The sequence below is a fragment of the Capra hircus genome, chromosome 19, assembly GCF_001704415.2.
Source record: "Capra hircus breed San Clemente chromosome 19, ASM170441v1, whole genome shotgun sequence".
Classification (NCBI taxonomy): Eukaryota; Metazoa; Chordata; class Mammalia; order Artiodactyla; family Bovidae; genus Capra; species Capra hircus.
The window spans coordinates 54507209-54639810 of NC_030826.1; the positions used below are offsets into that span (position 1 = coordinate 54507209).

The window sequence follows — 132602 nt, forward strand, 5'->3', positions numbered from 1 at the left end:
CAGCAGGCCGACATCTCCTGACAGGCCAGGGAGAGCCGACACGACGGAAGGGAGAATAGAGTTTATTACTGGGAGATGCTGTTAGAACAGCAGGTGCTCACGGGAGGGACGACGCTTTTCGTGGGTTGCTGGTGTTGTCCAGTCACTAAGTTGTGTCCGACTGTCCGGGACCCCCTGGACTGCAACATGCCAGGCTCCCCTGTCCTTCACTATCTCCGGGAGTTTGCTCACACTGATGTTCATTGAGTCGGTGATGCTATCTGACCATTTCCTCCTCTGTCGTCCCCTTCTTTTGCCTTCAATTATTCCCAGCATCAGGGTCTCTTATGGGTTAGTAGACAGTGTTTAAAGCCTCAACACAAAGAAATTTCTTGCTGGAGAGCTGACTTTAGGTGATTGGTTAGAGCGCTATAGGGTGAGCACTGGCTCACTTGACTCATCTGGGGTCAGGAAGCTGGCTGGTGATGATCGGAGGGCTTTTGGCAATGGTAACAAAAGGGTTCAGTCCACTTTGGAGGTGACCGTGGTTCCGGACTCTGCTTCTGCGGCCTTGGGGCAGGACTCCACAGAACTGCTGGGAATATGTAAGGTTCCCCAGAGGACCCTGCTAGAATAATGGGGGGCATGATGAGGGCCCCCACAGGGACCCTGGAATGAAATGGAATTTCTGCAAAGGCCTAAACCCACAGTTCAGCCCCCTGGGTCCTTGGAAACCCCACCCCACACGCCTTCCCTTCCTGGTCATGACATTTATCTCTTGTGCCCACTCCACTGCCTGTGGCTGTTCAGAGGCCTTCTGGGGCTCTGCCCAGGCTGGGGGCTGAGGGGACAAGAGAAAAAATGCCATCTACCCGTGAGGTAGTCACAGGTGACACCACTGTCACTCCAGTGTAGAGACAAGAGGCCAAGGCTGGGTAGGTCCCCAGGTGCTCCCCTTTAGGGATCCCATTGTCACCTCTTCCACCAGATCTCCTCTGGGGCCCCCCAGCCTACAAGACAGGGCTACACACACCTGGGTGCCAGCTGCGGCTGCCCACCAGGTCTCTCCCACAGGCTCTATGGTCCCAGGCAGATCCTGGGCAATGGTGGGCTCCTGCTCCAGAACATTCTATGACAGTGGAGCCAGGTTGTCAAGGGCACGTGGAGAACCCCAGAGGACCATGGGACCTGACTGCCCACCTGCCCAGCAGAGCCTCCCTCTGACCCGCCTGAGCCCCCACCCCACTAACGCTCTGTAGCAGTGAGATGACCAGACAGACCTGGCTGTCTTCACGAAGGAGAGGACGTTGGAGTCTCAGTATGGGAAGGATGTTCTGAGGGGCTGCATGTCCCCACAGGGAGAGTGGGGGCTGAGCTGTGGGATGTTCTCTCGGGGCCGAGGGTAGGCAAGATGAGCTGATAACCAGAAGAAAGGTGAGGAGACGAGCAGACCCCGAATCAGGAGCATCACAGAACCCAAGGAGTGGCCAGTAGCATCTCCTGCAGCCAAGAGTGCAGAGAAGAGCTCAGCTTCGCCCTGATGGCTGCTGGGAGTCCTTCCAGGAGAGAGGGGTGGGGGCGGGTAGGGGCCAGAGGCACCAGGGTTCCTCCGGGTGACAAAGCAGAGGCAGCAACAGGGCAGAGGACATCGGTGAAAGGTATACTGACCCACCAGCGTGGCCAAGGCCTGGAGAAGTCTCCCCACCCGACCCTGCCTCAAGCACAGAGACAACGATAGCTCAGAGGCACCGAGGAGGCCTGGCACAGGGTGGTACTGACCACCAGTCTGGGCCAGGCGAGCAAGGGCCGCGTCAGTGTCAGGGTCGCAGGGAGCTTCTCAAACGGGGCCCCACCTGCTCCCTCTCCTCTTCCATGTGACAGCTGCGAGGTTCCCACTGCTGATTCCTTAATCCCCGGAGGAGAGGGAACAGCCGAACCCCTGATTCATGCTCCGAGGTCACCTCCATGCTGGGACCCCGCCCTTCACTCTGCCTCTTCTCTGCCTCTTCTCTGCTTTCTCCCCGTGACCTTGACCACCGCCTGCCAGCACATCCCACAGCTACGAGTTAGGCCAAATGAAGTCGCCCTCCTGTGACCCTTCTTGACCCTAAGAGTCAGCAGTTTGTTGATCAGTTCCTCCTCAGGCTGCGGGCTTGTTCAGTGTCTGTCCCTCCCAATGTGCGCCGCCCGGAGCAGGCTGCCTGTCCTGCTTACAGCCCTGGGCGTGCACACAGTCGGTGCTCAATGTTTGCAGGAAGTGGGGAAGGGAGGAGTCCAGCCGTGTTCTGGCAGCTCCAGCAGCACCTCCCTCTACCCCGAGGCTCTCGGCTTTAGGGTCCCCTCCCTGGGAGGGGACAACACATAGGATAACCCGGGCCCCAGAGTTCACGCCTGGATATGCCCGGTCCTCCCTGCAGGCTTCCAACTGGCACCTGGAAGTGACCCTGTGCCCTCCCCACCCACCCTGCTCATCATCTGGCTGTAGGTCTACCCCTGGCCCTCACCTGCCTACCCTTCACCAGCCGCTTCTGCAGAGAAGTACAAGCTGGACCAGGAGCTACACTGACCACCTACCCGGCGGGGCCAGCATGGCTGCTCCCACCCAGCTTGGAGGAGGCAGGGACTGTGTCTGGACTGGGTTGTCAGCCTGCACAATGCCCGCCCACCACACATCCCAGAGACCCCACGGGGCTGGCCCTGCTCCCAGAAGCTCCCTCCCCCAGGAAAGGCTGAGTCTGAGGGGAGACACTCCTGAAGGGGGGCTCCTTGGGAGACCGAGGCCCCCCTTCCTCAGGCCCGGGGTGGGGGACACTCAGAGCCTGTGCGTCTCTGCAGCTCGGGGCTGAGGCCTGACAGCCCCTGTGCTGCCCTACTGTTGGGAGCCCTCCTGGGGGTGGGCTGCTTTCTTCCAGGGTCCTGAGCTGCTGCTCCGCCCCCACCTCCGGCTCTGCTGGTACAGTCCCCTCCTCATTGCTGTGAGTGCGCCCCTCCTGGGGACAAGGCTGGGGTTCCGGCCACGTTCTAAGCCCTGCCTGGCCACGACCCCCTGCCTCTTGCCCCTCCCCATAGCAGAGTCAGGGTCTGCTGGGCGGAGGGGAGGGCTGGCCGGGCCGAAGCAGTGCTGGGGTGGGGATATAGCACTTGGTCACTCACAATGCCTCCCTGCTGCAGCCTCGGGAAGCAGAGACCAGAACCCGCCCCGGGACTCAAGGGTGCGGTACACGGCGCCCCCGTGATTGTCCCAGGAAGCATGCCCAGCGGACATTCTTGGGGCGGCACGTGCTCTCTGCCCCACTTCACTGCCTACCCCAGCGTCCGATCCCACGGAAACAAATAAGATATTCCTGATCAACTGCAGAGCCTTAACTTTACCCCCTCTTTACAGTGAGCTAATCCAACTCCCCTGTATAGCTATTCCCTAATGATCTCATGTGACTTCTGCCAATAAAAGTGCAGGCTGAAAGGAGCCATTTTGTCTTCCTGCCATAGTGGGGGGGGGGGGCCTGACTCCCCGCTGGCCAAATTATATGTTTCTGTCTTTTCATTACGTGCTCAGCCCCATTTCAGGTCTATCTCACCCGCTGCGCAGGACACGGCACCACCGCTCAGTCCTTCACCCCTCACCCGATGGGATGGAAGTTACTGCGGGCAGAGGACCCAGGGCACCTGGGGTGGTGGGGGAGCTGGGAGGTGGCCCCTGCCCTTTCCTCCCCACGGCTGCCCCCACTCCAGGGCTGAGGACCAGACGAGGCAGCCCTGGGTCTGCGGGGATAGGGGCTCCTTTGGAGAGACACAGAAGCAAGGCTGCAGGATGCCTCCCACTGTCCCCAGTTCACAGACCCAGCAGCTGTGGGCACAGTTTGGATGCAGGGGGTCCAGAGGGCCTGGCATGGACAGAGAGGAGCACACAGTACTTGCGCCCCAGGAGGGCACCCGGGCTGGGAGCAGCCGCCCCGCCTTTTCTTTATTTCACCCATTCTCTCCGTTCCGCCATCCCCTGGGAATCACCATCTCCCTTCAGACCAAGCAGAGCAGGGGGACGGCAGGGCAGAGAAGGGGACCAGCTGGGGACAGTGTAGGAGCCCCCGACTGTGGGCTCCCTGGGGAGTCAGCGGTCACTGTTCCGGCGCAGGGCGGCGTGGCCCCTCAGGGAGCAGTGCATCTCCGTGAAGGTCAGTGAGCCCACGACGATGGCACATGGGCCCGCGGAATGGAAGCCGAACCTCTGGTAAAAGGGCACCAGCGCGTCCTCGCACATGAGCACGGCCTGGCGCACGGCCGGCTGGGCGCCCACGTGGTGCAGGTAGCGCCAGAGCAGGACGGAGCCCTTGCCCTGCTGCCGGAAGCTGCGGTGCACGGCCAGCGCGTGCAGGTGGGCGCTGCGGCCCCCGGGCCTGTGCAGTGCCAGGGACTCCTGGGCCGAGGGGCGGACACGAGTCAGGGTCGCCTCTGTGCACCCCAAACCACCCCCGCTGGGCCAAGAGCAGCTGCCCCGAGAGTCTCCAGTCAGCCCCCTTCTACCCAAGTGAGGAGCTGTGTCCCCAGCCCCTTTGTGGACCCCTTCAGGAGAGCCTTGAGCCCCAAAGGACTGGGCTGTCTTGCCGGGAGAGGACGCACCATGAGCTCCCGTGTTGGATCTGGAGGAAGACATCCCAGCCTCCCGCTCCTCCCCCATCTTCTGCCTCCGTGGGAAATGGTCTCCTCCTTTCCTGAGGCCTTCCCGGGACCAGGCAGTTCACCCCCATCCTCACCTGAGTAAGTCTCTCCTCGTCCCACAGGGAGCCGATGATGAAGGCCACGAGGCGGCCCTCCACGAACCAGCCCAGGGACAGCTCGGGACACAGGGTCAGGAAGTGCTGGACCTCGTCCAGATTCAGGGGGCAGTTGCCGGAGACAGAGATGAAGGCTGCGTCAGGAAGCGCGAGTGGGTGACTCCCAGTCCACTGAGCATCTGCTCGGATGCTGGGTGGGCTCCCCGGGTCCCCAAGCCTCCCCTGGGAAAGCATGGGATTCAGGGCTGCTCTTCCCCCCACTCTCCTGAAACACGCATGTGCTCCTGCACACGCACAAAACACACCGTCAGACACTCTGGGGGCCCGTCTGCCAAGGACAGGGGACTCCAGGGTCTTCTCCCCAAGGGACAATGGCAGGGTTCAGCAGAGTCCCGGACCCCGGGGGGCCAGGGGGCTGCTCACCCTCTCGCTCAATCTCAAACACGCCGGCAGCATCGTCTGGGGTGAGGCAGCGGAACTCGTTGGCGGGGAGCGTGTGGCGCCGCTGGCGGCCTGGGGACCCTGGGATCCCAGAGGGCAGGTGCAGAGGCGAGGGTTTCAGGCAGTGGACGCTCGGCGTGGACATCCTGGGTGCGGCTGCCACCCAGGGGGTCGCCAGCTTCAGAAGGGGCCTGTGTGACAAGGAGGGTCCCTCCACACCTGTGGGAAAGGGGCGATGGTCAGGGGGCTGGTCCTCATCTCCCAGGGGGCCATCCAGGGCGATGGTGCCTCTTGCCTCTCTTGTAGGGGACCTGGAGCAGGGAGTCTAGGGGCTAGGGCATCGATTCCTCCTGCTCTGTGCCTTCTCACCAGCTCCCTGGGCCCCTTTCTCACTCTCTGAACCCCTGTTGATGTGCAGTTCTTAGGGGTGGCTGTCCCTCCCTTACAAAGCCCATGAGCTGCACATTCCCCTCCTGCCCTCTGCCTCCTTCTCTCCCCCATCCCCAAGCCCTAGGCAGGGGACTCCTGCTCTCAAATTCTAGGAGCCCAGGGTCCAGGGTTCCACTTACCAGGACTCCTGTGTTGCAGGAGCTCTAATGTTCCCCCCACAGAGCCACCACTCCGGGAGCTCTCCATAGCCTCAGGACCAGAAAAGCCCAGACACTTGTGATGTTGATCTCAGAGATTTCTAATCCCCTGCCTGCCCCACCCCCACGTCACAGGCAGATGCAGCCAGCAGGGCTCTGCCCCCCCCACCCCGCACGCCAAGCCCTGTCCCTGCTGGCTGAGGCTGAAACCTCAGATGGCACGTGGATGTGGAGGATTACAGTGGCTGGCTGAGGCCCCAGGGTTTGGGGGGATGAGCACGGGGCTAAGCCTCGTGGGTCCAGTCTAATCTGTGTCCTGGCGCCAACTGACTGGCACAGGCGTTCACGCTCTGTCCCCTGGGCAAGCCAGTCTCTGAGGGTCCTCCCAGCTCTGGCAGCCCGAGCGTGTCATCATTTAGAGGACTTGCTCAGTGGCTGATCAGAACCACAGAACCAGAGGCAAGAGGCCAAGGCTGGGTATGGGATGCAAAGTCAATGCCATCAGATGTGTCCGAGTGGGGACTCCGGCTCGGGGGCTGCGTCCCAGACCCCTGGTGATGGAGTTCTACTCTCTATGCCACGGACTCCCTCCAGCACCAGCCCCCTTGAGAGGGTCCTGCAATCACGGCTCCCCCGGCTCTGACTCGGCTCACCTCTCGCTTCTTCTCCCCAGGTGCTCCCCTTTAGGGATCCCACTGGGGATCTCCTCTGGGGCCCCCCAGCCTACAAGACAGGGCTACACACACCTGAGTGCCAGCTGTGGCTGCCCACCAGGTCTCTCCCACAGGCTCTGTGGTCCCAGGCAGATCCTGGGCAATGGTGGGCTCCTGCTCCAGAACATTCTATGACAGTGGAGCCAGGTTGCCAAGGGCACGTGGAGAACCCCAGAGGACCATGGGACCTGAGTCTCAATATAGAAAGGACATTCTAGGGGCTGTGTGTCCCCACAGGGATGCTGGGGCTGAGCTGGGGGATGTTCTCTCTGGATGGAGTGGGGGGGGGGGCAGGATGAGCCATTAACAGGAAGAAAGGTGAGGAGACGAGCAGGCCCTGGATCAGGACACATCCCAGAACCCAAGTACTGGACAATCAGCAGCATCTCCTGCAGCCAAGCGTGGAGACAGGAGCTCAGATTCTCCTAACAAGGACACCCCTGATGGACTTTACGAGTCCTTCCAGGAGAGGGGGTGGGGGAGGGTGGGGAACAGATGCAGGGGAGCCACTTTATGGTGACAGAGCAGCGGCGGCAGCAAGGCAGAGGGCACTGGCAAAAGGCATAATGACCCGCCGGCGCGGCCAGGGCCTGAAGCCTCCCCTCACCCGGTCCACCCCACCCCCAGCACACAGCGTGCAGCAGCTCAGCTGCACCTGGAGGGCCTGGCACAGGGTGGGGGCTGCACCTGATCCCCGCCACGTGTGACAGCTGCCCGGTTCCCACTGCAGGACCCCAGGGAATCCACCTGGGGGAAACTGAGAGCTGGACCCCATGAAAAACTCCAACGATGCCTCTGAGACCCCAGTTTTCCCACCAGAGCAACTGAAAGGCCCAGACAGGCAAGGAAGACAGCGTTCAGTTCAGGCACTTGTGAAACTGTAAGAGTTGCGTTGTTTGGTGGTTTTGAGGGCAGCATCTTTCTCTCATTCTTCCCCTGCACTTAAGATCTGCCCTGCACAGAGTGCACAGAGCACATTTTGCCTAATCATATTTACCTTTCCAGCCTTCCCAGGTGGCGCTGTGGTGAAGAATCCGCCTGCCGATGCAGGAGAGGTGGGTTCGATTCCTGGGTCAGGAAGATCCCCTGGAAGAGGAAACGGCTACCTTCTCCAGTCTTCTTGCCTGGAGAATCCCATGAACAGAGAAGCCTGGCGGGCTACAGTCCATCGTGTTATAAAGGGTCAGGCACGACTGAGCGACTGAGCAAAAATTGACCTTTCCAAGCTTAATCTGTCACTAGATTCTCCAGGGGATGGAGACCGAGATGGAGCATTGTGTGCAGGAGGTTCACCCGGCAAGCTCCCAGCAGCTTATAAAGCCCTGGAAAACAGAGATTGCATTGAATGCGTGCAAGCGAGCTAGATACATAGACTAGATTCTCTCAGCTAGGTGTTGATTCTTCTGCTGATGAGGATGACGCTTAGCTCCTCGACTGCCTGTGGATTTCTTCTGAAGCCTCCTTTGGATAGATAGCTATTCTCAGCCGCCACCCCTGACCTCGGATGTGGAGTGGCTGCTCCTGTGCTGTCGCAGGCTGGCACTCTCGGCCGCTGCCCCTGATCTCGGACGTGGGGTAGCTCCTCTTGGCTGCCACCCCTCAGGCATGGGGTCCTCCTGGCTTCTGCCCCATGTCCGAGGTCAGGGGCGGCAGCTGGGAGGAGTTACCCCACACCCAAGGTCAGGGGCGGTGGCCGAGAGGAGCAACCCCACATCCAAGGAGCGGTGGCTGCGTGGGCACAGGAGGGCCTAGGGGAGCTACTCCACGTTCAAGGTCAGGAGCAGCGGGTGTGCTTTGCTGGAGCAGCCGTGAAGAGATACCCCATATCCAAGGTAAGAGAAACCCAAGTAAGACAGTAGGTGCTGCAAAAGGGCATCAGAGGGCAGACACACTGAAACCATAATCACAGAAAACTAGCCAATCTAATCACACTAGGACCACACCTTTGTCTAACTCAATGAAACTAAGCCGTGCCCTGTGGGGCCACCCAAGACAGGTGGGTCATGGTGGAGAGGTCTGACAGAATGTGGTCCACTGGAGAAGGGAATGGCAAACCACTTCAGTATTCTTGCCTTGAGATCCCCATGAACAGTATGAAAAGGCAAAATGATAGGATACTGAAAGAGGAACTCCCCAGGTCGGTAGGTGCCCAATACGCTACTGGAGATCAGTGGAGAAATAACTCCAGAAAGAATGAAGGGATGGAGCCAAAGCAAAAACAATACCCAGTTGTGGATGTGACTGGTGATAGAAGCAAGATCCGATGCTGTAAAGAGCAATATTGCATAGGAACCTGGAATGTCAGGTCCATGAATCAAGGCAAATTGAAAGTGGTCAAACAGGAGATGGCAAGAGTGAACATCGACATTATAGGAATCAGTGAACTAAAATGGACTGGAATGGGTGAATTTAACTCAGATGACCATTATATCTACTACTGTGGGCAGGAATCCCTTAGAAGAAATGGAGTAGCCATCGTGGTCAAGAAAAGACTCTGAAATGCAGTACTTGGATGCAATCTCAAAAACGACAGAATGATCTCTCTTTGTTTCCAAGGCAAACCATTCAACATCACAGTAATCCAAGTCTATGCCCCAACCAGTAATGCTGAAGAAGCTGAAGTTGAATGGTTCTATGAAGACCTACAAGACCTTTTAGAACTAATACCCAAAAAAGATGTCCTTTTCATTACAGGGGACTGGAATGCAAAAGTAGGAAGTCAAGAAACACCTGGAGTAACAGGCAAATTTGGCCTTGGAATAAGGAGTGAAGCAGGGCAAAGGCTAATAGAGTTTTGCCAAGAGAACGCACTGGTCATAGCAAACACCCTATTCCAACAATACAAGAGAAGACTCTACACATGAACATCACCAGATGGTCAACACCAAAATCAGATTGATTATATTATTTGCACCCAAAGATGGAGAAGCTCTATACAGTCAGCAGAACAAGACAGGGAGCTGACTGTGGCTCAGATCATGAACTCCTTATTGCCAAATTCATACTTAAGTTGAAGAAAGTAGGGAAAACCGCTAGACCATTCAGGTATGACCTAAATCAAATCCCTTATGATTATACAGTGGAAGTGAGAAATAGATTTAAAGGCCTAGATCTGATACATAGAGTGCCTGATGAACTATGGACGGAGGTTCCTGACATTGTACAGGAGACAAGGATCAAGACCATTCCCATGGAAAAGAAATGCAAAAAAGCAAAATGGCTGTCTGGGGAGGCCTTACAAACAGCTGTGAAAAGAGGAGACGCGAAAAGGAAAGATATAAGCATCTGAATGCAGAGTTCCAAAGAAGAGATAAGAAAGCCTTCCTCAGCGATCAATGCAAAGAAATAGAGGAAAACAACAGAATGGGAAAGACTAGAGATCTCTTCAAGAGAATTAGAGATACCAAGGGAACACTTCATGCAAAGATGGGCTCGATAAAGGACAGAAATGGTATGGACCTAACAGAATCAGAAGATATTAAGAAGAGGTGGCAAGAATACACAGAAGAACTGTATAAATAAGATCTTCATGACCCAGATAATCACGATGGTGAAATCACTCACCTAGAGCCAGACATCTTGGAATGTGAAGTCAAGTGAGCCTTAGAAAGCATCATTACGAACAAAGCTAGTGGAGGCGATGGAATTCCAGTGGAGCTATTTCAAATCCTGGAAGATGATGTTGTGAAAGTGCTGCACTCAATATGCCAGCAAATTTGGAAAACTCAGCAGTGGCCACAGGACTGGAAAAGGTCAGTTTTCATTCCAATCCCAAAGAAAGGCAATGCCAAAGAATGCTCAAACTACCGCACAATTGCACTCATCTCACACGCTAGTAAAGTATTGCTCAAAATTCTCCAAGCCAGGCTTCAGCAATATGTGAACTGTGAAATTCCAGATGTTCAAGCTGGTGTTAGAAAAAGCAGAGGAACCAGAGATCAAATTGCCAACATCCACTGGATCATCGAAAAAGCAAGAGAGTTCCAGAAAAACATCTATTTCTGCTTTATTGACTATGCCAAAGCCTTTGACTGTGTGGATCACAAGAAACTCTGGAAAATTCTGATAGAGATGGGAATACCAGACCACCTGACCTGCCTCTTGAGAAATCTGTATGCAGGTCAGGAAGCAACAGTTAGAACTGGACATGGAACAACAGACTGGTTCCAAATAGGAAAAGGAGTATGTCAAGGCTGTATATTGTCACCCTGCTTATTTAACTTCTATGCAGAGTACATCCTGAGAAACGCTGGACTGGAAGAAGCACAAGCTGGAATCAAGATTGCCGGGAGAAATATCAATAACCTCAGATATGCAGATGACACCACCCTTATGGCAGAAAGTGAAGAGGAACTAAAAAGCCTCTTGATGAGAGTGAAAGAGGAGAGTGAAAATGTTGGCTTAAAGCTCAACATTCAGAAAACGAAGATCATGGCATCTGGTCCCATCACTTCATGGGAAATAGGTGGGGAAACAGTGTCAGACTTTATTTTTTTGGGCTCCAAAATCACTGCAGATGGTGACTGCAGCCATGAAATTAAAAGACGCTTACTCCTTGGAAGGAAAGTTATGACCAACCTAGATAGCATATTCAAAAGCAGAGACATTACTTTGCCAACTAAGGTCCGTCTAGTCAAGGCTATGGTTTTTCCAGTGGTCATGTATGGATGTGAGAGTTGGCCTGTGAAGAAAGCTGAGCGCTGAATAATTGATGCTTTTGAACTGTGGTGTTGGAGAAGACTCTTGAGAGTCCCTTGGACTGCAAGGAGATCCAACCAGTCCATTTAAAGGAGATCAGCCCTGGGTGTTCTTTGGAACGAATGATGCTAAAGCTGAAACTCCAGTACTTTGGCCACCTCATGCGAAGAGTTGACTCATTGGAAAAGACTCTGATGCTGGGAGGGATTGGGGGCAGGAGGAGAAGGGGACGACCGAGGATGAGATGGCTGGACGGCATCACCGACTCAATGGACGTGAGTTTGAGTGAGCTCCGGGAGTTAGTGATGGACAGGGAGTCCTGGCGTGCTGCATTTCATGGGATCGCAAAGAGTCGGACACGACTGAGTGACTGAACTGAACTGAACTGAACTGAACTTGGATAGGCTGAGTGTGGTCTTGTTCTTATTTAGGGTTTTCAGTATCCGCCATGGTACACAGTTTCTAAGGAACCTTCCAGACCTTTCTGGAACGGAGGCGTCAAAAGCAGGGAGAGATCGCCACCTCCTGGAGAAAGAAGGGACCTACAGCTCCCTAAGGATCTGGAGCCCTGCTGATTTTCCAACAGAAAAATCCTGGGAGCCCCACACATGACATTCAGTTTTCTAGTAACCACATGAGAAGATGCCAAAAGAAACAGGTTAACTCGATTTTAATACATTGTATTTAACCCAGTAGATAAGAAGTATTGTCATTTCAACAAATAACTGATATAAAATTATTACACATATTTCATATTCTGTTTTTTTTCCTTATTATACTGAGTCTGTAGCTTGGTGTAATAAAACTATCTTGAATCATAAAAAAGAGTACATAGTACAAATTTATGGTATGGTGTGGTGCCAATTATACGTGAATCTATACTTGAGGACCCTTTTGTTTTAAAAAAAATATATCATTTCTATAGTATATAATTATATATTTATGATAGAATAAATACAAAATACAGATGAAGGATGACAAAAAAAGTCATGTGTATTTTATATTTACAGCACACGTCAGTTCAGACCAGCCACATTTTTAAACGATGCCTAAATAACTTTATTTATTTATTGGCTTCACCAAGCTTTAGCTGCAGCATGGGGACTCTTAGTTGTGGCATGTGGGATCTAGTTCCCTGACCAGGGACTGAACCCAGGTCTCCTGAATTGGAGGCACCGAGTCTTAGCCACCAGACCACCAGGGAAGCCCAAGATCAGCCATATTTCAAGTGCTCCAGAGCCACATGTGCTTAGGGGCTCCTGCAGAGGGCAGCCCAGATCTAGAGACTGAAGTTTAATGAGACAGCAAAATCTTGGGGAAGGGGCAGCACATATGTATGTGTGTGCATGTGTGCACACATGTGCATATGTATGTATGTGTGTGTAGGGTGAGTGTGCCTGAGTGGGGTGTGTGTCTAGGAAAAATGGAGAACTGGGGACTTGAGCAAAGACAGAGGTGTGCAGTGACCTGTTGGCATATTCGGGGCCTTTGAGAGAGGCTGGCTTGTTTTGCACAATCATTTAACATAAATATTTTTTTTAATTGAAGTATAGTTGATTTACAATGTTGTGTCCACTTCTGCTGTATAGCAAACTGATTCAGTTATACACAGATATACCTTCTTTTTCATATTCTTTTCCATTATGGTTTATTACAGGGTATCGAATATGGTTCCCTAGGCTCTACAGTAGGACCCTGTTTTTTATCCATTCTATATGTAAGAGTTTGCATCTGCTGACCCCAAACTCCCAATCCATCCTCCCACCCCTCAGCAACCTCAAGTCTGTTCATTCTCTATGCCTGTGAGTCTGTTTCATAACAAAACTCATTTGAGCACCTACTATGGATCAGACCTGTGCTAGATTTGGGAATACAAAGGTACAAAGAAGACACAGTACCACAGGAGAGACAGGCATGCAAACGAATGGTCCTAATAGAGTGAAATAAATGCAGTCAGGCAGGTATGATTAGGCAAGTGGAGGAATTAGTGGGCACAATGGGGCTCTTGGAAGACGTCATAAGATGAAAAGGAGTTTTTTACGCAAAACCATGGGCTGAAGCAGAGGAATAAAAAAAATGCCAAGCAAAAGCACAGAGGCACTGGAAAGTCAGGATCCTGGCGTGAGCAGCTGAGGCTGCAGCATGGAGGGTGTGAACTGGGTGCAGAGGTGGAAGATGTGATGGGAGGCAGCTGGGAGGAATGAATGAAGGAATTCCTGAAGGGCCCTGAGTACCACTCTGAATGACCGTGGAGAACCACGGAAAGACACTAAGCTGAGGAGTGTTTCTATGCCAGTCTTCCGGGAACAAGGTGGTGAGGGGTGGAGATGAACTAATAGCAGCAGCTGACGTTGATCAGGCTCCTATAGTGTCCAGGCACGGGCACAGCATCTCCGATCCTTCATAACAGTTAAATTCTAACAGCCTTATCTAGTAGATATTGCTAACATTCCCAAAGGAAACCAAAGCTCAGAGAAGTAAAATAAGTTGTCCAAGGTCACCTAGTGAGTCAGCGGCAACACAAGCTTCAAACCCAAGTTCATTTAACTCCAGAACCTCAGCCGTAACCACTGCACCATCCCATCACCCCAGCCCCATCAGACCCTTACAGTGAAGCAGCCAGGGGCTATTTGCGTGTGAAAAGGGAGGGTGGAGGGACCAGGTTCTGGGCTTAGCTGACTTACAGAGCTCCATATCAAAGGCTGACCCTCAGGTGGCCAACTTGGTACCTTGGACACTTATCCAGGTAAGTGTCCCTGCCATCAACCTGGATGAAGACTCTGGGAAAAGGAAAGGGTTTTAGGGAGAAGATGCCACTTTGCTCCCGTGGCTGGTCATCCAGGAAGCGCCCATGCTTTGGTGGTGGGGCAGTGGTGGTGAAGAGTGTGGCATGGTTAAGCCACAGCAGCCCTGTTCCTGTTCTGCAAGCTGGTCTGCCAGATTTGCTGTCCTTGGGCCCTGAATCCTCAGGAAGGAGGGAAGCAGGACGAGCCTGCCGATCCTGGGCTCTCACTCACAGCTCACCCTTTCCACTGTCACCCCCAGCACAATGGGTTTCACCCTGTGGACTGCAATCCATCCTCATGGTCAAGAGAGAGTGGCCAGCCAAAGACCAGCTGCTCCAGGTCTTCATTCTGATTGTACTGCAGGGTGACCTTGGGCGTGTCCCGCGGTTAGTTCACCCAGGGCATCAAAGCAAGGAGGAGTGAGGCTCCAGGAACAAAAAGAGCCTTTAAAAATTTTTTTTAATGATGGTACTGATGAACCTCTGAAGGAGGAAATGGCAACCCACTCCAATGTTCTTGCCTGGAGAATTCCATGGACAGAGGAGCCTGATGGGCTACACAGTCGGACACGACTGAGTGACTAACACACACACACACACACACACTGACGAGCCTGTTTGCAGGGCAGCAGTGGAGACGCAGACATAGACGACAGACTTGTGGACACAGCAGGGGAAGGAGAGGGTGGGACAGATGGAGAGAGTAACAGGAAACATTAACACTACCAAATGCAAAATAGATAGCCAGTGGGAATTTGCTGTACAACGCAGGGAACTCAAATGGGTTTGGTGACAACCTAGAGGGGTGGGATGGGGTGGGGGGTGGGAAGGAGACTCAAGAGGGAGGGCACATATGAATACTTATGGCTGATGCATGTTGATGCATGGCAGAAACCAATACGGTATTGCAAAGCAATTATCCTTCAATTAAAAATAAATTAAAAAAAATTTTTTGCCTGAGCTGGGTCTTTGTTGCAGCATGAAAGCTTAGTTGCCCTGCAGCATGTGGGATCTTAGTTCCCCAAACAGGGATTGAACCCATGTCCCTTGCATTGGAAGGCAAATTCTTAACCACTGGGCCACCAGGGAAATCCTAAGAGCCTATGATTCTAGAGCAAGCCGCTGGTGGAGCTCAAAGGCATTTCTCCAGCCAGCCACTGAGGGTGTGGGACAGCTCCTCAGGGCCACACCCTTACTGTCCCCCTTTCCCAACCAAAGACCCCAGTGCTGCAGGCAGCCTAGAGCTCCCAAACACTCATTGCAAGGTGGAAGGGACATCTCTGGGCCCATCTGGATTTCCTCCTACTCAGAGGTTTGGAGAGGCCAAGCAGGGTAGGGTTCCAGTAGGGGGCAGAGTGGGGCTCACGATCATTTGAAGGTTCTGGAGAGGCAGCTGTGGCCAGTTAAGGCAGGGAAAGACACAGCCTGCTTCACGGGGATCTGTTCACTTGGCGGCCAGTGACTTAGCAGCAGCAGCAGCAGTGCTTACTAGGCACCAGGTTACACATATTAGTGCGAGGATCCACCAGCTTGAAACAGGTTGAGCAAGGGAGGGATCAGCATTTGAAATCAAGGGCTCTTGTCTACAACCTAGCATGTTCCTGGTAGTGGTGGGGGAGTGGGGACAGCCCAGTCTGGGGCGGTGCTTCACAAAGTGGGGCTGATACTTCCTCACTCACAGGTTAAATCTATGTAAAGATGGGTAATCTATGTAAAACACTTATCATAGTACTTGGCATTAAGTTACAGCTCAATACATGGTAGCTATTATTAGCCATTATTATAAGAAGCTGCAGAATAAACATGGCACGTCTTCCTGGAGTGCTAATTTTACTCAACGATTAGGGAGGAAAGGACATTCTTATTATATTAAAACAAACACTGGCATAAGCTGGAGAAGAATGCAAAACTCACTTAGATTTTTGACATCAAACAAAGATCTGCCCTGCCCCTTCTAAGGTCTTGCTCACCCCCCATCCCTTGATGGATACAGAGACTCCGAAGGAACTCCCTGGCAGTCCAGCAGTTAGGACTCTGAGCTTTCACTGCCAAGGGCCAATGTTCAATCTCTGGCTGGGGAACTAACATTCCGTAAGCCTGGAGGCCTGGCCAAAAAAAAAGACAAGACCCTTAACTTGAGTCAGGAAAGCTGGGTTCCAACCTGACTCTACCAGTTGCCCTTAAGGCACTGAATTCCTTGGGCCCTGCTTCTCACTGGTAAAATAGAGTTAATTACACCTGTATTTAGAATTGTGATAACAAATAAGATCATGTGAATGTGTCTGCCACAGTGCGGGTCAATAATAAGTTATCAATAAATGTTAAGTGATCAGGGGCCAAGGAGACAGAGCTAAAGGGACATGGTAGATGGAACAGAAGCAACTATGTCACTGCTACTAAGCCTCCCAAGTCTTTATGGGGAAAGGAGTAGGGAAGTGTGTCTTTACAGCAATAATTCCAGATGGATATTCTGCACTGCGGTCTGGGATAGGAAGGCCATGACTTGGGAATCAAGCTTTGTCTCGCCATCATATCCTCACTTCCCCTTAAGTCTTTTTTTCCTGTACCTTAGTATGTGAATTTTCCAAGATATATGTCCACTGACAACCACTCCACGCTCAGTAATATATCAATACTCTGTAAGTACTTAACTCAGGGCATCTCAAGTACTCAGGTTGCCATCTGCACTTCATGTGTGCTTTTTTTAATTAAAAAAAAAGTGTTTTCCCTTTCATGAACGCTCATAACTTTTCCATGAGTATAGTTCTATATCCTTGGTAGCCTATAAACTACCCAGTGCCTTTTCTGAAGAACCTAAATACTGGAATATTGACTTATCTTGCTAATTTACCACTTGTGGTCTTGCAGAAAATTGTGAAAAAAAAAATGATTTAAACTGAGAAAGGTGAGGAGGGCCATATCTTGAGTATTCCTAATTTCCTTTCAACAACCCAGCATGACTCTGTCCTCTGAGAATGTATCTAAATCTTTTGGAAGTTACTTAGGAGAGACACATCAGTATAATTACTTCTGTTTTATAATTACTTTTAATATTTTAAAATGGCAATCTGGAGCAGACTGTAAGTCTAAGAATTCTGCCAGTCTAGAATGTTAGTCTAGGCAGGGGGTTTGACATATTATAATAATGTAATATATAAAAAATTCCTTTATTGGGGAACTATATGCCAGGCACCGTTCTATTTCACTTAATCCTCTCAACTGCCAGATCACAGAGGTACTGCTATTACCTCTCCAATTTTACAGATGAGAAAATTAAGGTGAAAAGAAGTTTATCAGCTTGCCAACTTTATAAGGTTAGTGTCTATGCCCAAAATTGGAATGGACAGCTTACACTCTTAATTACCCCTCTCTCCTCCTTCTTGCAACACATAAGCCTCAAGGAGCTTTGAAGTCATCTAGATGAGTTTAAAGCCAAACCATAGGGGCCACTAACACTTGCTTACGTTTCCAATCTTTCTCTGGGACTTCTTCACCAATTCCTTGACCAGTCCCTAAGGGGTCATGACCTTCCAGGCTTTGCAAAGAATTCCCTAATGCAGTGCACTCTAGATACACTCTATATTTAGCCTTGCTTACAAGCTGCATTGGAGTTGCCTTTAAGCTATTTAATGTGTGTATGTTTCGTCTTCCCAACTAGATTGTAAACACCTAGAGGACAGAGGCTGTATCTTGTTCCTTCTGTATCCCTCCCAGTGCCTAGAAGTAGACTGGAGACGTCTAGGGAGCTCATTAAGTGTTGCGGACGGTCTCCGGACCATCCTCCGTCCTGCCTCGACCCCTCCCCTCTTCCTCGGTGAGCACTCCACTTCCCACACCTGGGTCCCCACCCCTGTCTCTTCTCTCCGTCCTTTTACTCCCTCTGGCCCCGCCCCGCCCTCGTGCAGTGCATCCCTTCACACCCCGCCCCTCGCCCGCGGCAGAATCTCCAGCGTCCCCTAGCGACCAGACAGTAGCCCCTAGCAACCGCATCTCGGTTCCCTGACGACGGCGGCACGCAGCCACGTCAGCGCGCCGTGGCCCCGCCCCCCGGCGCCGGCAGGCCCCGCCTCCCCGTGCCTTTTTCGCCGCCGCTGCTGCCGCCGTCGCCGCCGCCGTCGCCGCCGCCCGAGACTCGCGCAGCGCAGTTATGGCGGATCCCGCAGCGTCCGCGCCCGCAGCCCCGGCTCCCGCCCAGGTCCCGGACGCGCCCCCGAGCCCGGACGCAGCCCCCGCCCCGGCCCCGGCGCCCGCCGCGGACTCGGGCTCCGGGCCATCCTCGGACTCCGGCCCCGAAGCCGGCTCGCAGCGGCTGCTCTTCTCCCACGACCTGGTGTCGGGCCGTTACCGCGGCTCGGTGCACTTCGGGCTGGTGCGCCTCATCCACGGCGAGGACTCGGACTCGGAGGGCGAGGAGGAGGGCCGTGGGAGCTCGGGCTGCTCGGAGGCGGGGGGCGCGGGCCACGAGGAGGGCCGGGCCAGCCCGCTGCGCCGCGGCTACGTGCGCGTCCAGTGGTACCCGGAGGGCGTCAAGCAGCACGTGAAGGAGACCAAGGTGCGGCGGGCCGGCGGGCGGGGGCCGGGCCGGGGGCCCGGCGGGGGACCGAGTCGGCCGCTCGAGCCCTGGGCCGAGAGGGGAGGCGTGCAGGGCGCTGCCCGGTAGTGGTGCCACACTGCAGTGGGGCCGAGATGGGAGGACAAGCCTCCGCGGCAGGGACGCTCCGGTGCAAAGTCATTGCACCAGCCCTGGGCCACCGGGCCCCGGGCTTCCCCCACGCGAAAGACTGGCAAGCCCGTGCCAGGCTGCTGCGGTGTCGGCCTCAAGATCCTTTATGTGAACCCAGTCCGGTGGGGGAACTCCTGGGGCAGGCACGCTCTCGGCTTTACACCAGTGCGGCGTTCTTGTGACCCCCAGAGCAGCTACCTACTGCATTGTGCATCCAGAAAGGAAGGCCGTGCCGGTCCGTGCAGGGAGGGGTTGTGGGCATTCCAAAACAAAAGATAGAAGTGAAAATCTCGGCCGACCTGAAACCCCAGGAAGTTCACTGGATTGCAGAATGCATTATTATGGGTGAAGAAAACCAGCCCCTTTGTGTTTTAGCTTGTTGCCTGGTTTTAACTGCTACAGGGAACTTTGAGTAAAATCATTAACAATCGGAGCCCTGATATTAATAGCCCTGGTGGTGCAGGGAGGGATGTGGCAGCTACTGACTGGAATTGATGACTCTCTTAAGTATAGTTGGACTTTCTTGGGGGGAAAAAAAATACTATAGAACCCTGGATGGAGAGGAGCCACCCATTTGGAAACCTGAAGGATTTGTCTTACCTGAGGCCATTAAGCAAATAGCAGACTCCCCCGTTCATCATCATAAAATTTAAACCGTGAACCAGGGTTGGTTTGGTGGCTTTTCACATCTTGTTTTCCCCGAGTGTTGAACTCCTATCAGTAATTCACAGACACACACGCCTCTTGTATCTTTCACCCCTTTTTCATCTCCTCCTCCTCTCCTTCAAGAAAACATTTCTTGGTGAAAATCAGGCCTGGACTGTTTTAGCTGCCGGGGATGTTGAGTGGTCTGATTTCAGGGGAGGGCACTTTGGAAGTTAATCAGGGTTTCTGACCCAACGGGAGACGAAGGCGACCTGCACAAGGGTTCTGTGATGACCGGTCTGGCTGGGAAGAAGTCCCCACTCTCTGGAAGAGCCTGTGATCTATTTCCTAGTGGCAGAAGTCACCACTGATACCAGCAGGGTCTTTTTCCCAGCCAGTACATGCGCATCCACGGGCACAGAAATCCGTGCACAGGACCTCTGGCTTCCCCTCAGAAAAATACGGATCAGGCAGTAGCTTCTCTGAGTCGGAGAGAAAATGATAAGTTCACGCAGAAGTATGTGGAATAGATGACCTTTGCTGCAGAATGCTGGTTAAAAATCACTACCAGTATTGTTGGGGAGATAGGACTTTTTGCTCTATACACCGCGTTTCTGTGTGGTCACACTAGCGAAGGTTGTCACACTGGTGAAGGGTTGCCACCGTCTTTCCATTGGTTCTTAAAAAACATTTTCCCTAACCATCTCCTCTGGAGGTTTGTGACTTCTGGGATGGAGCCCGCTGGACCCAGTCAGGGCCTCCTGCCCTGGGACTCACGGAGGCAGGCCCGGCTCACCGCTGGGAGCTGCAGTGTTTATCCGTTGTTGTTCCTGTTCATCTTGACTTTGGTGGTTAACTTTGTTTACAGTTATGGTCAGTCTGTCTCCTCCCCCAGTGTGTAATTATATGAAGTTTGACTTAAAATAATCTATTTTGGAGTTAAATAGAAAATAAGTTTAAGGCCCCAGATTGGGTATATCTTGAAGCTGCCCTCTTGCGACTTGCTTTGAATTCGGTGCAGTCCATCGTGGCCCCAGTGGGGATGTTTTCTTTGCTCTTGTAGTTTCTGCCACTTCTGAGCTTGGCGGAGCCTCAGGGACGTGGGGATTTTAGGATGGGGTGACACGTAGTGCCCATTCTTCTGTCTGGAAAATAGGTTTATTGGTGGGGAAAAGGGGAGTTTATACCTGGTAGGTAGCTCTCTGTTACTGTGAACCATAGGCACAGATGGCCCTGACCAGTTCTGCTTCTGAGGTTTTGCTCCTGAGCACCCATTGGGTGGTGGGGTGGGGCCTGGGACCGTGTGACATTATGGTTTAGGAAGATTTTCCCTCTCACTTCCCACTGCTCATATACCCATTGGAGTGACAGTGTGCTGTAAAGGCCATTAGACCGAGAGTGAGCTTTCAGGTTCTGATTTCTACTCCATCACTAATCTGGTTATGAGGCTTGAGAACCCAGTTATTGATAGGATGAAGCAGTGACAGTCTTGGGAAACTTCTTTTTAAAGCTGCCAGCCATTGCCATTTTATAAATAGTGTCCTTTTAATGTGAATTGTTTGGTAGGCTGTGGAGTGTTTTTTGTAGTTTTTGTTAATATGGCAGACAGTGAGTACTCTTAGTTTCTTAATTTCTTTTAAGTTTTTAATGAGCAAATTGAGAAGGAGAGATGAAGAGGACAGTCAACAAGTCCTGTCGCCTCCTGGCCACTACCGTGAAAGTTATCAACAGAAAAATAAGTCGTTCTTCCTGGAAACTGCAGGATTTCTGGTCTGACTCCTGAGGCTTCAAGCAGCCAAAGTTATAAGCTTCTTTAGGACTTAAAAAGAGGCACGCAATCTGTGCCCCTTCCTTTCCTTGCGCTCCCGACCCCTTCAATGTGATAGCTGATTTATCCACTTGAGACTTGTCCCATTGGGCCAGGGATGGCCTGTGTGGAGACTCCGGCCTTCCCATCAATGGTCATCCTTTGAGTAGATTTTTGGAATGAAGCCGAGTGCTGACAGCCTCTTGCCCTTCTTGTGAGTTGGCTAAACATGGTGGGTCATTCTGATCTCCACCTGTCATGGTTGGACAGAGCAGCCTCTGTACAGAAGAGCGCCAACTGCTGTTTGTCTGAGCAGGTTTCGGGCCTTCCTGCTTACCCTCCTTTGCTTTCCTGCCTCTTGTGCATCGTCTGTTGCTCTTAGCTGCCACAGTTTTCACGGTCTGTCTTTCATGATCACCCTCCTTTTGTGAGGTGGTGTGTGTTTTTGTGTGTGGCATTCCTGGTGACAGGTCCCTCTGGAATTGGCTGTTGGGTTTATTTTTGGCTCCTCCTCAGGCCAGCATTTCCACGGGGAAAGCTATTTAGTGCAGCATCATAGCGTGTGAGGTTTGCTTGCCTCACTGGTCCAGTGCTGGACCCATTAAAAGCAATTGTTCTCAGTGATGTAATAGGAAGAAGTTATGTAAGGTTAACCAAGGTGCAGGACTGAGTGCATCGAATTGCATTTTATTCAGGTAGGATCACAGTGCTGTGGCATCTCACCACTATGCTGTGATTTTAACCTTTGTCCCTTGGCTTCTGGTTTCTAACTCCTAGGCCCCAGTGTCTTCCTGGCTTCTCTGGCCCACTGCCTAACTCAAGGGCACTTTCACCCGATGAGGGACATGTGTTTGCGTCCTGTGATTGGAAGTAAAAACCTTTGGGTTCTTTTGCTGGCTGTCACCTACTCTGAATGACCTTGGCCTCGTCACTGCCTCCTTTTCTCTGTCTAAAATAAAATACAAGGTCTGTCTTTCTCGCCACTGAACTGAGCCTGCACAGGTAGAATAACCAGAAGCTTAGCTGGGTGGTGCCCGGAGCAGCCTCTTGGCTGTTGGCAGACACTATCCTGATGTCCATCAGACAGGGCCAGCCCTGTCCCTTCAGGAGATCACATCCATGCATCACAGGGTGATGCCCCTCCCCAGAGAAGCCAGAAGGTGCAGTTTGTTTCAGTGATGTAGGAATTCCTGTTTGATGATGTTGCAATTTACGACCTGGTGGATTACACCTTTGACTTCTTTAAGCCTCTTCTGTAAACACTCATGATCTTCACTCCTGTTACTTTACAAGAAAACAGTAATGGACATTTAAAGTAACACCTGGCAAAGTCTGCCAGCCTCCAGGAGGGGGATGGAATGAATGTGTGTATGTAGGTATATGTATCTTCTAGAATCCAGGGGCATCTTTTGAAATTCCCAAAAGACAGGAAATGAGATTGTGAATTACAAGGATGGCAGAGTATTGCTTTTGTATTTAAAGATTACATAATGCTCGTTCTTCTTACTGTGTTACTGTGTGCTGGGCACGCGATAAGTGCTTTATGCGTATCGCTCACTTAAGTAAGTGTACAACACCCCTGGGAATTAGGTACTATTATTATTGTTTAGAGGAGGAACCCGAGGAACAGAGTAGTTGTGTAACTTATCTGGTCACACTGATAATAGTGGAGGAACCCAAATACAAGTGGAAGTAAATATAGTTTGCTGTCACCTGAGGTTTCATAGGTCGTTAGCTAGAATCGAGTACCCCCATCAAACATGAGTCATTGCCCTGTGGTTGGCATTAATCATCCAGTCTTTTCACACTTGGATGTCCCAGTGGGCTGGGAGGGAGCCATAGGCGAGGAGAAAGGGCAGGGTGTTGGGATGGGTGGAAGGTGGGCCAGTGGCCACAAGGGAGGCCATCTTGGTCAAGAGCAGCCGTGTGGGGGAAACACCCTGTTTGCGCTGCAGGCTGCTTCCCGCCTACTTTTGTCATTCATTCCCTAGCCCCTTGGTCGTTATCCAAACAACTGTCAGAAGACACTTTATTTCTAGAGAACCTGTGAATACCCCTAGATGTTGAGTGAAAGAAACCTGTGCAAGTCTGATTCCCTGCCCGTAGGTAACCGGCCTTCCTGTGTTGTCTTAGACGAGGGCGCTGTCAGGAAATCCATCGTGACCTCCTGGCCCGTCTTGCTGCCATCGTCACCCTCCCGCTGGGAATGCTGAGTCACGAGCCAGGTTCAGGTGGACTCCTTCAGTCCCCTCTCCCGGGCCAGCCCCTCCCCCGTCAGGCTGACTCCGCTCCGCACCTGTTTGTGCTTTAGGCCACTGAGGTCCTCTGGTGCTTTCCCCATCCCCGTATCCCTGGCAGTCCTGCCTTTCTGTTTGTCACTTTCCTGTTCGACTGAGAGGAACTTTTTCTTTTACAACTTTACCCATGGGCCTCATGGACTCCAATGGAGCATCCATGGGGCCAGCACTTTACAAAAGGGCTTCGGGTGTAGTGGGTGATGTGCGTTGCCATCGCAACAACGCTGGACCCGTGAGCAGTGCAGCCGACCCTGCGGTCCCCTCGGAGTTGAATTTACGGTGATTTTGGTGATGAGCGGGTTCTCTCTTCAAGAGTCTTAACCCATGGAAGACACAGTCTGTGCTCCTGTTCTGATTGAAAGCTTTTCGGAGTTTGCTGCCCAGATCAGAGTGGGAGGATGCTCAAGGGGGGAAGTGGCCGGTAGGACCGTTTCCAGAGTGCTTTTCGCTTTACATAATGCTGTCACTCACATCGACTAGCAGTTTGGTGTTTTTAACCGTAGCTCCTCCCTGAGGCTCCAGCGGCCCAGCGGCTGGATGCCAAGCCCTGAGAAGGACGAGGTTTTCATGCTCTTGAGCCCACAGTGGCAACTCTGACTGAGCTGGAACACACGTTCAGAGTTGCTTCTCTCACTGACATTTCTGCCAGCCTCAGGGGGCTCTATTAGGAGCCACCTGACACGTGTGGTTACCAACAGCGAAGAGCGAAACGCTCTTTTTGTAGTTCAGAATAGAACTGAATCATGTTAGTGGATGACCCTCTGAATGTATCTCCTCCAAGGTTATTTGCCCGTGTTTTGCTCGTCAGCTACACCCTGCGGTTGAGGGTTTCATGTCCTTCGACCCAGGCTGACTGATTTGAATGGATCTCTTGGTCCATTGGGTCCGCAGGTCCACTGTGTTCTTCTGAAGCAGGATTGTGAAAAAGGTCTTAGGATTTAAACATTGAGGCAGATGATAGCTGTTCAGAGGGGTTCAGCTCAGCAGTAAGTCCTGGGATGCGTGTCTTTTGGGGGTTAAATCTAGTTGACTAGTTGAGGGGTTTTTGGTGTGTTTGCATATTTTGAAAGACTGAAACATCTTATTTTCTGCAGCAAGATGAAAGGAACTAGACACCAGATCACTTATGGTTTAAGTTGATAGCATAGCTATATCTGGTAAAAATTCATTCTGACTGTGACAATCTGAGCAATTAAAAAAATTCAAGATACTGAGTAGTGCTTTACAAAAACAAAAAAAACAAACTGCAGTCAATCCTATTCAACAATAAAATGAAAACCCCCAGCTCCTGGAGAGATTTCCTGCAGTCTGAAGAGCGTTCTTCATTTGCATCCTGCAAGTGAGAGCTGGTCCTTCACACTCAGCAGCTCTGATGAGGTTCTTCCTCCTAGCTTTAATTTTAATCCTTTTTTTTTGGGAGATGCTGCTGTGATGAGGGCTGGCGGAGCTGCCTTGACAGGCATGTCCACGGGACTATACTTACTGGCCCCCTAAGTGCAGGTGGGAAGAAAGACAGACACACACATCTGTGTCTCTTGTGTGGCTTCCGGGAGCATCAGGACCTGACATACTCCGGGCTGAAAGCAGCTCTGACTGTTTAATTACTTGAGGGAGTTTGAGGGCCCTGAAGGCTGATGATGTCATCTTCAGGACAAGGGAGCAAAAGCAGCTCACCCTCCCCCAGAGTGCTTTGGGGGCACCCATCACCCCCGGGTGAGAAGGGGTGTCTGCCTCCATTACCCCGTGACCGGAGCATCCCAAAGCCTTTCTCTTTCTGGCCTCCCACTGAAGCGTGTGAACAGCTCTCCCGAAGGTCACAAAGGCCTAGGGAATTCCTGGTCACGGTACTTACAACTTTTTCTCAGTCCCTGCCCTGCTGACCCTCCAGCCTTCTCAGTATGGTCCATCCATCACCCTCTTAATGGAAACTCTCTTCCATTGAGTTCCACTCTTCTGGCTGAAGTGAAGCAGGTAAAGCTGCTTTCCTCTTAGGAAATTTTGGAGAGTCCCCGCTCCTCTGGGCTTTTCTTCAGCGCTCTCATCAGCCTGCTCTGCTGAGTGCTGTGCTTAGTTGCTCCGTCGTGTTCGACTCTGGTACCCCTTGGACTGTAGCCCACCAGGCTCTTCTGTCCATGGGGATTCTCCAGGCAAGAATACTGGAGTGGGTTGCCATGCCCTCCTCCAGGGGATCTTCCCAACCCAGGGATCAAACCCAGGTCTCCCACATTGCAGGCGGATTCTTTACTGTCTGAGCCAGCAGGGAAGGGCTGCTGGCACCTGCATGTCTGTCCGTACTCGCTCATTCCCAGCTGCTTCCTCGATGTCTCCATCCTGTCATCTAGAACCTCCGACTTTGCGAGTGTTGCCTGCCCTCTCCACCCGCAAGTCTGTCGAATTTTAAACATTTCTTTTCCCAACTTTTTATTATGAGACAGTTTTAAACATACAGAGCAGTTGAACGACTAGGCCAGTGATTACTAATTACCAGCCACCATGAGTCAGCAGTTCACCTCATGCCAAGTTTGCTTTATCTGTGTCTGTAAGAGTATGTAAATACGCTTCCTCCAGAGCCCCTGGTGAGTCAGGAGCAGCCGCTGTGACGCTCACCTCCAAGTACTCAAGTGTGCATCTTCCAAACATCAGAACACTTGGGATCATTTAAAATTCTCCTTTTTGGGGCTTCCATTCTGACCCTTTTTCCCTGTCATAAATAATGCTGCTAGGAAAATGGGTGTACAGATATCTCTTTGAGATCCTGTTTTTCAGTTCTTTTGGGTATATACCCAGAAGTGGGATTGCTGGATCATATGGTAATTCTATTTTTACTTTCTTGAGGAGCTGCCGAACTGTTTATCCATTGCAGCGATACCATTTTACATTCCCACCTGTTGGGCACAAGGGTTCCAATTTGTCCACACCCTACATTTGTAATTTTTGTTTATTTATTTATTTTTTGATAGTAGCCATCGTGCTGAGTGTGAGGTGATACCTCATTGTAGTTGTGATTTGCATTTCCCTAACGCTTAGATGAGCGGTGTTGGGCATCTTTTCATGTGCTTATTGATCACTTGTGTGTCTTCTTTGAAGAAACATTCATTCAGGTCATCTGCCCGTCTTTGACTTGAATTGTTTTCTGTTGCTGCTGAGTTTAGGGGTTCTCTCTATATTCCCTGGTAGCTCAGTCAGTGAAGAATCTGCCTGCAGTTTGGAAGACCTGGGTTCGATCCCTGGATCAGGAAGATCCCCTGGTGAAGGGAATGGCAACCCACTCCAGTGTTCTTGGCCTGGGAAATCCCATGGACAGAGGAGCCTGGTGGGCTGCAGTCCACGAAGTCTCAAAGAATCGGACACGACTTAGCGACTAAACCACCACTCTATATTCTGGACGTTAATCCTTCGTCAGATGCCTGATTGCAGGTGTTTTCTCTCTTCGTGGGTGTTGCATGTTACTCTCTTGGCAGTCTCTGGATGCATAAAGCTTGTTTTAATTTTCCTGAAGCCCAAGTTGTCTGTTTAGTTTGCTTTGGTCGCCTATGCCTCTGGTGCCAGGCCCCGTTCTCATCTGTCGTCAGATCTTTGTTGGAAATGCCCCTTGCATGCCCCGCAAGTCCTCTCTCCTGCACTGGTTCTGCGCTCTGACTGCCCCAGCCCGGACGCACCTCCTGGCCTCTGGACCCCTTTTCAGCCCAGCATGTAGGCTGAGCTCCCGGGTGAGCTCTCCACCCCCAGCCTCCTGTCCTGCCTTCGCATGGCTTCGGGGCTCCTCACCTACTCTCAACGGTCTTCTGCTCCTTCATTTGAACCCCAGGTCACCTGTGCTGTTCCCTGGAGTTATACTGATCATACAGCTGAACACCCCGCGTTCTCTCCCCGGGTGGGGTGCTTCTTGAGAAACGGGGCTTTCTGTGAAAGCTTTCCAAATGACTCATGGAGGAGTAACTCCTTCAATTAAAAATGGATGTAACCACCCTGTTTACCTGTGGGGCTGGGGGGAGTAGGGAGAGCATGGTAAATGATCCCCAGTCACACCTGCGAAAGCCGATGGCGTGGAATCAGCTGGCTCTTGTTAACGAAGGTTCTTCTGACACTCAGACTGGGTTGGGCGGGCCCGAGGACCTGGAGGGGAATGTCCTCCCTGTGATGCAGAGTCTGCTGGTTGGAACTAACTACCCTTTGAGTTGGAGTGATGTATAGGTGCTTTAAAACCCTGTTGTAGTAGATTCAGTGTTTTAATCTACCCCACACCCCAAGTTTTAAGTATATATATATCTGATTTGGGGTCTTGTCTCCCCTCTGCTTAGTCTTCTAGTAACAGTGTTAATGCCAGAGATTGCAAAAGATGGGCCACAGGAGGGAAGGGACATTGAGTTGCCCTCGATAAGCAGGCAGTGCTTTCAGGTCCTAGTAGCAGAAAAACCTGTTTTCTTCCCCTCTACCCTTTCCCCTGGGCTTCCCTGGTAGATCAGATGGTAAAGAATCTGCCAGCCAAGGCAGAAGACCTGAGTTTGATCCCTGCATTCGAGAAGATCCCCTGGAGAAGGGAATGGCAACCCACTCCTGTATTCTTGCCTGGAGAATTCCACGGACAGAGGAGCCTGGCGGGCTGCATCCCTGGGTCCCAAAGAGTCAGACCCGGCTGGGTGACTAAGCACACACACACTCCCTTTTGCCTACTGACCGGTATTTATACGCAGCTGTCTCTAAGACGTGTCGTTGGATTTAATTTCTTTTAGGGGTGAAACTGTATGACAGTTGTTATGAGTAGAATGCAGCCAGTCTGAGAGGAGAAGGGCTGGAATTGCTGTCTTGTGTCCAGCCCGTATCCGTGGATTGCCAGCTCTGCGCCAGGCAGCATCATGGTTGCTTTGAGTGTGTCATCTTTCTCTTTCCCTAAAGTGTCAGAGACCCGGGTTTCCCAAGGGCTCAAGCAGGTGACGCCCCTCCCATAATAGCACCAGGGACAGAGTCTTGGTTGAGCTGTGTCTTGGGTGCCTGGAAGCAGCCACATGAAGAGAGACACCCGCTGTGGAAATGCGTATTCAGTCTGTCCCCCATCTTTCTTTTGTTCTTACCATTGTCCTATTGCATGTCTGCGTTATAAACTCTCTTGAGGTTTATAGGAAAGTTGTAAGGACCATGGTATACCCTTCTCCCAGCTTCCCCCAAGGTTGACATCTTATGTAATATGGAACAATTGTCAAAAGCAAGAAGTTAGTCCTGGTTCCACACCATTAACTGAAATACGCACTTCTGTTTGGATCGGTTTTCCACTCCTGTCCTCCTTTTGTTCCGGGATCCAAATCTATGACTCCACGTTGCACTTAGCATAATTGCCTTTTGAATGTTGGAAAAACCATTCTAATTGCTCTTGCACTTTATCTAATCCACACTCCATCCTTTGCCCTGAGTCACTTTATTGAAGAATTTTGCTCAACAGCTTTTGATGCCGGAGAGAAGGGGTCAAGCTCTCTAGAAAGAAACAGTTGGAAGCCACAGGAACCGTGGATGGCGCCGGAGGAGAGCAGAGGGCAGCCGCGGGTGGACAGGTGAATGCAAGGGCATGGGAGTGTAGCATCCAGGTCAGGTGTGCGGGGAAAGTGCAGGCTCAGTGGCCTCTTGTCAGTCTCTGTGATCATCACTGAAGAAAAATCGGTAGGGTTATTCTCTTATTTGTCTTAGATGACAGTCTGTTTTGTTTTGCCTTTTTTTCTGATTGCTCAAGTTATTTTGAGTTACTTATACATACTTAGTACACAGTTGCAAGAACATACAAAAACTGGTTTAAAAAAGTCACCTATAATTCCACCACTCAGCTATAACTGCTACTTATCATTGCAGTGGGTGGTTATTCTAGTCTGTTATGAGCGTATCCATATTTGTTTAGAAAAGTGCTTACAGTGCTCAATCCGGGCCCCACGCCACTTAACAGACTTAAAATGGACCATGTAAATGGACCGTTTGCACATGTCCAGGGGAGTTCAAGTTTGCAGTACTCGTGTGTCTCCACAGAACAGGGGAAGCTTTAAACCCAGAGAATCGTCTTCGCTTTGCTGGTCTGTGTTCCGGAACACAGCATTCCCACGACAGGCAGTGCCATCTGCATGGAAGCCCGGTCACGTTTGTTGCTGGGCAGGCAACCCCACCTGCTTTGTTTGATGTACACTGATTCTCTTGGGCTCAAACCTAAAGACTTACTCCTAGGTTGTATTTTATGAAGTGAATTTTAAAAATGTATTTGGTTATTTTATTTTTTGCTGCCCTGGGTCTTTTCGCTTTACGTGGCTTTTCTCCAGTTGTAGCCGGTCGGGGGGCTACTCGCTAGTGGCTGTGCAGGGCTTCTTGCTGCAGAGTGTGGGCCTCAAGGTGCATGAACTCGGAACTTGTGGCTCATGGGCTTAGTTGCCTCACGGCACATGGGATCTTCCTGCATCAGAGGCCAAACCCATGTCCCCAACATTGGCAGGCCGGATTCATATCCACTAAGCCACCAAGACAGTCCCCAGATTGTATTTTAGAAACACCACCAGTGACGGATACTTTGGCCGCTTCAACCTTGCTTCAGCCTCGGGGTCTCAGTTCTGAACCTTCTGCGGAGCCCACGGTGGCGCTGGTGCGCTGTGGGCGCCTCACAGGCTTGTTCAGCCCTTCAGGGTCCTGTCCTCTGTTGACCGTCTCATCCCATAAACTACGTTCAGATGCAGTTCCCCCTGCAGTTTCTGCATTCTCTTTATTAGAATTGTCGCCCATACCTTGGGGCCTTCATATTCTCCCAGGTTGGGGGGTCAGAGGCAGATATGTTTCTTTTTGGTAACATTTTCATTTCACAAAGAATTTTTGATACCGTGATTCTTAATGTCCATAATTCCATCCGATGGATGAAGCTGTTTCTTTGATCGTCTCTTTCAACCAGCTAAATTGTCAGGTTTTCAGTTTTAAATGATGGGACTAACATCTCGTACTTTTTCTCTATCTTTGTCTAGCTCTGTAAGTTTCTTAGGTTGAATTCGTAAATGAAATTACTGGTCAAGGGGTAGGAGTACATTTTTAAGACTTGATTCACTTTACTACACTGCCCTCCCCCTAAGTGGTCTCCACTTACACTTGCATCTTAGAACGCCTGTTTCCCAGCATGATGCTGAAGCCTTTTGTAACTTAGGCAGGAGCACCCAGCTAGTTGGCAGTATCTAGAGGACTAGAGCGCAAGTCAGCTGACTGTGCCCCGGTTGCCAAGAAATAAGCCCTTCTTGTGCCAGGGGTTGGCCCTGAGCTCTGCGGGCCGGGCAGGCCAGTCTGTCGTGCCTTCAGCTCACGGCGAGCATTTTCCACAGGCAGAGGGCTGGACGAGGGGGCAGTGGGTAAAGCTGGGGTGCAGGAAGTGCTCCCTGGGGCTTGGAGTCGTCATGGAGACCTGTGATGTCTCCACGTCCACAGCTCGCCCCGTAGACAGAATCTTGGACAGTTTCTGGGACTGGACGAGATCACCCTGAGCACCACTCAGCATAGCGCTGGCTAGCAGCTGCCGCTGCCGGGGAGTCGTTTAGCTCTGCTTCAGTTTCCTGGTCATGTTTGGGAGCCCGCACGGTAAATATGATTGCAGTTCCGAGGGGGGATATTGCTAATTAGCTTGCCTGCCCTTTAAATTGAAATCTTAATGCTCTTGTGTGTGTGTTTAAATAGATAATATATGCAGATGGAACAACACTCAAAAGGCTTAAAGAGGATGTCATGAAATATTTCCTTCCTAACATTTCTTCTCCCCAGAGACCATCACTATGACCAGACATAGTCTGTTCTAAGCATATATATTTAACAAGACTAGGCATATATTAACACCCCGCTGAGAATGTCTCTGTGATGGTTCTGCAGCAAGACTGAATTAATTAGATTTTTTTTCTTTTTTCAATATTTATTTATTTGGCTATGTGGGGTGTTAGTGGGGTCTTAGTTGCGGCATGTGGGATAAAAATGTTCCCTGACCAGGGACTGAACCCAGGCCCCCTACATTGGGAGCGTTGAGTCTTAGCCACTGGACCCCCAGGGAGGTCCCTAATTAGATTTTTAAAACTATTTGCTACTTCTTTCTCCCTGCTCCTGCGTTTTATTGAGATGCGATTGATGTGCAGCTTTGTATAAGTTGAAGGTATCCAGCATAACGGTTTGACTTATATATATCATGACATGGTGACCAGATTAAGTTTAGTGAATATCCATAGTCTCATAGATACAAAATAAAACAAGAGGATTCTTTTCCTTGTGGTGAGAACCCTTAGGATTCACTCTCAGCTCTCATAGATAACATACAGCATGTTAGCCACGTTTGCCACTGTGAACATTGCGTCCGTAGTACTTACCTACCTTATAGCTGACAGTCTGTACCTTTGGCCACCTTTGTCCAGGTCCCCCTCCGATTGCCCCCGGTAACCACAAATCTGATCTGTTTTTCTGAGTTTGTTCTTTGAAGTGTATTTGACCTACAGCGCTGTTAGTTCCTGGTGCACAACATCCTGCTTCAGTATTTTTGTACATTTCAAAATGGTCTCCGCTATTCTCTGCTTGTTCTGACATGTATGTATATATATTTTCCTCCACACACCCCCCCCTCCCTTTTTTTTTTTAAAATACGATGGCTTTCTGGACAGCTGTCTGCACTTGCCAGGTCATACTCCAGGCCGGCCTGGGTGGGGTTCACCCTCTCTGTTAGCTTTGTGACGTTGAGTGATGGACTTAAGAGTGTCCTGTCCCTGGCCTGTCCTTCCCCACTTTCTCCTCTCTGCACGGGCATTGTGCCATGTTGAGTTGGGTACCACATAGGGAGAGACGACTGTGCTGTTGGGGGCAGCAGGACCAGCGTTTATTTTCTCTTGGCACCTGCCCCCAAGCCCTCTGTCTAGGGTCCTCTCAGTAGCCAGAGGTGCCACTGATGTGAGTGGGGGCTATGGGCGGTCCTTGAATCAGAAGACCCTTGGTGGAGCCCAGGATGGGCGGGGTGCGGAGGAGGGGAGGGGAATGACGGTTGTGGTTTGGTTTGTTTGTTTGTTTTCAAGTTTAAACGAAAAAGCATTCCCGGAAACTTCCTAGTGCCTTTTGTGTCCACTCTTGGCATTTTGCTCACGAGGCTTGAAGGTTCAGGCTGGGGCCACCCCAGAAATCCTTCCAGAAGCCAAGGCTAAATAAACTCTTGCGAGGACCCTCCACAGCCCCAGAGCAGACCGTGCCACGGGCAGTGGGCTGTTGCTGTCTCCAGGGCAGGCGTGATCCTAGCGCCCAGGCTCTCTTCCCTGTGGCTCCAGTGAGACGTTGCCCAGGTGGCGCAGCGCACAGAAGCACTGTGTCCTTGGCAGTAGTTCCCAAGGTCAGCGTGTGTTTCCTCCATAGAGAGGCTTCCAGCTTCCCCGCCTCCCATGGACGCTCACTCCTTAGGTTCCCCTCTTCTGTGCTGGTGACTCTGGACCATAAGGGGTGATCAGTGCAGGTGGGTCTTCGGCTGAGGCCCGGGGACGGTTGCTCTTGGCTGCATCCCGGGTTTTAGGGTGTTGAGGTCCATGGCAGCAGGGAAGGGACTGGAGGGGTGATCAGATTTGGTTTGACTCCTTAATTTTGTAATCGAGGCACTAAGACCCCGAGGGGCTAAGTGGTTGAGATCAAGGTTGATGGGATCTACAAATGGACACCAGCACTAAGCCTTAGGAGAGAGAAGTCCACAGGGGGCACCCGTCTAATTCTGAGTAGACCTCGAGGGGGTCAGTGGTGTTGAGTTTAGTTTTCTGGTGATTTTAGTTGTAGTGGAGACAGTTTCTGGTTTTTGACTTGGAAAATAAAATCTATAGTACAGAGGATTTAGGGGATTTACACCATGACTCGAGACATATTCCAAGAAAACTTTCTACTCAAGACCATACAACCAGGCAGCTTAACCTGGGCTTGGAAAAAAAAAAAAAAGAAAAACAACAGCCACCAGCTTTCAGTTCAGTTCAGTTCATTCACTCAGTCATGTCCGACTCTTTGCGACCCCATGAATCGCAGCACGCCAGGCCTCCCTGTCCATCACCAACTCCCGGAGTTCACTCAGATTCACGTCCATCGAGTTGGTGATGCCATCCAGCCATCTCATCCTCTCGTCCCCTTCTCCTCCTGCCCCCAACCCCTCCCAGCATCAAAGTCTTTTCCAGTGAGTCAACTCTTTGCATGAGGTGGCCAAAGTACTTTATTGAGATAAAACTCATATGCCCAGGTGGCACTAGTGGTAAAGCACCCGCCTGCCAATGCAGGAGACATAAGAGATGTGGGTTCGATCCCTGGGTCGGGAAGATCCCCTGGAGGAGGGCATGGCAACCCACTCCAGTATTCTTGCCTGGAGAATCCCACGGACAGAGGAACCTGGCAGGCTGCTGTCCATGGGGTCACAGAGTCAGATATGATGACTCAAGCGACTTAGCTCACAGACCATAAAATTCACTCTTTAAGGGAAGACTGTTCAAATGGTTGTTAGTATATTCAGAGGTTTATACACCCACCATTACAGTCTAAATTTAGAACACTTTCATTACCCCCCAAGAAAGAAACCCTATACCCATCAGCGGTTACACCACATCCCCCTCTCCTCTCAGCCCCTGGGAATAACCAACCCCTGGGAATAACCACTGTCTGTCGTTGGGGGTTTGCTTGTTCTGGACGTTTCATATAGTTGGAAACGTAGAGTCAGCCTTCTGTGTCTGTGTGGCCTTGTGTGTCTGACTCTCCCCTTAGCCTGTTTCCGAGTTTGCTTCACGTCGTAGCACATGGCAGTGCCTGCGCGCTCAGTCATGTCTTTACAAACCCATGGGCTGCAGCCCGCCGGGCTTCTCTGTCCGTGGGATTCTCAAGGCAGGAATACTAAGAGTGGGTTGCCGTTTCCTTCTCCAGGGCGTCTTCCTGACGTAGGGATCAGACCCACGTCTCCTGCATTGGCAGGAAGATTCTTTACCACTGAGCCACCTGGTAACGGCACAGAACAGTGCTTTGTTCCTATTTACAGCCAGGTGGTCATCCACTGTGGGCTTCCCTGCTGGCTTGCTGTTATCAGGCTTTGGATGACAGCCATCCTAGTGAGTATGCAGTGGTGCCACATTATGATGCCATGTGCATTATGACTAATGATGCTGCGTCTTTTCATCTCCTTGATCGCCGTATATGTATTTTCTTGGGAGACATGTCTGTTGAGATACATCCTTTGCCCATTTTTTAGATCAGGTGATGTGTTGACTTGCCTCTGAGACCCTGCATTTGGGTCTTGTCTCTCCTTTAGACCCTGGCAGATGGGCCCCCTCCTGTGGTAGGTGCCCTGTCTGTGTCCCTGGGGTCTGTGCGAGGTGTCTTGCTTTACACTGGGATCTAACTTCCTTTCCTGTTCAAATAGCGTTAGGGGATTTGAGACCCGTATTAAACTGAAAGATCTTTAGGTTCTTCATCTTTCTAAGAGCAAAGTTCTGATTGCGGTGCCTCTGGCGCTGCACAGTCACTGTAGAATGAGGGTGAGGTTGTTGAATGGGGCTTCTTAGACAGCGGGGCAACCTTGCACATATGTTCCAGTCGCTTGGAATATGCCTAGTATGCCATTTACAATTGAAGGTTTTCAAAGGCATAGACGGTACCATCTTTTCTTCCCCCTTGACTCTCTCGTAGTACAGATTGTAATATTTCTTATGCAGTAGGTGATGAAATGGGGTTCTCCGGATAAAGAATTCATCTGCCAATTCAGGAGACGCAGGTTTGATCCCTGCATTGGGAAGATCTCCTGGAGAAGAAAATGGCAGCCCCCTCCAGTAATCTTGCCTGGAGAATTCCATGGACAGAGGAGCCTGGCAGGCTACAGTCCATGGGGTCCAAAAGAGTCGGACACAGCTGAGTGAATCAACAATAGCAACAGGGATGATGAAATGCTTGTTGGTTGACGTTCATGTGCTTTGGTCCCCGTCGTTTCTGGAGCCGTTTGGCGGGTGGCCGTGCTGAGACAGTGCAAGGATGCCTGTGTGTGACACGGGCCTTTGTCTGCAGAGGCCCTGGGCTTTCCGAGCGTGTCTTGGCTGCCGCCGCTTCACAGATCCTCCCTCCTCGAGCAGCATGGCCGGCTGCCGAGGGGCACATGTGCTGCTATTTCTGCCCTGCGACTTTCTCAGTGGTTGTTTTGAGGTTAGCATGTAAGAATCTCATTTCATTTTGTAAGTGTGTGAAGTGTTGATTCCCCACGCCTGTTGGCTGACAGTGACTGCAAGTCCCTCCCTCCCAGAGCCCAGCTTTGTCCTGGATCAGTTCTGATTGGAAATCACAGCCATCTATGGAATTTAAAGTTTCTTTGACATTTGAAACAAAAGCTGTTTGTAGGAGCAGACAGGTGGCCCTTTCAGAGCATCGAGGGGGTTTCAAGCGGAGTTGTGCTTTCTCTTCTTGTCTCCCATTTCGAATCTTGGCGATGCCATTACTGGAAGAGCCCGTCAGAGATGCCCTGGTGTCCATTAGCTGGTGTGCACGTACTTGTAGGGGAGTGTTGAAACTGGAAATTTCTAATTTGAGTTTGTGATTTCTCGTTTTTGTTGGCATGTTACCATCTCTCCGTCTTCACACACGTCCCATTGTTGCTGCTGTTCAGTCGCTGAGCCATGGCCGACTCTCTGTGAAGGACTGCAGCACGCCAGGTCCCCCTGTCCTTCAGCCTCTCCCAGAGTTTGCTCAAGCTCGTGTCCCTTGAGTCAGTGATGCCATCTAACCATCTCATCCTCTGTCACCCTCTTCTCCTCCTGCCCTCAATCTTTTTTAGCATCAGGGTCTTTTCCAGTGAGTCAGTTCTTCGCATCAGGTGGCCAAAGTTTTGGAGCTTCAACTTCAGCATCAGTCCTTCCAACGAATATTCAGGGTTCATTTCTTTAGGACTATAAAAGTGAAAGTGTTAGCTGCTCAGTTGTGTCTGACTCTTTGAGACCCCATGGACTGTAGCTTGCCAGACTCCTCTGTCCATGCAATTCTCAAGGCAGTAATACTGGAGTGAGTAGCCTTTCCCTTCTCCAGGAGATCTTCTCAGCCCAGGGATCAACCCTGGGTCTCCCCCATTGCAAGCAGATTCTTTACTATCTGAACCACCAGGGAAGCCCTTTAGGGCTGTGGTTGTGTGTAAATACTTTGCAGAATTCAGGTTAAGGAGCTGTGGTTGACATGGCATGCTTGGGTTAACATGGGTGATTGAACACATTCATTTATTTCCACTTCCTCCAGAAACCCTTCTAAAATGGCAGTAAAAGAATTTTTAAAATGTCTGAACCCAACGAGGACCAAGAATAGGAGAGAAGACAATAGACAGGAGGCTTCAAGCTGTGGAAGATTGTTGGTGGAAGGCAGCAGAGCAGGCGCTGAAATGTTGGTGCCGCAGCTACCTGCCCAGGGGAGCGGTATGGAAGCCTGGGGTCCCTCAGTGCCGGGACTGTGTCTGGGCCTGAAGACGGGACGATTCGCTGACAGTCTCCATGGGAGGAAATGAAGCTCCCCAAGTTACCTGTCTGCTTGTACCAGCTAGAGAATAATTATCTCCTCTGCTCATAAGAACAGAGGCTGATGCTCTGGAGAAATCCTCAAACCAGACACTCTGGGCGAGGCACCTCAGGCAGAGCAAAGTGGGCAGCCAAACCCTGAAAGGGGATTCAGGGAAGTCTGTCCAGTTGAGGGGAAATCCCAGAGCCTGAGTCCAGGCAGGGCCCGGGGTTGGAGGACTCCCCTCTGGAAGAAGAAGCAGCGTCGGAGACAGACCTGTGGTCGCTAGCGCTTGGCAGGCCCGCAAAGCAGGAGCTGGATGCGTCAGCTACATGATCAGTACGACTCCAGAGGCTTGCTTGTGTGCACAAAGCTTCCATCATCTTTTTATTGCCTCAGCTTTCCAATTTTTTAATTTTGAAATAAATATAAATTCCTAAGAAGTTGCAATAAATGGTCCAGAGAGGTCCCCTGCACCTTCCATCCAGTTTGCCCCAGTGGTTACATCATACGTAACTACGGACAAAGCCAGAAAATTGACATGTCCCGGATGCTTGTGTATGTAGCTTCACGTAACCACCACAGCAGTCAAAGTACAGGCCTGTTCCATCATCACAAAGAATTCCCTGATGACTCATTTAAAGATAGGGATGGACAGCAAGGATCACTACCTGTTTTCAAAAGGTTCCCAGCACGAAGGGTAGAGGCCAGAACAAGCAAAGACAAAGATATATCAGAGGAAACAGCTGATAACTGCAAACAGAAAAGCCCTCAAAACACATAGTGAATAGCCACAGAGAAATAAGAGTCAGTATTTTGTCAGTGAAATAAAACAGGATGCTATAAAAGTCAGAAGAGGAAATAATTCTTAGAAATTAAAAACACAACATTAGAAGGGAAAAAAGTGTTGACAAAGACTCCCAGGAAATAGACTATCTGACATCTAGGCAATCTGTAAAGAGAGGGAAAACAAAGGGCAGAAATGTATCAAAGAAAGGAGAAATATTTCCAGAATTGATGATCACAAGGTTCCAGGGTGGTGAATGGGAAAAGTCCTAACTAGCACATTCATATAATTCCAGAACACTGGGGATAAAGCTTCCAAAGTGACCAGTCACTAAACAAGTCTGGGAATGAAGATGCATCGGATTCTCAACTTCATGGGAAGCCAGAAGGCAATGGAGTAGATTTCCAGTCTGACGTGGTAGATTAAGCTAATGTACAATAGAACCACTCTTAAGTGCAGTCATTTAGAAGTGCTGTGTAAAATATAACAAAGGTGTTAAATATAACTGAACATATAAGAAAGAAGTGAGATAACAAGACACAGAATCAAAGAGGGAGCCTGAAACCACAGCAGGCTGGTAATGGCATGGCAGCTCTGGGGTGGGGGAGTGTGTGTTAGTCGCTCAGCCGTATCCGACTCTTTGAGACCCCATGGACCACAGCCTGCCAGGTTACTCTGTCCATGGAATTTTCCAGCCAAGAATACTGGAGTTGGGTTGCCATTTCCTCAGTCAGTTCAGTTCAGTTGCTCAGTAGTGTCTGACTGACTCTTTGTGACCCCATGGACTGCAGCACACCAGGCTTCTCTGTCCATCACCAACTTGCTCAAACTCATGTCCATCAAATCGGTGACACCATCCAACCATCTCATCCTCTGTCGTCCCCTTCTCCTGGTTTCAGTCTTTCCCAGCATCAGGGTCTTTTCCAGTGACTCAGTTCTTCACATCAGGTGGCCTAAAATATTGGAGCTTCAGCATCAGGCCTTCCAATGAATATTCAGGGTTGATTTCCTTTTGGATGGACTGGTTTGATTGCCTTCCTGTCCAAGGGCCTCTCAAGAGTCTTCTCCAGCACCACAGTTCAAAAGCATCAATATCTTTAGTGCTCAGATTTCTTTATGATCCAACTTTCACATCTGTACATGACTACTGGAAAAGCCATAGCTTTGACTGTAGGGACCTTCATCAGCAATTCCTTACCCAGAGGTTAAACCCACATCTGTGTCTCCTGCATTGCGGGCAGATTCTTTACCCGCTGAGCCATCAGGAAAGCCCCGGGGATGTTTACTGGGCCCTGAAACAAGCCCAACAATAATGTAACTTTGGATTCTTTTAAAAATGTGTAGAATTGAAATAGAAATCCCCATTAAAGGGCTGTTAAGGGGGAAAAACAGACATGAGAAAATCTCCCCCATGGAGCCAGAGAAACGATGAGGAAGTTTATCACTGTCTTGCACTCAGGTGCTGGGGGAAGTCTCCTGTGAGCGATCGAAACATCCGAGTCTGAGGTCTGTGTTATAATCCCTACGTGTTTTAGGAATCCCCAAGCCAGCACCAGGCTGGTGATACTCCTGGAGCCACTTGCCAAAAGAAAAGCAAAAAGTTTGTAGAACGACCCTTGCACAGCTCAGGCCACCTGGAATCCTACAATTTCTACAAATTATGAGCTCATGCCAATAAATTATTAAACATATAGAAATCATAAGCTAGAGTCAGGTGTCACAACAAACAGGAGGATTTCCAACATTTTACAACTTCAGATGATAGAAGAGATCTTAATATAATGTTTATGGTGATCACAGGGCTTAAAGAAAGATTAGAAATCAAGAAAAGATTAGGATACAGTACATTTTAAAGAGGCTGTTTTTTTTTTAAGGACCACATACAATCTCTATAATAAAAACTCTAGCCATTGCATATAAAACCCAACAGAGATGTTAACCGGCAAAATAGACATACCCCAGGAGAGAATTATGCATGAGCCAGAAAAGAGATCTGAAGAAGTTAAGTGGACTTAAGCACAGAGATCCAGAGAGGTGGTGCAGAGGGGAGGGCGCAAGGAGGACCCGGGCCGGCTCTGATGGAGTTCCCAGAGGGCTCAGCCACATCTTAAAAGCAGCTTGAGAGGAAAACAGAGATCGCTCCCAAGGCTCAACAGTGAAGCTCAGCAAGTGTCTACAGAGTAATAGGGAGGTCAGTCCACGGTGGAAGAAAATCTTCACGAGGACGGTAAGACCAGCATATCGTTCTGTCGTGAGAACAGAATGCAGGCATTGATTCAGGAGAGAGGGGACATGTGTATGACTATGGCCGATGCATGTTGGAGTATGGCAGAAACCAACACAATACTGTAAAGCAACTACCTATCCCCCAGTTAAAAATAAATTAATTTTTAAAATATATAAGCATTTTCATAGAAAAGAAACCCAAGTTGATTCACTCACAGACTCTCACTGGACTTCAGGAAGAAGGAAACTAAACCCAGGTCAGAGACGGCAGAAACTTGTGGTCGAGCTGAATCATGGTCAACGTGTAAAACTGGGGTCGTTACTGACTTGAGGGGAGTTAGAAACTAAAATGCTGACACAGCGGTCAGTGGAAATGTGGGAGAGGGTCATGGAGTGAACATGAAGATCTTTGAACTGTTAAGGAAGAATGGGAGGGCAGCTGGTTTCCTCTAGACTTTCTGAGTCGGTCGGACACGTTAGAACGTTCACAGTAGAAACAGGATCAAGAGCCTTCAAGCCAATAGAGGGAGAATGTTCAGAATTATAAAAACTAGGTCATCTCACTGGAAAAAAAGAGGAAAGAGTGCGGTAGACAGAAAGACAGGTAACGGAAGGAAATCCGCACAGATCACAGTGAATATAATCGGAGCAGTATCGCCGGGTCACACCGGAGGCTCTCAGTTTGGACGAGCAGAGCCCTTGATGCTCTGTGGGAGCATCACAACCAGCCAGTCGCCTGGCAAGTGTTTCTGCCCAACCCACAAGGACTGGAGGGGCGTGCTCCCGCGGACCTTCCTCCGGAAGCTGGGGGGAGGTGTGCTGCACCCAGACCAGGGGTGTCCTGGGATCCAGGCCACGAGATCCACCCAGGCAGGCATTGGAGAGGGGCTGGAATCTGCAGGAGGGAGAGGGACAAGACCAGAGCCGTCCTGTTAGACGGGGCCCCCCGGGGGTGGGGTGGAGGGCTGACCCCTGGGCCGGGCCGATGACCACAGTCCACGTGTGACGGGACCCTGCCCTTGAGCAGTGGCTGTTCTAGTTGGAGGAGCAACTCACATGTTCAGAGGTGGCGGCCAGCAGAGGGTCTCTCACTGGCCATGCACGACATTTATGAGGCTGAAGTCTAGCCCTGCAGCCTGCGTGAGCTGGCACAAGGCTCGGCTGCCCTGTGGGACAGCCAGCCTTGTGGAGGAGGCTGGACCGGAGGTGCCGCCCTGGTTACCTCACAGGCTGCACTCTCGAGAGCCTCCCTGGGCAGCTCCCACCAGACCTGTCTTCGAAGTCTTAAAGAGAGGCCCTTCCCCAGCCCACGTCCCCTCCCTGGTCCCTCCTTCCAGCCTAGTTCCTGAAGGAGCTGCCACCCTCCACTGCCTGCTTCCTGGGGGGCCAGTGGCTCTCTGGTGGGGGTGCTGCTGACCACTGCCTCTGTCCCCAGCCCAGTTCCCACGGGGTCCCCCAAAGCCGTCTGCTTCCAGGGCGGGGGAGGTGCTGCGGGAGAAGGAAGCGGGGTGGTCAGAGAAGGCCTTCCTGATGGGGTGACGCCCAGGCAAAGACTGGAGTCAGCTGTCTGGGCCCGTGTAAAAGCCGTGACTGTCACCGTGGAGGCGCCTCGTGTGTGACTGCTCATTGCACTTCATGCCCCCGCCTCCTCCTGGCTCCTCCCAGCCTGATGTTTCGTTAGCACCAGGCACACGCAGCGTCTGGCATCCTCGTAGGTGTGCAGACTGTCGTGTGAGTGTGTGGATAGATGGATGGCTGGTGCACAGTCGCTTGAGCAGCCTGTGACAGATGTCAAGGGAAGCCAGCCCAGGCTTCTGCAGGGCGGGCTCTGTCCCTGCCCGGCCGCTGGGGGAGGAGAGGTGGGTCTGGAGCCCAGGCCCGAGGGAAGCGGGGTTCACGCTGGGTGCCCAGTCGCACCTTCTCCCTGTGTGGTTCACTGCACAGCTCTGTGCTTCACATCCCGTTTCAGGGCTGTTCAAACTGACCAGTGAAGTAAGCCCTGCAATCGCTGGCAGAGCATAAGCAGGGGCGGGCAAGAGAGCTGCCATTTCCATTACTCGCCACATGCCACTCGTGTCCTGGGGGCTTCCATCTCAGAACCATCACAGACCTGCCACCTGCCATCACCCTCACGTGACTCAGCTGGGCCTTGGAAGGATCGTGGCAGAGTGCTTGTCCCATCTTCCCCCACTTAGATTGATGGGGGTTCCTGGATGCAGCCTGCAGGAGGTGGGGAGGATTCTTCAGACGCCAGCCTGGGGTCGTCTTCTGGTTCTTCTTCACACTTCTGGTTCCGCGGCCTGTTTGCCAGTGCTGAGGGCCCAGGGATTAAGAGAAATAAGGCCAGCCCTGGTCCAAGGGGTGGGCTTTCCTGGTGGCACAGTGGTGAAGAGTCCTCCTGCCAATGCAGGAGATGCGGGTTCAATCCCTGGGTCAGCAAGATCCTGTGGAGATGGAAATGGCAACCTCCTCCGGTATTCTTGCCTGGGAAGTCCCATGGAACAGAGGAGCCTGGCAGGGTACAGTCCATGGGAGGGCAAAGAGTTGGACACACCTGAGCAACTTAGCATGCATGCAGGTTGGAGAGATAGCAAGGCTGAGATGTTTCTCGTAAAAGGTATATACCGTGTACCCTGGCAGGTCTCCAGCCCTTCTCAGGCAGGGGTGCTGACGCTCCAGGGCGTCCACCAAAATGTGTTAATGCATTTTCATCGATGCTGATTGCTTCAGTCCCTCAGAGAACAGAAAATAGTCACCTTCTGTGCCCTGAGGGCTCAGGTGACGATGACTCTGGCCTTTCTGTCTTTGGAGGAGTTGGGAGCTTGCAGGACCGAGCTGGGTCTCTGGCACCTGTAAGTGTTTCCTCCTCAGTGGGTGGTGGCGAGCCCTTTCCTTGTTCCCAGCCACGCCAGTTACCACACGCTCAGCCCAGAAGCCGGCTGCTCAGTAAGCATTTGTGCTTCGTTCTGTTAGAAATCTTTGCCCAAAGGGCAGGCTACCCGATCCTCCCCTGGTCTAATTCTGGTGACATGGGGTGGCTGAGAAAGGAAGACGTGACTGTCGAGGTGGGCGCTGGTGAGCGGTGAGGCCAGTCAGCTGCTCCCTGGGGGGGCCAGCCTGTCTGTGGGGCTCCGGGTGGCTATGCCGTGGACTGAGGGCATCAGGCCAGTTCAGAAGGCTGTCAGCACTTTGGGAGCAGCTGGCTGTGGGACCGTTGTTCAGGGATGTGAGGCCCTGGTTTGCTTTCCATCCCGGGGCGGGGCGGTGCTCACCTTGCTTCCTCCTCGCCTGTCTGTGCCTTGGCCAAAGCTCTTGCTTTCTAGGCAGGAGGTGGGGAGAGAACATGTTTGCAGCCCCCCACCCAGTTTGTGTTAGAAACATGGAGTTTGGGAATTGAGGAAAGCAGAGGATCACAGTTATTCCGGGGCGAGTCCTGGAAGTTCCCGCCCCCTGGTGTGGATCTCCCTTACCTGCCCGCTGGGCGGCTCAGGGAGTGGGTGGGATGGGGGCACAGAGCCCTCACGGATGATGAAGACAGAACTGCCCAGGAGGTCAGCCCCCCGCCACCGCCCAGCCCACCTCAGTGAGAACCTGGCCCTGGAGGAAAGACTCAGCCTTGGACCAGGGCTCTGGTGTGTATTTTTACTGCCTTTTCCTCCCATATCTGCGTTTTTAAAAATAGCAATGCTGAGTGAATCCCTGTCAGTCTGAGTCTGCTGTGGAAGGTAGGATGCATTTCGCAGGGAGTGTGGCTGTTGATCAGCAGCAATTCTCAGCATTTGGGAGCATGGACCGCAGGAGCTGTGGGCTTTCCTGGGGAGAAGCGTCCCCAGCCTACCACTGCGGGAACAGGCCCAGCTCTGCCGGCCAGCGATGACGTCATCTTGAAGGTGATGTCACTTTTCTTCGGGTTTGAAAGGAGGGAGATGAAGAGAAGGGGGCAGGAGCATCTGGGAGCTGAGGTCCCGGTGGTCATCCCTGAGGACTGGACCAGGCAGAGACTGGGCTTCCTGCCAGGATGGTTCTTTCTCAGACTCGGGGTTCTTACCTGCAAGGAGAGCCTCGTTCAGTCACTCCTGCCCGTCCGGTCACCCAGCTCTAAAATCCCCGTGGTTTTGATGGCTGTAGTGTGGGGCCCAGAGCTGCCTTCCTGCCTGGAGGTCTCCATCGTGGGAAAACCAAGTCCCCTGGGTGTCCGGGGACACGTGCTGGCAAGTTCCGCTCTTTGCCCCCTAGGCAGCAGCCCACCTGGGTCAGGTCCCAGGGCTCTTGGCCCCCAGGGTCTAGGGCTTTGTTCTGGGCATCTGTCTGGAAGCTGACAGAGGCCAGGGTCTGGACCACCTGAACAGAGGTCAGAGTTGGGGCCACATCATTTAGAGAACCTGGTCCCTGTGTGTGCTCAAGGGCTGACCCACTGGAGTGTGTCAGGGATACTGGAGGAGGTGGGGGGGGGGGCGGGTGTGAGCCCAGCCTCACTTTGCTTTGCTACTTATTGTAATCCACCTCACTTTTGCATCTTGATCCCCAGGTTTTTTATCTTTAAATTAAAAAAATTAATAACAGGGATCTCCCTGATGGTCCAGGGGTTAACTACAGGGGACAAGGGTTCGATCTCTGGTCAGGGAACTAAGATCCTGCTCAGGCCATGGTGTGCGGCCAAAAAAAAAAAAAAATCTAAAAACAAATGTCCCTGAGTAGTCAGGGCCCTCTTTTGTTTTAGAAGAAAGCAGAGCTGTTTTAACCAGGCTAGTAATCGGACTCGCCCAGGGAACATTAAGAAATAGATTGCTCGTTTCACCTAGGGATTCATTCAGTAGGTTTGGGATATCAGGAATCTGTATTTTTGAAAGCACTCTGCAGATTCTGATGGTTGCTTTAAAACTTAGTCCCCCTCCCAAGGGACCTGCCAAGGTGGCGTCCGTTTTTCTTCATAATCTTTTGCTATTTCAGCACTGCTGGGTTAAATATATCTAGACTCTCCACTGTGTTTTTATGGGGCCATTGGTTCGTTTCTACCAGTTGCCCTTCAAAGATCAAACACAGTGGTGGGTGTTTAGCCAAAACACTGCCTTGCTGTTGCTGATTTTAGGGCTTGGCGTCTGCAGGTGGGTGTCCAGTGGTTGAGATGCATTTTGAATCCCTCACTCTCAGAATTGTGTCCTCCTTCAGACCTGTGATACTGTGAATTCTAGCTGAGACGTCCTTCCTGTGTGAGACCTAGAGGAGCTCAGAGGAAAGAAGTTTTGTGCTTCGTCAGACAGAAAAGAAAATCAGGCCAGGGCCTCGTGTGCTGACGTCTGCTCACTGGTCACCCCTTCTCCTCCGACAGCGCAGGGGCTCTGTGAGGCTCCAAGGCTGGTCCTGTTGGGGGCCAGGGACGAGGCTCACTCCATGAGTGCCAGCTCTGGGACCACCCCCTGCACGCCATCTCCAGGCCCTTGCTGCTGAGCGGGCCCTGAAGACTCCTTCCCTCCCACCCCCAACCTCACTCCCCCGGGCCCGAGAGCGCCCGTGCTGACCCCTGGCCCGGTGCCGTCTTCTCCTTACCGGGTCCCTGGATCACACCTCTCCCAGGGTAGGCATCTCAGTGCCGCCGTGCCACCAGCTGAGCGCTCTGTCTCCTGCGCGCTCTGATTCACCCTCGGCTGAGTCTCCCTGATCCACCTCACTCTGAGTCATGGAGATGGGTGTGTCTGCTCTTATTGAAAGGGGAGGAGAATTGTGACCATATAAACAAGAAGGTGGTGACTGGCAGGCTCCGTGATTTCCTGAGATTTTCTTTGAAAGAGCTCCCTGATACTGAGATCCTTTCAGTTTATACAAGACTTTTTAGAAATGCCCTCTAAATCAAAATGTACCTGTATGTTAATTTTTGCCTCTGTTTCTGTCTTTGTAGATGTTAATTTCGTGTATATGTTTCCTCCAGCTGAGGTCTGAGTTCACGGGGAGAAACCTTCAGGGGTCTGCCTGTGGGGCTCCCAGCCTGGGTCATCGTTCTGCGAGCTAAGCTGACATCAGACACGTGGGGGTGGGGGAGGGGTCTGGAGAGCAGTGCTGAGCCCTCTCTGGGCCTGCTCTCTCTGCCCACTCAGGGATGCCCAGCAGCCTAGCCATGAGGACAGGCCTGAAACCATGCTGCTGACTTCTCCTTTATCTCTTGAGGAGGGAGTTCTTCTCACTCTGAAGCTTCCTGTCTCGTACCCTCCTCCTGAATCCAGGAGTCCTGGGCTCTTTGGACCTTTTTGGAGCCAGGCTGATCAGGCTGGGGCCAAGATACTGAGGGCAGTGCTGAGTTCTTGAAGGTGGGCGCTGCCCTCCCCCTGATACTGTAGCATGAGAGACCCAGCTCTGCTGCCTGGGCTTCCGCTGGTCCACTGCCAGGCACAGCTCCCCAGTCCTTCCCTCCCACTTAGCAGGCGCTTGGACTCGGTCCCCTTTCTCTGTCCCCTTGGGCACGCTGCGCCTTGGGCCGTCTCCGCAAGCTGGCAGGCCGCAGCTGCAGTTTCCAGGCAGTGATGCAGTCATGATGCATTGCCTGGCCCTAATTGCAGGCTTCTGGTCTGCGGCATGCCATCAGAGCAAGGGGGCCCTGGGGACAGGGCCACCACCCTGGGAGGTGAGAGTGTAGATGCCTGGCCAGCACAGCTTTCATCTGAAGGGGTGTGTGGGGGGTGGTGACCTTTGCCTACATCTTTGATGGATGTCTCCTCTGCAGCCTGGCCCTTCCCACCTGCCCTTTGGCTACAGAAGTTTTTGTGTTATTTACTCGTATAAGTGTTTTTCAGGTATTTTCATTTTGTTTCCCCCCAACTAAATGTAAGTTCTGTAAAGCTGGGACACATACCTTCGTATTTGTACTCTTATCTTGTTCTGAAATCTATAGAAAACACTAAAAAACTATTGAATTGATCGCCCTCAGTCTTCAAATTCAGCGGAGCTTGTGCTGAGTGGTTTCTGTAGCATGTGATTGACAGAATTTTCCAGCGAGGGGCACCAGTGTTGGTCTGTTCTCCCACTGCCCAGCCATTTCCAGCTCTTCTCCTGCAGGCACGTGAGGCCCTCTGGCCATTTGTGTTTGCTAGGATCGAAACCTTCAATCCTCAGGTGGGCAGCTTGCTGATGGCTGGATTTTTAGGGACTTTCAGTCACATGATGGTCAACTGCTGCGAGAAAGTCATTACTCTGGCATTCGCTGGACTCACTGGCCAGTCAGGTCCCCAGATCCATTCAGAACTGAACGCTGGCAGAGGAGCCCGGCTCCAGCCCATAGTTAGTACCGTTCGCTGCCACACCCGGTGGGACTGTTCTGAAAGCCAGCATACTGACATTTTAAGTAAGGTCAGAAAGAGTTGAGAGTTTCCGCAGCCCCACAGTGTCTCCGTGTAAACGTTTGGATCCTAGGATTTTTTATCGTTTGCTTGGTTCTGGCTCTGGACGAGCTTCTGACTAGAAGAGATGTCTCCCTCCGCTTGATATAACTGGCTGAAACCCAAGCCAGAAAGGACCCAGCCAGAGAGGATCCTCAGGGCAGCTGGGTAGGGTGGGGGCTCTCAGACACCTTGAAAGTGACCCACCATTGACTACACCTTTTACGTCGTGACCCAGGACTCATGTATGTTATTTATGCAACTGGAAAAGTTTTCTCAGGACAGTACTCACCCTTCCTGTATGTGATAAGCCCAGTGTTGGCCATGACCCACTAAATTGATTTCATAACCCACTAACAGGTCCGAACCCTCGCTTGGAAACAGTGTTGCTCAGGAATTCCTGGTGGTCCAGTGGTTAGGACTTCCCACTTTCACTGCCGACGGCCAGGGTCAGGGATGGGGACCGCACAGGCGTAACTGCATGGCAAAAGAGAAGAGAAATCTCTGCTCTAGGGAGCATCCATTCTAGGGTTCCCAAGGCTCTTTCAGAGTTCTGCCCCGAGGGGCAAACTTCCAGTCTGCCAGCACAGCTTCTCTGGCCTCCAGATTGCATTTGTGTTGGAAGGAAGGAGTCAGTATCCCTGGGCCTGCCCTTCTTCTTTCCCCACCCATCTCTGCACCAGATCCTTCTACATCCTTAAAAGACTGCGTACATCCCTTGTTTCACATTTTGTAATCTTATCAAGCCTTGAATCTGTAGGAACATTAAAAAGAGTTTCATTTACCTCAGTCCTAGGTTTTAGCAAAGTTCCTATTGAATAGTTTTCCTCTAGTCTCACCCCCCAAACTGAGCTGGGCTTCTCAGCCAGTGGCCAGTGTGCCCCGCCCCCGTCTTGCTCTGCAGTGCACAGGGCGGCCTCTGCAGTGAGCCCGGGTTCTCACAGCCAGGTGGACCCAAGGGCAGCAGGACTGGGACCTACTGCAGCCTCTGTGACCTCAGGGAGGGAGCGAGGGGAGCTGGTTAGGGGACCCGAAGTCCCCCACCCCGCAGTGATCACTGTGCTGGCTCAAGGGGCAGGAGGGATCATGTGTCTCGGATTGTTTTTACCCCTTGGGAATAGCAGGCCTTTAGAAATTTCCAGCACTGGTCTGACGTCATCATATTTCTTTGAGGAATCGTTCTTTGAGTTCTGGCCTAGGTAAACAGCCTCATCGCCCAAGTGTGTCTGCTGGACCTGCCACTTCCCCGCACCACCCTACCCCACCCCAGGAAGGGCCTGACTCAGTCCATTGACTACAGCCCAAACCGGGGTCACAGCGGGCCCATCCCCGCCCCCCAACACACAGGCCGTCTTCCACGTCTTCCACTCACTCGCCAGGGGCGCCGTGTGGGGCTGGCAAGGGGCTGGCCGACAGCTGGTCCTTGAGCTCCAGGTTCAAAGCTACCCCCATTATCAGTTGAAGATCTGGTGCGGCCTACATCACTAACCCCTGGAGAAGCCCCCGTGGTTCTCTTGCTGTGGGTCTGAAGGACACATGTCTCTCCTCCCCCATGTTTTGGCCTCCAGAGTTTGACAGGACAGTGGTGGGTGGGTGGCTTCCAGCCTCAACACAGACGTTCAGGCTCCTTTCAGAGCCCTCCTCTGCCTGTTGTCCAACTTCCTACTGCTTCTCCTCTCACGCCAGGGGCCCCGTTAGTGGGTGCTGATCTTAGGGACCAGGCACAAAGGCCCCTTTTATCCCTCGAGCATGTGCTTGGCCCCCACTGAGCATGCCAGCCCATAGGACCACCCAGTTCTACAGGATGCGATGTTCAGATCCACTGGAAAGGAGCATCTTGTTTCAGCTTCCTTGTGTGTTCAACCAGTTGATCAGCCTTAGTTTGTCTTTTTCTCTCCTTAGAACATTTTTATTCAGTGATTCAGGTTCTTCCAGGTCAGCTGGGAGCAGTGTTGTGACTGAGGGTCTAGACCCTGAGCTGCGGCACCATCAGTGCCCAGCATCAGAGCTGTAGTGCAGGGGAGCTGTGTGCGCCTTGGGCGGCCCAGGGGGAAGGGCCAGAGCCCCTGGGAGCCCAGAAAGGGGCGGGGTGGGCGTGCGAAGCCTCCCTGCAGGCGGCGGTCCCCCGTGGGGCCCCCTCCTGTGCCACCACACTGCTTTCCGACTTGAAGCTCCCCGTTAGTTCTGACCTCAGGAAGCAGCCGGAGAGCGATCCCTTAACCCACCCCCGGTGTCCACACCGCCGCACTCCCTTGGGGGCAGCCTCAGGGCTCCTCAGCCTCCGCACCGATGATGCTTTGGGCTGATCATTCTCCGCCGTGGGCTGTCCTGTGGTTTGTTGGATGTTTAACAGCATCCCTGGCCTCCACCCACCAGGAGCCCCTTCCCCCAGCCTCAACAGCCAGGTATCCCCAGACATTACACATGTCCTCTGGGGGTGCAGTTGCGCAGTTGAGAACTCTGGGCTGCCTGGTCCCGTTGCCTGCTCTGCAGCTGCTTCTCTACCCAATTGCCTGGTGATTCTCCCAGCATGCCCCGCTGCAGAGACCTGCAGGGGCTTCCCCCTCGCTCAGGGTGGACTCTCGGGTCCTTCCCCGGTGCTTTCTCTGAGGCCCGAGACACCCGGCCTCGCCTCCTGCTCACTGTTGCCGTCACAGCCTCTGCTGGCCATTGAACACTCCAGGCACACGCCGCCGGGTCTTTGGGGCAGCTCTCTTGTCTGCTTGGCAAGCTCCCTCCCTTAATACACTCAGACCTCTGTTCACACATCACCTTGGAATGGCCTTTCCTGATCACCCACTTAAATAGCTCACTCGTGCTCACCTCGTTCCTGTGCTTCACTGAACGGAAGCTGAGTCAGAGCAGGACCTGTCTCAGCAGTGCCTGTTCTCCTGAAGCCTGGCTCCCCCACCCCCAAAGGTGCAGGAATTCCACCCCCCCTCCAAGGATGGCAGGCATGTTGTTTGCTACTCGTTTCCAGAGGAGGCAGTGGAGGCAAAGGACGTATGTTCTTGGATTCCACCAGCCACATCCCTCAGACATGTCCCAGAAGTGTCTAAGCACAGGGAATTAATTATTATACCCAGAATCTTATAATAACCTAAAATAAATGTACCAAGGAAAAAATCTCACAAAAACAAATCTCCATGCTATACACTTGAAACTAACCCAGGATTGTAAACCAGCTGCTGTTGCCGTTGTTCAGTCGCCAAGTTGTGGCCCACCCTTTGCAACCCCATGGACTGCAGCGTGCCAGGCCTCCCTGTCCCCCACCATCTCCCGGAGTTTGCCCAAGTTCATGTCCATTGAATCGGTGGTGCGGTCCAGCCGTCTCATCCTCTGTCGCCGTCTTCTCCTTCTGCCCTTCAGTCTTTCCAAAGTAATGTGTGTTCATTTTAGAAACCACCTGTAGCCCCTCTTCACTCAGACAATGTGTCATTTTGGTGTGGTGTCTTTTTTTTCTTCTGTTCAGAAACTTCTGACAGCTACAACTCTCCTCCAGAAATGTTAAACCATAGTTGACCACCTCAGAGCTCGTTCAGAATTCTAGAGCTGATCATGATAAAAACTACATCAGAGTGCACCCAACAAAGAATGAGACTGTCTGGCTTAGTCTTCCTGTGATCCTGGCCGTTTCCTGGAGCAGGCACAGCACCCCCTGGTGTCAGCACCGTGTCCGGCACCTGTGGTCTGGGTACTGGATCTCTGGAGGGCGGAAGGAGCAGAGGGCACTCTGCTGAGAGAGACCAGGAGGCTTCCCCCACCTGTGGCCTTGGCCTTGGTGGGTGTTCAGGGGCCCTCATGACGTCCACTGGCTGAGGCCACGACAGCTGCCTGCCATGTGTTCCAGAGATGAGCAGAGCAGTTACTGCTTTTACAACCAGGACAAGGATTGCTGTCTTGCAGAGTGCATGGAGCTGCCAGAAACGTGGTCTGCTCCGTTCTTGTCTCTACAGCTCTGGGAAGGGAGGAGCTTTTTCTGTGGTTAAGAGAATGGACTCGAGCTGAACTGCCCGAGTTCAAGTCCAGGCCACACCACTGTGGAGCCGTGTGCCCCTGCATGCGTGACTTCTCTGCTCTTTGTCCCGGTCTCCTCCTCTGTAAGGCCAGGATGGTGTACTGATTCTGCGGGGTTGTGGAGGATCTCTCAGGTTAAAACATGTGAACTGCTTGAAGACCGCGTGGAGTGTGACACACACCAGGTGTGCTGTCGCTGTGGAGAGGCCTCCAGAGCAGGGGTTCCTTCTAGAGCCTGTGAGATGCCGGGAGCACGTGCCCGGGGCAGGGAGAGGCGAGGAGGACGAGGGGAAGGCCCGGTCCGTGGGGGGCACCCGGCAGACGTGCAGAGAGCCGTGCCTGGTGTGGGGGCATGCGGGCGCCCGGGAGGCAACACTGTGGAGCGGAGAGGAGGGCCTGGCAAGTCACCCTGCCCTCCTGGGCGTCTTGTGCTCTTCTGGGGTTCCCGGGGGGGGGCGCATGGACAGAATCGTGGCTCCGGCGCCCCGCGCTCCTCCCTGCCATCCCTGCCATTCCCACTTGGCACGCGCTGTGTCATTGTCCTTGTCCTGCAGGGTTAGAAGAGTCTGGAGACCCAGCTTCATGGTGGGAGGGGATCAGGCTCTGGCAGGAGGCCGAGTGCAGGTCGGGAGAGCCCCACCCGGGGACACGTTGGCTCCCCAGCCCTCCCCCTCACCCCCCGGGAACTGTGTGACCTGCCTGCCCCGCGTCCTGGCAGCACTTCTGCAAGGGGAGGAAGGAGAAAGCCCGCCCCTGGCCTGGCTGTGATGCCAGCTTTCATAAGCTATGGCATTCTTGCTTGGGCCTCCGAGCAGCAGCCTCAGCGACCCCTCCGCCCACAGGGGCAGCAGGGCTGGGCCACGTCCCTGCCAGGACTGCAGTGACTCAGGGTTCGCCCCGGGCCGCTCCCATCCTTTCCTCAGGATGCTGTCAGGGACCGACCCCGACGTGAGGGGGGGCTGCTGTGCTTCACGGCCAGACGCAGGGTCACCTCCCACCCCTCGCAGCACAGCCCCTCTCCAAGAGGGCTTCCCCTCACTGCAACTCCTGGTTTCCATGGCAACTTGGAAAGACCTGTAGTTGTGGTTTTTTGAAGTCTAAAATGAGAGCCAAGGTTTGAGATAGAGCAGGACAGCACACTGAAAATACCGTGTCCTCCCCGGGCGTTTGGACCCAGAGGGTTAGAGGACGGGAGGTTGGTTGAGTTAGCAAAACGGCACCATCATTCCAGTACCTTCTCGGCAGAGTTCCACATGGCCCCTCGAAGCCTCCTGGTGTCTCCCAGGAGACCCCTCCTGGGGTCTCGGAGCCTGAACTTGGGGTCATCAGCCTGCACCTGGGGGCAGCGGAGGCGGGTGGAGGCATCATAGTGGGCGTTGGCTGAGCGCTTACTGTGAGCCAGGCCCCCGGTGGCTCTCTGTGCTTTCACCACCTTGTGAATCTTCTGAGCCCCCGGGGGTTGCAGTGCCGTCTCTCGGGTGAAGGTCCGCTGTGCCTAACCCGGGGCTCCCTCCCTGTGGGAGCATCTCTGTCACCTGTTGGTAGCAGGCCCGTTGCTTCCGCTTTCCTTGTTTCATAAGTTACATTGCACAGATGCCAGGGTTTCGGTGACCTTGAGTGTGTCTCCCTTCTCAGTACCTCAGGCCACCTCATGGAGGTCACCTTTCCAGGCCCCAGGTTCTGCAGTGGCGAGAGTAACCCTGAGGGTCTTCATCTGGGTGTCTGTGGGAACAGCTCTTCCCCCCTCCTCGTTTGGGGTCTTGGAGGTTCTGAGCTAGGAAGGTGGGCAGTCCCAGAGCTCCTTCATTCCCAGGATGCAGTGAAGAACCCCAGAGGAGCTGCCCCAGGCTTGGGGCCCCAGTGCAGGAGGTGGGCTGGCTCAGTAGAGAAGCTTTGGGCTGTTGTGGGGATCCTGTGCCCAGGGGCGGGTGGGGGGACAGTCGTGGAGGGAAGGGGTCAGCGCTTGCTGTGCAGCCGGCCAGGCTCCAGAAGCTGGTGTCCTGAGTTACTCAGCAGCCTGCAGTGCTCCGCCGGGCTGTCGATAAGGAGCAGGCTCCGGCTGGCTGTGCAGGATAGCCCAGATTAAAAGGTGGTGCGGCTGATAGCCGCCTCGGGGTGCCCTCTGGCCCTACATCATGCTCCTCCTCCAGCCCACCCTCCCCAGCACTCAGCGGCAGGGGCGCAGGGCAGGCAGAGGCGGAGGTAGGACTCCGCTCATAGCAGAATGTTTTGCTCTCGTTTAAGTGAGGCTGTCCGTGGTCTGTCGCTTAGCCACCCTTTCCAGTGTGATCAGTTCCCTCCGGTGAGCCCGACTTTCGCCTTGGACCGGGGAGGCTGCCCCTGGTCTGTCCCTGATCAGAGTGCGGTCCTGTCCCCTGATCCGGGTGCCCGGGAGGGGCACGTGGGATTTGGGAAAGCCTGGGGGAACTTGGGGTTTTTGTGCTTGACTGCAGCTGGGAGGTGACCATGCCCCATGTGACTGGAGGCCGAGCTCTCACTCTCTGCCCTCTGTTCCAGCTGAAGCTCGAGGACCGCTCCGTGGTGCCCCGCGATGTGGTCCGGCACATGCGCTCCACTGTGAGTCCCCATCCCACCCGGTGGGCGTGGCCTGGGGCAGGTCGGGGCGGGTCTGGGTGGGCCCCCAGGGTGCCTTCCCTGGGCCTGGATGCCTTCCCACCTGCAGGACAGCCAGTGCGGCACCGTGATCGACGTGAACATCGACTGCGCTGTCAAGCTCATCGGCACCAACTGCATCGTCTACCCCGTCAACAGCAAGGACCTGCAGCACATCTGGGTGAGCCCCCCGCCTCCCCCAGTGGGGCTCTAGTGGCCAAGCCCAGCACTCAGCCTCTCCTTGCAGCCTGGTGGCGCTTCTTGCCACCTGGACTTGAGGTCAGGTGGCGCTTTATGTCTCCAGCAGACAAGGCTGGTTTCCTTTCTCTTCTAAGACTTTTTGTCATCGTTTTTGAAACAGATTTTTTTCCAGTAGTTTATTTATTTATGCGTTTATGATTCGAAACTTGCTGAAGGTCGTAGGTGCCGTGTCTCCCGCAGCGGCACACCTGGTGCGCGTCAGCACCTGCTCCTGCCTGTTCTCCCTCTTGCCCACCCCTCTCTCCCCCACTCTCTCTTGTCTCCTCTTTTCTGAAACTTTGTTTTTAACCTTTTTTTTTCTTTGGCCCCACCATGCAGCATGTGGGATCTTAGTTCCCTGACCAGGGATCAATCCCGTGCCCCCTTGCATGGGCCACATGTTAACAACTGCACGGCCAGGGAAGTCCCTGCTTTTCTGAAACATCTGAAAGCAAGCTACAGTTATGATGCCGTCTGCCCCCTGAGTGTGTATTTTCCGAAAACAGAAACACTCTCCTATTTAACAATCATTCAAACCCCCACATTAAGACCTTGACCTGTTACTGTCCATCCGCAGACCCCACTCAGTTGTCCCAACAATCTCCGTTTTCCCCTTCTGACCTGGACTCCATCAGGAGCACACACTCAGTCGTCAGCTCTTTGATCTCCCCCAGGCTGGAGCGGTTCCCGGTCCTGCTTTGTCTCCCTGTCCCTGGTGACCCTGAGCATGGGGCCATCCGGCAGTGCCCATGACAGCCTCGGGCCCCACGCTTTTGGCAGAACTGCCCCAGAAGTACTACTCAGCTCTTCCCTGGCCCCGGAACGTGCCTCAGCCGCAGTGTGGAGATGTTCTCTTTGCTCCCCAGTCGTGTTGAGCTCTGCTGAGCTGCCTTCCAACAAAGTCAGAATTCACCCCTTTGCCAGTGATCATATTGGTTTTGTGGGGAGATATTCCGGGATTGTGTCAAGAAACTGGGGCTTCTCAGCCCCCATCCACCAGCCTTAGCCTCCATTAACAATTCCCACCTGACCCAGCCGGCAGTCTGATGGCTGCTAAATGGCGATTTCATGACACCATCACTGCCTGCTTTGTTATGAGTTTGGCATTCTACCACATGGAAGAGCTGTACTTTCTGTCCCATTTATTTCTTCATTTTTTACGTCAGATGCAGAGACTCCTGTTTTAGTTATTGGTTGTAATCCATTACTCATTTTGTTGCTTCAGTGATCCCACCCAGATTTGGCCCCGGTGGGAACCCCTTCAAGCTGGCATCTGTGCTCTTTTGACATGTCTCCACCATTTTTTAAAGTAACACTTTCTTACTTTCCCTATCGTATTATTTCTGATCCAGCCTAGAATCAGCTGTTTCTTCAGCAAGCCCTAGTTTCTTTCAAAAGCCACGGTCTGGGTGCAAGCTGGGTGTGCTAATTGCTCCTGGGCCCCATTCAGGGCAGCACTAGGGAATCCACGTGTGTGTACGTAGGTGGATACGCACATGTCTAAATATGCCTGTGCCCATCCTGTGTACGTATTGAGAGGTGTGAGCTCCTCTTGATGCCTCTGACCCCAGTCCAGCTCCTCTGTCTGCCCTTGCCTGTGTTAGTGACTGCTGTCCCCAGCAGGGAGAGACTTGGCTCTTGATATCCTCCGTACAGTTATCTGTTTATTTAAATCATTTTACTGTGTAAGCACCCACCCCAGCCCACTCCCACTCACGTGTCCTGTGTCCTCGGAAGGCTGCCCAGCCTCTGCCTCTGTGGGGGCGAGCAGCTGGGGACTCTTGGGGCAAGCTTGCTGCACAGTTACTAGGTCCGACCCACATGGAGCCTTCCTGCCCTGTCTGTGGGGCCAAGAGGAACGGGGGTTCCGGACACCAGAGTCCTCTGTCGTCTCTCACCGCCTGTCTCCCTGTCTGCAGCCCTTCATGTACGGAGACTACATCGCCTACGACTGCTGGCTGGGCAAGGTCTACGACCTGAAGAACCAGATCATCCTGAAACTGTCCAACGGCGCCAGGTGCGGTCTCCCCACCGCGCAGGAGCCCTCGCAGGGCGGGGCCGCTGGGGAAGGGGCCGGGGTGCGTCCTGGGTCCCCCGAGGGCCGTGCCAGGGGCTGCGGGCCTCGCGTCTCAGGGCCCGACCGCGGGCTGGTCTCCTTGTTAGCCTGGCTGGATTCTCTGGCTCAGTTCCTGGTCTTCGCTCTACCCTGGCTTGGGGAGACCCTCATCGTCACATAGGACCCCCAAGAGGGGCTAATGCTCTCCTTTAGGCACTTTAAGGGAATGAGCGCTGAGATCTGCTGGCTGAGTCCTGTTTGTTTGAGTTCCTTGTTCCAGTGCAGGGACTGAGGTGTGGGCGGAGGGTGAATTACCCATTTTAAGGCCTGCGGAGGCACTGACGCCTCTGGACAAGTCCTGTAGGCACTGACCAACCCCTTCTGGGGTCCTGGCTGCCTCGCCTCCCCTGAGACTCAGGCACTGGGTCAGGTGCCCACCAAGCCCCCGCCCCCTATTGCAGGTGCTCCATGAACACGGAGGACGGTGCCAAGCTCTATGATGTCTGCCCACACGTCAGCGACTCTGTACGTTGGCTCCACTCCAGGAGCCTGGGAGGCGGGGGTGGGGGGCACGTCTCCTGTTCCTCAGCCCTGGGCTCCGCAGGAGGGAGCTTGGGCTTCTCGGCAGAGTGTGGGGGGCTTTCCTGGGGCGACCAGCGGTCTCGGCCAGTGCTTTCCTGGAAGGAGGGGCTGTGTGGCAGAAGGTGAAAGCTTGGGTGTTTGCAGGAAGCAGTAGAACTTTCTTTGCATTTTGTAAACTTTTTATCTCATCCTTTTAAAATCTTCCTTTTTCTTGGAGTGTATGCAGTATTTTACTGTGATGTGATATTTTAGAGCAGTGGTAAATGATAGTTTGTAAATAACACTAGGAGAGTGTGTGTGATCAAGCAGGTTTGGGGACCCGCAGCCTTAGAGCTTTGTCCCCCCAGACCGGCGGCATTGTTGTGGCCCGAGAGCTTGTTATAAGCAGAATGGGTCAGCCATGCCTTTTAGTGAGTAAAACCCCTGGTGGTTTGTGTGCATCTGAGGTCTGAGAAGTACTACTCTGCAGTCTTGGGGGTGTGGAGCATGGAGGCCTGGGGTGGACGGCAGGTGCCCAGTAGGAGATCCAGGTGTGAACACTGCTCCCCAACCCCCGAAGAGGCAGCGCTCACGGGCCCCCCTCTGGCCCCCAATCCCGCAGGGTCTCTTCTTCGACGATTCCTACGGCTTCTACCCGGGCCAGGTGCTCATTGGGCCTGCCAAGATCTTCTCCAGTGTCCAATGGCTGTCAGGCGTCAAGCCGGTGCTCAGCACCAAGAGCAAGTTCCGCGTGGTGGTCGAAGAGGTAAGGAGAAGGCGTGGTGGGGAGTGAGGCCCTGGCACTCCCTCCCAACCTCCCTCGCCTGGAAGGGGGCTGCTGTGAGGACAGGGGGAGCCCGGGCTGAGCGAAGGAGGGAGGTGGCCAGTGGCAGGTACGCTGGGCCCATCTGGAGGGGAGGAGGCCTCCGTGACCTCTGGGAGGGTCTGAACTACGATGAAGACCTGCTTCCCGCTCTGGAGGACAGCTGCGGAAAGCGAGAGGCAGTAGGGTCTGCTGACTGGGGCCCTGTCCCACCCCCCTTCCCAGGTGCAGGTTGTAGAGCTGAAGGTCACCTGGATTACCAAGAGCTTCTGTCCAGGGGGCACGGACAGCGTCAGCCCCCCACCCTCTGTCATCACCCAGGAAAACCTAGGCAGGTGAGCGGCCCCAGCACGCCCCCTGCTCCAGCACCCCCAGAGCTGGTCCCCAAGCAAGTCTCTGGGCCACAGGCACAGATGCCGGGGGGGCTGCCAAGGACCCCCTTGCCCAGCGCCCGCCTCTCCCCTCTCCTGCTCGCCTCCCAGGGTGAAGCGTCTCGGATGCTTTGACCATGCTCAGCGGCAGCTTGGGGAGCGCTGTCTGTATGTCTTCCCAGCCAAGGTAGAGCCGGCCAAGATTGCCTGTGAATGTCCAGAAAAACACTGCGCCCAGGGGGAGGGCTCTATGGCCAAGAAGGTATGTCCTCAGGGTTGGGGCTTGGCGGGCGTTTGAGGAACTGGCCTTGAGCCATTTCCACAGCAGGAAGGTCTGTGCTTTAGGCCTTGGGGGGCAGCCCTGATGACCCTTGCAGGCCAGTTAGGTGTATACAGCCGTCACCCCTCGAGCGAGCTGCCTGGAGTCAGCTCTCCATGGCACCCACCCTCCCCTCTGCCGGCAGGTGAAGCGCCTCCTGAAGAAACAGCTTGTGAGGATCACATCTTGCTCTCCGGACATCCAGTGCTCCAGGGACCATTCCATGGAAGACGCAGGCAAGAAGGGGGTGGCCAAAGCCAAGAGTGAAACGGGCTCCGCCAGCCCCGAGGAGACACCCGATGGGTCCTCCAGCCCAGTGGAGATGCAGGACGAGGGCCCAGAGGAGGCCCACGAGGCGGGCGAGCAGCTGCCCCCCTTCCTGCTGAAGGAGGGCGGGGACGACAGGCTGCACTCAGCCGAGCAGGACGCTGACGACGAGGCTGCCGACGACACGGACGACACCAGCTCGGTGACCTCCTCAGCCAGCTCCACCACCTCCTCCCAGAGCGGCAGCGGCGCAAGTCGCAAGAAGAGCATCCCCTTGTCAATCAAGAATTTGAAGAGGAAACACAAGAGGAAGAAGAATAAAATCACGCGCGACTTCAAGCCGGGGGACAGGTAGACTCGGGGGCACCCTCTTTCCCGGCTGGGTGTCCAGCCTGAGACCGTTCCCTGGAACCCGCACGCAGGCGGGCTTACGGGTGCACACGTGGTCTGAAGCCCCACGCGGGCTCAGGGGTGCCTGGGGTCGGCCAGGTGGGATGGAAGGATCTGAGAACAGGAGAGGGTGAGACCAGGGTTGAGGGATTCTCCGGAAGGAGATGCTGGGCATGGAGACTGCAGGGGAGCAGCGCTGTTTCCTTCCTCCTGCCTGAAGCTGAGTTCCAAGTTGCCAAGCCCACAGAGGGGGAGGGAGAGTCCCTGGCCTTTGCTCACGGGCCCGCCTGCAGGGTGGCTGTGGAGGTGGTGACCACAATGACCTCGGCGGACGTGATGTGGCAGGACGGCTCTGTGGAGTGCAACATCCGCTCCAACGACCTCTTCCCTGTGCATCACCTGGACAACAACGAGTTCTGCCCGGGGGACTTCGTGGTGGACAAGCGAGGTACTGCCAGGCGGGGCTCAGGAGGCAGGGTCATGAGGTCTGGCATCAGGCCTCCCCTGGGAGGTGGCTCCAGCTTTTGAGGACAGCGCAGCCTTTCTGGCTTTCTCTGACCAAGCCAGGGAAGCAGTGGGTCCTGGGCCCCTGTGCTTGATGTGCAGCCGGTTGGGGTGGCGGCCGGTGCCCCCACCGGGGTGCCTTAGCTCACCCCTCGCCTGCACTGGGTCCACAGTCCAGAGTTGTCCGGACCCCGCTGTCTACGGCGTGGTGCAGTCTGGGGACCACGTGGGCCGCACGTGCATGGTGAAGTGGTTCAAGCTGCGGCCGAGCGGGGATGACGTGGAGGTGAGCAGGGGCCGCCCCCGTGTCTCCTTCAGGGTGGGCTCTGTTGAGCTGGGCGTAGAGCCCCCGGGCTCACGACCGCCCATCCCGCCCTAGCTGATCGGAGAGGAGGAAGACGTGAGCGTCTACGACATCGCCGATCACCCTGACTTCCGGTTCCGCACGACCGACATCGTCATCCGAATCGGGAACACTGAGGACGGAGCCCCGCACAAGGAGGACGAGGTAGGGCGTCCTGCGCAGCCGCTGCAGTACCTGTCGTTGCCGCCAGGGGGCCTGCGCGTCCACCCCGCGAGGGAGGTGCCCTGCCCCGCCCCGCCCCCTGTAGGGCCCGCCTGCCGGTCTGCACAGCTGCTCCCCGAGCTCCACGGGTGGTTTCTTGGGGGCGCCCAGTCCTGTCCTTAGTGCTGTGAGCGTTGTGGCAGGTGCCGTAGGAGCACAGGAGAGGCCTGGGGAGGTGACCCTGAGCTCGGCCCCGGGGAACAAGTAGGGACATGCAGTGAGTGCAGTGAGGTCAGGCAGATTCTGGGCAGGGGAAAAAGGGGTACCAGAGTCCCAAGGCTGGAGCCTCATCCGGGGAGCATCCAGAGAGACCAGGCTCAGTGGACAGCGAGCATTGGCGGTGTTTCAGCCGGAGGGCCGTGCTCTCAGTACTCACGGTGGCCTCTGGGCGGCGCCCACATCGCTTCCATTCTCACGGCCCTGCCTCTGCCCTCACCCTTGGAGAGCTGCCCCTGACCCTGTCCTGTTTGCCCTGCAGCCGTCGGTGGGCCAGGTAGCCCGCGTGGATGTCAGCAGCAAAGTGGAGGTGGTGTGGGCTGACAACTCAAAGACCATCATCCTGCCCCAGGTGAGATCCCCGCGAGCCCATGGCTCAGCTCCAGACTGTGACAGCCAGGCAGAGAGTTCAAGGCCTTCCTGGCAAAGGAATCTGCTTTTCGGGAGCAGGGTCTTGGGGAAAGGAAGGGCAGTGTTACACCCAGAGCCCTGGATGAGAGTCGGGAGGGCGGAGAGGCTGCCCGCAGCGGGCCCGACCGTCCCGCCCCACCCGGCAGGCTCCTGGTTTCCAGGCATGTCTAGGTTCTCACAGATCTACCTGGATCCCTGTCTCACTGCGCTGGGAATGCGCAGGTTGTGCCCTGTATCTTACAGGGCCTTCCCCCAACACTTCTAGGAAACTATCACAGATCGGGGGGAGGGAATGGACAGGGCTTTCGCAGCTCCATTTCTGTGCCCCCTCGTTTGATCTGATGCTCACACCCCAGCTTCCCTTTCCCAGCGCCAGTACAGGATGGATGAGGGGGTGGCTCCCCCTTTGTCCAGGAGGCCATTCCAAGAACGGGAACACGAGTCACAGAGTCTGCCACGGTCCAGCGGACCAAGTGCACTCAGTGACGAGGCAGCTAGAACTGGCATTTGCTGGGCCCTGGACCCATGGGCTGGGCTGGGGTGCCTCCCAGAGGCCTAGGGACCACCTAGCGCAGAGGCCCAACTGTGAGGCCAGAGCAGGAAAGGGAGGAAGGGTGGCAAGGCCGCTGAGGCCTCAGGGCCCCCAGTCGGTGTCAGCTCTAAGGCTCGGGGTCCCTGGCAGAGGGCCTCTGCCCAGCCCACATCCCGTCTCCCCTCAGCACCTGTACAACATCGAGTCTGAGATTGAGGAGTCGGACTACGACTCGGTGGAAGGCAGCACCAGTGGCGCGTCCTCGGACGAGTGGGAAGACGACAGTGACAGCTGGGAGACGGACAACGGGCTGGTAGAGGATGAGCACCCCAAGATAGAGGAGCCCCCCATGCCCACCGCCGAGCAGCCGGCAGCCCCCGAGGAGGACAAGGGTGTGGTGATCAGTGAGGAGGCTGCCACGGCCGCCATCCAGGGGGCTGTGGCCATGGCCGCCCCCGTGGCTGGGCTGATGGAGAAGGCGGGCAAGGATGGGCCCCCGAAGAGCTTCCGGGAGCTGAAGGAAGCCATCAAGATCCTGGAGAGCCTCAAGAACATGACGGTGGAGCAGCTGCTGACAGGCTCGCCCACCTCCCCCACGGCGGAGCCTGAGAAGCCCACGCGGGAGAAGAAGTTCTTGGATGACATCAAGAAGCTGCAGGAGAACCTCAAGAAGACCCTGGACAACGTGGCCATCGCCGAGGAGGAGAAGATGGAGGCGGCGCCGGAGACGGAGCGCAAGGAGGACAAGCCCGAGGGGCAGTCGCCGGTGAAGGCTGAGTGGCCCAGCGAGACGCCGGTGCTCTGCCAGCAGTGCGGCGGCAAGCCTGGAGTCACCTTCACCAGCGCCAAGGGCGAGGTCTTCTCGGTGCTGGAGTTCGCACCCTGTGAGTTCGCCTGGCCTCATTCCAGGGCCGGGGCACCGTGTCCCTGGAGAGGTCCCCAGTCCCCGTGCCAGGAGAGGGCGGCGGGGCAGGGGGACTCTGTCCACCTGTCTGGGGAGCACGTTCAGCTGCTGCTGTCCCTCCAGCTGGCATTCCCAGACCTCGCCTGAGGGACTGACCATCCTCTTTTCCCCTCTAGCGAATCACTCTTTTAAGAAAATTGAGTTCCAGCCTCCAGAAGCCAAGAAGTTCTTCAGCACAGTGCGGAAGGAGATGGCGCTGCTGGCCACCTCGCTGCCTGATGGCATCATGGTCAAGACGTTCGAGGATAGAATGGCAAGTAGGCGGGCGTGGGCGGGCACAGGCATCCAGGTGGGCGCTCAGGAGGCTGCAGCCTCGGGCCCTGGGCCTGCAGGCCTGGGGGCCACCCGTGGGGCTGCCTGCCTGCAGCCCCTCCTCACAGGGCGGGAGAAGCTCTGACAAGACTCCCACAGCTGTCTCTAGACCAGACGGCCATCCTTTTAAAGCTTAGTTTAAAATTATGTAATACATTACTTGACTTTTTTGTTTTTTTGAAAAATTAGAATGTTACAGGATAAGCTGTATTATCCTTTGACCAGTCCTTGCCCCGCTCCCAGGAGCAGTGACTTTAGGAGGCTCACCTCTGGCCCAGCCCTGGAGAAAGGGGCCATGGGAAAGGGACCACAAAGAGGGATGCTGTGGGAAGGGGCCTGCTGGCACGCCCGCTGGTCCACTCAGCCCCGGCAGTCGCCCAGCTGGCGGCTCACCCAACACGTTGCCCTGGCGATGGTGCCCCTGCCCCAGCCCTCAGCCTGGGTCTCTAATGTGTGTGCGGAGTCTCCTTAATGACTGACAGAGCATTTTCCTTGAGTCCAGATCCTCTCACCCCTCCAGTTCCCTCGAAGCCAGTGCAGTCTTGCCATCCTGGAATGATTTTTTCTCTTATTGGCCATCACTGTTGCTGCCTTCATGGGGTAGGGGGGGAGCAGGGGGGAGGTCACAGTGGTGTTTTGAGGAATGCAACTTACAAGTAGTAGTTTATTTAAAAAAAAAAAAACCTGGTAAGATAAAAACCAATTTGGAAAATTTCTTTCATGCCAGGAGTTAAAGAGGTGCCAAGTGGGTCTGTACAGAGGTGTCTGCATTCAGCTTCTCTGTTGCTGTCTGCGGGTGTCTGGATCCCGAGGCCGCTTCCGCTCCCACCGCAGCCACACTGCGCCCTGGAAGAGACTGGAAGCGGGCTCCACGTGTGGGTGCCCGCTACCTGCGTCAGCCTCCCTGCTCTCTCCCTGTACCCTCCTCTAGGACCTCTTCTCGGCCTTGATCAAGGGCCCCACTCGCACCCCCTACGAGGACGGCCTGTACCTGTTCGACATCCAGCTCCCCAACATCTACCCGGCCGTGCCCCCCCACTTCTGCTACCTCTCCCAGTGCAGTGGCCGCCTGAACCCCAACCTGTACGACAACGGGAAGGTGTGCGTCAGCCTCCTGGGCACCTGGATTGGAAAGGTGGGTCGGTGCTGGCTGGCGGTGAGGGTGGGGGCGGGCCAGTCCCGGCAGGTGTCTGGGACACAGCTGATCAGTTTGCACCACGTGTGCGTGTGTGTGTGCTGCAGGGGACAGAGAGGTGGACGAGCAAATCCAGCCTTCTCCAGGTGCTCATCTCCATCCAAGGTACGGTGGGCGGGGCGCGGCTGGAGGGCACCGTCACTCTGGCCGTGGCTCCCCTTGACCTCCCATCTGAGGGTGGAGGTCGGGCCGGCCCTGAGGGACTTCCCCTTCTCTCCCGCAGGTCTAATCCTGGTGAACGAACCTTACTACAACGAGGCGGGCTTCGACAGCGACCGAGGCCTACAAGAGGGCTATGAAAACAGCCGCTGCTACAACGAGATGGCCCTCATCCGCGTGGTGCAGTCCATGACCCAGCTGGTCCGGCGGCCGCCTGAGGTCTTCGAGCAGGAGATCCGGCAGCACTTCAGCACCGGCGGCTGGCGGCTGGTGAACCGCATCGAGTCCTGGCTGGAAACCCACGCCCTGTTGGAGAGGGCCCAGGCGCTGCCCAATGGGCTCCCCAAGGACAGCAGCTCGCCGGAGCCACCGGCCGTGGCCGAGCTCTCAGACTTCGGCCGAGAGGAACCTGAGGACGGGGGACTGGCCCCTGGGGAGGCCTCCCAGGGCTCAGACTCGGAGGGCCCGGCCTCAGCCCCCAGAGACCGCACGGAGCAGGCCTCAGAGGCCCCGCCCGACGCCTCGGTGCCGCCCAGCGTCAAGCCAAAGAAGAGGAGAAAGAGCTACCGGAGCTTCCTGCCCGAGAAGAGCGGCTACCCTGACCTCGGCTTCCCCCTCTTCCCGCTCTCCAAGGGCTTCGTCAAGAGCATCCGGGGAGTCCTGATGCAGTTCCGGGCCGCCCTGACGGAGGCGGGCATGCCCGAGAGCGCGGGGGACAAGTAGCCAGCAGCCCCGGAGGAAGGCACGTGGCCGCAGGGAGAGGCCGCCCCCCTTCCCTCTCCTCTTCTGTCCCCAGTGCAGGCCCCCCGCCCCCCGCCCTTCGCCCCCTCCTTCCCAAGGTGAGTTTGCTGCTGACGTGCAGGAAGTTTCTTGAGATGCTGCCATTTGTATTCCGAAGCAATCTTCCAACAGGCGGGTGCCCTGTGGCAAAGGAAATCGGAACCGCGCGGCTGATTTTCCCCTGTAGTCCCAGGCAGGGTGCCCCTGCACTTCCTCCCGCGCCTTCTCACCCTCAGGGCAGGGGTGGGCTCTCCCTGGGGTCTGACACAGGAGAACACGGGCTGCGTGGACGTGCCTTGCATGAAGTGTGGGTTGCCACGGCGGTCGCCCCGGTCGACTCTTAAGTCCCAATGACGCTTCCTGGTGTCCCGGGCCCACCCGTCGCCACCGCCTGCCAGGTCTTCCCTTGCCCCCCAGCTCCACCACCCTCCCCCAGAGCGATGCCGATGCCGCTGACCCATGGCTGGGCCCTGGCCTGTTGAACTTGCTCTCTGCGAGAGGTGGGCACCAGGCCAGGTGCAGTGAGACGCCCGGGAGGTGATGGCCCTCGCATGCTGCCACGGGGTGAGGACAGGGAGCTGCTGCTGGGAAGACACGGCTCTAGGTGCCTTGCCCTTCCTGCCCCTCAGGGCGAGGGGGACCACAGCTCTGGCTTTGAGGTCCCCGGAGGCGGGGGCAGCAGCACAGATGAGGGCCTCTCCCGTGGAATCGGGCCCTCTCCCCTCCTGTGTCCAGTGCTCACGCCGGCAGGGGTGGCACGCAGCTCACGGAGCTCAGAGCGGGCCAGCCCTCTCCCCGCCCCGGACAAGAACACAGCCTGTCAGCCCTGCGCTTACAAACCGCAGGCTCGACGTGGCAGAGTGGCGGCCAGCAGGGTTCTCCCTCGCAGAGCTGGGCCCAGAGGTTTACAAGTTTTCTAAGCGTTTGATAATGTGAAGCTCCAGGTGAAGGGGATGCCGTTGAGCACATTGCAGCTATGTAATTTTTGGTGTATGTAATGTAATATTTAAGGTTGAAAGAATAAAAAAATATTAACTCTTACTAGGAAAAAAAAAGAGACAAAATAAGAAGCCAAAGCATGACGTGTCTTGTCCGCCTTACGCTGGCTCCACACCTGGGCCGCCGCGAGCACGCGGCCGGCGGCAGCGCGGGGAAGGCCGGGGGCCAGACTGGGGCTGCGGCGATCGGAGCCCAGAGTCGGGGTCTTATTTGAGGATCACCCAGAGTGACTGGCGGGGCTGTGCTTCCCGGTGCGTTGTTCACGTGGAGATGTGAATGCCTATTGCTTAAGATATCTGTATAAAGTGCTGTGTGATTAAACTTTTTTTTTTTTTACTTGCATTTTTTTCGGTTTGGCTCATTACAATGTACAAAACAGACAAGGTGGCACCATTAAACCTGCCTCTGCCATTCATCTGGGCTCTGTCGCCTTTCTTTCCCTCGGGGGCACCTCACACACCCTCCCCAGGGGAAGGAAAGGTCCCTGTGGCTGGGGGGCGGGGGGTGGGGGGCATCTCAAGGCAGCAGCCCCTTCGCCACCTAGCCCGCTCCCAAGCTTCTTCATCTCCCATCAAGCACTCGCAGGGGCCGGGAGGTGAGGGTCTAGAAGTTCAGTGGGTGGGTGCTCTTGCCTCTGAGCAGGGCCTGGGTCCTGGAGCCACCTTTCAGCAGGGCAGCAGCAGCATCTCTGGTCCCCAGGGGCCTCTGACCAGATCCACCAGTTCAGCTCCTTCCAGATGCTGGAGGGGGCTGGCCTGGGCTCAAAGCCACTCTGGATGGCTGGAATCTGCCCCTCCTCACCGCTGCTTCCTTTTAAACCCCAGCCCACTGCTCCCCAACAAGGACAGATGAGGGCAGGGGATCCCCAGAGCCCGCCCTGGACAGACGACAGACTCCTTGTAAAAAAAGGGGACAGCTCTCTGCTATTTTGACCTCTGTTGCTCCTTGCCAGTTTTCCCCAGTGCCCCTAACTCCGGGACAGTCTCCCTTTTGGCTGAGATGCGCTGGCTGTATGGCCCTAGGTAAGACTTGCTCTAAACCTCAGTCTTTCTACCTGTGCCAAGAGGCAGTTGGCTCCAAACCAGACAGGGTGTAATCATCACTGGGGCAGGGCCCCAACTCCTGCAAAAGCAGCCTGGACCAGCTCTGGTCCTGTGCCCACTACCAAAATGACTTCCCAGGGGCTAGTACCACACACTGCCCCATCCAGGAGGGACCACTGGGCTGGTCATCAGGTTAAATTCTAGAGCCCCAGCAGAAGCAAGACCCCACTCTCCGCACCCCCTAGGATAAGACCAGCAGGCTGGGAATGTCACTTTATTCAGATCTGATTCGAGGGTGGCTTCCCTGCTCCTACCCCAACACCATCTGGCCTTTGGTGGGCAGAGCCTGTCTTTCCCACCCTCCTCCAGCGTCTCCTCCTCCTCCCAACTCACCACGTGTGCTGTGGACAGGCTCTCCAGTCCTGGGGGAGGAGGGAGAGGGGTGGGGGGCCTGAGCACAGAGCAAACCAAGTAGACAAAGGCACTGGCAAGGCCCACGGAGTCACCGGCTCTCTGCTGGGGGCGGCCTCTGCTGAGACTTCCTGCGGGGTGAGGACTGCGGTTTCAGAGAGGGTGGGGACTCCCTGTAGCCACTGACCATCCAGAAGTAGTTGGGGAGAACCTGGCCCTGGACAGCCTCACTGATTAGCAGTTCCCCATCCACAGCAAACACACCCTTCCCATCCTTGGGCTCCAGGCGGAAGGCAACCACGGGCACATACACCAGGTGGGGGCAGTGGCACTCCATGTGCCTGCCTTTCTCCATGGCCAGGAAGAGGCGCAGCAGCGTGGCCCGGGACACGCCGGCGCGCACGTAGAACAGATGCATGGCGCCGGCTGAACAGCGGCCCATGGGGGCGGTGAAAAGCTCACTGGCCAGGTGGGAGTGCAGGAGTGCCAACACCAGCACGAAGTCCTGCTCCGGCACCACCGTCCAGTGAGGAGGCACTGGCTGCTCCAGGGGCGCCACGTGGGTGTCCGAGGGGGCCTGCGGGGCCCGAGCCGGGGAGGGGCCCCTCCTGGAGGCCAGCGTTTCTGCGGGCAGGTAGGCCAGGGTGCCCCGGTAGGTGCGCAGGGCCACCAGGCGCAGGCAGGTGCCGAGAGTGAAGCGGATCTCCCCCAGGCGCCGAAACTTCTCGCTCTCCAGATCCACGTCGGCGATGAAACCCCATGCCAGGCTGAGCACGGAGAAGAGGCGCTGCCCGCAGGCGGTCTGCAGGGATAGCAGGTCCATGGGCGCCAGCAGCCGGCGGCACAGCAGCTGCGTGCAGTTGGTCAGGAGGTCTTCCTTAGTCACCTGCTCATACCTGCAGGGGAGGGAGTCAGATGAGGAGGGCCCTCACACGACTTCCCCTTCCTCCTCCCGGGGAGCTGGGGCAGGCCAAAGTGACCCTGAGCCCCTGGGGGGAGTTGGCAGGGGTGACAGCCAACTGGAGTCAACCAGAGAGAGAGAGAGAGAGACAGGACCCTGGAACAGAGGCTCAGGGCTCCAGAGACGAGTGGTGGTTTGCGGGCACTCATAAAAGAAAGCCTGGCAGGCCCTGAGGGAAAATAAGCCCGCTTGGACCCTGGCTCTCACCCGGCGTAATAGTTCAAAGAAGCGGCCATCGCATTGCCAGAGCCGGCCGGGAGGCTACACAGGGGCTTCTGGATGGCGGTCTCCCAGTCAGGCCGCTCCATGAGCCCGTTCACCACCTGTTGGAGCACAGGCGGCCTCAGACTGGGAAGCTCCCCCCACCCGCCTCGGCGCCCCCACGACCCAGACCCAGGCCCAGCCTCTACTGGGAAGGCCTGACCTCATGGATCAGTCCGTCTCCGGACATGACCACCAGCGCGTCCCAGCGTCTCAGGTCCTCGGCGCGCACCAGCTCCCGGGCGTGGTTCCGCCGCTCTGTGCAGAGGGCGCGCGGCTATCAAGGTGGGAGGTTGGAGGGGCGGGTCCCCTGGCTGGGGATGCTCCCCGCGCCCGTTCCCGGGGAGACACTCACCAGTGAGCATCAGCGTGAAGGAGACGTCGGCCTGGGCCAGCAGCGGCTGCACGTGGCTCCAGAAGAGCTGCAGGGCTTTGCCCTTGCCCCCGCGCGGATTTAACAGCACCAGCACGTGGCAGGGCCTTGGGAGCGGGTTCCGGGAGCCGCCCGCTGTAAACATAAACCAGAACCCGCCACTAGGGGCTGAGGATCACAACGCGGGCACCCGGGTGGAAACGCAGCGCCTGAAATCCACGGGTAATGGATCCAACTGAGCCTGGCCAGCGGCAGGGGCCTCCAGCGGGGCGCTCCAGCGGGAGCCCCACGCTCCACACCCAGCCAGTTTGGCTGGACTCAGACTCCCACCAGCTTCTGGTCTCGTGGGGAAAAGGGCTTCTCTCCAGGGTCCCCAGCCCCTCTTTTGTTCAGTTGACTCCGGCCAACTTTCCTCACCAGGGAGAGAAGGGATCCCCCTACAGGCCTTCCCCGCCAGGCCCCCACAAACCTGCATCCATGACCTCGCCCCCTGGCCCCCGCTGCCGAGGGGTCCCCGGCACTGTCCGGACGCTGTCCGCCGCGGCGGCTCCTGACTTCAGCTCCTTATCGGTGCTGCCCAGGCGGGCCTCTCGGTGACGGCTGTGGGGCTCGCCCTCCCCGCCCGCGTCATTCCCTGCGGTTGCCGGATCTGAGGGAGAGGAAACCGCGCTGGTGGAGTCTGGAGCGGTCCCCTGAGGTGGGGGGCGCCCCGTTAGGTTCTGGGACCACGCTCTGGGAGTCGCGCGCACCGGCATCGCCTAGTTTTCCGAGAGGTCCAGAAAGCCGAGGTTCAGTGCCACCAAGAGCGCTCGGGTCCTGGAACTGAGCTCCCACCCCCCCAGGGGGAAAGGGTCTTTTCCTGAGAGCCTGTCTTTTCTAGGACCTCAGGTTCCAGCCCGACGATGAGTCAGAGCCCCGGCTCTCTCCGTGGGATCGGGTCTTCAAGCCCCTCCCCGGGGGCCGCCAGGGGGAGGGGAGTCCAGTTGCGTAAAAAAATCCCAGAAGGTGAGTGGCCATCGCCGCGAGCGAAGTTTGGGGCGAGCGATCCTCGGCCCGAAACAGCCGGGTCGCCGTGTCCTCTACCCCAGCTCTGGAGCTGCCCGGATCGCCGAGCGCGTTTCCAAGGGCCGGGCTCTGCGGTGCCGCGCGCAGCGCTCGTGGAAGCGGCGCCGAAGTCGCGCGGAGGCTGAGCCGGAGCCGGGCCACCAGCCACCAGCCACCACCTCCCTCAGCCAGAGCCGAGTGGGCGCGGAGGCCATGTGCTGCACGGCAGCTCCCCCGGCCCCGCAGGAAGCCAAGAAGGGCGAGACAGCAGGGCAGGCGGCCAGCCCTACCCAGTCGGTCCAGTTTCCTGGGGAAGCGCTACCTCCGTTCCCCACAGTGGCCTAGGGCTGAACACAGCCGGTCCCGGGCTCAGCCTCGCATCTGCGGAGCAACCGGAGCGCCGAGTAAACGCTGACTGCGCGGCCTCGCTGCCTCCAGTCTCAAACTTTTCGCTCAACTTCGGGGAGGGCGCGGTGCCTAGCCTCCCGGCCTGGCCACGCCCCGCGGCCCAGGCGTTCGCGGGGGTGGAACCCGCGCCCGGCACGGCGCAAGCCAGCCGGGCCCCGGCCTCGCCGCTCCGCCCCCGCCCGGTCCGCGCCCACGGTTCGGCCAAGCGCGCAGCCCTTTGGCTAAGTCTGGGGACTCTCGGACCCAGAAGGAAGGCGAGCGACGCGGCCGGGCGGGAGACCTGGAGGCTGCTGGCGAGGCGCGGAGCCCCAGGCCCGGCCACTAGCGGCGCGCCGCGAGCGCAGCGTCCCGGGCGCGCGAGGGTGAACGCGCATCACAGGCCGCGGCGCGCAAAATCTGAGGGGCCCTCTGATGGGGCTCCAGGCGCGCGTGGCTCAGGGCTCTGATTAGACCCTTGCCTGTCATTGGATAGAGTCTCCTGGTGGAACCTGCCCCGCTGCCCGCGCCCCCCAATCCTACCCTGATTTCGAGGTCCAGGCCCCGCCAGGTACCCCTCACTTCGTGCTTGGGTGTCGCTGCAGCCGCTCCCAACACCCCTCCCCAGAGTTATTTTTAGCCTCCTGGACCGCACGGCCACGGAGCCTGAGACAGCCGGAGGAGCCATCCCCGGAGTGAGGGCCAGCAGCGCGGGGGGGACGCGGTCCGGAGGAGGGGGCCTTGGGAACCTCAAAAGTTGGGTGCTTTTCCCAGAGGACAACATCGAGGCTCGCCTGAACCAGCGAGCGCTCCAGGCCCCGCGCCCCTCACCCACCTGAAAGGACCTTGGCTGTGTAAACAGGCCTAGGCGACCCCATTTGGATTGGGGAGCCAAGCATGGGGGCGTGTCCTCCGTCGACCCCGCTGGCTCAGCGGGGAGCTGCAAACTGGCCCGGGCCTCGGGTGTCAACGGGGTGTGATAAACACATCACCGGCAAGTAAGTGTCCGACCTGAAAGTGTCCACGACCCGCTCCAGTAGGCTCCCTGGGGGGGGGGGGGGGGTAGTGTGTGGTGACCCAGAGGAGGAAGTTGCCAAGGTCAAGTTACCAAGTTTCTAACTCTCTAACCAAAATTAGAAAAGACCAAACCGCTGTAGGAGGCTTAGCTGGTGCAGGCCGGGGCTGCAGGGTGCTCACGCGCCCACACCTGCCCCCACCCGACACCCATTCACACGTCTCGCTTCCCATCGCCCCTGAAAGTCGAGAAGAGGCAGGTCTCGGCACGGCTCCGAGGTACCCCTTTGCGAGAGGACCCAGGCGGCCCTGTTCCCCAACACCTGGCGGGGCGGGGCCCCGGGTAGGGGAGAGGCTCAGGTTGGGACGCGTGGGTCCCAGGGCCGTTGGCCTGGCACACGGCCGGGTGGTGGCCACCTCCGCCCTGCGCAGCTCTGGGGGCTCTCCTGGCTGTGTCGTGAGTGTCCCGAGCGCGTTCCGGGAAGGTGACTCAGCGATGCTTTCACGGGTCGAGAAACTGCGAACTAAGAACCCGAGCGGGGAGCGGGGCGGGGCGTCATCACCCTCTAGCAGCGCCGCGACCGGAGTCCACCGAGGTCTGATCTTGAACCTCCAGGCTCCCCACCCCCCGGCCAGGAATCCGGCGCCAGGAGCCGAGCGCCGCGCTGCAGCCGCAGTGCCGCGGTCACGCGACGCGGGGACGCCAGCGCCGGCGGGAGGAGGGGGCTCCTTGCGGGAGCCCGGGCTGGATCCCTCGGCTCTCCTCTTCCCCTCCTCCCTCGCTGCCTGCTCCTCCAGCCAGGACTACGGTCAAAGTCAGGGCTTTGGGCGCCTGGAAGACCCGGGACGCGGCGTGATGCTCCCGGGGATCTCGGATCTTGGAGGGGGGCGGCCTCCCTCTTCTCCCCGCGAGCGCTTCCATCAGTCCTGAGAAGCCGCTGCTTAAACCTCGGAGTCTGGTGGGACTCAGGCCCGGGAAGCGAGGACGTGGCCGTGCACGAGCCTAGTGAGAAAGCCCACCTGCCGCAGGGTCCCTCCGCCTCCCTAGCTGGAGCCCCCGGGGTCGTGCGGCCGCGCGGGGGCGGGGTTAACTGGAAACCCAGCGGCGAGGGAGGCGGGGCGGCCTGCTGGGCTGTTATCCGGCCTCCGAGAGCCCAGTGGGAGGGAGGTGAAGGGCAGAGCCCTCTGGCCCCGGTTCCAATCCGCACAAAGGCTCCTCTGTCCTCCCGGCCGCCTCTCCCCAGCCCCCGTCCCCACCCCCAAGGTCCCTGCTCTGCCCGCTTCATTCTTGTCTGTCACCTCCTCCCTCCGACCTCCCTCCCTCCCGGCCCGCCCCACCCCCAGCCCCTCTCTAAAGAGCTTTATTTCATCTCCAGAGACCCTCGTCAGTACCCATGGCCCAGGAGACCGGATTGGGCAAGAGGAAGATGCTTTTCCCCTTTTGATAACTGGGGGAAGTGAAACCCTAAGAGGTGAAGGGTCTTGCCTAGCTAAGCCACTGAACAGCTCCCTACAGAGCTGAGAAGCAAACCCAGATCCCAGCCCCCAGCCCGGGAGGCCCAGCTGACCCCAGGCTTCTAGCTGGCGTTTGATTATCCATCCGCTCCACGTGTTGCTTGCCACAGAGCTGCCTCACCCACCCCGCTGCTCAATCGCTCTGAGAAGGAGGAAGCATCTGGAAGCCCTCTCCAGGCTTCATCCTCCAGGTTCTGATTAAGCAACTGGCTGCTGTGGCCACAGGCCTGGCATGAGGCTTGATCTGTCTCGGTCACCAACTATCAGGTACACCTGTCTCAGAGGGGAGACTGCTGTTCCAACTCCCCCAGTCACCCTCCCTCCTCCTTGAGGGCAGCCTTCCCAGAACACACCTGATCCTTTTTTGTTCTTTTTTTTTTTTTTTTTTTTTTTTTAGAAAAAAGCAAGTAGGCATGCACTGGGCCCAGCCCAGCTCTCTGGAAACTTGGAGCCAAGGCTGCCAGATGGCAAATGACTTGCTTTTATTAGGAGAGGTTTCCTGCCATCTCCTTGGCTACCCACTCCGGTATTTATTCTTGCCTAGTGAATTCCATGGGCAGAGGAGCCTGGCGGGCGACAGCCCATGGGGTCGAAGAGAGTTGGACACGGCTCAGCAACTAACATTCATTTCTTCATTCCTGCCATCTCACCTGTTCCTGAGGTTCCAGCTCCCAGGCTGAACTGCAGGACCCCGCGGCCTGCCTTGACCTCAAGGGCTTTCTGCCTGGAAGGCTGCCAGGGCAGGGAAAGGGAGGTGTCCAGCCTGACAAACTGTTTTTAAGACTGGTCTCCTGGGATGGACCCAGATGTGGTTTTCCATTCTGAAATCCCAGTGACACTGCCACGCATTGAGGGTGGCAGGCTGTGGGTGGAGAGGTGTGCCCTGCATGCAGGAGACCAGACTGGTCGCATGAGATTCCTGACTTGCAGGCAGTGTTCCAAGTTTCTGTCTCCGTGGTGGTTCAGCTGCTCCAGGTGTGGTGGGGTGAGCCTGGCTTTACCTCGGAGGTGGCCTCCTCCTCCTCACAGGCGTCCTTGCCGAGGCTGCCAGCCAGCGTCTCCTCTGGGTCTCTGGACTCTGCCTCCCACACACCCCGCATCTGAGCAGGCCTGCTCAGAGGGACACATCCCTTTCAGGGAAGTTCACTAGCACAGCCTCCCCGAAAAGACCTCACCCCCACCACTCATTTTAGCTGCTGGTCTGGCATCTGAAGGCATCTGTGTTAGTTTCCTCGAGTTGTCATAACAAGGTACCACAGACTGAGTGATTTAGAAATTTACTGTATCACGGTTCTTAAGAAATCCAAGATTAAGATGTCAGCAGGGTCGGATCCTTTCAAGCCCTGTGAGGCAGTGGCTTGTTCCAGGCTTCTCCCCTAGCTACTAGTGGTTGACTGGCCAACTTTGGTGTTCCTCAACCTGTATGTGCAGGCTTCCCAGGTGGCTCAGCGGTAAAGAATCCACCTGTCAATGCAGGAGATGTAGGTTTGAGTCCTGGGTCTGGAAGATCCCCAGGAGGAGGGCATGGCAACCCACTCCAGTATTCTTGCCTGGGAAATCCCATGGACAGAGGAGCCTGGAGGGCTACAGACCATGGGGTCACAAACTGGACGTGACTGAGCACGCTCCCATAACCTGTACATGCATCACGCAAGCTCCGCCTTGGCCACCATGTGGCCCTCTTCCCTGGTGAAAGATCTGGCTGAAATTTGTTGTTTCAGGGTCTGCATTATCTTCTGCGGGCCTGTTCTTTTTCGAATGCAAATTACTCTGGGAGGAAAACCCAGTTAGTTATGAGGACTCTAGTGTGAATGGATGTATCACTTTTTAAACTAAAAAAAAAAAACTAACAGTACTAGGTGTCTCCAGAGAGGACAACAGTGTAGGCTCCCATGGGTGTCGCAGGAAAGGGATCTGGGAACTGGCCCTGCTCGCCTCCCACTGTTGGGGGAACTTGTTTACACCTGTGCTGCCGAGTGGCCTTGCCCAGGCTTGCACACCACCCCAGCTCCCCCGACTTTCAGATCTTACCCTGCACCTCGGCTTATGGCGTCTCTGGTTTTCTGAGCAGATGGGTTTCTTCCGCTGTCCTTAGAAGAACAAAGCTGGGTTCTGTGTTAGTGTCCTGGGCTCTCATTGCTGCACCGATTTCTCATCTTGCAGTTCTGGAGGTCACAAGTTTAGAATGGATTGGCAGGGCTGAGCTATCTTCCTGTTCTAGCATCTAGAAGCACCTGCATTCCTTGGCCGCGGATCCCTCCTTTCACCTCCGTGCTGGCAGTCTAGCATCTCCAAGTCTCCGTCTGACTTTTGCTTCTGTTGTCACATCTCTGACCTTCCTGCTCTGTGCTAAGTCATTTCAGTTGTGTCTGACTCTTTGCGACCCTAAAGACTGTAGCCTTCCAGGCTCCTCTGTCCTTGGGATTCTCCAGGCAAGAATACTGGAGTGGGTTGCCATTTCCTCCTCCAGGGGAATCTTTCCCACTCAGGGGATTGAACCTGAGTCTCTTACATCTCCTGCGTTGGTACGAGAGTTCTTTACCACTGCTGCCACCTGGGAAGCTCCCAGATCTTCCTGAAAGTGAAAGTCGCTCAGTCGTGTCCAACTCTTTGCGACCCCAAGGACTATACAATCCATGGAATTCTCCAGGCCAGAATACTGGAGTGGGTAGCCTATCCCTGCTCCAGGGGATCTTCCTGACCCAGGAATCAAACTGGAGTCTCCCGCATTGCAGGCAGATTCTTTACCAGCTAAGCTACCAGGGAAGCCCCCAGATCTTCCTGCCTCCCTCTTGTAAGTTCTTCCATCTGTGATGACATTGGCCCCACCTGGCTAACCCAGGTTGAGTTCCCCTTCCAAAAGCCTTAATTTAACTTGGTCACAACTGCAAAATCGCTTTTGCCATATAAGGTAACATACTCATGGGTCGCATGGAACTATGACACAGACATCTTTGGGGGCTGTTATTCTTTCAACCACAGTGGGGCAGGGAATGTCTGGGAATCATGTCCTTACTTGGCGCCAGAACCTTCTTTCTAGCATTCCGCATATCCACAGTGGTACCAGCTGATCACAAACCAGGAACTTGGTTTCCCTCAATTCGCATTTGTCATGGTGGGGCCGAAAACATTCTTGCTGAGGTCATTGACACGTGATTCTGTAGACTTTGTGGTCTTTGACTCATCAGACAGAGGCCCCTGCAAAGAACACCGGTTTCCATTTTTAAAAACTGCACAGGAGGAAAAAAAGAAATTGCCCGAGAAGGAGCAAGTGGCATATTCACTAAACATAGTAATTATAGGATTGCAAATGACTTTTCACCTGAGGAAAGGGTGGGGCGCAGACCTGCCCATCCATTTCGAGTTTGGCAGAATTCCGCACTCTGCAGGAAGGGCTTGCCACCGGCCCAGCCCACTGGGTACCACACAAAAGACGTGGTCCTCACAGCTCCTGTCATGAAGCCTGGCAGTCCAGCTACTTTTACACTCTGTGGTGAGGCTGGACCAGGCCAGCCACATGGAGAACGGTGGCTAGGAATATTTCATAGGTTCTTGCTGACATCAGCTCTGGTTTGGGCTCTCTCCAGCGAGCTCTGGCCTGTCTCCAGCACTCAGTCCCACATCCTGGACACGCGTGAGGGGAGAGAAGGTCCCCTTCTGAGGCTGCAGCCAGCCCCTGCCCTACCCAACTGTGTTTATCTTTTTAAAGAAATATTATTTTTCTGTGTGGATCTTTATTCCTGGGCAGGGACTTCTTTCTCTAGTTGCCACTCCTAGTTGTTTGCAGGCTTCTCATTGCTGTGGCTTCTCTCGTTCTGGAGCACAGGCTCTGGAACACACTGGCTTCAGTAGTCTGGGCGTGTGGGTTCAGCAGCTGCAGCTCCCGGGCTCCAGAGCACAGGCGTTACAGCTGTGGAGCATGCGCTTAGGGGCCCCGCGGCATCTGGCGTCTTTCCAGATCAGGGATTGAACCCATGACTCCTGCATTGGCAGACAGACTCTTTACCACTGAGCTACCCGGGAAGTCCTCAACTGTGCTTTGAAATCACTTACTCATTTATACTGGTTCGGCTTCCCTGGTGGCTCAGACGGTAAAACATCTGCCTGCACTGGCGGGAGACCCAGGTTCAATTCCTGGGTCAGGAAGATCCCTTGGAGGAGGAAATGGCAACCCACTCCAGTACTCTTGCCTGGAAAATTCGATGGAGTGAGGAGCCTGGTCAGCTGCAGTCCATGGGGTCGCAAAGAGTGGGACACGACTGAAGCGACTTCACTTCCCATATTGGTTCCGAGAGACGCTGTGTGACTGGTCGTCTCCTTCAAGGGAAGAGCAGTCAGCAACCGTGTCAAACTGCTATGGGTGATTCCCAAAAGGAGAACTTCTGGAAAGCAGGAAGAGAGACCTGGCCGCTCTGCAGCCAGGCAGCAGGAACACTGAGCCGCTTTTATTTGGTCCCCCACGTCTAAGCCAAGGGGATGGGTGTGTACACAGTTTTCCGGGCCTTTTTTGTTGTGCAGAGTGTTTTCCACTTTAACATCACTCCAAAGCTAAGCCGCGTCCTTGGGTTGTTCCCAAAGCAAACAGGCTGGACGCAGCGCTTTGGCGCTAATGGTCTGGGGTGGTTTCCTCCTACCTGGGAATGGACCACTTCCACAGAGCAGAGGTGACATCCTCTCTCACCCCCCTCCGGAGATGGGGAACGCCCTTTCAAGGCATCCTGCTGGCCCCTGCTGGCTCTGTTCTCTGGTGGGCACCTGGGGTTGCATCCCTCTCGCCTCTCAGGCCTCCTTCACAGAAGCCAATTCACTGGTGGCCAAAGAGGGGCCAGCGCCCTACTTTGCCAAGCTGCAAAAAAAGATGGGTGCCTGGAGTGGGGCTTGCCTGCCCCTGATGCTCATTATCCACATCCCGAAAATAGACATTCCCCTTCCCTGGAGGCTGGCCTCCTGAAGGTCAAACCCTTCGATTCTTTCCAGACAGAACCCTGGTCATTTAAGTAATGATTACACAGGATGGGCTGGATAGCTGGGGCTGAGGAGAGGGGCCCTGGGGCAAGGGACACGGTAACCTCATTCCACACGTGTGCCCCCGAAGCTTTGTGCTGCCAAGGGAGTGATGCTGGGCCAATCCGACAGGAGAGCCACTTCCAGAAGTGGTTTGTTGTCCTTTTTGCTCCTTGCCCTAAAGTGCTGACCACGGCAACGTGACCGGCATCTTGAAAATGAGTCGAGATGTCATTTCTCCTTCAAGGCACCATCAGATGATCCTAGCAGCCTCCTCTGAAACTCCCTGTCTCAAAACAGAAGAGGGAGCCGAGTGATTACCTGTCAAAGCTTATAGACTAAGGAGTAAAGTTATTTTTAAAGAAAACGAAAGATGGAATGGGCTTGGGAGGAGCATATAATGGGAAGCATATACGAAGAAAGTATCCTTTCTTTTCTGTGTCCATCTCCTTCCTAGAGCTGCCATGAGCATGGTTCTGTACACAGAAGTCCTCGAGAGAAATGCTTGTGGGCTGACCCCTCCCAACCACAGCAGAGGATCCAGGGGAGGGAGCCCCATCTGGGCGCCAGGTGGCTGTTGCAGCGATGCAGAGAGCCCAGGAAGGACACAGTCAAACACCCCACCTCCTCCTGGCTCTGCGCAGCAGACTGATGGGTCCCGGGAGGGAGGGACAGACAGACGGCTCTGATGAGAGTTTAAAGGACGTATCCATCTTCCGGACTCGGCATGACCTAGAAAAATCCACAGCATCAACTTGGCATTTGCCAACAAGCACAAAGGTCCTATCATTTTAGGCTGAATTCCAGTTGCCACGTGACAAGTATCTGTGACCACTTGGTTCTCAAATTGAGGACTTGGAGCGCTTAAGAAGGGAAGACAATCTAACTGTAAAATAGGATTAGCATGGAATCAGATCTGCCACCTGCATCTCTTGGCAGGAGTGTTATTCCTAAGGGGAGAGGCGTGTTGAGTCCTTGGGGGTGGATCCGTGACCCCGATTTGCAGCCATTAGCGGTGCAGGAACCACACTGACTGGGGGAAGGCTGGCTGGCCGCCAGGAGCCAGGCAAACCCTAGGACAGTAAGGGCTCAGGCAGGACCCTAAGTGGAAGCGCAGGCTTCAGGCTTCATTGTACTCAGTTGTATCTGGCTCTCTTCAACCACATGGGCAGTAGCCCGCCAGGCTCCTCTGTCTACGGAATTTTCCAGGCAAGAACACTGGAGTGGGTTGCTGTTTCCTCCTCTGGGGACCTTCCTGATCCAGGAATGGAGCCTGCGCCTCCTGTGTCTCCTGCATTGGCAGGTGGATTCTTTACCATTGAGCCCCCTGAAAGAACAGCAACATCATTTTAATTCTAAACCGAGACTTGGATATTATGTGTACTTAACAAAGACAGGCTGGTCACCCATGAAAAACTGGTCGTAACAGATGTGGAACAGGGTCTTCCCTGTAGCTCAGATGGTAAAGAATCTGCCTGCAATGCAAGAGACTTGAGTTCAAACCCCGGGTCGAGAAGGAACCCTGGGGAAGGGAATGGCTACCCACTCCAGTACTCTGGTCTGGTGAATTCCATGGACAGAGGAGCCTGGCAGGCTACAGTCCATGGGGTCACAAAGAGTCGGATAGAACTGAGCAGCCAACACTACTACTACTAATAGATGTGGAAAACGAATCTGGAGTACCCACCTGCCCTTGAGGAAAATATATGTTAAAAATTTTTTTATTGAAGTATAGTTGATTTACAATAGTGTGTTAGTTCCAGGTGTATAACCAAGTGATTCAGTTATACATATTTTCTGTTTCAGGTTCTTTTCCGTTCTGGTTATTATAATACATTGAATATAGTTCCCTGTGCTGTACAGTAGGTTGTTATTTTATTTTGTGTATATATCGTGGTAGTGGTGTGTATCTGTTAATCCCAAGCTCCTGATTTAACCTCCCCACCCTGCCCCAGGGCTTCCCTGATGGCTCAGTGGTAAAGAACCCTCCTGCCAATATAGGAGATGTGGGTTCAATCCCTGGGTTGGGAAGATCCCCTGGAGAAGGAAACAGCAGCCCACTCCAATATTCTTGGCCTGGGAAACCCCATGGACAGAGGAGCCTGGCGGGCTACAGTCCATGGACTCACAAGAGTCAGACATAACTTAGCGACTGACCAACAACAACACTGCCCCAAGAAAAAAAACTTTTTCTCTCTTTGGCTATGCCGGGTGGGTTATGGGATCCCAGACTCTCAGCAGTGGAAGCCTGGAGTCCTAATCACTGGACCACAAGGGAAGTCCCAAAAAATCTCTTTTACAAAGGAGAGACCTGGGACTTCCTAGCAGTTCAGTGGTTAAGATTCTGAACTCCCAATGCAGGGGACAGGGTTTCAGGAACTAAGATCCCGCATGCCACACAGTGTGGCCAAAAAAAAAAAAAAGAGAAACTCAAGTTTCCTCAAAAAATTAAACATAGATTTACCATGTGACCCAATAATTCCACTCCTAGGTATTTACCCAAGAGAACTGAGAACATGTGTCCACATAAAACCTTGTAGACGAATGCTCACAGAAGCTCTGTTCACAATACCCAAAAAAGGCAGAAACAACCCAAGTGTCCATCAGCAGATGAACGGCTAAAAGAAACGTAGCTTATTCACATTACGGAATAGTGTTTGTCCATAAAAAGGAATGACGTCCTGATCGGTGCTACACTGTGAGTGAACTTCAAGAACATCATGTGAAAGAAGTGACAGAAGGCAGACAAAAAGGCCATATATTGTGTAATTCCATTTAAATGAAACCTCCAGAATAGATAAATTCACCAAGACAGAAAGCATGTTGGTGGTTGCCAGGAGGACAATGCTTAATGGACATGGGTTCTATTGGGGATGATTTTATTTCTGGTGATAGTTTTATTGTGGGTTTTATTTTGAAACCAGATAGAGCTCATTGTTGCACAACGTGAATATGCTAATTGACTTGTTTATTTCCTGTTATATGCATTTCTTCCCTTTTTTTTTTTTTTAAATGAGGGACTTGAACCAGCAATGTCCCTTTCGGGATCATTCTTCTGTGATGTACAAAAAAGTCCATTTCTAATGATGCAGTTTAAATTATGATTTGACTGCTGTTAAAGAAAAACATGTATTCTGTTATGCCCAGAGTCCGAGTCCCCAAAACTGAGAGATTAAGACGTCCACAGCAATGCAAAAGCATGAAGGGGTTTTATTTCTAGCTCGAGCTAGGGCTCCCGCCACATCCAACACGGTGGAGTGGAGCAAGGAGCCCCGAGCCCAGATTTACAGCAGTATTTATAGGTTTTAGAACAGACAGTTGGCAAGGGCTGATTGGCTGCAGGAGTTTCCTAGTATTTACTAATTGGCTAATCTTTATTGGCTACAGGGGTTTCCTGGTATTTACTAATTGGCTATTGGCTGCAGGGGGATGTCCTTTACATCCTGATAAACTCAAACCAGGTTATGGGGAGTATGCTGATTAGACAAGTCCTGGCATCCGCAGGGATGACCTCACTGGGCAATGACTCAGCTTTTCCCTTGAGTCCTACCTTAGTCCCTGAAGCCTATCATGGCGTTTGTTAGGTCCCAACAATTCCAGGCACTTGCTAAAGAAGGGTAAGCTGGGCTATATTCAGACCCTCTGTGATAGGGGCAGGGACCACTACCTTGGGGTCTTACAGATGGGTGGGAGGGAGCAGAGATTGAGTTCAACTGTCAATACAAAGACAAGTGGGAATATAAGCCAAGGAGTAGGGTAGGGGTCAGTGGGTGGAAGATTACTAAAAGGAAACATCAGGGATCAGGGGAGATTCTCACTAAACTGACCTGGCAGAACTTCCAGTGGCTAGGATGCTACACTCCCATTGCAGGAGGGCTGGGTTCGATCCCCGTTTAAGGAACTGGATCCCACATACCGCAACTGAGAGTTTGATGCCACAACTAAAGAACCCACATGCCTCAACTAAGACCCGGTGCAGCCAAATAAATTAATTAAAAAAAACAAACAAACTTGCTGAAGGCAGGCCAGGAGGCTCAGACATCACCCAAGGATGCTGGACAATGGGGAACCCAAATATTTTGAAGGTGGCCAGACCTGGAGGATGGGGGTTCTGGCTAAACTGACTTATCAGGATTCTTGTTACAACTGGACTTTGCATGGAAGGACAAAAGGGCCCAGGGTTTGAGACCTGGTCAAAGAGAGGGCTCAGGTGAGCTGGATTAGATCAAAGAGAGAATCTTGCTCCTTGGCACTGAGTTATTCGGAGTCCAGTACATCAACTTCATGGAACCTCCCAGGGGCTCCTTCCTTCTCCTTATAGGGGTGAGAGGTGGCCACCAGCACTTTGGTGGCTTTATTTGGAGGGACTTACCTTGTCTCAAAAGTTGTGTCACCTAGTGGAGGCCCTAAAGGGCAATCCTTGTTTTTCACTGGTTCTTTTTTTTTTTTTCATTTATCTGTATTTCCCTACATAGTTATGAAGTATGTGTGGGGTTTTTATTTATTTTAGTTTTTAGGGGTTTTTGGACCCCTGCCATCCAGCATGCGAGATCCCTGACTAGGGATCAAACTTGTGCCCCCTGCAGCGGAAGCACAGAGTCTTAACTACTGGACCAACAGGGAAATCCCTTGGGTTTTTTTTCTAAAGAACATACATATCTGTATAACTGAATCGCTTGGCTATGTGGGGTTTTTATTGAGGTATAAATATGTACAGAAAAGCACACATTATAAGCTATGAATTTATGAGCCAACACACCTGAATCAATAAAAGAACACATCCTAGAAACCCCTCGTGCTCCCTCTCAGCTCCTCCCCACCCCTCAACCACAATAACTACTCATGCAGTGTATATTAGGAAAAAAGTACTTAAAATTTAAACAAAGCAAAAACATATTAGAGATGGAAAAAATTTTAATCCAGCACTTTTTATTTGTGAGTGAAGTCGCTCAGTCGTCTCCGACTCTTCCTGACCCCATGGACTGTAGCCTACCAGTCTCCTCCATCGATGGGATTTTCCGGGCAAGAATAGTGGAGTGGGTTGCTATTTCCTTCTCCAGGAGATCTTCCCAACCCAGGAATGGAACCTGGATCTCCCGAATTGTAGGCAGACGCTTTATCATCTGAGCCACCAGGGAAGTTTATTTGTGAAGGATCTTCCAAATGGCTTAGACATGGTAAAGACAGAGCTGTCAGTTTGGCCTCAGGTTGCTCCCAAGGGAAAGCAGAAGGAGGCAGCTGGTAGTAGCCATGGGATCAACTGATGGCCCCATCGCCTTCCCAGGTCAACTGGGCAGCACTTTGGCACCCCCCCCTCCACAGGGAGGCTTCCGGACTACAGATGCCTGAGCTCCATCTGCAGAGATGGTGATTTCACTGGTCTGGGCTTCAGAATTTTTCAAAGCTCTCCAGTGATTCTAATACGTAGACAAATTTGGGAACCACTGACTTAGCTTACAAGGAAGATGTGAAGCCTGCCTTCCAAGCAGGTGGGCAGACTCAAAAGCCTCCCAGAGATTCTGTAACTACCACAAAAATCCATCTTCTTCAAGAGCATCATGAATTGTCATGGTCCCCTTGACTATTTCACTTCTGGAAATGAGTCAGCTGTAGTACACAAGTGACACACACTCTTACGGCCTCTCCCCACATCCTCCCGGACGCCGGCGTGGGAATATGGGAACAGTGACAAAGCTGGCTGCCACCCAGGCTCCAGGAAAGTGGGGCGTGGGGGCTGGGAGGGTGGGGAAGGGAGGCTCTACTGTTATTACAGTCACTCCCACTAGGTGGCGCCAGATCAGACGCTCTTGTGAATATCTTTAAAAAAAAAAACAAAACTCAATTAAACCTTATTTCCCTGTGCTCCTTCTTAGTATTGAATTGGTATTTAATTACTGGTGGGATTCTGCTTTCCCTGAAAGGAAGATAAAGTTGCCTTACTCTCCCCAACTCCTCCAACCCCGCACCCCCTGAGGATTCTCACTGGCGGGGGTGGGGGTTAACCTCTGATGTTCCTGTTCCTCCCACCTAGACACACTATACCTTCATGATATGGGTCAGATTTCTAAGAACCTGACCGTGGCTCTATACTGGTTGTTTGGAATAGTGGTTTAAAATTTACGGAAGAATGGGAAAGGCTTGACAGCAGGAAGAAATGGGCAGGGAGGGGAGAACAAGGGGTGGGGGGCTGGAATGCTTTCATGTCACCCATCTTATGAGCTGATACTGTGCCTGAGCTACAACTTGGGATTGGAAGAGTGTTTGGCGTGTATCTTTCCACCAGCCTGGATATGCCATTTATGCAAACCCTTCCTGGACAGTCACTAGAAAGACAATTAATTTTTCGTCCAAGAAAGCACCATATGTTTCTGAGAGTTCTTGACTCCCTGGGGAAGTGTTCTAATTACCTGTTTCCGAGTGGTAAATCACCCTAAAATGTAGTGGCTTGAAGCAATAATTTACTGGGTCCTCTGCGGTATGGATGTGAGAGGTGGACTGTGAAGAAAGCTGAGTGCTGAAGAATTGATGCTTTTGAACTGTGGTGTTGGAGAAGACTCTTGAGAGTCCCTTGGACTGAAAGGAGATCCAACCAGTCCATTCTAAAGGGGATCAGTCCTGGGTGTTCTTTGGAAGGAATGATGCTAAAGCTGAAACTCCAGTACTTTGGCCACCTCATGCAAAGAGTTGACTCATTGGAAAGGACTCTGATGCTGGGAGGGATTGAGGGCAGGAGGAGAAGGGGACGACAGAGGATGAGATGGCTGGATGGCATCACCGACTTGATGGACATGAGTTTAGGTGGACTCCGGGAGTTGGTGATGGACAGGGAGGCCTGGCGCGCTGCAGTTCATGGGGTCGCAAAGAGTCGGACACGACTGAGCGCCTGAAGTGAACTGCAGGATGACTGGACTCAGTTGGGTGGTTCTCACTTAAGGACTCATGTGGTTGCATGTCAATGGTCTGAACATCTGAGATGGGTCCCTCCCATGGGACCCTTGAGGGGGGCTATCAGCTAGTTCAACTGGGGCCGCTAGCCAGAGCTCTTGCGTGGCCCCCCCAGGTGACATGGAGCCTGGGTTCCCAGAGCGACGGTCTCACAGGCATCATTCCAAGATGCCCAGCGGAAGCTGTGCGGCGTCTCATGCCCTGGCTTTGGAAGTTCCAGGCTGTCACTTGCACCACATTCTACAGCTCAAGCAAATCACTAAGGCCAGGGCAGATTCCAGGGAAGGGAGCCAGGGCCCCTCCCCCTCGGTGGGGGAGAAGGGGTCTATGGAGGCCATATTTAGGGACTCAGTTACTTATCTCAGGAAGTGGGAACTGGGACAAATTCAAGGAACTGCTTCACCCTGAAGGAAACTGTTTTTCAGTTTAAGAACAGACTCCTTCAAATGTATTTTCAGGAAACCCCAGTGCCTGGTTGATCAAACCCCAGCTTCCTTGAGTGTCCATGCTTTAACTGGAACCAGCTACCCAGCCAGACAGCATTCATCCTTAAGCCCTCTCTCTCCATTGGAAGCTGCTGATTTTCCACTTCCTTCTTAATACAAGTGCTAACATTCATCACGCTCTTATTTTGTGCCAGACACTGTGCTGAGCAATGCATGCACTTAGCCCGTTCCATTAAGACTTGTCTTGTTGAAGTGCCTGTTAGGAAAAGGTTGCTTGCTTGCTTGTTTGTTTCCAATAACTACCACCAGCTGTGTTCTGTCCAAACCCCCTTGGTCACTTGAGTGTAAGGCTCCCTCTTAAGGCACCTCAATCTGATTCCACTTTTCCAGTCACTTTGTTTTTGTTGTTGTTGTTAAGGCAGCCCCACTTGGGAGTTTAAGGCTTGTGCATTTAAAAAGTTAAACTTGGGACTCACATGTAGAGAACAAACTTACGGATACCAAGGTGGGAGAGGGGGGATGAACTGGGAGCTTGGGATCGACATATGTATACACTAGCGATAAAACAGATAACTAAGGCGCACCTACTGTATAGCTAGGGAACTCTGCTTAATGTATGACGGTGACCTGAATCAGAAAGAAATCCAAAATGAGGGAATATATGTATATGCATGAGCTTCCCAGGGCTTCCCAGATGGTGCTAGTGGTAAAGAACCCACCTGCCAGTGCGGGAGACATAAGACACGCGGGCTCAGTCCCTGGGTCGGGAAGATCCCCTGGAGGAGGCATGGCAATCCACTCCAATACTTTTGCCTGGAGAATCCCATGGACAGAGGAGCCTCATGGGCTACAGTCCATATGGTCACAAAGAGTCAGACATGACCGAAGACCCTTGGCACACGTGATCTGCCCAGGTGGCTCATTGGTAAGGAATAACCGCCAGTGCAGGAGACAAAGGGGATGTGACTTGACTGCCGGGTCGGGAAGATCCCCTGATGTAGGAAATGGCAACTTACTCCAGTACTCTTGCCTAGAGAATCCCATGGACAGAGGAGCCTGGAAGGCTACGGTCCTTAGAGTCGCAAAGAGTGGGACACAACTAAATGACTGAGCACACGCATACGTATCCTCAGAGCCGATTCACTTTGCTGTACTGCAGAAACTAACACAACATCGCAAAGCAACTCTGCTCCAATGAAAATTAAAGAATAAAGATAAATTAAAAGTCAAACTTGGGAATTCCCTGGTGGTCCAGTGGTTAGGACTCTTCACTTTCACTTCCGGGGCCACAGTTTCCATCCCTGGTCAGGGAACTAAGATCCCAAAAGCCACCTGGTATGGCCAAAAAAATAAATAAATGAAGTCAAGCTTGTCTCAGATTACCCCTACCCCTGCCAAAGCACAGGCCTGAGGTTTCAGCAATGAAGCAGGGACCAAGCATACCTCTCACACCACCCTCCTCTCTGCTTACTTGAGGCACTGGGGAGAGAAATGGAAAACAGAGGTGTTTCCTGTGGTCACTGGCCTGGGTCTTTACTGCTGACCCAACTCGTTCTCTGGAGCAGGGTTTCTCATCCTCAGCACTACTGATGTTTAGGGCTGGATTATCCTTTGTTGTGGGGCCCTGTCCTATGCATTGTTTGGCAATATCCCTGGCCTCACCCTATTGGACGCCAGTTGTTCAGTCCTAAGTCTTGTACCACTCCCCAAGTTACGCAACCAAAAATGTGTCAGCCATTACCAATATGCCCTGGTTGAGAACCAGTGCTCCTTAGACTTGGTGTGCCCAAGGGGGTGCCCCATGGGCCTACCGACAGAGACTCTCTCCCACGGGGCTCCCCTGGTTACATATTCTTGCTGACCCTTGGCCTCATGTCATATTGCTCTGAGGTGTTCCCCTGCCCCCAAACCCCAGAATCCAATTCTAGACTGCCCTGGTGGTCCAGGGGTAAAGACTCTGCCTGCCAACGCAGGGGACGTGGGTTCGATCCCTGGTCTGGGAAGATCTCATATGCCACAGAGCAACTAAGCCTGTGCACCCCAAGTACTGAGCATGCGCTCTAGAGCCTGTGTGCCACAACTACTGAGCTGTCATGCCTAGAGCCTGGACTCTGCAACAAGAGAAGCCACCGCAACGAGAAGGCCAAGCACGAGCACCAGAATAAACCGTAGCCCCTGATGGCTGCAACCAGAGAAAGCCTGCATGCAGCAGTGAAGACCCAGTGCAACCAAAAGTAAATTTTTTAAAAAGCCTCAAAAAACCACAAAGACTCTGCAATTCCGTCCGTACTCTGGATCCAGCTCTGAGGCTGTAGGGCAGTGGGGGTGGGGATTGTCCCAGTCCTTCGCCTCCTGGCTGACTGCCCACCACCCCAGCTCCCCTGAACACTCTCCAAACTTCAGGAGCCCTAGGACAGAGCCACCAGCCCATGGCCAAGTAGACAGCCAAGTGGGAGACAAGGTGTTCCTCTCTGCTGTCCCACCCGCTTTACAATGACTCCACTGTGTCCCCAACCCCCTTCACTCCCACCTGTTTCCCAGAAAAGCCAGTCAAGTCTTCATGAAGAAGCAGCCTCTCACCCCTCCTCCCTCCCTTTTCCTTTGGAAGCACCAACTACCCAGGGTTGGGCCAAACTTCACAGGTTAAGAGCTCCGTCCTCTGAAAGACTGTCTTCACTCAGACACCAGCCGCCAAGTCTGGGGGGGTCCCGAAGCCACACTCACTTTTTACCAGTTTGCTACAAACCTGGGGGTTCCCCCTACTCCCTCAGGTTTAATAATTCACTAGAGTGACTCACACAAAAGTGCTGTACTTGCCTTTACAGTTTAATGATCGCAAAAGGATACAAATCTGAACCAGTCTCGAGCAAGGGCTGGTGGGGGGGTGGTCCCAAACTTGATGCTTCTGACATCCTCAGGGACATGTTACCCTCTTGGCACACCAGTATGTGACAGTATGCAGAGCATTGCCGACCGAGGAAGCTCACCAACCTGAAGTATCTTGAGTTTCTGTTGCTGTTGCTATCACTGTTGTCCAGTCCCTAAGTCATGTGTGACTCTGAAACCCCATGGACTGCAGCATGCCGGGCTCCCCTGTCCTTCATTATCTCCCGGACTTGGCTCAAATTCATATCCATTGAGTTGGTGATGCTGTCTAACCATCTCATCCTTTACTATTCCCTTCTACTTTTGCCTTCAATCTTTCCCAGCGTTTTTACTGCAGTTTCATTATATATGTACCCCATTGACTGAATTCAATCTCCAGTTCCCCTCCCTTCCCCAGAAAGTGAAAAGTGAAGTCACTCATTCCTGTCCGACTCTTTTGGACTGTAGCCCACCAGGCTCCTCCATCCATGGGATTTTCCAGGCAAGAATACTGGAGCGGGTTGCCATTTCCTTCTTCAGGAGATCTTCCCAACCCAAAGATTGAGAACCCGGGTCTCCTGCATTGTAGGCAGATACTTTACCATCTGAGCCACCAGGGAAGTCTCCCTTTCCCCAGAGACTGAGCTAACAACACATGATTTATCCTAAACCAGCAGGTCAAGTTGGAGGAGTCCAGTGTGAATACCAGACACTCCCATCACTTAGAAAATTCCCAGGATTTAGAGGTGGCCTCCCAGGAACCAGACAAAGACCATCCAAATGCCAGGTTACACACAGGATTCATAGAGTCCGTGCTGCGTGGTATCTGCCAACCAGCCCCTGGCTGCTAGTTCTCTGAAAGTACAATGTGGGGTGCATTTTACTCTTGGCAGTTGTTGTTGCTAAGTCACTTCAGTTGTGTCCGTAGGCAATTCTTGGAGAGCAGGAAAGATCCTGCAGGGTGCCTGCCTCCATCTTGTTGCATATACATCAGCTCATCTAGTCCAACCAGTCTCCCACCCCCATGCCCCTAGGCAGGTGTTATTGTGATCACCCTTCCACAGATGAAGAAACGCAGGTGCAGGCTGAGAGACTCCCCAGGTGAATCAGTAGAACAGGACTGAGTGCAGGCCTGTCTGACTCCAACCTGCCCACTCATGAGGAGCAGAGCTCTGGCTCCCCCCAAACCCCTCATCCCCTGCCCCCCTGGTGTAGTCATGCCAGCTCCCCTCACGGCCTCCAAAACACCTCCCTTCCTCCTGCAAAGCCGTGTCCTGACCCTCTGCTACGGGGCTCACCACTCCGAACCCTCCCCCTGTGGTCACCCACTCCTCGTCTGGGGCGTCTCTGGCCTCTGCTCTTAATCTTCCTGACTCCAAGTTCCGAGAAAGTGTAGAACATTAGGTTCTGGGAGCTGGACGCCTGCCATAATCTCTCTCCGATCTAGAGCGTTTTCCATCCGCGTCCGACCTCAGCCTTTACTCTCTCGCGGCCGCCCCGCGATCACCAAGCCCTTCTCCAGGGCTGAAGTCCACGTGCCAGGCTGTCCTGCTCTCTCCCTCCTGCGGCCGCGCTGTCATTCAGGCCTACCTTTAAACCCTTGAGCACCTCCTCTCACTCCTCCGATCCGCCGCCGTCCTGAGGCTGTGGGGAGGGGGAGGAGGGGCAGCGTTTAAAGTTGGGGCCGCAAGCGGCTCCGTGATGCTGCCGGGACTCCGCGAACCCCCGTTTCTCCTCGGCCACGGCTCCCTTCCAGCCTCTGCCGCCAGGGGCGCTAGCCGGGCCCACAGGGCCGGCGGAGCGGGTAGGGCTGTGGCTTCCAGTCGGCTCCCTGGTCTGGCTCCCGAGCATCACCCTGATGTTTGGTTCCAGGCTCCAGGGTCCCTGTGCTCGAGAACCAGCCTCTGTGCCTCACAGAGATACCGCACCAGCTGGGCAGTGACCTCTCGCCAGAGATCCGAGTCCCAGCTCCCTGGGACCCCCTCTTCCCGGCTTCTAAGGATCTCATAACCCTGACCTGTCCTCTTGGTTCCCCAGCCAAGGGGGTGGGGTAGCTGCTTCTTGTGGTTCCCCCAGAGTCTGCTTTCTGCTGCTTCTGTCCTGCAATACCCATTTAACCAATTCTCTGTTCTAAATTCTTTGTTAAAATAATGAATGCGCTAGTTTTCCTGGTTGCCCGTGACTAATAAATATGTATAAACATTTCCCCTCTCCCTTCCCTGAGGGCTCAGAATCCACCAGTGCGGGAGACCCTGGTTCGATCGCTGGGTTGGGACGATCCCCTGGAGGAGGGCATGGCAGCCCACTCCAGTATTCTTGCCTGGAGAATCCCATGGACAGAGGAGCCTGGCGGGCTGCAGTCCATGGGGTTGCAGTCCATGGGATTACAAAGAGTCACACACAATTGAGCCACTAATACTTTTCACCTAATTACCTCCAACATGCCAGACCCTGTTCTGCTTGACATAGATGGGCTCACTTAACTCTCACAAAACCCTTCTAAACAGCAATTACTATTATCCCCACTTCAACAGGGGAGAAAACTGAAGGGCAAAGGAAGACAGAATTAATTGCTCAGGGTCACACAGCTGGAAAGAGTTGGGCCCAAGATGGCACACACGTATGCACCCTCTCAGGGTGTCCCTGGGGCATTAAGTGAACACATAGTTTCCCAGTTTACGGATGGACTAGAGCTATTTTGGGATGTTTATATCATGTGGAGGTTTTGGCTATTAGAGATCCTGAATCACCTTGAATCTGATAAATTTAGTTTACTTGAGCCAGGAATCTTGCAGCTTTCCGAATTATTTGGTCCATGATTTGTTGCAACCTACCTCCTTAATGTTTGTTTGTTTTTAATAAGGTTGTTTTTGTTTATTTATTTGGTTGTGCCAGGTCTTAGCCCTGGAACATAGGATCTTCAGTCTTCATTGATCTGGGATCTAGTTCCCTGACCAGGAATTGAACCCAGGTCCCCAAACTCCAGTACTTTGGCCACCTCATGCGAAGAGTTGACTCATTGGAAAATACTCTGATGCTGGGAGGGATTGGGGGCAGGAGGAGAAGGGGACTACAGAGGATGAAGAGATGGCTGGATGGCATCACTGACTTGATGGACGTGAGTCTGAGTGATCTCCCAGAGTTCACTGGTGATGGACAGGGAGGCTTGGCGTGCTGTGATTCATGGGGTCGCAAAGAGTCGGACACGACTGAGCGACTGAACTGAAATGAACTGATCCCCCGCACTGGGAGCTCTGAGTCTTAGCCATTGACCACGAGGAGAGTCCGCTGTCTCCTTAATGTTTATCTTCTATCTTATCAGCCCCTACTGACCTTTTTCCTCCCTTCATGTCTTTCCCTATGAACTCCCCCACCGCCTTGCCAGTGCTGCTATAAATCTGGAGATGTGGGCAAGGAAACATCTCGTTTGGCAGAACTCTAGAAGGCACTATGGTCTCACCTTGAACCAAAGTCTTCAGCAAGTATGGGTATTGGTGATGCCCTGAAACGTCTCTGACTTCCCAGGTAGAGCTAGTGGTAAAGAACCCACCTACCAATGCAGGAGACATAAGAGACACTTATGTCTTCACAGGTTTGATCCCTGGGTAGGGAAGGTAGCTTGGAGGAGGAAATGGCAGCCCACTCCAGTATCCTTGCCTGGAAAATCCCATGGACAGAGGAGCCTGGTGGGCTACAGTCCATGCGGTCGCAGAGAGTTGGACACGACTGAAGCTACTTAGCACGTATCTCCAAAGGCCTTCACCAAGAGTTCCTGAAAACCCCACAACAGAGCGGTTCTATCCTACTGAGACTCCACGCTGGATTCCATTTCAGACTTCCCAGTGGCCGTCAGGGCAGCTGCTCTCCATCACTGCCCTTGCTCGAGTTGGGAAGGGTCACTCCCGGCGTGCTTGGCTCTGTCTATGCAGTACTTTGCCCTCGTCCCCAGCGTGGTTTCTGGTGTCCTATGGAGAGAATCAGCTAAGAGATCCAAATCGGTATTATTTTTAGAACTAAAGATCATTTGGTCTCAGCTTGCTTAGTCCTGTTCAGGGAATGAAAACAGGGGAAAAATCTCATATTTTTTTCAAAGTTCAAGTCAGAGTAGTGCGACCTGGAGGCAACACTTCTGAATCGCTGCCTCAAAAGTTTTCCTTTGTTGCAGAGACTGACCTTGTCTTCCAAAGGATTCATTCCCCGGGGACAAGGCTGAGTCTTTTGAAACACACCCCTCTTTGTCTTTGTCTGCCTGTTCTCTAGGACAACTCTTTGTGTCAAATCTGAACCTGTGCTTTCTCTTCCAGTTTTTAGAATAGATGAGATTATGTTTCCGTAATTTATGCTGAACCTGCAGCCCAGTTAACAACAGGTTTTTTTTTTTTTCACTTGAAAACCAAAATTGAGTTGAATGCAGAAAATGTCATCTTGCATTGGGCAGAGAAAGCTGTTTGTTTTTTTGTTTTTTTTTTTTTTTGCAGGAAGTGTCCAGCAGATCTGGAAGATCAGCCTGTTCTTATAGAGAAAACTTAAAAAAAAAAAAAAGAACTGGGCAAGAAAAGTCTCATTTCAAAAAGCAAAAAAAAAAAAAATTATTTACAAAATTGAGCAGAGAGGTATTTTTTTCCCTCGGTTCAGACCTTGTATTGGTCAGGGTTCTCCAGAGAAGAAACAGAATTGATATGATTATCTATCTATCTAGAAAGCAAAACAATTTTTAATATTTATTTATTTGGCTACACTGAGACTTAGTTTCAGCATATGGGCTCTGTTATAGTTCCCTGATCAGGGAACAAACCCAGGCCCCCTGCATTGGGAGAGCAGAGTCCTAGCCACTAGACCACCAGGGAAGTCCCTAGAAAGCAAATATTAAAGAACTAAAAGGAAATATTAAAAACTCCCCAATCAGAGAACAAGCAGATGAAAAATAATTAAGGTAATAAAGAATTTGAATACAACTAACAAACTTGATCTAACCAACAGATATAGGACATGCACTTCCAAACTGCCGAACACCTGTTCTTTTCAGGTGTAGGTAAGATATTTACCTACATAGATCACGTGCCGAACCACCAAGAGTGTCTCAGCACATAGCAGAGGACTGAGTTCACTTAGAGTGTGTTCTCTTACCAAGTGGAATTAAATTAGAAATCAGTCATAAGTCTCTAGAAGTTTCTCAGAGTTTTAAAATCAAGCAACACACTGCTAACAATTCACATGACAAAGAAGAAATCATAGTGAACATTCCAAAGATTCTCAGAAGTAAAAAACCACATCATTTTCAGCAAATGGCAAAGAGTCGAGAAAGCCACAGACCCAGGGCGTGGCCTATGGGGGGAGAGGGAGGGGAAAGCAGGAGATGGAGAGCGAGGCTCAGACCATGTCAGACTAGGGAGTCTGGCCTCGTAGGCAGTGGACAGCCCTGAAGGCTTTTTACCAGGAAATCTGCTGTGTGTGTGGAGGGTGGGCTAGAGCCATTGGAGGGAAGGAAGGACAGAATGTGAAAGCGTGAGGCCAGCTCCGAGACCTCTGCCCAACATCAGAGATCAATAGCTATTTGCTGTGTCACGTGTCAGGTCCATAAATACAAGCAGAGCCCTTACTACGTGCCCGAAAGGCACTACCGATCCCTGCTCCAAGTGGAGCGGGTGAAGCATCTTGGCGCCACGTAGATTGTCATACACAGATCGCTAACTGGGAACACTTCCAGCAGTGTAACCGAAATGTTCATTCTTTATGAAGCATCACATTAAAACAGAGCATGTAGTTCTTGATGCCAGGCTAAGATTAAATGCCTAGCTTGACGGCACTTCCAAAGACATTCTGTACATAAAGCCCAGCCTCCTCCCTCCATGCCTGAGGCAGTCTGGGAGGGCAGCTGTTTCTCATCAGTAGCCCCCCAAATAGTTATTACAAATTCATCTCTTTTTTTGAAGGCTGTTTTTGGTGTGGACCATTTTTAAAGTCTTTACTGAATTTGTCACAACTGCTTCTGCTCCATGTCCTGGTTTTTTGGCCATGAGGCACGTGGAACCCCAGCGCCCCAACTAGGGATCGAACCCAGACGCCCTGTGCTGGAAGATGAAGTCTTAACCGCTGGACCACCAGGGAATTCCCCCTAATTCATTTTTTACAACCCTTCCAGCCTATCACTGGAGAAATGAGAGAAGTTTGTAGGAATTTAGACATTGAGGCTTTGTGAAGGTGAGGACTTCCAATCTCAAATTTTGTACATTGTTTTCATCAGAGACTTCTAAACATGAGATGCGCTGGCTAAATATGGTCTGTCTGGTCGAGAGACATAAGGATGAAAGAACACAGAGTCATCCGTGCCTTTTGGAGCTAACAGTCTGGTGGGGAGATAAATAATCACCCAAATGGGGACCGGTTGGGGACAGGCTAACAGGCTCTAGGAGAAAGCTCCCAGCATACAGTGCTTTAAATCAGATAGATGGTGATCTCCTGTCCTCTGTGACCAAGCAGAGGTGGGTGGTCCAGACCTGGCAGGGCAGGTCTGCTTCCTGAGGTCAGCCAGCAACTCAGGTGATGAGCTGACTCAGCCGTCCTCAACACACGGCCTCCACCTCCAGGTCCACGGGGGTTGCTCCAGTGGTTGTCATTTCCCAGCAGCGGCATGACAGACCAGGGGCACCAGATGCCAGCACATTGCACACATCGCTTCTATTCTCATTCCCTTGGCCAAATGTGTTCACATGGCCACCCTAGCTGCAAGGGAGGCTGGGACCTGACACTCGCTGGGCTGGTTCAATACTGAAAGGAAGAAGGGAGATTGGGTACAGTCTCATGACTGGTGATCCTCACAATATACACATTTTCGAGTGTGAGTTCAGTTCAGTTCAGTTGCTCAGTCGTGACCGACTCTGTAACCCCATGAACCGCAGCATGCCAGGCCTCCCTGTCCATCATCAACTTCCGGAGTCTACCCAAACTCATGTCCATTGAGTCGGTGATGCCATCCAACCATCTCATCCTCTGTGTCCCCTTCTCCTCCTGACCTCAATCTTTCCCAGCATCAGGGTCTTTTCAAATGAGTCAGCTCTTCTCATCAGGTGGCCAAAGTACTGGAGTTTCAGCTTCAACATCAGTCCTTCCAATGAACACCCAGGACTGATCTCCTTTAGGATGGATAGATTGGATCTCCTTGCAGTACAAGAGACTCTCAAGAGTCTTCTCCAACACCACAGTTCAAAAGTATCAATTCTTCTGTGCTCAGCTTTCTTTATAGTCCAACTCTCACATCCATACATGACTACTGGAAAAACCATAGCCTTGACTAGAGACTTTGTTGACAAAGTAATGTCTCTGCTTTTTAATATGCTGTCTACTTTGATCATAAACTTCCTTCCAAGGAGTAAGCATCTTTTAATTTCATGGCTGCAATCACCATCTGCAGTGATTTTGGAGCCCCTCAAAATAAAGTCAGCCACTGTTTCCACTGTTTCCCCATCTATTTGCCATGAAGTGATGGGACGGGATGCCATGATCTTAGTTTTCTGAATGTTGAGCTCTAAGCCAACTTTTTCACTCTCCTCTTTTACTTTCACTTTCATCAAGAGACTTTTTAGTTCTTCTTCGCTTTCTGCCATAAGGGGGATGTCATCTGCATATCTGAGGTTATTGATATTTCTCCTGGCAATCTTGGTTCCAGTTTGTGCTTCATCCAGCCCAGGGTTTCTCAAGATGTACTCTGCATATAAGTTAAATAAGCAGGGTGACAATATACAGCCTTGATGTACTCCTTTTCCTATTTGGAACCAGTCTGTTGTTCCATGTCCAGTTCTGTTTCTTCCTGACCTGCATACAGATTTCTCAAGAGGCAGGTCAGGTGGTCTGGTATTCCTATCTGTTTCAGAATTTTCCAGTTTATTGTGATCCACACAGTCAAAGGCTTTGGCATAGTCAATAAAGCAGAAAGAATGAAGGGACAGAACCAAAGCAAAAACAACGCCCAGGTGTGGATGTGACTGGTGATAGAAGCAAGGTCCAATGCTGTAAAGAGCAATATTGCATAGGAACCTGGAATGTCAGGTCCATGAATCAAGGCAAATTGGAAGTGGTCAAATAGGAGATGGTAAGAGTGAACATTGACATCTAGGAATCAGCAAACTAAGATGGACTGAAATGGGTGAATTTAACTCAGATGACCATTATATCTACTACTGTGGGCAGGAATCCCTTAGAAGAAATGGAGTAGCCATCATAGTCAACAAAAGAGTCCAAAATTCAGTACTTGGATGCAATCTCAAAAACGACAGAATGATCTTCTTTGTTTCCAAGGCAAACGATTCAATATCACGGTAATCCAAGCCTATGTCCCAACCAGTAATGCTGAAGAAGCTGAACAGTTCTGTGAAGACCTACAAGACCTTTTAGAACTAACACCCAAAAAAGATGTCCTTTTCATCATAGGGGACTGGAATGCAAAAGTAGGAAGTCAAGAAACACCTGGGGTAACAGGCAAATTTGGCCTTGGAGTACAGAATGAAGCAGGGCAAAGGCTAAAAGAGTTTTGCCAAGAGAACACACTGGTCATAGCAAACACCCTATTCCAACAACACAAGAGAAGACTCTACACATAGACATCACCAGATGGTCAACACCAAAATCAGACTGATTATATTCTTTGCAGCCAAAGGTGGAGAAGCTCTACACACTCAGCAAAAACAAGACCAGGAGCTGACTGTGGCTCAGATCATGAACTCCTTATTGCCAGTTCAGTTCAGTCACCCAGTCGTGTCCAACTCTTTGCGACCCCAATGAATCGCAGCACGCCAGGCCTCCCTGTCCATCACCAACTCCCGGAGTTCACTCAGACTCACGTCTATCGAGTCAGTGATGCCATCCAGCCATTTCATCCTCTGTCGTCCCCTTCTCCTCCTGCCCCCAATCCCTCCCAGCATCAGAGTCTTTTCCAATGAGTCAACTCTTTGCATGAGGTGGCCAAAGTACTGGAGTTTCATCTTCAGTATCATTCCCTCCAAAGAAATCCCAGGGCTGATTTCCTTCAGAATGGACTAGTTGGATCTCCTTGCAGTCCAAGGGACTCTCAAGAGTCTTCTCCAACACCACAGTTCAAAAGCATCAATTATTCGGCGCTCAGCTTTCTTCACAGTCCAACTCTCACATCCATACATGACCACTGGAAAAACCATAGCCTTGACTAGACGGACCTTTGTTGGCAAAGTAAATTCAGACTTAAATTGAAGAAAGTGGGGAAAACCACTAGACTATGCAGGTATGACCTAAATCAAATCCCTTATGACTATACAGTGGAAGTGAGAAATAGATTTAAGGAACTAGATCTGATAGACAGAGTGCCTGATGAACTATGGATGGAGGTTCATGACATTGTACAAGAGACAGGGATCAAGACCATCCCCAAGAAAAAGAGATGCAAAAAAGCCAAATGGCTGTCTGAGGAGGCCTTACAAATAGCTGTGAAAAGAAGAGAAGTGAAAAGTAAAGGAGAAAAGGAGAGATATACCCATTTGAATGCAGATTTCCAAAGAATAGCAAGGAGAGATAAGAATGCCTTCCTTAGGGATCAATGCAAAGAAATAGAGGAACACAATAGAGTGGGAAAGACTAGAGATCTCTTCAAGAATATTAGAGATACCGAAGGAACATTTCATGCAAAGATGGGCTCAATAAAGGACAGAAATGGACCTAACAGAAGCAGAAGATATTAAGAAGAGGTGGCAAGAATACACATAAGAACTGTACAAAAAAGATCTTCATGTCCCAGATAATCATGATGGTGTGATCACTCACACTCACCTAGAGCCAGACATCCTGGAACGTGAAATCAAATGGGCCTTAGGAAGCATCACTACGAACAAAGCTAGTGGAGGTGATGGAATTCCAGTTGAGCTATTTCAAATCCTGAAAGATGATGCTGTGAACGTGCTGCACTCGATATGCCAGCAAATTTGGAAAATTCAGCAGTGGCCATAGGACTGGAAAAAGGCAGTTTTCATTCCAATCCCAAAGAAAGGCAATGCCAAAAAATGTTCAAACTACCTCACAATTGCACTCATCTCACACGCTAGTAAAGTAATGCTCAAAATTCTCCAAGCCAGGCTTCAGCAATACATGAACCGTGAACTTCCAGATGTTCAAGCTGGTTTTAGAAAAGGCAGAGGAACCAGAGATCAAATTGCCAACATCCGCTGGATCATGGAAAAAGCAAGAGGGTTCCAGAGAAACATCTATTTCTGCTTTATTGACTATGCCAAAGCCTTTGACTGTGTGGATCACAATAAACAGTGAGTGTGAAGTGAAGTGTTAGTCGCTCAGTTGTGTCTGACTCTTTGCGACCCCATGAACTGTAGCCCACCAGACTTCTCTGTCCATGGGATTCTCCAGGCAAGAATACTGGAATGGATCGCCATTCCTTTCACTAGAAGATCTTCCCGACCCAGGGATTGAACCCGGGTCTCCTGCACTGCAGGCAGATTCTTTACCGTTTGAGCTATGAGAATGTGACCAAGGTATATTGCTGGGAGAGGCAATGGGAGGAGACTTTGACCTTCTCAGAGAGGTCAGAGAAGACTCTCCAGGGCTGAAAAGGAATGAGTGCTGACTGGGTGAATAGAAGGAGGCAGAGCTTCCCATTAGAAGGAACAGCACATGTAAAAATCCTGTGGCACCAGGGTACAGGGCCAGAGCAGGGCTGGAAGAAAGCCAATCAGGTTGATGCCAACGGGAAGAATATAAGGCATGAAACTGAAGACACAGGCAGGGATCAGACCTTAAGCTTTGGCTCTATTCTAAAAGTGACAGGGAACCTCTGATTCCTTCTGGGAGGAGTCACTATCAGATCTGTATATGTAAGTCCCAGGCTGGCTTATGTGGAGAACAGGTGAACATAAAGAAGTCATTATGAATGGAACCCAGTAGGAAGGAGCTGGCTACCCTAGTGAGACACCTATCACAGGGCTAAGAAGGTGGGAGGGCTTCCAGAACTTTCGGAAAGTAGAAAACACAAAACTTGGTTTGTACCCCACCCCAGAACCCTCTTCTTCTGCTCTTTCTCCTATTTTTTTTCTTCTGTGGTAGCAAGGATAACATTCTTCCAAAGATGTTGACCTCCGGATCCCCTTGTCGATGAAAATAATCAATAAAGAATCTAAGGGACTTTCCTGGTGGTCCAGTGTTTAAGACTCTGCACTTCCACAGCGGGAAGCAACGGTTTGATCCCTGGTCAGGGAAGTTCCGTATGCCTCGGAGCAAAACAACAAAACACTATAATAGGAAAATAAAATCGTATTATTTGAGCCAAACTATAGGCTGGAAGACAGCCTCCCAGATAACTCTGAGGAACTGCTCCAGAGAAGCATGGTTTTCAGCACAGTTTTTTGTCTTATTAGGACAAAGAACATCAAACAAGTCAGCAAGACATTCTTTCAAAATTGAAAAAAAACCCCAACAGATCAGCAGGAACACAGTGACTCATGGCCTTGTGCCTGGGAAGGGAGTCTTAGCATTGAAAGAGTAACCAACAGTGGCATCCCAGAGGGAGGCATTCAATCTTTACTTTTAACATGAACATTCTTTACTTTGCCCCGATAAAGAATCTGCAACGTGGGAGGCCCGGGTTCGATCCCTGGTTTGGGAAGATCCCCTGGAGAAGGAAATGGCAACCCACTCCAGTGTTCTTGCCTGGAGAACCCTATGGACAGGAGCCTGGCTGGCTACAGTCTATGGGGTCGAAAAAAGTCAGACATGACTGAGCGACTAACACTTTTACTTTCATTCTTTACTTCTGGTCAGTGTGCCCTTTTCCTTAATAATTAAAACAGATGTACACTGTAATTTTCCTAGGCCACTAACAGACTGTTACAGTTAGTATAAAATTCAAGTTAACTCATGTATAAGCCAGAATGACTTTCCATGCCTCAATATGTGAAAATTTATTTTATCATCCCGAACCAGTGAGTCGATTACGGTAAAAGTGACTTCACAGATGAGATGAGGTTAGGTCCTTGAGATGGGGAGATTTTACTGGATTCTCCAGTTGGGTGCAATGTCATCACAAAAGTCCATAACATGGGGGCAGGGATGTCAGAGTGGGTGAAGATATGTGAATGGAAGCAAAGATGAAAGAGAGAGATTTGAAGAAGATAGGTTGTTGGTTTTGAAGATGGAGGATGGGGACCACTAGCTAAGGAGAGAAGTGGTCTCTAGAGAGTGGAAAAGCCAAGGAAATGCATTCTCTTCCAGAACCTTCAGAAGGAAATCAGCCTGCCAACACCTCCATGGTAGGACCTTTGACCTCCAGAACTGTAAGATGGTATAAGTTTGTGTCATTTTAAGCCACTTCATGGCTCAGATGGTAAAGAATCCACCTGCAATGCAGGAGACCCGGGTTTGACCCCTGGGTTGAGAAGATCCCCTGGAGAAGGGAATGACAACCCACTCCAGTATTCTTGCCTGGCAAATCCCATGAACAGAGGAGCTTGGCGATCTATGGAGTTGCAGAGTCGGACACAGCCGAGTGACTGACACTTCACTGTTTTACTTTTAAGCCCCTTTGTGGTAATTTATTACCGCTTCAATAGGAAATAAATACAGCTTCTAACATACTATATAATTTACTCAATTATTATGTTTATTTTTCAATTTCTCTCCCCCTGAGAGATGTTCCTCTCCAGGGTAGGAATTTTTGTCTTTTTTTTTTTTTCTCTCTGAAGAATCCCAAACTACTTAAAATGGGCCTGGCAAACAGCAGGTGCTCAGTCCATGTAGATAAATGGATATAGAAAATGAAGGAAGGGAAAGTGTCAAGGCTTCTCTGGCGCTTGATTGACTAGGAACCTCATGTTATGTTTACTCACAGAAGTAAGAGAGGAGCAGGTCAGTTTGGAGAGAATCAAGAAAATAAAGATGGGTTTAGTTTGAGGTTTGAGGGCTTCTGTGGGAGATATAAATAGATAGATATGACCTGAGGGACTTCCCCGCTGGTCCAGTGGCTAAGACTCCGCACTCCCAATACAGGGGGCCTGGGTTCACTCCTGGGTCAGAGAACTTGATCCCACATGCCTCAACTAAGAGTTCGCATGCCACAACTAAATATCCCAAGTGCCGCAACTGAGACTCAGTGCAGCCAAAATAAATAAATATTTACAAATATATATTGCTTAAAAAAAAGAAGAGAAAAATGTGTCAGTAATTCTGCAGAGGCAGCTGGAATGTGGGTCAGGCTGCTAACAGGCCCTGGGGCAGTTCAGTTTCCAAATCCTGAGGCTTGAGGCTTGGGAGGCTTCACTAGAGTCACAATCAACTGATCCCTCAGGCTTAATGTCACAACAGGGAGAGTCCTCAGAATAAGAAACAGGAGATCAGCCTCCCTCCCCAATCCCGGGGCAACTGATAAACAGTGACTCAAATGTTTCCTCATCCTTTAACTTTCTTCTTGGATCTTAATTGACAGGGATAGATTGTGTGCCTCTGGAACTCATAACACCGCCCCAGACACTGGGAAAGACAAGCACTAAGTGGTACACGGTCTTGCCCTAAGAGGACTTACATCCAGACATTCACAAAACTAAATTAAAATAGAAGCAACTATACACGGTGCCATTCATGGTACGGTCCAGCCGGCGAGGGTGGCTTACTGTGGCTGAAGTACCTAGAAAGACCCAGTGGAGCAGATGTCACGTGAGTGGGTCTTCGAGGGACAGGGGCACAGAGAGCAAAGACTGCCAAGAATGCTTTGACTTGTTCAGAGAGCCTTGCCTAACGTACAGATTCCAGATTGGAGTCTGTTTGGGGAATAAACACTTGATACACCACCTTTTGGGTATTTTAGTATCCCAGGCAACCTCCCAGCCCAGCGCATGCGCCTCGCAGGGCTCTCGCGCAGTGTTACCATAGAGGCTCAGGGCTAGATCGTCAGCCAGCGCAGAGGCGGACATTTTGGGTCCTGGCAGGGAAAAGTTGGACAGGCTGGCACCATTAAAAAGTCAGGCTGCACCGCCCAAGAACGTGAGAGCAAAAGAACCCCCCCTGGGGCAACAAGATCAAAGTGGCGAAACGAATATTTAATGTCTTCCTAGAAAAAAAATAAGCTTGTGGAGAGTTGCCCACCGCCCTGCCCTCATCTAAGATGGCGACCGTGCGGGCGCTCTAGCTGCGCCCTTCAGATTCCCAGAGGGGGCGGTGTCCTCGTCGCTATCTTTAAGGTGATCGGCGGCGCAGGTTGCTTCGGTCTCTCGTCGCGCCTGATTCCTCAGCGAGTGGCCTTTGGTACGAGGAGGCTGGGGGTCTCGAGACTCTCCCCGTCCCCCGCCCCCGTGCCGTTTTCTCGGCGCCTTCGCTGCGCTGGCCTCGCGGCCGCCTCCGTCAGAACCGCTCCTCGGTGCAGCCCCGCGCGGGCCGGCTGTAACCGCGCCCCCGGGCCGGACGATGCCTAGGAAGCTGCTGCTGCTGCCCCCGCTCTCCGTGTCCTCCGCTTTCCGCGCCCCGCGAGCCTGCCCCGCCGCCCGCCCCGCCATGAACGCCGCCCGCAACGGCTACCGAGTCTTCTCTGCCAACTCCACGGCCGCCTGCACCGAGCTGGCCAAGCGCATCACCGAGTAAGGGGCGGGGGACGCGGATGTCCCAGGGGCCCCTTCCTTCCCGGGAGACCGTCCTTGCTACTCTTCGCCTCCGCATCCCCCGACCGGGGTGAGGGGTGATTTGGCCCCTTCACCCTGCCGCCCCCACCCTCACCCCCCACCCCAACTCTGCAGCTGAAAACACGTTGGGCTGGTTGACTCTTAACTGGCTTCTCCCCCAGCCCACCCCTCGGGTCCTTGGAGCGCCCTCCCTGCTTTCGGCTCCCCACTCCCACCTCCCAGGCGGTGGACCCCCCCCCCCCAGATTAGAGCTTTGTGGGAGCGGGGGCGGCTCTGGGTTTGGCTGCTTTTCCCACGGTTGGAGTTGACCTCTGGATCTGATCGCTGCGGTTCCCAAGTCTCCCCACCCTGGGAGACCGAGGCCGGCACGTAGTTACAGCATCAGGTGCAGTAGATGGGGGTGGCCGGGGGCGGCCTCCCAAGTGAAAGACCCCCGAGGCCCAAGATGCACGGACTGAAGCAGACGTGTAGGGGAGGGCAGTGAGAACAAGGCAACCCCGGGGGAGCAGATTTATCACAGCTGATGATTGAAACGACAGGTCTAACCGTAGTCTGTAAGTCAGTTAGGTTCGATCAGTCTTAAGTCTTTGCTTTTTCACCTGTTCACCTAAGGAAGCCTCCAGCCCCGAGTGGCCTTTGGAGTCTTAGGACCTTGGCCGTCTTGCCCCTGGGCAAGAGACTTGATTTTCCTGAACTTCATTGGTAAGATAGAGACAGTTCCTTCTACTGGACCCAGAACATTGTGAACATGAACCAGATAATGGTTCATGCATTCAAGCGTCTAGCAGAGCAGAGGTTCATAGTGGCCCTCTGAATAATACATGCTTGCTAAATGGCCTCTTTTCTAGTTGGCTCTTGTAGAGAGTTTCAGAGCCTATTGTAGAGAAAGAACCTTCTGAGCCCTTTGCAAATAAAGTTGTTTAAAAAATAAGCTTGTTTTTTAACTTGTAAAGTCATTTTCACGTTTTAAACAACTTATTAGAATTCTGTGGGGTTTTCAGAGTTTATAAGTCATGGCATGAATATATTTTAAAATTCTAGATGAAAGATGTAGAAGAAAGGGGAAACTTTAGTCATATTACCTCAGTAATGCCTGTGTTCTTTTTAGTTAGCTTTAAATGAGATTAGAAGAGTGTAAAAAAAACAAACAGTCCTTTTGCAGTCTACTACCTGGTTTCCATTCCTGACCACTGATTATTTGTCTTTCTTTTTGAGGCCAACTAAAACACTAATTTTAAATATAAAGCTTGTGTTTGTTTATTTTGGGTCAGATTTACCACAGTGGCCTTGCTGAGAGAAAGCAGAGCGGGGAGGGCAGAATTAAATAGTCCGTGTTTTTGCCTTGGTCTTGTATTTGGTTCTTGAAAAAATTGTTCCAGAAAATTTTTAAGTTTTAACCATTTTTAAGTGTGCAATTCACTGGCACTAAGTACATTCACAGTGTTGTGTGATTATCAGCACTGTTCATTTCTAGATCTTTTTCATCATTTCAAACAGGAACTCTGTGCTCCTTAAGTACTAACTCCCCTTTATCCACCCATCCCAGTCCCTGGTAACCTCTGTTCTATTTTCTGTAGCTGTGAATGTTCCCATTCTAAGGTCCTCCTATACATGGACTCATACAATATTTGTATTTTTGTGTCTGACTTTTTTACTTAGAGTCTGTTTTTTTTTTTTTTTTTTTTTCAATCGAGGTTTATCAATAATGTGGGCTTCCCTGGTGGCTCAGTGGTAAAGAATCTGTCCACAATGTGGGAGACCTGAGTTCAGTCCCTGGGTTGGGAATATCCCCTGCAGGAGGACATGGCAACCTACTCCAGTATTCTTGCCTGGAGAATCCCTATGGGCGGAGGAGCCTAGCCGGGCTGCTGTCCAGGGGGTCGCAGAGTCAGACACGACTGAGCGACTGAGCACACGGCACAGCATCTGTATTGTAACATGGACCAGAATTTCATTTCTTTTTAAGACCGAATAATGTTCTGTTGTATACTTGGCTGGAGTGTTTTTGAACAGATTGCAGAACATAACAACCATTATCAACAGCCCTTATTTCACTCATAAGAATGGTAATACTGACCGATAAGAACTGAAAACAAACAAAAACCCATCATGAATTCCTTTGTCTACTCTCTTGTCTAGTCCTAAGGTATTTCACTGTGTGTGTTAGTCACTCAGTCATGCATCTTTGCGACCCCACAGACCATAGCCCACCAGTCCATGGGGGCAAGAATACTGGAGTGAGCTGCTGTTTCCTTTTCCAGGGGATCTTCCCAACCCAGGGCCTGAACCTGGGTCTCCTGCATTATAGGCAGGTTCTTTACTATCTGAGCCACAAGGAAAGCATATTTCCTAGTTTGTCTCAGAAATGAGTTTTCCACTTGGTTTGTTCTAATCAGGATCCAAACAAGATTCATACTGCGTTTGGTTAATGACATGGAAGTCTGATGCTTTTGACCACTGAGGCATTTACCTATGGCTTGTGTTTTTGGAATTATTGCTGCTAACCATGTATTTGTTGGCATCGATTTTGCAAGACAATTATTATTCGAAAAATGATGGAACTAGATGTTAAACTTTGGTTGTGGGCTCTTCCCAGTAAAGCGGTGTGTTACAGAATGGTGAGTGCTGGAAGCTGCTCATGGAATGACAGCGGATTTTTAGTTCTTAATGAGTTAAATTTTCTAAATTTTTTTTTGTTTTTTGTAAGAGAATGCTGATGTAGTCGGAGAAGGCGATGGCACCCCACTTCAGTACCCTTGTCTGGAAAATCCCATGGACAGAGAAGCCTGGTAGGCTGCAGTCCATGGGGTCTCTAAGAGTTGGATATGACTGAGCAACGTCACTTTCACTTTTCACTTTCATGCATTGGAGAAGGAAATGGCAACCCACTCCAGTGTTCTTGCCTGGAGAATCCCAGGGATGGGGGAGCCTAGTGGGCTGCCATCTATGGGGTCGCACAGAGTTGGACACGACTGAAGTGACTTAGCAGCAGCAGCAGCTGATGTAATTATTGTAGTCTTTTTGTTAAACACATGCCTGTGAACTGGAGTTTTTCTAAAAAGAGCCTTCATTCTTCTTTTTCAATTAATCTGTTTATTGTTTGGCTGAGTTACGCAGCATGTGGGATCTTCGTTCCCTGACCGGGGATTGAACCCCAGTCCCCTTCGCTGGACTTGTGACTTCTCTGATGGTCCAGTGGTTAGGACTGTGTGCTTCTAAAAGGGCCTTAATTGCTTTTTTTCTCCCTTTAGGCGTCTTGGTGCTGAATTGGGGAAGTCTGTGGTTTATCAAGAGACCAATGGAGGTGAGTTAAACTTCTCAAATGTTCTTTGTCCTTCAGGCTCTGTTTAATTGACTGGCATGTTTTTAAAAGGCTAGTGTTACTCATCTTTAACACAGAAGTCCGTTGCTCTTTAACAATGGGGTTGGAAGGTTTTCAGTACTTCTAAATCTTGACTGGCGAAGGCGATGGCACCCCACTCCAGTACTCTTGCCTGGAAAATCCCATGGACGGAGGAGCCTGGTGGGCTGCAGTCCATGGGGTTGCTAAGAGTCAGACACAACTGAGCAACTTCACTTTCACTTTCCACTTTCATGCATTGGGGAAGGAAATGGCAACCCACTCCAGTGTTCTTGCCTGGAGAATCCCAGGGATGGGGGAGCCTGGTGGGCTGCCGTCTATGGGGTTCACACAGAGTCGGACATGACTGAAGCGACTTAGCAACAGCAGCAGCAGCAGCAGCAAACCTTGACTTCTTGTTTTCTCCTTAAGTCTTCTTTCCTGTTGTTCCAAGGTAATACAAATATCTTGTCATTTTAGAATGAAAAAAGCGATGGGAGGAGATTTTTCTTCCTTATTTTGCTGTATTTGATACATACATTCTACGTTTATCTGTCTCACTAAGTCATCAAATGGTGTTAAGAGCCATCTGTGCTAGACAGGTAATGACTTACTTTAAAAACCTCTTGGAGTTAGTTTTATCTCTCATCTTTTCCCTCAAGTCTTGTCAAAGCTCACCACTTTTTTGTTGCCACCTAAGTTTTTTGTTCCGAACCAGGCGTAGGATGTGGGGCTCTTTAATTCCCAGCCCAGGGATGGAACCCGCACCTCCTGCAGTGGAAGCATCCTGGACCTCCAGGGAAATCCCCTGCCTGAGTTTCCAGGGAGAGCTAGAACATGAAATAATACTGCTTGAAGGCTCTTTGTTGATAGCCGTGTTCCAGGAATAAACCCCCAGCTGGGAATTATTTTTGCAAAGTTGAAAGCCTTGGATTCATGTTTCTGTGTTTGCTCAGGAGATAATTAAGATGAAACTGATGTTTGGGGAGCTAGAAAAGCAAAATATTGGGTAGTAATGTAAAGCATACGTTCTGGAGTGTGTACAAGTTACAGCTGTGTTATATAATTAACCCCCAGAAACCCTTAATCCAGCTTCCACACTCAATAGCTGTTAACTTGATGACTTCAGAAGCTTTCTTGCCAGGGCAAGTCAGGAGATGCTTATTTTGTTGTTGTTAAACACATGCCTGTGAACTGGAGTTTTTCTAAAAAGAGCCTTCATTCTTCTTTTTCAGTTAATTTGTTTATTTTTTGACTGAGTTGTGCAGCATGTGGGAATCTTAGTTCCCCGACCGGGGATTGAACCCCAGTCCCCTTCACTGGAAGTGTGACTTCCAATGAAGGGGAGTGCATATAGGTGAGATAACTTATTTAACAGTAACAGATTTGGTTCATTGTGATGGCATTTGGGGGTCTCATAAATGAACCATTTGAGGAAAGGAGGGAGGTTTAGGGAGGGCCTTTTTCTCCATCTTCCCATCACTGTTCTAGGCCTCCTCTCTCTTTCTCGTCAAAGTAGCTTCTTAACAGGTCTTCTTACTTGCGTTTTCAGCCTCTAGTTTGTTCTGCTCCCCTCCAACAGGTTATTTCCACAATGCAAACGTTTTTTACTTACCTCTGTTTCACATTTTATAGGCTAGAGTTCAGTCTCCTTAGCAATCATGTTGGGGCCCTTTGGGACCTAGTTTCTGCCCATCTCACCTGCTTCATCTTTGATCACACTCATCAGCATGTCTCGTGTGCTCTGATCAGGAATCCGTTTGGAATCTGCCTGCTTCTCTCACCACCTCCACTCCTGCTGCTCTGGTCCAGCACACTGTCTGTCACTTGCCTAGGCTCCTTAAAAAACGTCTTGGAGTGGCTCTCTCCAAGTAGCCACTCCTGCTTTGCCACCATTTTCTTTACACATTAGCCAGTGATCACACGAAGCCTCCGGTGGTTCTCCTGTCTACTTTGGAATAGAGTCCAGACTCTTGGGAAGTCTGGTCACGGTTGGCTCCCCGCCCTCCTCTCTGTGTCCTTCTCTTTCAGGCTGTCTCCAGATGCACAGTGACACCCCTGCCCCTGCTGTTCCACACTTGCGTTCCCACTTGGTCCAGCCTGCGGTGAGGCCATCGTTCCCAGGCCTTTTCTCCTTTCTCGTGGCTGGGCTTTCTCCTGCACGTTGGCCTGGAGTGTTTGTCAGTCTTCGGCATTGCATTGTCTCTCCTGGGTCAGGCTTTGTCCCCTTGGTCCAGTCCTCCTCTTTGGGACCCCAGCTCAGGGCCTGACACAGAGGAGGCCACGGCCTTGGTAAAAGAACAATACGGATATTAACCTTCGGCCGCCTTAATTGCTGAAGACTTTTCCCTGAGCATCTTGTGTTTATTTAGTGATGGATTTTCTTTTCTGGACCCTGAGATTTTACTTAGACCTGATTATTGCTTTTGCCTTCTAGTCTATTTTTGGCTTATTTTCCCCTGAGCTTGACTTTTTTTTTTTCAGTACATGTCATTCCCAGATCTATTAAGAATTTATTTTGGTGCAATAAATGAAGTGTTGATTTCAGTTCAGTTCAGTCGCTCAGTCGTGTCTGACTTTTTGCGACCCCGTGGACTGCAGCACACCAGGCTTCCCTGTCCATCACTAACTCCTGGAGCTTGCTCAATCTCATGTCCACCTAGTCGGTGATGCCATCCAGCCATCTCATCCTCTGTGGTGCCCTCCTCCTGCCTTCAATCTTTCCCAGCATCAGAGTCTTCTCCAGAGAGTTGCTGTTTAGATTCCCCTTTACTCCCTCCAATTGCTGCCCAATTCTTACAGCATTCTTACACCATTCTTACAGCATGAAGTACTTTTCCTTAAAACTATAGAACATTTTTATTTTTTCAGAAACAAGAGTTGAAATACAAGAATCTGTTCGTGGCCAAGATATTTTCATTATACAGACAATACCCAGGTAAGAGCACGACTTTATCCCTTTTCCTCTAAAAATCTTAGTGATGTACCTTGCTGTCTGTTCATGTGAACTTCAGTTTTCTCTAAATTGTAAATGTGTTTGTATGTTAAATGCTTTCTAAAATACGATACGTATGTATGTTTGCATGTATACAGACACACATATTGGGTCTTCTGGAATTCTTTCCATGCTTGTCACACTGTACTTAACTGCTGTGTGTTTACTTGATCATCTTTTCCAAGCTTGAAACTCCTCAAGGACAAAATATCCTCCCTGCATTTGCCAGGGTCTGTCTGTTCCGCTCTACTGAAAGCCTTTGTTGTTGTTAAATGCAGTGCATAGCTGCTCTGGTTCATATCCGCTGAGGCCCGTTTTTGCACTGCATTTAATTTTGCACAGTGGCCGGTACCCCCGACCATCTCTATTGCAGATACCATCTACTGCTGCTCTTCAGGCAGGAGGACAGGCCCTGGGAGAATCCTGGCATGCCTGAGCATGAACTTCCCTGTGGGGTTGTCTCCTCTCAGCCCCTCACTGGGAATGGGGTTGGTGTCTTTGAAAAATGCAGAGCTTCACGTCTTGATCAGTTCAGTTCTTGAGATTGTGCCCAAGCAGGGCACTGGGTGCCGTGGCACGCAGGCGCAGTACACGCATCGCTTTAATCCTCGTGTGTCAGTCCTACGTGGCTGCTCTTGTTTGGCCTCTGTGATTCTGAGATTTATAATAAGAAATATGGATTTGGTCTTCCTGTCCTGGCACAGAGCTCCTAAAACTATTGGAACTTCCTCCTTGAGAAAAGCAGTCAAAGTATCTCCGTTATTCAGAACAAGCCCCCTTTAGTTACCCCTGAATTATGTTTATGCAGGGAGTTTTGGAAATCCCCTGGATAAACCCAGGATGGGGGCTGGTTCCTAGGGGCACCAACCTTGTGATGAGAGTGTGGGTACCTTCAAGCTAGCCCCTATGACCTCTGGGGAGGAGTTGAATCCATCTCCAGTGGCCAGTGATTTGACCACTTATGCCGGTATCATGAAGCCTCCATAAAACCCCCAGAAGGCCTGGGTTGCTGAAGACGGGGGTGCTGGGAGGTGGGTGCACACACAAAGGGTGGGGATGCTCGGCACCCTTCTCCCATACAGCATGCAGGATCTTCGTTCCCCGACCAGGGATCGAACCCGTGCCTCCCTGCAGTGGAAGTACCAAGGCCTAACCACTGGGCCTCCAGGGAATTCCCTGAGTTCTTCTTTTATTATTATTATTATTATTATTAATTTGCTCTAGCAAGCTAATCAGAGCTGAGGAGTGGGTCCTAGGAACCTCTCAATTTATAGCAGGTTGGTTAGAGACAGGTGACAGCCTGGACTTACCCATATTTGAAGTGAGGAAGGGCGGTCTCATGGGACTGGGCCCTTAGGCTGTGAGATCTGTTGCTATGTCAAGAGAGACAGTCAGAATTGAACCTGAATTGTAGAACACCCAGGTGGTGTCCCCAAGATTCTGAGAATTACGTATCTATGGGAAAACCCCTACACATTTGGTGACCAACAGTATTCAGTGTTGTGAATGTACAGAGAAGGAAAAAACCTTTTTCTTACAGTCCCCTTTGAAGGGATTGAGAAAGTTGGGCCTGAAGGAAGCTGAGGACCACAGGGTCATGGAGAGAGTGATCTGAACCCTAGTATAAAGAGTTTCCTTGTACACTGATAACTGGTAGCTACTCAGTATTTCATTTTTAATATTTTTTTCTGATTATAGGAGTAATATTCATCTCTAAAAACACAAGCTTTATAGAAACATGTATCAGAAAATAAGAATTCCCCAGCCCTCATCCACCCCGCTAGTCTTCTGAGATAACTAGTTTAAGTAGGTGTTTGTTCCTCTCTGTTGGCTAGTTAGGTGTTTGTTCCTCTCTGTTGGATATGTACAAATTTAGGCTCCATCATTCAGGCGATCCTCAAAACCAAAATAAAAGCCATTTTAATTTCTTTGCATGGTTCAGATTTCAAAAGGGTGTGTAACGAGGCCTGCCTCTGCCCTCAACCCCTCTGCTTCCCTCCCTGGATGTGGCAGGTGTCACCAAGTTCCTAGGCATCCTTTCAGAGACTCTGCGTGTTCAAGCAGTTGCATGTATGTTTTTCTTAATTTTTTGCGTAGAAGGAGTTCCCTGGTGGTCCAGTGGTGAGGACTGTACCCTTCTACTGCAGGGGGTATGGGTTTAAGCCCTGGTTGGGGAACCAAGATCCTATAAGCCTGGTGGTATGGCCAAAAAGAAAAAAAAAAAAATGCTGTTGCACATTGCTGAACTTAAAATAAACAAATAAAGCCATGTATCATATCAACACAGAAAGAGCCACCTCATCTTTTAAAGATTCAGATTTTGAAACAGTCACAGACTTAGAGAAAACTTGGCTGTGTAGTACAGCCGCTTTAGACAAGCTTGCCAGTCTCATATCCCCGCCCCACAAATCACACAGTGTGTGATTCCTACAAAGGAGAGCTTGCTTTCTCTCCCTCTCTCCTTTTTTTTTCCTGCATCACATGGTCTGTGGGATCTCAGCTCCCTGACCAGGGATCAAACCTGGGGCCATGGCAGTGAAAGCTTAACCACCGGACCACAAGTTAGTCCCCAACGAGGGCATTCTCCTATACAGCCACAGTGCTGCCATCAAAATCAGGATACTGAGACCTCTGTGTCATTACCACCTAAGGCTCAGACACCATCCCCAGTTGTGTGCTATCCCCCAGGGCTCAAGCTCAGGCTGCACTTACTTGTCATGTATCTTATCTTGTAGACAGTCTGGAACTGTCCCTTAGTCTTTCCTTGACTTTCAGAACTTTTGACACTTTTGGAAGATGTTGACACTTTGGGCAGTTGATTTTGTTGAGTGCCCCTCAGGATAGGCAGTTCGTTTCCTTGGTGGCAGGAAGTTGTGCTTTATGTAATTATTGGTTTCCATATCTCATGGTAACCAAGAAGGCAGTAGAAATATTAATACATGCAATCCAGGGTGAAGTTGGGGCAGTACTATAGACTGAACTTTATAAAAGTGGACGTGTTTTCCAGGGGAAGGACAAAATAAACATGGAAAAACATGTTGGTTAATAGCTTATTGGGAAATATTTGTTGTTTTTTTGTTTGTTTTTTTCTACTCATGCTTAGTTGCAGTCGGGAGAGTGACTCTTAAAGGATAATATGACAGTAATTTTACATACTCACCATGTGGAAAGGCTTCTCTTTGAAGCAGCAACACAGATACATGTGATGCTTTTAGAAACCAGAACCCCTTCCTGAAGATGGTGCTGTTCCCCGTGTGTACTTGTTTTGAGATTATTTTAGAAGCCACAGTTGTCTTCCCTGGGGTCCAGTTTGGTGGTATCAAAGCAAGAACACCTTCACCGGACAGTTCCTGTATCTTTCAGGATGATGGGGATGGGAGAGGAAATTTGGAGAAAAGACAAAGAGAATATGTGTGTGTGTATCCCATGAAGAGTTATTGGGTTTGTCCCAATAAACAGTGTAAAACAACATTCTGTTGCCTGACTACAGAACATTTGAATGACAACTAAATTTAGTTAATTTAGTGGGGAATTTAGTTTTTTAGTCCTATCTGCCACACGTGGTTATATAGATTGCCAATCGGTGCAAAATGCGCAGCTTAAAAGTTGCAAGTTAAGTTTTATTTGAGGACCTTACTGAGGACTATAGCCTTTGAGCCAGTCTGAGAGATGACACTAAGGAACCACTCTGATGAGGTAAGAGAGGAACCAGGATATGTGTGAGTTTTTTTCCGGGTTTGGGGGGGCAGGGGGAGGGGGGTAAGTGAAACATCAGAAGATTATCACTGATCAGGAAGCAGAGACATCACAATGACTTTAGTGCTTTTCTGTACTTGGGAAGACAAGGATTTGGGGTCATTGAAATTAGACCTTAGGTATGCATCTTTTTAATCTAGGGCCTGTTACCCAAAGCCTAGAGAGCTGCTTGTTTTTCTCCATCCTGAATTCCCCTCAGGGCTTGACTCTGGTGGAAGTCAAGAGGTGTCCTGGGCAAGGCATGCCGGAAGGGGTCTGGGGCGTTTGCCCGCTCTCTCCCCAGCTCTCCAACTCGGAAGTTCTCTGAATCCCCTCCTTTTTGGGTTTTTACGGAGGCTTCATTACAGAGGTATGATCTATTAAATCGTTAGCCTTTGGCAATCGATTGAATCCAGACATCATGGGGTAGGACTGAAAGTTCAACTTCTCTAACACGTGGTCTGTTTCCCAGGTAACCAGTCTCCTTCAGGTGCAGTCCAAAAGTCACCTCATTAACATAACTAAAGACACCTTTACTTGTCTCAAAGCTTAGGAAATTCCAGGGGATTCCAGATGAAGCCTGAAATGGCAACCAAATAGGTATTCCTTACCGTAAATCACACTGTCACAGGGAGGTACTCAGGGAGTTCCCCGGTAAACTGAGCACTGGAACCAAGTGAGCTAGATGGGAAGCTTTACAAAGTGTTTGAAGGACACGTTTTCATGTTTTATGTCACACGTTCTAGTTTGCTGATGTAACTGTTGATGTTTAGTCGCTAAGTCATGTCCATCTCTTTGCGGCCCCACGGACTCCGTGGAATTTCCCAGGCAAGAATACTGGGATGAGTTGCCATCTCCTTCTCTAGGGGATCTTCCCCACTCAGGAATTGAACCCATGTCCCCTGGATCGGCAGGTGGATTCTTTACCACTGAGCACATAAGACCACTCATTAAAAGACCATGACAGCTTACTTGCTGCAAGTGATTAATTGTTGGAGGTGGAGGCAGCGTACATCCTGCTCCCTGACCCTGTTCTCAGTACTTCCATCTGTGTTGCTGGTCTGTTTTTGCAGTTTTAACTGATATGTATAGACGGTGTCCTTACCTCGCACTCACTTTTTGCCCATCGAAAATGAGAGAGCAGTAAGAGCCAAGGCTAATAGATGTGATAGTCTTAGGGAAGAGAAAAAGAGTTGGTAAACAATTAAGATTGTTCTGCTTAGAGATTACAGGCGCTAGCCAGAATGTGCTGGGAACAGATAAACAAAGCAGAAGCTGCCAGCCAGTTTCTCTTGGCCCTGCTAACTCACACAGTACTGCCTGGGATCCAGTTTGTCCGGCGTCCCTCAGAGAATGGGTAAACCCCCTGTGACAAAGGCCCTTTTGTCGCCTTCCTGACCGAAAGGGAGTAGGTTCATGGGAGGCTTTCCTTAGCCTTGATCTAGAGAACGTTGAATCCCCTGGCGCGTAGGTCATTAGGAAACGGAAAAGTAAAAAAAAAAATAAAAACCTCATGGGAGAGATTTAGTAATTAGTGGAAAGAAAGTTACTCTGAAATCAAGGCTTCTCCAAAACTTTTGTTCCTCTTGTTACACTCAATGTCTTACCATCCGGCCCTCCCTTGCGTGGTGCCTAAACCTTGTGGTGGATGGTTGTGTATTGTAAATGCTGTCACAAAGACAGCTGAAAACCCATGACCCAGATAGATATCCTTCCAGGATCTGTTTAATTAACTTCAACTCTCCACATATTGTTGGCATTGGGATCTGGTATAAGAAACCACCACATCCAGTGAAGCTTTTTTAATGCCGCACACTGCACCACACCAGTGGAAGATTAAGAAAGCTTATCTAACGTCAGCAAGCAGTCTGTATGTGGAAGAGGCCCACATACATATACCATTTCGAGGGTATATGATGCCTGATGTTTACAGACGGACTCCTGAGTTACCTATGTTCTATCCTGAGTGCCGTGCTGGCTTCATCTGAATCCCCAGAGCCCACAGGCATCCAATGAGATGATCTGTTGTGGGCTGGGAGCTCTCCTCTCTGGGCTGAAGGATCAGAAGGGGAAGGGGACATTCTCAGGTGAGTTAGTGTGCGCCTTCTAGGGACAAATGATTCCAAGGGTGATGGTGGGGGAGAGCCAGAGGACTCCCCCACCCCCAACAAGATGAGGTCAGCCTCTTTTACCATGTTACCTCTCCACCTAACACAGTACCTGATGCAAGGTGCTCAGTAATTATTTGGTAAATGGATGATGCAGGATGAAACTTGTTGAAGAGTGTGGAAAACTGACCAAGTATTATGAATTCCTAAGTGTTAGGTTGATACAAATGTAATTGCAATTTCAGACCATGAATTTTAAATCATTATAACTGGGCTCAGACACATCTTTATTAATCAAAATAGGAACCATTAAAATCAACACATTTTTGTCAGAAGAATAAGTTGCCAGGAATAAGTTGGTATATTCCTGTAGTGTAAAAATCAGTGCTTTGGGATTCTACAAACTCTTGGAAAGCATTTTCTGCCTTCTGCTGGTCGTGGAAACTTTCCCTGCAGAAAGTTGTCAGGATGATTAAAGAAGTGGTTGTTGGTTGTCAAGAGGTCAGGTGAATATGGCGGACGAAGCAAAACTTTGTAGCTCAATTCGTTCAACTTCTGAAGCGTTGGTTGTACAATGTACGGTTAGGTGTCGTGGAGAAGTGGGTCCTTTCTGCAGCCCCAGCTGCAGGTGTTGCAGTTTTCGATGCATCTCATCGGTTTGCTGAGCATACTTCTCACGTGTAATGTTTCACCAGGATTCACAAAGGATCAGACTGGCAGCAGACCTCCAAACAGTGACTATGACATTGTTTTGGTGCAAGTTTGGCTTTGGAGTTTCTTCTCGGTCCAGCCACTGAGCTGGTTGTTGCTGGTTGTTGCTGGTTGTTGTATAAAACATACTTTTCATTGCATGTCCCAATCAATCCAATCGAGAGATGGTTCATTGTTGCTGCACAGAATAAGAGAAGACGACATTTCGAAATGACAGTTTTTTTGTTTTTGGTCAGCTCACGAGGCACGTACTTACTGAGCTTTTTCACCTTTTCAATTTGCTTCAAAGGCTGTTTGATCGTAGAATGGTCATTGTCGAGTTCTTTGGCAACTTCTTGTGTAGTTGTGAGGATCAGCTTCGATGATGCTCTCGGCTGGTTATTGTCAACTTCCGATGGCCAGCCACCGCGCTCCTCGTCCTCAAGGGTCTCGTCTCCTTTGCAGAACTTCTGAACCACCACTGCCCTGTACGTTGTTAGCCAGTTCCAGGGCCAAATGCATTGTTGATATTGCTAGTTGTCTCCACTGCTTTATAACGCATTTTGAACTTAAGAATAAGAAAATCGCAGGAACTTGCTTTTTGTCTAACATTGTCATTTCCCTAGTTTAAAATAAATATAAAATACACAGTAATATGTCATTAGCAAAAAAACATAAAGTGAGAAACGTGCATTAAAATGATGTATAATATAACCACATTTATTTAAGGAAGTATTCCAAAACAGCAAAGTTCAGCAGTGCAAAACTGCAATTACTTTTGCACCAATCTAATAACCTTGAAAGTGTTTGATAAGTGTATTGTCACAATTATACCAAAAGGTTGTGTGTCTTCTGACCTTTTGATGGCAGACGTGGGATGTTATTAACTTGGGAATATGAGGGAGAAGAAGACTTCAGTTTATTTCAGAGGAAGGAAATGATAACTGGAAAATAAGTAACCTGTTAGCAATCCAAAAGGAATGTCTCAGTTGACAGTTGCATCTTGAAGTTGAGCCCAGAATCAACTCTGCTTACCCTCTGGGAGAAATAAACACAGAAGCTTGTGACTGAAGCTTGAAGTAGTCGTGAAAAGTCCAGACTGCAAAGGGGAGGTAGGAAGCCCCCCCAGTGAACGTGGGCGCAGAGATGGTGTCAGAGTAAAAGGGTGTCTTTGTATCGTTCACTCCCAGGTGCTATTATTAAGTTTCTGCTGTGTTGATGGCAGGCCTTTCCATTTTGATCAGGTGATTCAAGAACTGAATAAATAATCCAGGGATTTCCCTGGTGATCCAGGGGTTAAGACTCCATCTTCCAAATCAGGGGTGCAGGTTTGGTCCCTGGTCAGGTAACTGAGATCCCACATACCACAGGGTATGGCCAAAATTAACATAAATAAATAAAACTTTTTTTAAATTTTTTTGTAAAGTATAATCTGAAGAGCCTGTTCCTCACTTGGGTGGGAACTCGGACATGGGAAATGATCTTCTTTATCTTGGAAAGGCAAGGGAAATACACTCCTAATGCAAAAGAAAGGGTGTTTGAGGACACTTGGACAATCCCAAGAAGAGTTGGGAGGAGGCTAGAGAGAGGGTTGAACTTTGGAAGGTCACCCTGAAGGATTTCAAGGCCCTTTAAGAGCAGAGCCTTACCTTATACTTGATCAGTCTTGGCAAAGGGTGGCACTCAACATTCATTAAAGTTTGGAAATAGCCTTTCCTTTGAATACCTTTCAGATTCACATTTCCTTCTTTGTTTGTCTGGGTAATCTTTGTATCGCAGGAGGCTCAGTGGTAAAAGAATCTGCCTGCCAATGCAGGATCCACGGGAGACTTGGGTTCAATTCCTGGGTCAGGAAGATTCCTGTGGAAAAGGAAATGGCAACCTGATCCAGGATTCTTGCCTGGGGAATCCCGTGGACAGAGTAGCCTGGTAGGCAAAGGGTCCGACACAGCTGAGCAACTGAGCATGCACGTGAGTTTGTATCTCAGGGAAAGAAGGAGTGGGGGAGATTTTGGGAAATTAACACCCAAGACCTTCCTGCCCCGCTCACCCTTCTCTCCACCCCAAAAAGAAAACAAACAAATTATTTCAGCTAAATAGAAGGCCTGGTGGATTTTCCCTGGTGTTCCCAGGAAAAGGAGGTGCCAGCACCCTGGCCCGAGTTCAGATCCTGGGCATGGTACCAGCAGGTGTGGGTTAACTCTGGTCGTCAGCAGTCAACATCTGCTTCACCTGCCACTCCCATGACCGTGTCACTGACAAGATCCAGGCAGAGATGAGTGTGGAAGATGGTGCTGTGAATGTCAGTAACCTCAGATGCAAACTAGAGTTCACGCAGCTCAAAAGAAAAGCGAACCAGCTTCTCCCTCTATTCAGGAGGTGCCATCTTAAGCTACTGAGATGATTCACATTAACACCCATCTTGGCAACCCAGGTCAGGTTGCTGGGATTGAGATCCTTGCCAGGGGTTAATAAATGACATTAATCCCAAAGGACAAATCTCACCTGTTTCAGAGACGTGAACACGGCCGTGATGGAGTTGCTGATCATGGCATATGCGCTGAAGACCGCCTGTGCCAGGAACATCATTGGTGTGATCCCCTACTTCCCCTACAGCAAGCAGAGCAAGATGCGGAAGAGGGGCTCCATTGTGTGCAAGCTCCTGGCGTCCATGCTGGCAAAAGCGGGTGAGTGCGGCCCACGCCCAGGGCCCTAAACCGGTGGTTAGGACTCTCCCCGGGCCAGAGTAGTCCACACCCCACAGCCATAGGTGGTTGGTGGATACCTATTTCTCTGAGTGTTGTTGGGTAGTTTCTTTGTCTTGCTTGCTTTTGCATAATTCTGGTTAGGGATCGTGAGCTTAGGTGTACATTTTTTTTCCTCTTTGTCCCGCTTCAGAGTGACCTTGCCGGCTTCAGGATTCTTTTCTCTCAACTTGGACTTTTTCCTCATTCTGCGTCCTGTTCATCTTATCATCATTGAAATTTTGGCTGACAATCTTGGCATTCAGCTGTGATCTTTTGAGCTTCAGGTCTAGATTTTGTTTAAACCTTAGCTACCAGGGGGATCAGTGATAAAGAATTCCCCTCTGCCAATGCAAGAGCCGCAGGAGCCACAGGAGACGTGGGTTCAGTCTGATCCCTGGGTTGGGAAAGTCTGTTAGAAGAGGAAATGGCAGCCCACTCCAGGATTCGTGCTGGAATAATCCTGTGAACAGAGGAGCCTGGCGGGCTACAGTCCATGGGGTCACAAGAGTCAAATGCAACTGAGCACACAATTCTGTGCATACATAGTAGTAAAGCTGGGGTTTTCTTTTAACATTTCTTCAGCTGATACTCTCTTCTTCCTCCCTGATTGTCTTTCTGTATAGCAGATCATAGTAGGGCATTTTCATCGTATGTTTTTGTAGTGACCTACTTTCTGTTCAATGTAACAGCCTTTCAATTGTTGGGATTTTATTTGCTTCATGTTTATTTAAAAACTCAAATATAGATCTGAGTCCTCAGAAAACATACTTGAATTCCATTCTTTAAAAATGTGTAATGTTTTTGGAAAGAACAAGTAATTCTGGTTCTTTCCAAAGAAACCAGAAATTTTGCTCTGGAAGTTTTTCAGTGAGCTTGGCCGCTTGCCATGAATGTACGTTTTCTTTTGTTTAGCGCTGTTGATTAAAAGAGTATGTTTTCACTGTTTTTCTGTAAGCGTACTTCCTAACCCGTTCTCGTAGGACATAACACAGATTTTTCTGGACTCTTCAGTGTCTTATCCTTGTGTTTTGTGGTTTCTTTCTTTCTAGTATATATATTACTTTGCTTTTGCTTTCCTGCTCCTTCTGCATTTACCTACACCCCTTCAACATTTCTTCCTAGATTCTTTAATCAAGGCCTTACTTGTTTTTTACATCTATTTTTGCTCCAGTATTTAATGCCCTATTCATATTTTTGCTTCTGCCTGATTTTTCTTTTCCTGGTTTTCAGGCCCAAGCTAATGGTTAGAGTAGAAGAGAGCACTGTTTTTTCTAGGTTTAGTTTTCTAATCCACTTGGAAGGTTATAGGCTCCTTTACATCAGGCTTAACATTGTCTTTACTAAGTTTCGTTAAGGTTGCAAATAAGGTATAGAACCGGCGCACTTGTTCACAGTAGCCCCTGCCTTCAGTCTTCTGTGAGGAAGCAGGCATTGGGCATCTAGTTTGTGTCCACTGTAGCTGTCAATTTGTAGGGGTGAACTTTGTAATTTTGTGTTTTAAAATTTCAGGTTTAACTCACATTATCACTATGGATCTTCATCAAAAGGAAATACAAGGCTTTTTCAGCTTTCCCGTGGACAACCTTAGAGCCTCACCTTTCCTGCTTCAGTATATCCAGGAAGAAGTGAGGAGCACCAGCAAATACCCCCTTGTCCTCAAAAGAGACCCCATGTAGTTCTTCTCTGGTACCAGGTTTCCATGTTGGAAGGCGCAAAGGGTGATCACATGATCTCTTGCTGAAGTCTTAATGCCTGAGGCAGCCAGCCAGGGTTAGCGTTGAGGCACAGAGGATCTTTTATTTTTTAAAGACATTAAAGACAGATTTCCTTTTAAGTGTCTTTAGCCATTTGCTTATGTTTTCTAAAATGAAGGTTTTAAGAATTGTTTTTTATCTTCTTGATGTAGCCTACTTTGGCCATGATGCTAACTGATAGGGATTAAAAAATGGTAACTGTGTGAATGAGATTCTAGCATACTTATTTGCTAATATGGATCATTTTTATAAGAGGAAAAAAGATGTAGTGCCAGCACCCAAGTATTTTTGTTTATTTATTTATTTTTTAATACCTTTTCAGTATTTTCTTATTTTTCCTCCAAATCTAGATTCCAAATTACAGAAATGCAGTCATTGTAGCTAAGTCGCCTGATGCTGCAAAAAGGTAAATAAGCCAGATACAGTCATCCCTTTCGGGTGCTTCTGAAATCAGAATGGGCTGTGTTAGTGTCTGGGGTCTGTCCTAATAACAGCCTCTGAAAGCTCACAAGTCCAGCTTTCCCCCAAGTCATTGTCATACTCCAAACCGCAGCTTTACCTCTAGTCTCCAAATAACATGAGTGGTTCTTGGAATCACTCAGTTTTCCCTTGGGAGAAAATGAAGTTCTTCCTTTGAGTTCTCAGCAAAAGGAAAACAAGAATGCCACAAGCGCCTTTCAGACAGTGGTTTTTGAGACCTTTTTGAGCAGAATTCTGAAGATGAGTGACTTCCCTGGCAGTCCAGTGGTTCAAACACTGAGTTTCCACTGCTGGGGTCTCAGCTTCCCTCCCTGGCTGGGGAACTAATATCCCGGCATGAAAAGTGGCCAAAAAATAGAGAAAAAACAAAACCAAAAGCAACTAAAGGTGAATGTGAGGCTGTTGGGCAAAGAGTAGAACCAACATGACCAGAATCAGATGCCAGCCCACTTCCCCCCTAGGGTGCCTCTTGAGACATTTGCATTCTGGCCTGAGCCTCACATTCTGACTTGTAGAAACAGTTACTTTGTGTGTCCCTAAAAGGTGGACTGGTATTTTCATTCTGTGGTTAATGAAGTGATGAAAAAGCTGCACCTGGGTCTTCCTTCCCATGCAACTCACCCTCTCCCGTTGGCTTCCTCTCAGGGCCCAGTCGTACGCGGAGAGGCTGCGTCTGGGCCTCGCAGTCATCCACGGGGAGGCCCAGTGTGCGGAGATGGACATGGATGACGGCCGCCATTCCCCACCGATGGTCAAGAACGCGACTGTCCACCCAGGGCTGGAATTGCCGTGTAAGATCAGTCATGTCTTTTTTCTGTTTGTAAACTGAAGACAATTTTGAATAGTATGAGTGGCTAGGAGTTCATTCCTACATGGATCTATTCTGGTATTTTCTGTTTTTCAAGTTTGAAATTTTATTTCTTTTTTTAGTATTATTACAAGTTTTAAATTTTATTTTTTTTTTAGTATTAATATGATTTAAAAATTATTTTATATTGGAGTACAGTTGATTTACAGTACCATGTTAATTTTTGAGTGTACAGCAAAGTGGTTTAGTTATTTGTGGTTGTTTCTGTTTAGTTGCTAAGTTGTGTGTCTGACTTTTGTGACTGTATGGACTGTAGCCCACCAGACTCCTCTGTCCATGGGATTTCCCAGGCAAGAATACTGGAGTGGGTTGCCGTTTCCTTCTCCAGGGCATCTTCCTGATCCAGGGATTGAACCTGCATCTCCTGAATTGGCAGGTGGATTCTTAACCACTGAGCTACCAGGGAAGCCTAGTTTAGTTATACATTTACTATTATATCTATTTCACGTATTATACATATATATATGTATATGTGTATATATATATATATATATGTGTATGTGTGGAGTGAAGTCACTCAGTCGTGTCCGACTCTTTGCGACCCGTGGACTGTAGCCCACCAAGCTTCTCCGTCCATGGGATTCTCCAGGCAAGAATACTGGAGTGGGTTGCCATTTCCTTCTCCAGGGGATCTTCCCGACCTAGGGATAGAATTCAGGTCTCCCACATTGCAGGCAGACGCTTTAACCTCTGCGCCGCCAGGGAAGCCCAACATGTATCTATTTTTCAGATTCTTTTCTCTATACGTTATTATAGAGTATTGAGTAGAGTCCCCTCTGCTATATAGTCCTTGCTGACTATTTTAAATACAGTAGTGTATATATAACATATCTGTTAATCCCAAACTCCTAATTTATCCCCCTTCATACCTCTCCCCTTTGGTAACCATAAATCTGTTTCCTAAGTCTGTGAGTTTGTTTTGTTTTATAAATAAGTTCATCTGTGTGCTTTTTTCGATTCTATTTATAAGTGACATGCTATCTTGGCATTTTAAAATAAGTGAATGGTATTACAGTGATTTCATCTTTTGTGAAATACTTTGTTATGCACATTTATAGGCATTGAGGACAGCAGAGCTGATCTGGGTAGCGCTTGGCTTTCCGAGAGTGTGAAATCATTTTGGCTTTAGTAAAAAGTGGTATGTGTAGTGGTGTGAAATCTTGAGCGTTTGTATTTTGGTAAGATGGTTGATGGCGCTTCCCAGGTGGCGCTGCTGGCGTATACCTGCCTACCAGTGCAGGAGACGGAAGAGACACGGGTTGGATCCCTGGGTTGGGAAGATCCCTTGGAAGAGGGCGTGGCAACTCCAGTCTTCTTGCCTGGAGAATCCCATGGACAGAAGAGCCTTGTGGGCTACAGTCTGTAGGGTCGCAAAGTGTCAGATGTGACTGAAGCGACTTAGCACACTCGCACACAAGATGGCAAACATTTGTCAGATATCAGGCTTTCGTGGTCAGGAAACTAGCATCTATTTTAGTGATGGAGCTCTTTTGACCTGATACCGGGTTTTTTTGTTTTTAGTGATTTCATTTGTTGACTTATTTTTGGCTGTGCTGGGTCTTTGTTGCTGCGCGGGCTTTTCTCTCCTTGTGACGAGCAGGGGCTACTCTCTAGTTTGGGTGCTTGAACTTCTTGTGGCGGCTTCTCTTGTTGCGGAGCACGGGCTTAGCTGCTCCGTAGCACATGAGATCTTCCCAGATCAGGAATCAAGCCCATGTCCCGGGCATTGGCAGGCGGATTCTTAACCTACTGTGCCCCCAGGGAGGTCCTGTGAGGGCCTGTTCTCTTGATGCGCTAATGAAGTCTGTCTCTTTTTTTTAAAGTAAAGTGAAGTCGCTCAGTCCTGTCCGACTCTTTTCGACCCCATGGACTATAGCCTACCAGGCTCATCCGTCCGTGGGATTCTCCAGGCAAGAGTACTGGAGTGGGTTGCTGTTTCATTCTCCAGGAGATCTTCCCAACTGAGGGATCGAACCCGGGTCTCCCGCATTGCAGACAGACGCTTTACCATCTGAGCCACCAAGGAAGACTCTGTCTCTTTTTTTAGTCGCCACCAAATTGCGTGTTGAGTTTGTGCTGCTCCCAGCGCCAGTTTTGAGCAGGCATTGAGTGTACCAGGAGTGAAGCTTTTGTTTTCTTAGTCTTTTTCTTTTTTAAGCCTTGACCCTAGCCATGCCTGTTTTTCATTTCAAACTGACAGAATTTTGGGGGGGAAAGGTAGCAGCAGTAGCAGCAGCAGGCTCACCAAAGAGTCAACAGGAGAATCAGACTAGAGCCGAGCTTCTGTTGCGGTCTGACAGGAGATACCAGCTTGCAGTCTTTTTCTTTTTTTACAGAGAAAAATGGTCGAGAAGGGACCACATCACTTTAAGAAGTGGGGAGGTCAGCATAACCACCTACCCCCGTGGTTTAATTTACAGACAGGATTTGAGGAAGGCTTTTCTGATGTTGGTTGTTTACTTCCTCCTCTTTTAGGTAATGCTTCTACGCAGAGCCTTTGTGACTGCCCAAATTCAGGAAATTGCCCTTGTTTCCGTAATGGGAAATCAGGAAATGTCTGTTGAAGTTTGCCAGTAACATAGTGTTGGATTTCAGCCTGGCTGATGTGCTGGTATACGCAGAGGGACACCTGTTCTTCCAGGTTTATAGCACCTGTCGAGAGGAGTCAGCTCTGGTGGATGGCCTGCTAATTACTAACCTGTAGAATTACCCTGAATTTAGCCTCTTCCCCTTCCCTCACTACTCCTACAGTAGATACTTCAGAATTAAGCTTCCCAAGACTTCCCCTGTGGTCCAGTGGTTAAGACTCCACATTCCCAGTGCAGGGGGCACAGATTGGGGAACTAAGATCCTGCATGCCATGCAGAGTGGCTGGAAAAAAAAAGCTTTCCAAAAAAGCAAAATGTCTATTCTGAAATACTTCTGCCCGCTCAGTTTCCTGGGGCTTCCCTGGTGGCTCAGCAGTAAAGAATCTGCCTGCAGTGCAGGAGCCTCAGGAGACGCAGGTTGATCTCTGGGTTAGGGAGATCCCCTGGAGGAGGGCATGGCAACCCCTCCAGTATTCTTGCCTGGAGGATCTCCCCATGGATAGAGGAGCCTGGCAGGCTGTAGTCCATGGGGTCACAAAGAGTTGGACGGGACTGAAGCACACCGCATGCTCTGTTTACTTAACCCCCTTTTCAGGGAGAATTCCTCTGTCCCTTCTGCATCCTGTAGTTGGCTTTGTATTGGGGATGGGCCTTTTTCACATGTAAATTTTGTAGCAGATAAGAAGTCTCAGCGTTAAGGACCAGTTAAATTAGGAAAAGATGATGGACTTGTGATTATTGTCTTCAGCTTCCTAATTTTCAGGAAACTGATTATGTCAGTGGTTTAGTTATCTGATTGTGAGGTTACATTCTTTGTCCCAGTAAGGTCACCTTGGAAGAAAATGAAATCAAGCCAGCTCTTTGGCAGCATTTCCCTGTTTACTTTCTACTTAGCGGCATTTATTTATGTTTGTCTACTGGAGTGTTTCTGTTCTGAGTGGCATTGCTGTGGGACTCCTTCTTTGTGCGGGTGAGATCTTTCTAGCTCTGCTCCTCCACCCTCCATCCAGAGGTCCCCATGCACCCAGGGTGGTCTGGGTTTTGGGCACACGGGGCTGCTGAGCCCTTGAAATGTGGTTGGTCCCAACTGAGAATCACCACGTGTGGAGAAGGCACACCAAATAGGAAGACAGTGATGGAAAAAAAAAGTAAAACATCTCTAATAAAGGTGCATATCGCGTATGTGTCAAAATGATAATATGTTAGGTATACTGAGTAAAGGAAAAATCTGTGAATTTCACGTTTCTTTTTGCTTTGTGATGTGGGTATGGAACATTTAAACTCGGCTTCCTTGCTGCTGGACAGTGCTCCTCCAGATAACCCATCTCTGGGAGGCCCCAGGTTGATTAAGGAAAATCCACACATTTTTAAATTGTCTGTCTGGGCTCTGCCACCCGTTCCAGGGAATGTGATGCGATGACGTCATTCACCTAGTGACCCTTGGATGACTGGGGTCTTGTGATTTGTTTTGCTTTCCTAGTGATGATGGCCAAGGAGAAGCCGCCCATAACGGTAGTTGGAGATGTGGGAGGACGCATCGCGATCATAGTGGTAGGTCACCGTCCCCCTGCTGTGCAGAGATCACATCACTTTTAGTAGGTGTCCACCTTGGGATGGGTGTCCAGTGGTGATGGTACCTTTAAATGGATCCGTCTAGTCTTGAACCCTCCCTAGCACAAGTAGCAGAAGCTTTTAAACCAGATGAACAGGGATTTTATTACAACTTACACATGTAAAGTGAGCACAGTAGCAGCACCTGTAAGCAAACTCAGTTCCACAAATAACCTTTGTCTTCAGGGCTCTGGGTTCTGTGAAAGCAGCTGACCCTACTCCTCGCCCTGAAATCTGTGGGCCGTGGAGTGAGCTAGACGGGCCTCCATTTCCACCATTGAGAACGTGTGTCTCCTTTGTTACTGTAACACAATAGCTGTGCTCCCAGCTCTCAGCTGCTTCTGCTGTGCCACGGGGTCCGACCTTTACTATGGCTCACTTCATTGCTCTGTTGCCATCAGTTAACTTCCTCTTGGGCAAACAGTAAATGGGACACTGGCTGTGCGGTTTTCATCAGAAGTGTGAAATTGGGAGAGGAGTCTTGGGAGATCTCCTGAGCTGAAGCCGGGATGTCACGTTGTGATTATAAGGCTTTGCCGCACTCTCCTCGGAAGTTCAGTTTGCGTGGCTCTGTTGCCGCTGCCGAGGGCTGTTCAGTCCTGTCTTTGACCCGGGCGATGGCTCTGTTCTTCCACTGGACACCCTCGGAAGCGAAGCACAGAGAGGCATGTGTTTACAGACAGGGGTGGAGGGACCTCCTCGAGCCCGAGTGCGGGTCTCTCCGCAGGATGACATCATCGACGACGTGGAGAGCTTCGTGGCGGCTGCGGAGATTCTGAAGGAGAGAGGCGCTTACAGGATCTACGTCATGGCCACCCACGGCATCCTGTCTGCAGAGGCCCCCCGTCTGATCGAGGAGTCCTCCATCGATGAGGTCTGTCTACTCTCTTGGAGGTTTTAAATCTTGATTTTATATGGAAAGAGCTAACGTTATTCCTGTGTAAGGGAGCCATCCTGGGTGAGCCATTCAGGGAGGGTCGCTCAGTCCAGCGTAGAGGTCTGTCTGCTCCTGAGTCGTGGTTTGCTGCTCTGTCTTCTGGGAATAGTTCAGTGGCTCAGTCCGTGTCACTTCCTCCCTCTCCAAAGGACTGAAAGCACGTTTTGGGTGGCTAGCAGTCTGTCTGGGCAGATGTCAGATTTACAGTTAGGAATACGGGCTTCCCTGGCAGCTCAGCGGTATAAAGAACACAGGTGCAGTGCAGGAGCCGCAGGAGACACAGGCTCCCTCCCTGGGTCGGGAAGATCCCCTGGAGGAGGGCAGGGCAACCACTCCAGTATTCTTGCCTGGAGAACCTCATGAACAGAGGAGCCTGGTGGGCTACAGTCTATAGGGTTGCAAAGAGTCGAACATGACTAAAGTGACTTGGCACGCATGCATGCCCGGTTAGGAATATATGTCTATTTTCATAAACACTTGCTCTCTGTACTTCAGTATAATTTGATTTTAAAGTAGCATGTCTCTCAATACCTAAACTCTTCTCTAATAGGAAGGTTTCTTGCAGAGCTGAGTCTCACCCTATCATTTCTGCATACATAGACCAAGACCTCCATAAGTTTCTCTTTTGAATACCTTCCCTTGTGTAGTGTTGGTTTTGTTTGTATAAACACACCCCGTAAAGTAAGGTTTTGAAACTTGGTCTGTGGGTACCAAATGTCAGATACACGTTTCCAAGTGACCACATCAGGCCACACAACATCAGTGACGTGTTTATTTTCTGTTACTGCATCAACCAGGTGGTGGTGACGAATACTGTCCCTCACGAGGTGCAGAAGCTGCAGTGTCCCAAGATAAAGACTGTGGACATCAGTCTGATTCTTTCTGAAGCAATCCGGAGAATCCACAACGGGGAGTCCATGGCGTATCTCTTCCGGAACATCACGGTGGACGACTAGCTTTCGCGGCTGCCTTGGCCCTAGAGCTCCTAAGGAAAACATGTGAAGAGCAGTGCCATCAATAATGTACACGGGGTTTTCTTTCAAGGGAGGCACATGGTTTCTCTTGCCAAGCTTGGTGGGTAGGAGGCATCAAGATAAGATAGTCCAGGGGACAGCAGGGGTCGTGGGGGCGTGGCCTCAGCTGTCTGCTATCGCCATCCTGTCTCTTAAAGTTAGATGCCTTCCTGAACAGGATCTGAAAATCTTGCTGATGTTGCAAGAGAGTGAAAGGCAGGTGAAATCCGGACTCGCTAACTTTCATTCAGTTGTTTCCACTGCAGGGACATGTCCGTGTTAATGTTGAACCTGGTTAGGGAAGCTGAGCACCGTTCCTATTCCGCTTGTTGTCTCGCCAGTCAGCTTTCCCCAGGTCTTTTCTAGGGAATCCTATTTTTCTTTAGGAACCTGCTTGCCAACAGCCAGTGAACAACGAAGCATTGGTGGTAGTGCTCCTAGGGAGGGCTTCACATTAGCAAGTCACGCCTATCTCTGGATCCCCACGTTGCTCTTAAATTGCAAATAAAGGAATTTGCTGTGTTGTTAGTGTCTTCCTGCAGCGCTCCCCACTCTCCTGCCTTCTGTCCAGACGCTGCAGAAGCCAGTGCCTTGAATGCAGGCGGCCCAGGTCCATGGCTGGCCCCAGCCCTGGACAGACGTGCCCCTCTGCACATTCCATCCCCTTCCCCTCACGTTCCCTGAAGTTAAATTCTCGTTGAATAATAAGTGATATTTGAATTTTTGAATATTCATATCTGAATATTTGAAGGTTCTATATTTGAAACCTAAGTAGTTGCTATTCTAATAGACCTAAACCGAACTTTTTCCCTGTGTGCTAGGTGACACTTAGGTTGGTTGCGTTACTTAGGACTGCACTTCATTTTTCTGCCAACATTTAAAATGACACAGTCCTAATTCTGTTATAGTTGACATCTTATTTGTCAGGTAGACTTTTTCTAGTCTGATCCAAGTCAGAACTGAATGAAACAGGAGGGAGCAGTGTCTGCCCGGAAATGAACGGCAGTCACTCATTTGTTCCATTGGTTCCTGAGAGATAATAAACGCTGATTCACTTACTTGTACCATTGTATTTCTCTGCGGGGAAGTTTCCTGGACATTTTTCTCCCTTTCCTAACAGCTAGGAAAGTTCCCCAGCCCATCATGGAGACTTGAACACATTCCCTTTCTCAAGCACACAAAAAAGTTGCCTTCTGTTAAAAGAGTCCAAGTAGGAGGATCTTGAGAAAAGAACTTAATTGTGAAATAATTCCCCTGGTTGTAGAGGAAGTGCCGTGGACTGCTGTTACTCAGCAGACTGGTTTTGTCCTGGAGGTTGGGCCAGTGACCCTTCCCGGGTCTGTCTGATCAGCTGTCGAAGGGGAGGTTTGGAATTGAAAGCCAAGGTCCTTTTCAACTCCAAATTCCATTTATACCTCCTGTGAGTGTTCTCTGTGTCTCTAAGAGAGATTTTTAAATGTACTTGTTTTACAGAAGCACTTAAGTGTACATTTCCTGGGATTCGAATTGGAGTCTATTAGAATAAGCCCTTTGCATTGGCATTTGGTGAGTCCTAGTGTGTGCCTGTCATGATAGCAAGGCTCAGGGACGGGAGAATGGAAACATGAGGGCCCAGAGAGGTGATGTTCTGGCCTCAGCTAGTGTAGCAGCAGCCATATTCTTCTGGAAGGTTCTGAGCTTAGAGTCAGTTCAGCCCACACATCTCACCCTGCAGTACAGCCAACACTCAATCCGAAAGCTTCAGCTATGACTCCGTGGCCTGGCTTTATGTCTTCTAATGTAGGAGTGTATGTGCACAAGAGACTGCAAAGAATTTTTCCCTATTCTTTGGCCACTCCTTACGGCAGGTGAGATCTTACTTAGTTCCCCAACCAGGGATCGAACCTGTGCCCCCTGCAGTGTTGAATAATGTCTCAACAACCCATCTGAAGGCCTGTTGTGTGTCAGGCTCTGGGAATATAATAGTGAGCAAAAATCCTTGGGTGGTTAACCCTCATGGAGGTTACAGACTCATTTAGCTCCATTTCCAAGAAACACTGCTTTTATTTTGGAGGGAGGTAGGGAGTGAACATGGAGGCTTTCGATTTTACCAGTTCAAACTAAAAATTTGACTTTGAAAAGTAGTGAAAATCATGTCTAGTATAAGTGTCGATGCAGGTTTTCTGTATCTGGAAGGTCAACACTGAAAGCGGTACCCATTTCCTGGGGGACTCTGGTATGGGAGAATAAGCCTCAGTTGCTGAGAGCATCACTGTCCCCCTGGTCCTATCTCATCGGCCCTGCCATGTAACCAGGGGAGATGCTGGCACGTGACCACGTGAGTCTATTCTGAGATAAGCGAGGCCAGGGCAGCACAGAAAATTCTGTCAGCTGGTGGCTAACTGGAACCACCTGGGTACTGTGACTGGTCTTTAAGTTACCTTCCCTTCTGATTGAGCAAAGATATGGGAACTGTGCCCAAGGGGCCAAGGTCTCACGACTGTGTCTCTTAGATTGCCATTGCCCTGTGAAGGGAACACACAAAACCCAGTGGCCATGAGGCCTCTTAAATCTTTGCATTATTGTGACTCCCACTCCCTACCCCCGAGTGAATCAGCTGGAATCTAGGTGAGCCTTAGGGGGCCTCCACCCTTCCACCCCCAAATTGACGTGTTCCTTGGGTGGGGGTGGGGGGCGTTTACTGAGAACAAAAATTGGTGGCACTTTGGGGTGTGACCAGGCCTTTCCCGACCCACTAGAACAGGCTTTCCTTGGGTCTGGGGTGGCTTCAAGGACCTGCAGGTCTCCGCGCAGAGGCCAACTCTCCGCGAGGCGCATTCTTCCGTGGAATCCCCGAATGCGCGTTGGGGCATCCACAACCGGGCAGCGAACGGGGGCCACGAACTTCGTTCCAAACGTCCGCCGGCCGCCTGGACACTGCACTCCCGAGTTCGAGCTCGGTGATCGGATGGCGGCGGGCTGACGGCAGAGGCTCTGCGGTCCCGGGACCCGGGTTTCCCGGGAGCGAAGAGTGGGAAGTCCGGTGGCCGGGCGCTACCTCTCCGGCCTCCAGAGAGGCTCCAGACCGAGACTGGTGCCCAGCGCGGCTGAACGCAGGGGCAGGGGCGCCCCGGGGCCTCTCAGGGGCCCGGAAAGGCCCGGGAGGCGGGGCGAGCAGTAAGGCAGGCAGGGCCGCCCGAGAAGGCGAACGATGCCGCCCGCGACGGCGGCCCCCTCGGTCTCCCTGCGGGAGCTGGCCGACCTCGCCATCGGCACCCCGGAGGTGGGCGCTGTCAATTTCACGGCCCTGCACACGCTCCTCGTGGCCATGCTCAAGAGCCTCAACCTGCAGGAGACGCGGATCGACTTCCAGTCTCCCATGCTCGACCAGAGCCACTCCTTTGAGTCCCCGCGGGTGTCGACCAGCACCCCGCAGCTGCTGGCGCCCAAAGAGAAGCGAAGGAGCAGCGTGGCCAGAGCGCAGACCCTGGAGACCCAGGTGAAGGACCTGGGCGGCCAGGTCCAGGACCTCGGCCGGCAGCTCAAGACCGTGGGGAGCCAGGTGCAGGCCATCGTGGCGCACATGCAGCACTTCCCCACCCAGACTGATGGGCTGGACGACCGCGACTGGCTGGAAACGAAGGATTTGGCCCTGGTGACGCAGGAGAAGGGGCAGACAGGGCCGACGAAAGGCAGGAGTGACAGCAAGCCGGTCTTCCAGGTGGGTGTGCGGGCGGCCCGCCCAATCCAGGCCGCTCTCCAGCGCCCCGCCCCCAGGGAGCTGGGCTTCTGAGACACGCTCCTGGGAGGAGTCCCGGAGCCCCGAGGCAGGCGAGGGAGGGTCAGGCCCAGGCCAGGAGCCCCATGGCTCGATTTCTACCTCGCAGGGCCCCGAGCTGCTCCAGGACCTCATGAAAGACATGAAGATTTTGAAGGAAGCCCATCAAAAGAAGGTGCAGCCTGAGTTGCAGCCTGAGGTGAGGGCGGCAGGGACCCCACCTTGGGAGCTGAGTGACCCCCTTCCTGGGCAGCCTCCTTCCTCCCCTCTGTTTACCTGGGGCTCATCCACCACTTGTCAGACACCCATGCCTCCTGAACAGACCCAGAGAGGGCCCAAGAACTTTTCAGAATGTTCTTTAAGTGACTTTCCTTTAAACTAGAATAAAGGAGCAAGGTGGTAGGTGTTAAGGGATAAAAGTTTGGTCCAAGAAAAGAGCTAGAATGCAGAGGGTCATGAGTCACCACCCACAGCCCCCCAGGCAACAACCTCTCTCACTTGGATCTTTGTTTCCTTGGAGAGAAGCCAGGAGCCCTGAGCGTAAGCAAAGAGTCAAACATAACTGAAGCGACCGAGCACATTTTTAGATTTGGGGTTTGTCTTTGGTAAAGGCTGTTTTACCTTTAGATTTGTAGTTTCTGAAGGTTTGCCAAAATTCTAAGGAGCCACTTGCTGTTGATTTGCTAAGTTGTGTCCAACATTTTACAATGCCATAGACTGTAGTCCACCAGGCTCCTCTGTCCAAGGAATTTCCCACCCAAGAATACTGGAGTGGGTTGCTATTTCCTCTTCCAGGGAATCTTCCTGACCCCGGGATTGAACCCGTGTCTCCTGCATTTGCAGGTGGATTCTTTACCACTGGGCCACCTGGGAAGCCCCAAGGAGCTGCTTTAAGTGGTAGCGATTTGTTTTGATCCTTCAGAGGCACTTTTCCCTTTAAACAGTGCAGACTTTCAGATACCAAATCATCTTTGTTCTTGAGAGGCGAGGTCAGTCTGATTCCAAAGTCCCACTAGTGGGTTGTATGAAATGCATCCTGGGACCAAACAAAGGGTCCCACCCTCGCACCATTTTTGTCCAAGGCACATAGCCCCCAGGTACCACTCACCATGCCCCATGTCCCTTCCTCTTGTTGTCTGGGAAGAGAATGGGGAGCCTGGCTTGGCAAGCTTCTCTGTACCCTGAGCTCCTCTAAGACCCAAGGACCTCCTTTCCTCTTCTGCCGTGTGTGTGTGTGTGTGTGTGTGTGTGTGTGTGTGTGTGTGTGTGTGTGTGTGTGTGTGTGTGTGTGAGTGAGTGTATGTATAGAGGCCACTGGAGGGGCTGTTTTGATCCTCAATCTCTGAACTCTTCTTCCAGCAACTCCTTCAACGGATTGAAGAACTGGAGAGGATAAATAGAGAAAGGGACGAATTCCTGGTAATATCAGCCAGTTCTGCGGGAAAGGGTGGTGAGAGAG

General features: G+C 51.7%; 4 protein-coding genes and 2 long non-coding RNA genes across 13 annotated transcripts; 2 read left to right on the plus strand and 4 right to left on the minus strand.

Annotated features, from left to right (window-relative positions):
• Nucleotides 4057-5347, minus strand: AANAT (aralkylamine N-acetyltransferase). 2 transcript variants are annotated; one of them, XM_018063569.1, is made up of 3 exons: nt 5199-5347; nt 4731-4885; nt 4057-4393 (listed from the first exon to the last, which is right to left on the minus strand). In XM_018063569.1, the coding sequence occupies exons 1-3, from the start codon at nt 5335-5337 to the stop codon at nt 4088-4090; spliced, it is 600 nt and encodes a 199-aa protein (XP_017919058.1). In that variant the 5' UTR covers nt 5338-5347; the 3' UTR covers nt 4057-4087.
• On the plus strand, nt 18046-66033 carry UBE2O (ubiquitin conjugating enzyme E2 O). Of its 3 annotated transcripts, none has more exons than XM_018063744.1 (18): nt 18046-18527; nt 53859-53918; nt 54025-54135; nt 56114-56211; nt 56712-56775; nt 57434-57577; nt 57860-57969; nt 58117-58267; nt 58470-58942; nt 59275-59429; nt 59659-59771; nt 59865-59993; nt 60529-60618; nt 61397-62093; nt 62290-62426; nt 63417-63620; nt 63728-63785; nt 63904-66033. In XM_018063744.1, the coding sequence occupies exons 1-18, from the start codon at nt 18123-18125 to the stop codon at nt 64560-64562; spliced, it is 3858 nt and encodes a 1285-aa protein (XP_017919233.1). In that variant the 5' UTR covers nt 18046-18122; the 3' UTR covers nt 64563-66033. The 3 variants fall into 3 exon arrangements, with proteins under 3 accessions (XP_017919233.1, XP_017919235.1, XP_017919234.1); XM_018063745.1 differs by having other exon boundaries at nt 18086-18527; nt 58117-58192; XM_018063746.1 differs by lacking the exon at nt 63728-63785 and having other exon boundaries at nt 18085-18527; nt 63904-63997.
• On the minus strand, nt 66920-71028 carry SPHK1 (sphingosine kinase 1). 5 transcript variants are annotated; one of them, XM_018063748.1, is made up of 6 exons: nt 70931-71028; nt 69137-69316; nt 68650-68802; nt 68458-68552; nt 68241-68356; nt 66920-67968 (listed from the first exon to the last, which is right to left on the minus strand). In XM_018063748.1, exons 1-6 carry the CDS (start codon nt 70992-70994, stop codon nt 67164-67166), a joined length of 1413 nt encoding a protein of 470 aa, XP_017919237.1. In that variant the 5' UTR covers nt 70995-71028; the 3' UTR covers nt 66920-67163. The 5 variants fall into 5 exon arrangements, with proteins under 5 accessions (XP_017919237.1, XP_017919238.1, XP_017919239.1 ...); XM_018063749.1 differs by lacking the exon at nt 70931-71028 and adding an exon at nt 70034-70187; XM_018063750.1 differs by lacking the exon at nt 70931-71028 and adding an exon at nt 70002-70187.
• LOC102185500 lies at nt 72519-76711 on the minus strand. Its single transcript, XR_310829.3, has 5 exons — nt 76678-76711; nt 75947-76605; nt 75641-75822; nt 74656-74789; nt 72519-74088 (listed from the first exon to the last, which is right to left on the minus strand). It is a non-coding gene; the product is annotated as an uncharacterized LOC102185500 (long non-coding RNA).
• Nucleotides 76845-89627, minus strand: LOC102185776. The gene is made up of 3 exons (XR_310831.3): nt 89475-89627; nt 78253-78360; nt 76845-77914 (listed from the first exon to the last, which is right to left on the minus strand). It is a non-coding gene; the product is annotated as an uncharacterized LOC102185776 (long non-coding RNA).
• Nucleotides 102048-128444, plus strand: PRPSAP1 (phosphoribosyl pyrophosphate synthetase associated protein 1). The gene is made up of 10 exons (XM_018063752.1): nt 102048-102478; nt 105772-105824; nt 108732-108798; nt 117903-118075; nt 119645-119760; nt 120240-120295; nt 121015-121160; nt 125306-125376; nt 126164-126310; nt 127171-128444. The coding sequence occupies exons 1-10, from the start codon at nt 102309-102311 to the stop codon at nt 127327-127329; spliced, it is 1158 nt and encodes a 385-aa protein (XP_017919241.1). The 5' UTR covers nt 102048-102308; the 3' UTR covers nt 127330-128444.

Excerpts from the sequence above, each read along its gene's own strand:
- SPHK1 (XM_018063747.1), bottom strand. The coding sequence starts at position 69,422 with ATGCCGGTGCGCGCGACTCCCAGAGCGTGGTCCCAGAACCTAACGGGG. Across the intron at positions 68,803-69,136 it reads GGGCGAGGTCATGGATGCAG|CGGGCGGCTCCCGGAACCCG; the intron begins GTTTGTGGGGGC and ends TTATGTTTACAG. Across the intron at positions 68,553-68,649 it reads CTTCACGCTGATGCTCACTG|AGCGGCGGAACCACGCCCGG; the intron begins GTGAGTGTCTCC and ends CCCTCTGCACAG.
- AANAT (XM_018063569.1), bottom strand. The coding sequence starts at position 5,337 with ATGTCCACGCCGAGCGTCCACTGCCTGAAACCCTCGCCTCTGCACCTG. Across the intron at positions 4,886-5,198 it reads CACCCCAGACGATGCTGCCG|CCTTCATCTCTGTCTCCGGC; the intron begins GCGTGTTTGAGA and ends TTCCTGACGCAG. Across the intron at positions 4,394-4,730 it reads ACGAGGAGAGACTTACTCAG|GAGTCCCTGGCACTGCACAG; the intron begins GTGAGGATGGGG and ends CCCTCGGCCCAG.
- UBE2O (XM_018063744.1), top strand. The coding sequence starts at position 18,123 with ATGGCGGATCCCGCAGCGTCCGCGCCCGCAGCCCCGGCTCCCGCCCAG. Across the intron at positions 56,776-57,433 it reads GCCCACACGTCAGCGACTCT|GGTCTCTTCTTCGACGATTC; the intron begins GTACGTTGGCTC and ends CCAATCCCGCAG. Across the intron at positions 62,094-62,289 it reads GGTGCTGGAGTTCGCACCCT|CGAATCACTCTTTTAAGAAA; the intron begins GTGAGTTCGCCT and ends TTTCCCCTCTAG.
- PRPSAP1 (XM_018063752.1), top strand. The coding sequence starts at position 102,309 with ATGCCTAGGAAGCTGCTGCTGCTGCCCCCGCTCTCCGTGTCCTCCGCT. Across the intron at positions 102,479-105,771 it reads CTGGCCAAGCGCATCACCGA|GCGTCTTGGTGCTGAATTGG; the intron begins GTAAGGGGCGGG and ends TTCTCCCTTTAG. Across the intron at positions 105,825-108,731 it reads TTATCAAGAGACCAATGGAG|AAACAAGAGTTGAAATACAA; the intron begins GTGAGTTAAACT and ends TTATTTTTTCAG.